Genomic DNA, 144,179 nt, shown 5'->3' with positions numbered 1-144,179 from the left:
ATAATAATAATAATAATAATAATATTAGATTAGATTAGATTAGATTAGATTCAACTTTATTGTCATTACACAAGTACAAGTACAAGGCAACGAAATGCAGTTTAGGTCTAACCAGAAGTGCAATAGCAGCAAGTGCAGGATATACAATGGTTGCGTAAGTGCAGGACATAAAAATGTTCTGAATATATATAAATATGTATAAGTAGAGAGATGGTTATTACTATAAGTAGAACTGAATTTACAGATGAATATATACAGTGAATAAATACACAGATGGCTATTACTATAAACAGAATTTACAGGTGAATATGTACTAGAATATAATATACAGATGGCTATTACTATAAACAGAATTTACAGGTGACTATGTACTATGAATAAATATACAGACGGTTATTACTTGAACAGAATTTTACAGTTAGAGGTATACAATAATATGTTAGGCTAATATGAGGAATATAGCAGTGGATTAAGTTAGTACAATAAATTATGGACAGAGCTATCCGAAAGAAAGTGTAAAAGTGCAGTGGAAAGTGGTTGCATATTCCAGTTAGAAGTACGGTGCAAAATGCAAATGTAAACATTGTTACTGTAAATACAGTCGGCAGTGCAAATGAGCATAATCCAGTTACGGTATGGTGGTGCAGAATGCATAAGTAAACAGTTGTTACTGTAATAAACAGTCGGTAGTGCAAATAACAAAGTGAATGTAGGTGTGAGGTAGGAGAGTTCGCAGTTTATGAGGGAAGTGGATCAACGGGGGTTTGAGTTCAGTAAAGAGACAGCTCTGGGGAAAAAACTGTTCTTTAGTCTGCTGGTCCTGGTCCGGTGGATCCTGAAACGCCTGCCGGAGGGCAGGAGAGAAAACAGTCTGTGGGCTGGGTGAGAGGAGTCCTTGAGGATGCTGCGAGCTCGATGCAGGCAGCGTTTCCTCTGGATGTGTTCGATGGCAGGCAGTGGAGTTCCTGTGATGCGCTGGGCAGTTTTCACCACCCGCTGCAGTGCCTTGCGCTCCGCAACAGAGCAGCTCCCATACCACACTGCCACACAGTTGGATGCTTTCTATTGCGCAGCGGTAGAAGTTCACCAGGATAGCCGAGGAGAGCTGATTCTTCCTCAGTGTCCTCAGGAAGAAGAGGCGCTGGTGAGCCTTCTTGACCAGGCTGGAGGTGTTGGTCGTCCACGACATGTCCGCCGAGATGTGGGTCCCCAGGAACTTGAAACTGGAGACACGCTCAACAGCCATTCCATTGATGTGGATGGTGTCGTGTGTGCCTCTTGACTCCTTCCTGAAGTCCACGATGAGCTCCTTCGTTTTGGTGGTGTTGAGGAGCAGGTTATTATCAGCGCACCATGTGGCCAGGTGCTGGATCTCCTCCCTGTAGGCAGTCTCATCGTTGTTGCTGATGAGACCAATCACCGTAGTGTTGTCCGCAAACTTGACGATGGAATTAGTTCCATACACAGGCTTGCAGTCGGAGGTGAAGAGGGAGTAGAGAAACGGACTTAGCACACAGCCCTGTGGTACACCAGTGTTAAGAGTGATGGATGTGGAGCAGGTGGATCCTGATCGAACATTCTGGGGTCTGTCAGTTAGGAAGTCCAAAATCCAGTTGCACATTGAAGTGTTGATGCCCAGGTCTCCAAGTTTGGCAATTAACTTGGATGGGATGACAGTGTTGAATGCTGAGCTGAAGTCAACAAACAGCATGCGTGCATACGTGTTCTTATGGTCCAGATGGGTGAGCACAGAGTGCAGTGCCATGGAAACGGCATCCTCTGTGCTCCTATTGCTGCGGTAGGCAAACTGGTGTGAGTCCAATGTGGATGGTATAGAGTCTTTTAGGTGTTCCAGGACCAGCCGCTCAAAGCACTTCATAATGATGGGTGTGAGTGCTACAGGGCGGTAGTCATTAGGGCACCTCGGGCTGGAGTGTTTCGGCACTGGCACAATGGAAGTGCGTTTAAAGCATGATGGTACAGCTGCTTGGGCGAGAGACAGGTTGAAAATGTCTGTAAAAACCCCAGCGAGCTGCTCCGCACATGCCCTGAGCACACGTCCAGGGATGTTGTCTGGTCCAGCAGCCTTGTGCGCGCTGATCCGGCTCAGTGCCTTGCAGACATCTGTGGAGGAGAGTGTGATTGGTGGGTGGTCAGCTGAGGGTTTGAGCTTGGTGGCAGTTTCTCTGTTGTCTCTTTCAAAACGAGCATAAAAGTAATTTAGCTCATTCAGGAAGTTGACATCAGTGGCTGCGGGGGTGGAGTGGGGGGGTTTGTAGTCACTGATGGCCTGGATGCCCTGCCACATGCGTCGAGGGTCAGAGTTGGAAAAGTGACCCTCAATCTTAAGCTTGTAGCAGTGCTTGGCCTTTTTGATGCCCCTCTTCAGGTTTGCCCTGGATGCGCTGTAGGCTTGTGCATCTCCTGATCTGAAGGCAGTGTTGCGTGACTTCAACAGGAGTCGTACTTCCCTGTTCATCCAAGGCTTCTGATTTGGGTATGTGGTGATCTGTTTCTGGGTTGTAACACTGTCGATGGTGGTATTCAGAGGTTAAATTGGGCCGGAGCGCACCGGAGCGCAGCTCCGCCTCCTCAGGTCCACAACACACCCTGCTGGAGCTCAGCTCCGTCTCCTTCAGCCAGTGGCGGTTCTAGACCACGGTAACTATGGGGGCCAGGGAGGGGCCACTTGTGCTTTTAGGGGGCACACGTTAACATTTATCTTAATCAGTAGTTAATTAGGTAGTTCACCTAAAAATGAAAATTCTATCACCATTTACTCACCCCCATGTTGTTCCAAATATGACTTTCTTTTGTTGAACACAATATTAACTTATTTATTTTATTAAACTGTTGTATATGATCAGTAGGCTATCGCATTTGCAGTCATGCTATTCTGGGTAGAAAAACAGAACTTGTGTGATATTGCACTCGTTACTCATGTTATATTGCTTAGTCTATCATGATGTAAATGTGAGGGCGTTTTCACACTGGCAGTTTAGTTCGAATGTGATGTGTAATGTGAAAGTTATCATGACTCGGGTGAGCTGAGCTCAGGGGAACTGAATTTGAGACTGCCTGAAGGAGATGCTCTGAGCTTGGTTGCTCAAATTGCGCTCGAGCTGTGCCGCGATTCATGGGAATATGAAAGCAACAGCTAACATAAAACCAGAGGGCCAGTGGCGGACCACTGGAGGCAAAGTTGGCGGCCCGCTGGCATTTTGCTCATTGTTTTCCTAGCGGACCACCAGCGGCAGCCACCACTTTTCCGACAGTGCTCCGCTACCGAGCCGCTGGTTTATATGACATGTTTTCTGGCCGCCCACGGACAATCCACGGGTCATGATTCACAACTGGGTAATTATAGTTAGATTCAATATAATATTATTTTATGCAATAATGAATCAAAAACAAAATACACATCTGCTAATAACCATTGTATATGTATTTTATTGGATAGAGGCAACACAAATGCGTAACAAGCTCGGGTGCGCAAGAAAAGTAACCTGCGCATGCATTTTATCAGATGACGATGTATTTAGTTCAATAAAACACATGTAGGCTAAGGGATGATAGTGTTGATGATTTACCTTGGATACGAGCGAGAGGGAGCCTGTGGTGTATTCGCGGTTTAGAATGCGCTCTGACGCGGACCACAACAAACGTGCCCAGTGTAAAAACGATCTGAGACTAAAACTCAAACAGGGGCATTTTTGCCGCATATCTTGAATTTTATGGACATTCTAACTAAGAAGCACTGAAATGGTTTGGTTAACGACATTCTAACTAATACAGGTTTTGGAACAACACGAGGGTGAGTTACATTAGGTGTTTTTATTTTCTTTTTGGGGGACCTAACCCTTTAACTTATTCCCGGATTATTGAAAGTCTTTTTTATTTGGCCATATACTGTATCACTCTGCAGTCTCTACACGTGAAGTAAAATAATTTCAAGTTCATTTATTTATTTGAAAAGTAATGTATCTGTAATATGATCATGCATGCTCAATTTATAAAAGTAAAACTAAACCATTTATTTTACATGTTTTGTAGCCTTCCTGCTCTGTTAGCGGACTCTTCGCAAAGTTAGCATAGACATAAAAACAAACATCTAATACTCTATAAGCAACACTGGACAATTGGATAAAATAATATTATTTCTCGCTATATGTGAACAAGACTGAAATTATATTATTTTCCGTATCTTTTCTGTATGCCTATCTGTCATTTTCGCACATGAATGGTTCTTTCATTGCGTTGGTCATAATTTATCTTTGGCTGCATCTTCCTAATTCGGAATATGATCAAAGATTACATATGTGGACGTGTTCAGAGAAATTAGCCATTGAAAAAATATATTTTAACTAGCCTACAAGTAGGCTAAATGAACGAAATGACTGATAGGACGAAATTCACTGAATTCAAAGTCGTCAAGTCAGTAAAATGAATCTACAGTAGCCTATCACTGCTGCGTATGGGTGAAGTTACACACAACACAACGTGTATAAAGAGAGCTTATTTTATCTATAATCAAGTGCATAGCAACCATTATAGCCCGTGTTTTACAACTATTTGAGCGAATGCAGACTGAGTGACGAATCATTCATAAACAGACTACATGCGTCCCACAGCGCGCAGCCTCCTCATTGCTTCTCTGCATTGGTTATTGGTTATGACACAATAAAGTGCTCTTTTCATCACACACCGCCACAGCAAAAACCGCACATTGCAACCAGTTTCACAAAATTGTTTGGTGTCATATGATTCCAAATTTACGGGGGCCAGAAGGGGGGCCAAGCTTGTTGACACAGGGGCACCGGCCCCCCTGGCCACCCCCCTAGAACCGCCACTGCCTTCAGCACAAAATATTGTTATTAGACTTTAATTATTGTTCGTCTCCTGGCAAATACAGGCTACATGGAATTATCAGACGTCATAATGCATTAATCGCTGCGTTCTCTGGTTCAGTACCGCGCCCACAGCCATCAGGTAAAACAGTCACAATTCTAACAGTGAGTTACCATGGAAATCCGCGAACAGCTAGAGCAGCGGTCGGGAACCTCTCTCACACTTTACCAACATATCTAACATTTACTAACATGATCAATAAAAATATTAGACACACGCATCAACAGAGATCCGTTCTCTGCAGAAAAAAGCAGCCCTTGAACAAAAACAATTCCCTTGTTGTACAGCCTTCCGAAGTTAATGACAAGTTTATCATAATAATATTCAAGTTGTGTGTTCAGTGCTGTTCGCGAGTGTCATGAAAAAATAAATAATAAAAGCATGATAAGTCACGAAAGACAACTGAATTACTGACAGGATGCTGTGCGCGCGCTTCGAGCGCAACACGGACAATCATACTAGCTTTTGTCTTCGGTTACGCGCCTAAACGACCAAATAAACACAGAAATATATCAAAAGTATTCGAGTATTCACATAAACATAGTAGATGTAAGCACTGTGGGCGTTCACACACACGAAGAGGATTTATACTCATCAGTTGGTCAACCTCACAGTGAGAGCCCTGCACAATTAATTCCATATTGCAACTTATTTATTGTTTGCTGCATAATTGTTTGTTTTTAGTTATGGACCTAATAATTACTACTTTTATTGGGAAAAAAAAGCTTTTTAATAATAATTGTATATAATTTTTGACTGTGGCTCTTTTGGAAAAATGCATTTACCAAAAATGAAAAAAAAAAAAAATGCCTCTTTGGACAAAATAAGTTCCCAACCCTTTTCAGGGACACAGACGAAAATTAAAAGACTACAGTCAAAGCTCATCTTTAGGGGGGTATTGTCAAATAATCTACTGCCCACTGACATGGTTTTGAAAGCTATTTATTATTAATTTTTTGGCCTTCAAACTTATTAAAAATGCACATAATGTAGATCAGAGAAATCAAATTTTTCTCAGGGGACCATTCCCCCGAACCCCTGTAACTACCTAAAATTTGGGACCTCACTGATTTTAAAAACCCTGCTTATGGCTCTAAGTGAACTGTAAAGTATTTATCTTTGTTTGAATAACTACTCAACCCTACCTTACACAGTAATACTGGAAAAAGAGCCCCTTTGGTGTAAAAACACATTAAGTATTTTTCCGGCGCGATTTTGAATGACCATTCACCATAAATAAGGGCTCCCCCTCCCTACAAAAGCCAATTTAACCACTGGTGGTATTGATATGATCCAATACTGAGGAGGTGTAGGAGTCAATGTCCGTGTGAGCGCCACTGGTGGCTTGAGAAGCAAACATACTCCAGTCTGTGTTTAGAAACCTTTCCTGGAGTGTGGAGTCTGCCCCCGCAGGCCACACCTTGATGGTTTTCATTGATGGCTTCACGCGGTTGATGAGGGGTGAATATTTGGGTCTGAGAAACAAAGAGAGGTGGTCTGACTGTCCTAGGTGGGGGAGGGGTGTCGCAACGTAAGCTCCGGCCATGTTTGTGTAAACATGGTCTAAGGTTTTGTTTCCTCTGGTGTGGCAGGAAACATGCTGGTGAAACTTGGGTAGCACTGACTTTAAGTTTGAGTGATTAAAGTCACCTGCAACAATAAACGCAGCTTCCGGGTGATCAGTCTGTTGTTTACTGATGGCTGCGTGAAGTTCTTTCATAGCAAGCTTGGCATCAGCATCGGGTGGAATATAGGCTGCTGTGATAATGGTGGAGGTGAACTCCCGGGGTAGATAAAACGGTCTACATTTAACCATGAGAAACTCCAGGTTAGCTGAACAATGACTCCCAACAATAGCAGAGTTTGTGCACCAAGCTTTGTTAATATAAATGCACAATCCGCCCCCTCTGCTCTTCCCGGAGCCATCTAATGTTCTATCCGCCCGGAGTGTGTGGCGTCCCGCTAGCTCGATAGCGGTGTCCGGTATTCCGCTGTTTAACCAGGTTTCCGTGAATATTAGGACGTTACAGTTCAAAAGTTTCTTACTGTGTGTGATGCTGAGTCGAATCTCCTCCATTTTGTTCACTAGCGACCGTACATTGGCAAGGAAAATGCTGGGTAAAGAGAGCCGATGAGGAGTAAGCGTTAGCTTAGCACGCGTTCCTCCACGTCTCCCCCGCCTTTGTTTACGATCACGCCGCCGTCTGCGTGCACTTCCGCCCGGCCGGGTAGAGTGCAGAGTCACCGGTGTCTTAGCGATCTCAGGAAGGAGTTGTAGATTGTCCATAAAACTGTCGGAAATTCGCAAACCAATATCCAAAAGCTCAGCGTGGGTGTACGATGTAAAGGCACAACTGTTCTGTGCGAACAGACCCGAGAAGAACAGGAAAAATACCGCAAAATTGCATTATTTAGTCATCATTTAGTCATCATTATTAAAAAAAGTCAATTTTAAGTAAACCAGTGACACTATCTCAAATTAATATAAAAACATTTTAATTAGTGTATTATATAGTATAAGTTTTCATTACCAATGCAAAAAAAATGAATATTAAGTGAATATTCTGATGTCTACCTAATGTAAGTGTTGTAATTTTTTTAAACTGGACTCCACTGAGATTCAGGGATAAACGGCTTAATTTTATGGGTTTGACATCCTCCAGTGTTAACCCAGGTTAAACAGTCCCTCGTTCTGTGTGGTCCACTGGGATTTGGCTTTTCCTGTTGCTTGAGGCTCACCTGGGGCCTAAACACCTTGACTAAGCTCTAACTGGGGCATGAGCTGCACTCATGCACACTGTCTGCACAGCACACTCACTCATAAATGTGCAAACTTGTAGAACATGTTCCTGTTTGTGTAAAAATATGTTTACATTAGCTGTTAGCTTAGACATACAACAGCGTTAGCTATTCTAAATTGCCACTGCATTCATTTTTCCATTTTAGTCAAACTCCAAACCTCCAGTGAACCTGAGAGCATTGTGCCAGACACTGGCGTGAACTAAAAATCATCAAGTAGACAAAAGTACACTAGAGAAAAGCGAATGTAAGCATCTAATCAAGCTCAGCACTCCAAAACTCATGACAATTCGAAACAATATCAGAGGAGCATTAAGTGGGCTGGAGGGAGCTAGAGGATTCTCCATTTAATTTCCAACACTAAAAATACTGAATGAACACATAGCACAAATGACTCAACAAGGCTATCAGAGAAAAAAACAACAACAACAAAAAAAACAGCTAAATTAGTCACTACAGCTTTGTTTCTGGGCTTCTCTGGAGAGGTTGTACCAGCTAAAACTGTGGAGACTGAAAACTAAAGCAGAGCTTCCTGTCCAAATCTATATCTGGTTCCTTCCTCTCCTCGTCAGTATGCTAGCAGTGTCCATTTAACCCAAGGCTTGGTGACTAAAAGTGTCTCCTGCGTCGAGCTCTGCAGCAAGGGACTGGAGCTGAGGGAAATTACATCCTATGGAGCCAACGTGATTCTGGCACAAAGACTAGCATGCGCCATGCATCAATCTTTCCCTCAATCAATTGCCTTAATGAAGAATGGGTTGGAATTAAATCTAAACCTCTAATAACACTAATGGTGGCTCTTTTTTCCACAGTCGGAGGCCAAGTGGCTGCACCCTCAGGGGAAATACCCTCCTCTCTAACCATTTATAATCAATGATTAGCCACTGATCAGTGATTAGCCAGGCCAACTTTAGACTCGATCAAAGCAGAGGAGCCCACAACCTTAACGTTCAGACATGTCTCGAAGACATGAACTCAAATTTCTGGTTTAATTTCTGTACCTTTTGAAAGTCATTTAATACCTCCCTCCTGTCGAAAATGAAGAACCAGTTGGAAGGCAGAAAATCCTGGCACACTCCATACAGTCAGTCTAAGTGGTAATGAAATGTTTTTTTTTTCCAAAGCTAATGGACTTGGATATAGCGTTTTGCTTTGACAGAGCAAGACAAGAAGTCAAAAAGCGGCCACTAAGAATAACCCCGGCGGCTAAGGAGGAGGTGGTATCAGTCAATGAGCAAGAAAAAGAGAGACATTTATCTTTTCTGTCTGTCGAGGAGTTGATGCATGGATGAGAAGAGGATGCCTTTTAGTGTCCTCCCATTCATTAGGAGAGTCTCGTTAATGCAGACCCCCAGGTAGGCCATCAATTTCTCCTAACATCTATATCTTCAACACATTATTGTGACAAAAGAACTAGCACAGATGTTGCTTAGAACGCTGATGGCATGATACCCAAACCAAGATTGGCATAAGACAGCGGAGGCTCCAAATCATAACATTATCCATGTCAATCAGCATCACATGATCTAAACCAAGGGTACATATACCAGGGGAAACTCTAAAAAATGTGGTTTTGGTAGATCCACAAAAATATATTTTTTTAAATATAGGAGCTGTCAAAAAAGAAAATAGATGTACATTATTCTACACTCTTAGTAAAAAAAAATGTTCAGTGGGGTTCTATAGAACCCAAGGGTTCTTGGGTCTGAGGCTACGTTCACACTGTCAATTTTTGGGATGACAACTGCATTTACTTACAGGTGTGAGTCTTGAAATGTCCCATTCACACGGCAACTTACAGTAGCATCTCAGATACTGTCTGTATGAACGTGCAATGAGTCAAGCCTGTATTCTCTTACCAGTAACCAGTAAACAGAAAAGTCGTATCACTTTTGACAAGACAAGAGTCAAATTAAGCCGCAAGTTTATCAGTCAAAGCTTCATTAACCAACAGAATCTTCATTGTAAATTAGGGGTGTCGAAATTAATCGTTTCTTTGATGCATCGCGATGCAGACGAGGACGATTCGGTATCGGTTCAGTAATAGACCATAACCGATTATAATGTACAGATTCTTTTCTGACGTCATTTGTTACATACGTGCATTGTCGCGGTAGCATACAATGGCAGAGGGAGGCGAGATGCGAGTGAGAGTATTTAAAATAGCTCTAACTACTTTAAAAGACGACATCTGGGCACATTTCAGCTTTTATGAACAATCTGGTAAGCACAACCTGTAGAACACACGCGCTGTGTGTAAATCAAAGCTATCTGATTTATCTAAACGATTTCATTTACACCTGGGTACATAAATGTATCTCCACAAAACGGATATAAATCCGATCTACATTTCCTGCACTATATGCAGATTTATTTGAGTTCACGTTACCGAAAACAACAGCTATGAGCTGCATTATATTGATCACCATTGAAATCAAACACCGCAATAGGAGAGCATTCAGTTTCTTTACTTTTAATGAATATGATTGTATTTTGAGCACCTGCAACTTTACTTTCGGTAGTTTGTGCGTTTACTTGATGAAAAGACGCCGCTCGTCTGTGCGATGCGTGCTTTGGTAGCGCAGAAGCGTGTTTTCTTTGAGCAGGTAAAATGAAAGGTTCAGGAAATATAACTGACTGACAAAATTGTATGAGGATACAGTGAATCATCAATTTATTGTGATGCATCATGATATCGAATTGAACCGAATTGATGGCCTGATAATCATAATCGAACCGAACCGTGAGACCAGTGTAGGTACATACCCCTATTGTAAATACAAGCTAGCTGGACCCTTTAACCGTTGCACTCGCGTCACGTCCTTTGCAGCTTCTCACACGACACGTCGACATTTGAGTCGCGCATAGAAAACAAAAAAAGGGGGGGGGGGGTCTAATGCTGTTTCATGCATTCTGACTTATTTACACTGTTAAAGAGTTGGATTCCCATGCTAAACATGGCCAAAGTATGGCCCTTTATGAAGACATAAAGGGCCATACTCGCACTCACCAACCAGAGCAGGAAAGAACATGCCCATCATTCGAGCAACGTAAGTCGAGAAGGATTTTTTAACAATGTCACCAAAGAAGTGTGTTTTTGGTTGTGAGGGAAAGATAACCTTGTTCAGCTTCCCAAAGAACCTAGCGTTAGGGGAACAGTGGATGCAGTTTGTTTTTCAAGTGTGTTCCTGGCATTTTCGGTGACGAATGTTTTATAAGCAAGGCCCGTTGGATTTACAGATTATTGCAGGCGGTGAGTGAAACTGCATCAAATGTCCCGAGATTCTTCACATAGATTCGCATGAAATGCTTGTGTGGTAGTGGTAGAGTGGTCCAGTGGTAGAGCTATGTCCGACGAGCATGTCTGAGGTTTGGTTCTGGGTTCAAATCCACCATTGTATAGTTTTTTTTTATCATTAAAACCAAAGGTGTTCATCTGTGATTCTGTATCAAGAGCAGGGACACATTTGTGTACATTTTATTTTGTGATTTAACAGGAACTAATAGAGTCTATGATGCGATGATGGCTTGTTTGTTTGTGTGTGTGCGTGCATGCGTGCGTGCGTGCGTGCGTGCGTACGTGCCTGCAACGCTTTAGCTCCACGCACGGCATGCCTCCCAGAGTTCAGCTTTTTTTCCGAAAGAGTTGGTACAGCTTATCTGTCTTTTATAATTCTAATAAAACTAAAGACTTTTTTGAGATATGAAGGATGCAATACTACTCTGTAGGTACTCAAGATTAACATGAGATATGCTGAAACTGTGTGTGTTACCCCCCCTTTAATGAAGATTTAACAGATAAACTCACGACTCAGTTGGACTCTTGTCGTGTCAAAAGTAATTCGACTTTTCAGTTTTATGGACGTCTCCATCTTTGATATTACATTGGTCACTGTCGCTATGGTTACTGTTAAGAGAATGCAGGCATGAGTCTCGTTGCACGTTCATACAGGCAGTATTCGAAACCCTACTGTAATTTGCTGTTGGAACGAGACGTTTCAAGACTCACACCGGTAACTAAATGCGGTGTCAATCCCAAAAATTGGAAGTGTGAACGTAGCCTTAAATGATTGCATAATGCTTTCATGCTTGGGTTAATTAATTTTTTTTGCTAGTTATAAAATATGTTTACAAGCTATTTTATTCATAAAATATAATTACAATTAAAAAAAAAAAAAAATTAATCTATAAAATATTCCCATGATGGGAAACCATAAAAGGCTCTATATATGAAGTGCCTGACAGAGCCCTTTGAGGTTCTAAGAACCCTTTCTTCTAAGAGTGACCAAAAAAGGGGGTTCTATAGAGCCCTAAAGTTCTTGAATTAATTTTAAAGAATGATTTATGCCAAAAAGGTTCTATATAAGGAGCAATGTCTTAAATGATTGCATTATACTCATGTTATTTCAATTTTGTACAGTTATAAAGTATGTTTACAAGCAGTTTAATAAATAAAATATTATTAAAATTAAACAACACAAACATAAAATGTGGGTCATTTTACTATTTTATTGCAGATTAGTATAGAGCTTTATGAAAAAAAAGTCAATAATTTAATTAATAATAAAATGATAACACTAAATTATATCCAATGCAAGATACAACACAGCAAATCACGCAAACAAAGGTAATGCATGAAAAAAAAATCTTTTTAGATTTGGTATTGATGAAGGGGTACTTAAGCCTTATTGATGGGGTTTGCAAAAACAAAACAAAAACAACAACAACAAAAATCATTTAATTTCTTTGTCTCAAAACTTGCCTCCATACCCCCTTGCCTGAGGGGAAAATAGGATGGGGTGCAAGTGTCTGGAGCTTTCAAAGCCTCTCTGAAGAGTATTCAAAGTTAGCTTAGCTTTCATGTCATAAAACACTGTCAAAAAGTTTGTGGTTTTAGAAGTGTCATACAACCACCCACCATTAATTAAAGTGAGAAGGGTTTTCTGAGGTAGCATACATTTCATCTTTACCCTTAACTTTACAACTATTTGGAGAATTCAGCTTGGGCCACCATCATCAGTGAAAATTTGTCGGAATTAGCAATGCTACTTTATATCAAGCCTACTGTGAGATGAATTCAAAACCATGTAGAGATCAAAGGCAGGAAGCATATATAATAAGGGAAAGAATCCTTCAGACTTAACCAGAGATAATCAGCAAAAACACAAATTGCAATAACATATCCTTTATTCGAGAGACGTCCATTCTGAACATTACTGGTTTGACCATGTACGCCACAGTTAGCTGCTTCATGCTGTAATGTTCTTATTTTGAGCTGACCAAAACAGAGAAGCTAGATTACAAATGACACCCAATATGGGGATGTCATGATTAATAATGATTACTCAGATCGTGGATCGAGTTGGTGATTCTCTGTAATGACAAAAAAATGTATTCCGCGAACAGCTGTCAAGTCCCTGAGACAGGCTGCAAGGGAGTGTCAAGTGCACTTTGGCAAATGCAATAATGAAAACATTATTCCCTAGATTGATATTTCTGGTAGGAAAATGGTGTCGCTCTAAATGGAATTCTTCACAATCACAACCAACTTAGTTCATTACACAATACACATTTATGGATAGATTCTATTAAAAATATTAAGTAAAGGCAATGGATGCATGTCTTATATCTGTCTCATTCTGAATATTTTGCAGTTATGTAACTAGTTTTCGAGCCCAATTTGGCGATTGTTTTAGGTCAACGGCAGATTACTTATGCAATCAGTTCATTCACTATAATAATTTAAGAAATTCATGTGCATATTCACAATCCATAATGCAGGCGGTGCGCCAAATAACAGGCCAACGAAGATTGAGAACAAGCTAGTGACATGTCCAACAACATCAGGATCTCATGTCAGAACACATCAAAAAGAATCAGAAATGAGCCGTCTCTAGTCTCTGACTGACACAAAATATCTCCATACATATTCACCGTGTCATTGTCTCATTATTTGACATTTTCCTGCAACTCAATGCATAATAATGATGTCTTTACAAAGTGAATTATCAAAGCTGCCCAAGTCTTATTCACATTCATTCAGGACAGAGGGAAGATCACATCTCTGATGTATGCAATGACAGCTTAATGTGTGGAAAGGCAAGTGGGAACAAAAAAAAAAAGACGGTTCATTATGATATTAAATATATTATGTAACATAAAATGAGTCAAATGATTAATAATGATAATTTGATGACAAATTTGATGATCAGATAATTGGTTTATGTTTTTGTGTTTTAAATTATTATCTGAGGAAGGCCACTATCAGTGACAATAGAGTCTATTATTACTAAGGTGGCATTAATTAACAATAATTATTTTGGTCCAACTTTATATTAGGTGGCCTATACTTACATCAAAAAATAAGTACAAAGTACAATTTGTGTTTTTTGTTTATGTGCATTTCTGAAATGCATAACGTACAAATCAATTTAAATTATAATGTAGATGCATTTTCTGTGAAGCTGCTTTGAAACGATATGTATCGTGAAAAGCGCTATACAAATAAATTTGAATTGAATTGAATTGAATTATTGTGTTCATATTGTATTGCAAAACACTTTGATATTGAGGAGGGATACGGGTAAAGTTAGGGACAGGTGTGGTGGTGTGGGTAAGTTTAAGGGTAGGGTTACGGATAAGGGAAGTGTCAACAGTGTAATTATAGATGTAATTACAGAAATTATGAAATATGTAATTACATGCAGGTCATTTTTTAAATGCAAGTACAATGTAAAGATATGCATGTCCTCAATAAGTGCATTGTATCGAATGATTCATTTAAATGATAGTACATAGTAGTTTAGGCCACCTAATATAAAATTATATAATTAACATTTTAAAAAATTAATGTTCAAATATAAATAGGGATCTTGTGTGCATCCAACATAACTACTTTTCTTTTCTAAAAACACATTTATTTGGGTTGAAACCAAACGTTTGCCTGAATCTAACACTGTAAAAACATAACAAGCTCTCACATTATTATCACTTCATTTGGGCAAAAGAAAAGTGAAGTAGCTTTTTCACCTCTGATTGTGTTGAGTAGGAGGAAGCATTCTTTAACTGGAATAACTGAACATGAGCATATGCAGGTCACAAATATACTCGGTTGAATATACTCTATGCAAATAAACTCTATATGCTCTATTTAACGGCTGGTGTCAAAAAATTATGAATATGCTTATGTGGAGCACCTGTCACCAACCCTTTTGGGAACTTCACAGCATGCAAGAAAAATCTGCTAACTTTAAATGTTAAACTCAGATCAATGGTCTTCTAGCAAACTTTACAAAACGTTTCCTGGCCTTTTGATGAAGAGAATTGCTTGTGAAAGCTGTTAATTTCATTTCATTTTTATAGAATGTTTTTAAAGGTGAACTTGTCATCTCACCATATGCTCAGTATTTATTTCACAAATAAAACAAAAATCAGTGTGTGTCCCTTCAGACATAGATCTGCTAAGGTCAGCATGAAACAATCCTTAGCGAAGGCATGGATACTGTTTTCTTATAACATTCAAGAATAACCTTACATTGTACAGAGTGGCCTTTAAAATACCCTTTTAACAGTATTTTCTGCATAACAATGGAATTTCCCATAAGTTAGAATATTCAGTCCCACTTTAAGGTGTCTTTGAATACTATGTACTAACATTTAAAAAAAATACCTGATGCATTTCTGTAATTTATAATTTACTTCTATAATTACACTAATGGCATTTTACCTACATCTTAATCCACCCTTAAACCTACCCATGCCAACAGTCATCTAACCTAACCTTACCAGTATCCCACATCAACAGCAGCAAAAGTGTGTTGCAATACAACATGAACACAATAAGTACATTGTACCTTTTATTTTTTTCATGTAAGTAGTAGTTAAAGACACCTAATATAAAGTTTGACCGAATATGCTTTTGTCATTAGTAAAATAACAACACACAAATAGTGAAATTACTAATCTTTTGAATTTTTGTTACATCCCATCTGGGTATTTCAATTTTCTTGAATATACTTGAGTCCGTTTTTCTCCAAAGTATTGATTGTTTGGGCCATATGTAAGAATTCTCATGTATTAATCACTTGTATTGCTAATGTGCGAACAGCTTGTAACGAAACCTAAAAAAGAGACCTTCCCCGACTTCCTAGGTTGTCTATGAAAGCCTGTAGATGGATTTTCATGTGAAAGACTTGGGCTGGTTTCACCGGGACAATCCAAAGGATGTGACGGCCACACGCTCCTGAGAGCCTCTTCCATTCAATGACACATGAAATTAATGCTAATACAATGTTCAGGATAATGAAGAAAGAGCCATTCTGTACTGTAATGTCAATGTGTCATGCAAAGAAAAGGGATTAATAGTCTCTGTTGTCTCACATAGCCTGATCTATATGGTCTATAGTATCAAATATACTTTATAAACAAACAAACTATCATAACTGAGCAATTTGAATTACTTCATCTGTCGACATAATGCCGGTGAATTGCAGAGCTGGTACAAACATATCCTATGACACGATGATCAGATGCTTTCTTAACTGCTGCTTTCTCAGCATGCATGTCATTGATGTTGTATGTATATTTTGTTACTAATGTATATTTAAATATATACATTTTGTAGTATGTATATTTTGTTAGTATAGTGCGTATCTTGTATGTTACATGTGCATTAGTGCGAGCATGATCAATAAGTTGCTGGCTGCAGTTCAGTTAACGGCCACCAGTGTTGCTAAGAACAAGGTTTTCTGCATTCTACATATCGCCCCTTTAAAGGGTTAGTAAGTAAACATGCTTGATATTTCTTTTAACATAACTGATGTGTGTGTTGATGGATGTTTATTTGTGAATAAAAGCTTAAATTATATCTGTTCATCACATAAAGCAACCGTGTCTCTTCAGAAAATTTGGACTAAACTGCTCAATTCATATTAGTTTTCTGATCTGTTTATGAACTTTTTGAAGTAGACTGTCATTGGATCAATATAAATTTAATTTAAAATATCTTCATATGTGTTCCGGGTCTGGACATAATAAATGCCATTTTATTCATAAAAGTGCAATTTACTGCTGCATTGTGGATGAACACAAATGATCAAAGACACAATCAGGCTGAAACAGCTTGATGTTTGTCAGTTATAGACCTTTTTCAAAACACTTGACGAGGAGGATTCAACTTTAACAACTCATCTTATAGACAGACTCTGAACATGTGGTCAATTTTACTGCCAGCCAACTCAGGAGATTGGAACATCTGCATGGTTATATAAAGATGTTTAAGAGACTAAATAGCTTACCGCTAACCAGAGGAATGTTGATGAACATATATTTTTTTCATGTGAGAAAATTGAAAGGTTAGCAGACAAAATTAAATGGTGGAGCTTTAAAGGCAAGAAAGTATCAATGTCATGAGCACTCACCAAAAAGTGCCCCTATTATGCTATTTTAAAGGCTCCCGATTTTGTTTTGGAGGTCTCCTACAACGAAGGTTTACATGCCTCAAAGGTCAAAAAACATTATCTCATAATATACACTGCACATCACCACATTGTTAAATGATTCTCAAATGACTCGACGGATGAATCAGTCTCTCTAAATCCCTCCTTTCCACAAGCCTACTCTGCTCTGATTGGCCAGATGGCACAGTCTGTTGTGATTGGTCTACAGCATACAGCGTGTTTCGGAAACAAACGGCCATGAACATAAACTCCATACAGAGGCTTCCTAAAGCTCAGCGATTGTACACCCTGTAAAGACAGTAACAATGATGTTGATTTAACCATATCAATCCGAGTGTGAATCCGATGATGAAACATTGGAAGGACTAGTTATTCAACCTGAACCTCCATAGAGACAGAGCGTATTTAGGCCACGCCCACACCGGGGGGGAAAACAATCCAACGCTCTCCATTGACTTTGCATTGCGGGAGGCTGCCTCATTGTCATTTCGGACTTATAAAAAAAAACAGAACAATGTCTAAAAGCTGATATGTGACAAGGTGTACAGCAAACAAGCTAAAAAACACAGAAATAAGTTTTTATAAGCTGTCGACCCAAAAAAAATAGCGTTTAAGAAGATAAAAGTGGATACAGGCAATACGAAGTGACGCTTCAGCAGGATGAATGGGTAAATTTTGGGATCCTGACACTCAGTATGTCTCAGTATGTGTATGTGTGCAGTAAATATTTTGTCACTGTTAAGTCAAATATCCAAATGTTTGTTTTATATATGATATTTCCTGTCGTTGATTACATTCCCCTCTAGTCGCCGTAGTTATCAGACCTGTAGCGCTCTGTCTCAATGGCCTGAATCCACTTCTTTGTCCTTAAACGCTCGTTTTTTGGGTCAACAGCTTATTAAAACGTCTAGGTTTTTGCTTCTGGGTTTTGTTTAGCTTGTTTGCAGTTCACTTTGTCACATATCAGCTTTAATACATTGTTCAGTTTTTTGTAATAAGTCCGAAATGACAAGAATGCAGCCTCACGCTATGCAAAGTCAATGGAGAGCGTTCGATTGTTTTCCCCCCCGGTGGGTGTGGCCTTCAGATTATGACGCGTGTCGCTCTGTCTCTATCACAAGGTAAGGGAAATATATAAATCGCAATCTGGTCCAAATAAACTGGGTACTGACCCATCTCTCAAGAGGAAGCATTTTGTGAATCCTGCGTTGAACTCTGAGATTTGAGAAGCAGTTGTCAGTAAAATGACATATTTGAGGGCTGGTCAAGTTGTTCACGGGCAGACAACATATAGGCAATCATTATTCAAATATAATTTCTAGTCACTGTTACGCAGTAAGATTCGAAGAAAAAAATGTATCGTAAAGGCCATTTTTCCATTTCCATTTTGGCATAAATATTTTCAAGGATTCACCCAACATAAAGTTTAATAATCTAAAATTCATCATAAAAAAAAATATTTACCTTAAAACTTAAACTTAAAACTTACCTTAAAAATATTTAGTCAAAGCTTTTCTTACCTATTCACTGAATGAAAATAATTCATTTATTAATGACAGGGTTTTGATATACTACTATCAAAACAATTATCAGTACTGGTGTAATTTATGGGACCTAGAATTGAAGAATACACAGGCTTACTTTTTGTTAAATTTAAGATTCACTTCTTTTGGACTGGTTTCTAACCTGTCGCAGAACTACGAGTCACTTTGCTCTTTTCTGAGCCTTCTTGTCTTAGACTAACCAGCAAAATAAGAAATTGCTTTGACATGGCCCATTTTAAGCACAGTATCTAGTTTATTTGTTTTCTTTAAGCATTAGAGTGGCTTCTCATTTGCCTGAATTCCCTTTCTTCTCTCACACCTGCCAACCAATCAGCCATTAATCATCAGCATTATACGCTCAGTGCATCTGCACTGCAGCAGCAGCCTCGTCCTACTCAGCCTCATCAGAATATGTCTGTGGGAGTTCAGTGAGGAAGGCTAATGGAGATTCTAGTTCTTCTGCCCTACAACTAAGCCCTTTATGTAAGCGCTCTCCTGTCGTCACAGAAAAGATCCTCTTCCCGCTATTACAGACTGATGTACCTCATTTCAGACCACAAATGAAGAATCCCTTCCCAACTAATTTATCCTTCACTAACTACTACAGATTTCTCAGTCCAGTAACATCTATGACTTTACCTCGGTCTTTGCCAAGATTATATCATTTTCACTTTCTGGGCTTCATGTTGAGGTGGTGGAACAGGTTTGCTACAGCATTAAAGTCATCCCACTATATACTGTAAAAATTATTATATTTTTATTGGTAAAAGACTGTAAAATGCTATGGTAAAAACCTGTATGTTCCCTTATTCTAACAGTTATAAACTGCAGATCTAATGAAACATTTAATGTAGCTTTACATTAAAATAGTATTAAATGAACAATTTTTGGAAGTGAAAAAGAACATGTGACATTGCCACAATTCTCTGTGACAGCTCACATTCACCTCAGATCAACTATTTAACTTCTTTATTTTTTCTTATTAGATTCTGGTTTTATGTTACGTCTGTTACTAAATTCATGTTTATTGCATTATTTTAGTGTAATGTCTGTATTACCTTGATAGTGTGTTGTATAAATATTTACCTGTCACGGTGTGGTTGGGTTTTGTTCATGTCTTTGTATTTATGCTCCTTGTCCTGTTCCTGGTTTTGTCATGTGATCCCCTTGTCATCATGTGTTATGTTCTCATTGGTTGATTTAGTCATGTGGGTTCTTAGTTCAGTTCTGGCATAAGTAAATTCAGGCACATTTCTGAATGAGGTGGACATTCTCCTGAACTGCATTCAATATTCAGACTGATGTTCCCAGCTGCCCTTCAACATCAGATGTCTACCAGCCACTCTCCAACTCACCTGTGACTCTAAAGGTGGGAAAACAATTTGATTTTGTTTACAAGAAACTGTCCCACAGCAATTCCTGTCACTTTGGTCCATATGTCTGACTTCTTCATCTCATTCCCACTTGCAGTGGAACAAACAGTGAAGGCAAACACTGTGGGATTTGTGGTGATAGAGTTTGAAGAAGTTTTTATGAATGAATGAATATAATAAAACATAAAAAGGACAAGAGTCAAGGGCCAAGAAGGTGTGCAAGTCCATTGGGAAAGATGGTATCCTCCTTGTCAGAAATGACTGCTGGATTGTGCAGGGAAAGCAATAAGTCCAGAGGTACAAGGCAGTCATCACCTTGTGTTGGGCGAGGACCTAAAGGACACCAGTTGTAGATGTAAACCAGCGATATAGAGACAAAACAATTATGATCATTAATCACAACTCCCACGACACCTCCCAATCCTTTTGCCCACTGCAGGTCATATTAAAGTGAAATTTTCAGATTTCCCCAGTGCCATTTCTCCAATGGCATTTCTCCATCCACTTCTTCTCTAACATTTCTGCACAAATTTTGTGCACACAAACTCAGTAGCATTTGACATCTAAAGCCTCAAAGCTATTTATTCACCCTGAGAACGTCTGAACTTGTTCTTCAAATTGCTGTCATCATCTTGTGCAATTCTCACACAACTCAATGCCTAATCTCATGCCCATCTCTACTTCTACCCTGGTCCAAGAGAGCCTTGAACGCGCCTTTAACCAAGCATTGTGCAACTGCTCAACTTCCTAGATGCAGCTCAAAGATATTGCCTGTATAATAATGTAATTTACCTCTTCTTCTGTGGTGTCAACAGACCTAACTAGTAGTTCTGTCCCATTAGACATTTAATTAAGCTGGTCTCACTCCTTTATCCCTTTTAAACAATTATTTTGGAACATGCTGTAATCAACATTTCTAATCAATAACAACCTGCTGGACTATCAGTCCAACTTGCATAACATTTAATCAACCTGCTTGACTCCAAACATTGACTTCATTACATTTACATGTTCAACAATAATGTGATTATTTCCAATAATCAGAGGACTTAATTGCAGTAAGATGTTTACATGACATGAGTAAACCTCTTTACTTCTGTTTGCATGCAATTTTCACTATTCTGTTTATTCACTAAGAATTGTGGATATTTTTTACAATGCACAGCACTCACATACAGTATGTACACTATATTACCAAAAGTATTGGGACACCCCTCCAAATCATTGAATTCAGGTGTTCCAATCCACAATCCATGTGTATAAAATCAAGCACCTAGGCATGCAGACTGCTTCTACAAACATTTGTGAAAGAATGGGTCGCTCTCAGGAGCTCAGTGAATTCAAGCGTGGCACTGTGAGGCTGAGACGCACATTGCGCAGAAGTCGCCAACTTTCTGCAGAGTCCATAGCTACTGACCTCAAAAAATTGTGTGGCCTTCAGATTAGCTCAAGAACAGTGCGTAGAGAGCTTCATGGAATGGGTTTCCATGGCAGAGCAGCTGCATCCAAGCCTTACATCACCAAGTGCCATGCAAAGTGTTAGATGCAGTGGTGTAAAGAACGTCGCCACTGGACTCTAGAGCAGTAGAGACGTGTTCATGAACCATGAATCACAAATCATGCTTCTCTGTCTGGCAATCCGATGGATGAGTCTGGTTTTGGCGGTTGCCAGGAGAATGGTACTTGCCTGTCTGCATTGTGCCAAGTGTAAACTTTAGTGGAGGGGGATTATGGTGTGGGGTTGTTTTTCAGGGTTTGGGCTTGGCCCCTTAGTTCCAGTGAAAGGAACTCTTAATGCTTCAGCATACCAAGACATTTTGGACAATTTCATGCTCCCAACTTTGTGGGAACAGTTTGGGGATGACCCCTTCCTGTTCCAACATGACTGCGCACCAGTGCACAAAGCAAGGTCCATAAAGACATGGATGAGTGAGTTTGGTGTGGAGGAACTTAACTGGCCTACACAGAGTCCTGACCTCAACCCGATAGAAAACCTTTGGGATGAATTAGAGCGGAGACTGCGAGCCAGGCCTTCTCGTCCAACATCAGTACCTGACCTCACAAATGTGCTTCTATAAGAATGGTCAAAAATTCCCACAAACACACTCCTAAACCTTGTGGAAAGCCTTCTCAGAAGAGTTGAAGCTGTTATAGCTGCAAAGGGTGGGCCAACTCCATATTAAACCCTACGGATTAAGAATGGGATGTCATTAAAGTTCATGTGCATGCATGAATGAGAGTGTACATTAAATATGCTTTTTGTGTCCCCATTTGCTCAAATAGCAAAAGAAAATCCACAATAGTGATTTCACAACTTTCAAAAAGAGGGAAAAAATAGAGTTAGATTGATAACGGCAAAAAAGATGAAAGATGTTAATTTTACCGTCACTCCCAAATATGCTGTATTAGAAACACCCTCACAGCAGCGGTATCTTGTTTTTTTTTTGTGTAATTTGATGCAAAAGTAATATAATACAAAGTATTAGTGTTATAAATGTACATGAATAAAAAAAAAATGAAAATACAAAAAACTTTGCAGGATTTACGCTATTGATGACTTAAAACATGTCAACAAAGTCTGTGAAAAGCGTCTATGTAGTGTATGTTTGGCCACTGTTCACTCTTCATTTTGATGTTTTCGACCATCAATATACTGCATTATATTCATGTCTCGCAACGTTGTCAACATGACACCCCAAAAGCGCTATGCCTTCTTTACTGCTATGGTTACAAATCTGTGCATGACAATGTGACATGAGGGTGAGTAAATGACAGAATTTTCTTTTTCGTGCCTGTCTGGCATCTTTTTGAGTGCTTAAATAATGGACGACTTTGGTGCCAAAAAAATGACTCCCCATCAAATTATGCCTCCCTTGCTTCTCCATACCACACAATAATTGGAGACACTACAATGTGCTTTTGATGGCATTTGCTGACACGGTTAAATTTCCCTTAACAATTTCCCCACAGCAAAATTTGTGATTGAAACTTAAACTACACAATTACCACGGTTATCTCGAATAATTGCTATTAGATCAAATTACCTTAATTAAACAATTAATCACTAATCACGACAGGCCTAGCTGGCTGCTAGTATTAAACTCATGACATGTACTGCATGTAATTTCATAAATGGTCTGGCCTTTTACTACCTTCTATCTTTTATTTGAACTGTTCACACGTGGTCATTGTGAAAAGCCTCTATTTTTGCTCCCTCTTTTCTCCACATTAAATGTTTGAACTTTTTTAACATCAGCATTTAAAATCAAGTTTTTAATGTTGTTTATATGTCTATGTGGTGTTTTTAATCTGATTTCAGACAGACCATGTACACATTCATGACAACACCATTGCTGATTATTTTCTCCTAAAACATTTACGTTTACATTTATGCATTTAGCAGACGCTTTATTTTTTGAAGGCAAATCATTAATACCATCAGGGTTGGGGAGTAACTGAATACATGTAACGGCATTACGTAATCAGGATACAAAAAATGGGTAACTTTAATTTGTTACAGTTATGTCAAAAAACAAAGTAATCAGAATACGGTTGCATTTTGTAAAAAAATTTAATACTTTCAGGATTACAATGGTTTAATTTAAAACCAAATAAATTAGTATTTTCCCACCATAAAAAAATTGATTTTTAAATTCAATTGATTGTATGATCGAAGTTATATGTAAGTTTCTAGTTGAAAATGACAAGAGAGTCCCCACAAAGGGGAAGTCCCGCCGCTAACGTGCAGGGTCGGTCAGTGAAATAAGAAAGGCCTTGATCAACATGTATTTTAAAATAGACTAATATGAATATGGTGTAGACTTTTTTAATATTGTATATAAACTATAAGTATTTTTTTCCCCTTGTACATGTTAATTAACATAAAAATAATAAAAAACATTCGTAATACTATAATATAGCCACTAGATGTCTATTGTATTTTATATAAATGTATATATGGGGCTGTGTAAACTCTAGTTGGTGAAACCGATGGCTTAGTTTTAATAGTTTTCATTACTGGTAACACTTTACAATAAGGTTTCATTAGTTAACATTAGTTAATTACATTAGTTAACATGAACTAATAAGGAACTGCACATATAAAGCATTTGTTTATCTTTGTTAATGTTAATTTCAACATTTACTAATACATTATTAAAATCTTTTTTTACATTATGCACTGTGAACTAACATGAACAAACCATGAACAGCTGTATTTTTATTAACTAACGTTAACAAATATGAACAGTAACGAATGTTTTGCTCATGGTTAGTTCATGTTAGTTAATACATTAACTAATGTTAACTAATGAAACCTTATTGTAAAGGGTTACCAAAGTACTTTGTTATTGCTTTTTACTTGACTTTATTTACTTTATGTGACCTTAAAGGAATCCAAAAGTAATCAGATTACATTACTTTCATATTGTGGTACTTAGATTACATTACTGAATACTTTTTTTATTAAATGATTTGTATCTGTAATGGAATATATTTTAAAAGTGTAAACTTCCATCCATTAGCCCAAAAAAAGGATTCTAACGGCTTGGTCAAAAGGAATTCTGCGTGTAAGCCTTTTCAGCATTTTAGTGAAGTTCTCTTAATTTATTGATATCTCATTTCAAATCTGACTCTATTAATAATTTTATCTGACTCCAATTTTATGTGACCCCGTAAAGTGTGTTACGTTTAGAGTTTATCAGCTGATTTTACGATTAGTTGCGATTTAATTTAGATATTCTTAGTATCTACCTAGTTTTCAAATTCGTTCATCAAGAGACCCGATATCGCACAGAAACAGACGCGTCCGGACCGCGCGTTCACGAGCACAAAATGTTACTTCTGATATTAGTCCAACCTGGTCTCATTATGAAAATGTACCTCTGGCAACGTTTTTGCAAACCGCCAAAATACGTACCAATAAGTACATATCTCTGCAGTTTCAAAGTGAAATGAACACTAGAGGCAGTAAAACAGCAAGCATGTAAATGAATCAATTTTGGAGTTTGCGTCACTTAATCTGCTCCATATGCTCTGCTTTTTTTATATAATAAGTTTGCTCAGTAGCTCAGCTGGTACAGATTTGTACTTTTAATAATGAAAGCTCAGGTACGAATCCCGTGAAAGACAAGTCATGATAAAAGAGCTCAAAGATGAGTTCACACAAGCTAACAAGACATGGTTACTATTGTATTTTTGTCACATTTGCTTTTGTTAACACTATCGGTTAGGTTTAGGGTTTAGTGTAGGTGTACGTTAAAAAAACAATGTCACAAAACGTCAGATTGACGCTCATCTGTTCCGGGAAAAAAACGACGCTTTTGGCGGCACCAGTGGACATATCACTTTGAAACTGCAGTGATATGTACATATTGGTACGTATTTTGGGGTTTGCAAAAACGTTGCAAGAGGTACATTTTCGCAATGAGACCAGGCTGTATTAGTCAGAGGATGCAGAGTGGATATTTTACCTTTAAGTGGTTGCACATGCTCACTCAACAAAAAGTGTAATTTTAGTAATACCCACGACATCAACTGCAACTGCAACTTGCTAATACAGGGATAGTCAGAAATCGGAATATCGTGCACTCTGCGCTCCATGCTTCAGTAGTGGCGTCATCGGTGTGATCTATCATAACACTAGATTTTGCGGTAATAAAGGAGTCTACATTGATCCATACTAAAATAATGATTTCAGAATAATACAAGATAAATCAAGATTAAGTAAACAAGAATCCATGGTACACAACTGATCAGCGTAAAAACATAAAACACAATTGCAAAGCAATATGAAAATAATTTAAAAGAGTCATATTGTCTGGCTCAATAGGCTACATGCAGTTTGTGTGTGTGTCTCAAAGACACTCACACAGACTACATGGGGGTTCTGGCTACAGAATGTTCCCCCTCGGCAGCTCTGTTACCCTCCCTTAAATACTCCAACTAGAACAAAAGGGTTGTAAATATTTGCAGCACAAACACCTGATTTTGGGGGAGAGGATCAGATATCTTGAAGAGACCACTCAAGAAGGAGAACAGAATTCTCGTTCGTTTTCAACCTTTCTAATACTACTAGTGACTGCAGTGAAACTGAGACCATTTTACCAATCGCACCGAGACCTTTAAAAGGACACCAAACATGAAAGGGATAAAACAATAGATTTACAAGATACATCATCATTGGTAGATCTGCATTTGGTGACTTGAAAACAGGGCAAAGAGAGGGCAACATGGGGAGGGGGTGAAATGTTTGATCAGGGCGATGTCCCACAGTTTCTGTGAGATCTTCTCTCAAGATTAGTGACTTTTATTGTTCTATTGTTGGGGTGTGGATCTCAGCTTTTGTCTTAGCAGCAAAACCGATCCTTACAAAAGTAACCCCCCCAACCCTGATTACGTTATGTGTATTTTGTACAGCGTTTACTACTAAAAAAGGTTCTATATGGCACCAAAAATGGTTCATCGTCGTAATCATAGAGGAACCACTTTTGGTGCTATATAGCACCAAATCTTAACATGTTCTGTATATGGTAGCGGTGCTATATAGCACCTTAGTTAGTGGTGTTATATAGCACATTAGTCAAAGAACCGGTGAAGAACCTCTGAAGAACCACTGAAGCACCAAAATTGGTGCTGTATAGCACTTAAAAAGGTTCCCCTATGATTACGAGCCAAGAACTATTTTTGGCACCATGTAGAAACTTTTTTTTTTTAGAGTGTACAGTAACTTGAGTAAAAGTTGAGCGAATGAGTCTCTGAGCTTGTGTGAGTGAGTGGAGGCAGGGATAATTTTCATATTCATGAATCTGCGTATAGTAAATGAAGCAAGGGTGTCAAGTTACATTCAAGCTATTTTAAGGCACTTTTTCACAGGATTTTTTTTTTTTACATAGGTCATTTTGGTGATCAAAGATGATTTTTTAGGGATAAAATGATTGACTACAGGGGAACTTTAATAATACAAGGTTGAGAAACGGTGGTCTAGTCCATCTGCGGCAACACCCCCCCCCCTTTTTTGGATTCATTCACCCCTTTTTTAAGAACGCTGTTGCCTTGTACAACCTTGTGTATGTTGAACAATTTAACAAAAGTTACAAGTTACAAGAGAAACATATACTTTTTATGACTTTGAGAAAGACGTTAATACAAAGAGTTTGCCCTTTCATCATGTATCGACAACACTCCTTGATATTTTCCCCTTCACGCACAACAGGTATTGATGATCTCCTCAATGTCACAATAAAAATCCATTTCTCTGTGTGTGTCGGTTGAAATTGTGAGTGCCTTGTTGTTGTCTCCCTACGAGCGCTGTTGATGCTGTGTTTCTGTTGTTGAAGCTGGCAGGGGTTCTGTCACTATGAAAAGGCTTCACACCGCCTCTCAGTCTGACCTGCACACAGCACCAGTCCTCTCACAGTCTCAGCCATTGATCTTCTCTGCAGCCCGGCTCACCATGACCAGAACTTAGAAAGGGGAAAGCCTTTTGTTTCTGAGAGACGGCCCTTATCCACAAAATGACTATGACCTCTAAAGACACGCAAGTCTGACATTAAAGCCAGCAGCTGTAAGAGAGATCTTGTTTTGTAAATAAATATTATGCATTCAGCTTTGTAGACCATTGTATATTATGTAAATGGAGAATTCATTTTTGTGATCTCACAAGTTAATAAATCAGGTAAAATAAATAATTTGAGAGATTCAAATTCTGAATTAAAATTGGTGGTCACACTTTATATTAGGTGTCTTTAACTATGTACCTATCAAAATTATTAATTTAATTGTCAGTACATAGTAGTTCAAGACACTTAATATAAAACTGTGGCCAAATTTACTTATAATATCTTTACATCTAAGTCAATGTTACCTCTAAAAATTTTAGGGATGCAACACTAAAATGCTGGCAGATGCCAATAACACTTGTAAGATAGCACATGGTGGATAACTGATACATTTTTTATATGAAAAAATCTATTCTATTTTGTCTAAATAAATTTGATAATGATAAAATGGTTTAAAATGTATTTGGGCATCACAATGTTACAGTATGAAAAATGGTTTACAAAAAGGATCACATATAGGCGTCTCCCTGCTACACTGCACACTTGTCAAACATTTTGACGCCTAGTGACTTACATTATAGAAGGAGGCAATGCTACATAAATTCCATAATGCACTGTACGCCTCTTTCTCTAAGAATACACCTCCGCTGAATATAAGACGTTAGATTCTGTACTTTACTCCGAAAGGACTGTGTTCAATGGACCCTGGAAAGTGAGAGCCATTACATACTGTTTTTATGTCTTTAGTAAGGGAGGTACCACATAATAGGCCCTGTGTACCAGGAGATTTAGACGGTACACAATAATGAAAGGTATTTGCTTCGCCAAGCACTGCTCCTGATATACAGCAAATTCAAAGAGACAACGCATAGCGACAGTCTACCCAGCATTCATGAGCACTCGAGAAGGAAAACATTTGGAGCTGAAATAGACCTCCAGTTTGTGTGAGGTACTGATAGTAAAAACAGAAGTTGGCGTAATGAGTGTGGTTTGCTTTACTGAGAATCTGAACCCCCCTGGGAGACTGACAGTCTGGAGGTGAGCTGCTCTTCAGCATTCGTGAACGCCTGTTTACACGCTCATCTCAAATTGCAAGTCTTCGCCTCCCTTTGTTATCGTCAAACTCCTCTGTTGTTTAGTTTGTAAGAATGAACACGAGAGACTTGAGATCTTGACTGTGAATTTGGGCGCGCGTACGTGCAGTCAGATTTGTCAGAGACATTTTTCTCAGTGCATAAAGATCGTTTTCATATTCAGCGTCTGAATGCATGACTCATGGCTCTGAATACTGCAGCAGAAGGGAGCTCCTCAACCACTTTGCTAATTATCACAGATTGAATCATTTTTTAACAACTGAGCTCAAATGCAGTCTGTAAAGAGGGTGATCTGTCTAAATCATTTGCACCATGCATGGGAAATGGCACGCGAAATTTCCTCTGTTAATTATTAAGCTTTCCCCATCAAATGAATTTTAAACTCCTCTTCTGTTTGGGTTTCTGTAAAGTGAACCCAAGTTATGGCCCGATCTGTTATGGCTTTGCAGAAGAAGATTTAGTAATGATTGAAAACGATATGATTTTTCACACTATAAAGCTTGGAACTTTGCCCGCATCGTCATGAAAGCGAAAATAGCATCCTAACTGTTCAATTTGCCAGGGATGAAAGAGACATATGAAAGCATGAAAATAAAGACTGACATTAGCTATAATCTGTAGACATTTAAAAATACATTTTGAATAAGCACATTGGATATGGCCTTTTGAAGTCAAGACTTGTGCATTATCTGCTAGGACTGAAGTGAAAAAGAAGTGACAACGAAGGAGAATTTGCCCTTGTTGGTGTCAGCTCAATCAACCTCCTTTGGAGGGCACTGTTTTGTGGCACAAACATATGCTTGCTATCTCAGCTGACCACATGTCCAGGCCTTAATAATATCTGACAGTAAGTATATAACCTTGCCATCTGCTCGTATAACGGTGCTGTGCAAATCGAAATCGCTAGTAACTTACAACATTGCAGGATGGCACCCTAAAGGAAAGAACAATAAATCGGTAGGTCACGAGGGTCAGCACACTCAGTCTTCATTACTTAGTTTATGGAGCTAATTGAGCTGCATGGAAATGAGGCATTTGGAGCGTGTTCTTCAAAACAACATAACTGAAATTTGTTTCAGTTAAAAAGGAGGACAATTAAAGTTGGTGTACACACAGCATTTATCCTTGCATTCAGCTAGACAGCTAGACAGAGCACAATGGAAAGGAACAGAACGTGGGGAGGGTCTGAAGACACACTTATTGCCAGTTACCCACTATTAAGATATTAATAAGACAATGTAGCAGACAGATGTCTAGACTAGGTTTGCACGGTATACCGGTAATGCAAAGACATAGATCCATGAAAATAAAATAAAAAACACTGTCAAAAAAGAACTCAAACCATTACCTTTATTTAAACTGTAATAATGTGGGCCCTATCATACACCTGGAGCAATGCACAAAAGTGTTTTTTGCTCGTTTCATCTTGACTCAGTATAATTTTCACGTCTTGTGCCATGTTGTTTAAATAGCAAATGCATTTGTGAATGCGTGCTGGTCTAAAAACGATGTATGTTCAGGCGCATAGTTTGCTCGTTGCTATTTTGAGGCAACTGAAAACGACTGCACCATTGACCAACAAAAACCTGGTCTAAAGTCAATAGCGCAGTATTTTTTGTGTTATTTAAAGGGCATGATAGTAATATGCACTTATAGACGGGTTCACAACGCACGTACACTCTGCTTATTACACACACAGGGACGCGCAGCAGCACACAAACATTTTTAAATATTAAAAATCAAAGGATTACAATGTAAATTATTATTATTTTATACATACAGATAAAAATTCCTACATGTCATAATGGATAGTCACTTGCAGTAATGATGAATTAAATTGGCTACTTATTTAACCAATCGTGGCAATACGCAAATGTATTTAAACTGACTCATCCGGTTGAGGGTGTCTATATTTCACCATGTGAATAGTGAATCCGCCATGCGCAACTGGGAAAAGGAGATGAGACTGTGATTGGTTTATTGCATGTTATGCCTAAAACACACCCATTACTCATTAAGAGAATATAGGTAACCCTTTTAGACCATGCACGGCGATTATTTTTCCCGCCGTTAAAGGGTTAGTTCACCCAATAATGAAAAAAAGCCCATGATTTACTCACCCTCAAGCCATCCTAGGTGTATATGACATTCTTCTTTCAGACGAACACAATCAGAGTTATGTTAAAAAATGTCCTGGATCTTCCAAGCTTTATAATGGCAGTGAATGTTGCTCTGTTTTTGAAGTCCATAAAAGTGCATATATATCCATCCTAACTGCTCCACGCGGCTCCGAGGGATTAATAAAGGCCTTCTGAAGCGAAGCGATGCATTTGTGTAAGGAAAATATCCATATTTAAAACTTTATCAAGTAAAAATTCTAACTTCCGGCGGACCGTCTTCTGTATTCAATTTACGGAAAAAGTGTAACGCCTCGTGCAGTTCAAAATGTTTACACTACGTCTTGACAACATTGCACACCAGTTACTCCCGTCAGACGTAGTGTAAGCATCTTGAACTGCGCAAGGTGTTACACTAGACGATTTTCAAATCTTAACCAATTTTAAAACTGTGGGAGACCACAGACATGAGGGCAGTTTCAACCGATTTTTTGCATAATAATCCTTCGAATGCACACACTAGAAGATTCGCCTGGACCGCGAGACCACACACCTGTCGATTAGTAACATTTCGTTAGATCAACCGTGACCTGAGAAGAAAAACAAATGGAGGAAGGTTGACGTCATGCAGGCTCCGACACGATCGTGAGCAGTAAAATAATCTTAATGACACCACACAATTGAGGATTTTTTGGACAAAGTTGTTTGCGATAAGCCTCGAATCGGGCCATGCCCCCCGATCGCTTGGGGGTGCAAATCGGGCTCAAAATCAGGCTTAAAAGCTTCAAGTGTGTGGCCAGCCTAAGTTAAAGGTGTGATTCTGGCAATAAGGGCTTTTAAAGGGGTGGTAAACCACGATTTCACTATTCTAACTTTAGCTAGCGTGTAATGTTGCTGCTTTAGCATAAACAACATCTGCAAAGTTACAACGTTCAAAGTTTAAAGCAAAGGGAGATATTTGCTTTTAAAGAAATCCATTTCTAAGAACTACAGCAAACGGCCAGTAGGCGACTACACACATTCCTCCAGGGTTGGTGACATCACCAGGCTCAATATTTACATAAACCCCTCCTCCGAGAATATTAAATAGGGGGGTCGGGGGCGCCATTTTGTATCGCGGCGCTGTTGTGGTATAGTTAGGCTGGAGTGTTTTTGCCGCGATGCCGAGGAAATGCTGTTATATTCATCCGGATTGCAGGTCTGGGGTACTTGCTTTGTTCAGCCTTCATAGGGACAGGGGTGCGTTGCAGAGCGTTTAACATACAACATGTTATATGCACGTGTGTATGAGACAGAAGGGAACAGGCACGTGCGGGGCTCCCGCAGCACATCTCACGGAGGGAAACTTTCACAATGTTCGCGAGTTCAACACCGGATTTGCACAACGTCAGCTGTGTGAGACAAACGCGGCCAGTGTGTGAATGCACGACGCGCGCGGGGCTCACTCCCACAGCACATTTCACGGAGGAAAACTTTCACAATGTTCGCAAGTTCAATACAGGATATGCACAACGGCTTGACCTGAAAGCTGGATTTATAAACAGAAGCTGTTTACGGGCCACAACCTGTAAGTCTGATTTATTTTTCATCGATGTGTTTTCCTGTAATAGGTTGTAGCAAGGAAGTAAACAGATGATAACACTGTTCTGCAAACCAGTCTGTTAAATGCTTATTCATACTTAACGTTATACGACGAACACCTATCGTTACAAACACTAACGTTAAAATCTCAACAGCGAACTTGGCATTAGTGTAAATGATTCTTTGATTAGAGCTTTTATGTATTATTTATCTACAGGCATGCTAAACATGGTTCTGTGTGTGATTTGGCTACTATAGTAAAGCCAGTGTTTAGTGTTTTGGGTTAATAGTTCTTGCGACAGATATTTGGCTATAATCGTTCTAAAAATACAAAAGTAACAGAGCCATTCAGTAGCGATCACTATAGATCCGCAGTCTTTACTCTTGAGTACTGAACAGGTTCTGCTCGATCATCTTCACTAAAATGTTCTGGGTCTGATTCGGGCTCAGATTGGTGTGGTTTTATTGACGCCATCGTTTCTAATACTGACCAAAGCACAGTCTACCGGTAAGGTAAGGGGCGTGACGTTTCCGACAAACGTACACTGCGGTTAGCGAATCAGAATACACTGGGCCAGCTAACCAATCTGAGCCCATTGCGTATTTTTGAGGGACTGGCTTCATACAACCCGGAAAGCATCAGACCGTTTTACAAGGAGGGACAGAGCAGTGTAGAATAAATGTCAAATATATGAAAAATAATGATTTTTTTTTTTTAAACGAAGCATGAACACATTTTACAGTGCACCCCACAAACACAATCAAGCCTTCAAAACAATGTGTTTTACCACCCCTTTAATAAAACTTGGCTGTCTATGCAGTAGTGTGACGGATTCAGCCGGCATGCTATCAGCACCAGGTCCTTCAGCTTCACCCACTCGTTCACAATCACCGGAATATTAACCTGCCACATCTGTCACACCCTCATCAAGCACCCTTCAAAAGCCCACACACTCACCTGTTGTCTGGTCTCGTCAGTCTCTGCATGAGAATGTACCTACCTGTGATTACTTACCTTCTTTGTCTTCCTCCATCTGTCGATCCTTCAGACTGTTCATCATCTCTGTGCTCATCTAACCATCCTGCAAAGAAACAAAGACTCCTCAGTTAAGTGCGACTGCTCATTGAACTGCTTATGTTCATCACTTACCTGCTTGACGATCCTGAACGATCTAAACTATCTGTGAATAAAGACCTGTTAAGTTCATCTCTGTGTCTCACCTCCTGTTTTATGACAAGTAGAAAGGCAGTGCTACATGACTAGAGAAAACGGAGAAAAAGGGCAAGGGAAACTTCAATCCGGGCTCAATCCGACTGTCCATGAGCAGGATTACAATATGTCGTTTTTACAAAAGCCCTGGAGGCTTTGCATCATCTGGCAGACTTTAGCTGAAAAATAAACTGGGAGATCATGTATCATGGAGTAAGAGAATACAGTGATACATAGACAAAGCTGGTTGAAAATTGTTGAACTTACCCTTTAAAGTGTCATCTCTAGACTTCCAAACATTCCATAGTAGTTTTGACACATCTCACCGTTATATCCTGTATACTGCTGCTCTGCATGTTTAGTGGACTAATGAGATCCTGTTCTGTCTCATTAAGAGACCAGAAACATCACAATAGCCGCATTTCTACTGGGCCAACAGAGAGCATGCTAGTGCATGCCAGGGCCAGTAGCGTTTCCACTGTCACTTCCGGGGCTTGATCGGGACTCCTCAGGGCTTCCTTGGAGCCAATGGCCAGAGTTTTTTGGCCCGCAGAACACCTTGATCTAAAGTGGGCTGTCTGAGGCTTGAGGAGTGGTTATGAACAAAGGCGGAGTTTGAGTCAACACCGCTGCTCGTTTCACATGTTTTCATATCAGGCTGGCAGCTAACCTCAACATTAAAGACTCAAAACTCACTTTCAGACACCAGTGAGTTTATGCAGTAATTTCCGACTGTGATTTACATTTATGCATTTGGCAGACGCTTTTATCCAAAGCGACTTACATTGCATTCAAGGTACACATTTTACATTTTGTCAGTTCTTGCTTTCCCTGGGAATCGAACCCATGACCTTGGCGTTGCTAGCGCCATGCTCTACTGTTTGAGCTACAGGAAAGCAGCTGTGATCCGATGGGAATCTGAAAAAAAATGACACTAAAGGCTACTTATGCTAACAATTGCCATAATAAATGCACATAAGATTATGGAAAATACCAGAGACTGCTTGATTTGTCATGTATTTAATTGATTTCATGTTTCATATGTATATCTTCCCTTTGCCTTTCTTGATACCGGACATCTGCAACTGTGTATGTCATAAATGATGTATACTCTGGTTAATGTAACTCATAACTCCTGTTTTCTGTCCGTGAACTCCCTCTAACAGTAAAGTGTGACGGGAGAGATCACTCAAACCTCCTGACCGCATACTTTTGTGCAAAATTTATTGAAATACTCATGTTTTCTAAAGAAATTTGATAATTGTACACATATTTTATCAATATTTATCTAAATGTGAAAGCCATTGGACTTGAAAGCCTTAATGTTGTTTTGTGCATTCCTGTGATCACAAAAAAATGGAAGCAGGCACGACTGAATAAGTATGTTCTCTTTTTATGTGAAATAATGATAAACAGTTTGATTCTGCATGATTGATGTGTACTCCTGACACAAAGGAATAAATTACTGTCACTGTAACATTTTTTTATCCTAAATCATTGGTAAAATATCAATGCTGGAGCCATAATTTCTTAAAGTAAAGACCAAATGTCCATTTCTGTCATATTTAATTTGCAATCTAGTTTTTAGTCAGCTAGTTCTCCATGCTGGTGAAATGGTGGGGTTGTGTGACGTTGTTCTATGGAGGCTTGTTAAGGACAAGTTTTAAAGGGTTAGTTCACCCATGAAAATTCAGTCATTAATTCCTCACCCTCATGTCGTTCCAAACCCGTAAGACCTTTGTTCATCTTCGGAACACAAATTAAGATATTTTTGATAAAATCCGAGAACTCTCTGATCCCTCCATAGACAATGTTATTTACACTTTCAAGGTCCAGAAAGGTAGCAAAAACATCGTTAAAATAGTCCATGTGACTCCAGTGGTTCAACCTTAATTTTAGGAAGCAACAACAATACTTTTTGTGTCCAAAAAACAAACAAAAATAACGACTTTATTCCACAATTTCTTCACGTCTGTGTCAGTCTCCTACGCAGTTTACATTGGTCAGCTCCTGGAGCTTGTTTGTTATTGTCACAGCTGAGCTTGTAATTATATATTAACATATTATATTTTATATGATTTATCTGAATATAGATACACTAAATAGGCATAGATATTATCGATATGTATAAGCAACTTGAACAAATACAGTACCTCATGATTTGATAAATTCACTTTGATTGACAAAGTTTTGATTTTGACACTCGATATCTGGCTCAAACTCAGTGTGAAAATTCACCAACAAATAAGGCGTAAATAAGGCCAGTTATCACTTTCTTAAACATTAAACTAAAATGTATTACTTTTACTTCATTTCAGCCCAGTTTGATCTGAATCTACACAATATTTTTTTAAACAACTGCAAATAAATTAATAACAATGCAAATAAATAAATTATGAAATTATTCAGAGGCCCCCAAAAAAGTGGCCAATTTACAAAACAACTACACTTTTGAGCAGAGCATTTCAATACAAACTTTCGCTATAAAAAGCAACTGGTGTAGTGACGCCTTTCAGTCCCAGCAAAGTATACCAGATCAAACTAGTCTGCCCCATCCTGCAATTTACCACTCAGAACTGACCCACAATTTTGGAAACTGCACAGTGCAAATAGTGTTCAGCACAGATTTGCTTGCACCATTATCTGATATTAATAATTTAGTGAACCGCTACAATGTATGCAGCACATATAAATAAACATCACCATCAGCGAGTGCAATTCATTCTTTGTGAATTCCCACCTAAATTCTAAAAGCATTTTATGTGTAAGTAAATATTATCTCCATCCAGATGAACAATTTACATATATGCAATCATCGAATCATATCCTACAAGATCAAGTCTGTAATTTTGGAAGCAAAGCCAACAGAGTCAAATATGCAATTGCTAAGTTAAATGTACAGCTGTTTTTAGATAATATCCCTTGTTCAAACTTAAAGCATAAATCTACTTTTGGATGCTAATATCCTCCAAGATATGAAATGATCCTTCTATGCCTATATTTACATATATTAAATGTATTTGCTGACATCATGAGAATAAACAAGTTGTTGAAAGATAGCAGGTGCAGCAAGCGAACAGCCAAAATATTTCCTGCCACCCTAAACACAGCAATCAACACATCTCACTGGGTGTGCTTTGCATTCAAACTCTATAATGATGCTGTGTAACAAACAGGATTTCAACAGGAGTCTGGAAGACATCACAGAGCTTAACCTGAAAGCACTGAAACACAAGAAGCCTGAGGCTCACTGGGAATCAACATATAATACAACATCATTAGCCCCATAGCATGTCGGGGACCAGATGCTCATTCATAAATGCTGAATATTAAGTGCACACATGTTCTCTCTCCATTGCTCTACCTCTGTAAAACATTTTAAAGTAATCCAAACCAAAACCAACAAACACATGCACAGCTTTTCCCCAATGTACTATTGTGGCTCAACAAAGTTGGTTCCAGAAGTATATAGGCTAATTCATGAATTTTGTCCAAATAGATTTCAATAGATCCTTCAATAAAGAGTTCTGAGCCTTAAAGTAACCTGCTCTGTGATAAACCACAGCATTACAAACTTACATTTGAAGCAAAAAAGCATTTGAATTATGTTCAAGATAAAATACTGTGCACTTAACCGCTTTTATAAGACAAAAGATGCTTCCCAATTTGCTTACTTATGCACTATTCTATGGCCTTTTGTTGTATAAATAGTGCAGGTGTGTTCATACTGAAAATTCCAACAAGAAGTGCACTTCAAATACCCGGAGGATGCACTTATTTACCAGAAAAATTAAGCTCGGAATGTACTTTTCTTTTGTATACGAATGGGAGGCGCAATAGGGCTGTGATGCAGTATGACAAAGTACCCTTTTATAATTCTTACACTAGACCATAGAGTAGCCTAGGATATAGAGTGCATAGTTTATAGGCCTTTAGATTAGTGCATAGAATGTTATATGTGGCACAACAAAAGAATAGCATATTCCGCATTGTAAACAACATAATCCTGTGCTTTTCACTTAAAAAAAACAACAATAAAAAAACTTTACTTACTTTACATGAGAAAAAACCTGAGCCTGTAACATAATAAGTTTGCTTGTATTGGAAAAAAGTAGGGGAGTGTAGGGGAAGATATTAATTTTCTGGATTTCCTTGTAGCTTTACATTTTTTTTAATGAACAACGAAAGAAAAACAACCAAAATGCTGTCATTTACTCACACTTGTGGTGCTCCAAACCCATATGATGTTTAAACATGAGTGAAGACAGTATGCTGATTGTAGCTGTCAAGTTCCAAAAAAAAAGAAAGAACATAAATGTAGCATAAAAGTAGTCCATAATTTGCGCGCGTTATTCCAAGTTTGCAGACGTTTTTACAGGTTTTGTCCTTCCCGCGTTCGAGTCTGATGTGCACACTACTCACTCTGTTGACAACACCATATAAAGATCACAGAAGAAAACAAAGAAACAAGAAACTGCATACAAACTCCATTGGTTCTTGGCGTGTATTGGTAACGCGGTAGAATTGAAAGTGATTTGAGAACTAGGGTAGTGATTGGTAGTGTAATTGATAGGCTGGCCCCACTTTATATTAGGTGGCCTTAACTACTATGTACTAACAGTTTAATTAATCATTTGATATAATGCACTTATTGTGTACATACATGTTTTTACATTGTACTTAAATTTTTTAAAATACCTGCTTGTTATTGTCTGTAATTAGTTTCTGTAGTTACATTTGTAATTACACAGTTGACACTTCCCTTACACCTAACCCTACCCTTAAACTTACCCATACCCCCACACCTGTCCCTAACTCTACCCGTGTCCCACCTCAATATCAGCAAAGGTGTTTTGCAATACAATTTGAACACAGTAAGTAAATTGTACTTATTTTTTGATGTAACTACATAGTACTTAAGGCCACCTGTACATAGGCTCGCTCCTCAGGTATATGGGTAGTGTAGTTCTTCACCTGTAGTTATTTTCTACTAATAATCGTTTTGTTTGTTACTCAAGTGTTACCTAGTCACCCTTTAAGAACTATTAGTGATCTGGACCATTACTTTAAAGTGAAAAAAATATTTTTCACTTTAAAATAATGGTCCAGATCACTAGTAGTTCCTGCATAGTGACTAGGTAAAGCTTGAGGAATTAGTGATGCTTTTTTAAGAAACTTTATTCAGAGTAAAAACAATGACTGATAACATCTCAGACACACAATAATGTTCTTTATAATTTGTCAGTTAGTTAATAGTTATTAATTATTAATGAGGTTAATCTCATTCAGTAATTATTGATTGCCTAACAAGGAACTATCTCCTAAATTCGATATTACTTACTGATTAGTTAAAGTGTGAGTTCACCCAAAAATGAAAATTATGTCATTAATGACCCACCCTCATGTCATTCCACACCCGTAAGATCTTCGGAACACAGTTTAAGATATTTTAGATTTAGTCCGAGAGCTTTCTGTCCCTCCATTGAAATTGTATGTACGGTATACTGTCCATGTCCAGAAAGGTAATAAAAACATCATCAAAGTAGTCCATGTGACTTCAGTGGGTTAATTAGAATTTTTTTGAAGCATCGAAAATACATTTTCACTAAAGTGTTACCGAATGTTGTCCCACAAAATATGTTATTCCAAAAACCTTGTGTAAATCCCATTGTGCATATGCATTTTAAGTATAATTCCATATTGCTTGTTCAATAGAACCTTTACATTTCATGACGTGAGATGCACTGAGAGAAATTATAGCTTTCGTGACGGACCATTATTGTTACCCAACATTCCTGTCAACAAATCCTAACCCTATTCTAACTTTACCCCAGAAAATCAGAGAAGAATGATTGATTGATCGAAATACTGTTCCAGAAGAAAAAAACAAAGGATGTTGATCCAGGAATATGTCCTACTTGTGTAAATCATGTTAAGGAGAAGGCATTGTTAGTCACAAATAAATATTGCTGTATTGTGGTCTCTGAATTAACTTAGGAGCTTTTTGTGTCCAGTGGCTTTTCTCATACATGTAGGCCTGAAAAGGAAGAACAAATCAAAAATAGATCAAAGCGGCCCTGGGCTTGGAAAGTCAGAATGTTTGAATTAAAGTCACACTCAGTAACTGGGCCTCTTTCTCAAGGGAACAGGAGGGGAAAAAAATCAAGTGCAATTTTTGAGTGGGTGCAGTTGCTTGTTATCTGGTCCTTTTAACTCAGGCTCTTAAGGGAAGTGCAACCTTTATCAAGAGCCCGGGTTTTGGAGAGACAGAATGTATGTTGTAGTTTGTGTGGTCCGTACAATCCGTCGGCATTCACAATGCATGCTCTGAGCCTCTCCGATGGTCTTTTTCCATGCATTAGCTTGATGAGAGTCATTCACCGGGGGCTGGCCATGCATCCATCCAATCACCTAGAAATGTGAAATCATGTGAATCCCTACGAGGGAAGATTCAACACCTTGGAAAATGTGAGTTGGGAATTGGTCTGTGTTTTGCCCCAGAGCATGAGTGGTGTGCAGTGAACAGTAGCTTGGTCTTTATGGTCAGTGAATAGAGAAAGTTCCATCTTCAGGGCATGGCAGAGCCAGGCCTGACCAGACTGGAAAAATACGCCGCTCTGAGCCGACATTTCCATAATGGAGGCTGTCTGTGTGATCTGGGCAAATAGATTGGGTGTTGCGAGGCGGGAGGGAAGCACCGCGAGGACCGCGTTGCGGCAATTGTAATATTAAGATGCATTGAACAATACTCTCTAATTCTCTTCTCAGCTGATCTGTCTCAAGTGTTTGGTTTCTCTTTCAGTGCCCGCAAGCAAACAATTACAGTACCTATTGAACTGCATTAACGTGGCGTAATGTGCTCGATGCAATTACCAATTCTAATAACCTTGCCCATTTAAATAGAGATGGGGAGGAGATTGCCACATGGAATGGGTAATAGTTTGAAGTTGATCTCTGATTTTTATTACGTTAATGAAAATGTAGTGCGCTGATTTGCCATTATAGGTCCATTGGTGTATGACATTCAGGGATAAGAGAGGTAATTTTTAACAACGACATTTTTCATTCTTCGGGCCATGCACTTTTGTCTCTGCAGTGTGAAGAGGAAATATGAGAGACTTCAGGGTGACCAGTACCGATACATCTTATCTATAAAGGGAGAAATATTTCACCCAACATAGTAGTATGACCGTCAAGCCATGATTCAATTAGATAATCTGCGAGCATAACACATCTAACCTCTCTTGAACAAGGCATGGGAAGGAAGTCAAGACAATTTGGAATTACTTATCTGCTGGTATACAACCACGAACGACAATACAGAAGTATCCTCTCCCAGCATTGTACTTATTACACCATTAGACAATAACAATAGCTTCTTGAATCGTCCATCTCTATCTCGCCTAATCTGATTGTTAGGCCATTAGCTACCATATGGAGATGGCAGAGATTGTGTGAAATTGCTTTTATGCTGTAGACCACCACTATTTGTAAAATACTGTCATTAGGATGAAGACTAAATAATTGGGTAATGTGGAGAGGGCTGGAAAACATATGCAGGCCTGATCTTGCCTTTGTTTCCAGCTGACCATACATACTGACTTTTAGCAATACAACAGGGAAAAGAATAAAACAAAAGGGTGTGATTTGTGTGAGCCTCTTTTTAATATAATTTCTTCCAACATTAGGACTGAAAAACATTTAGATACTTGTGCTTAATTAATCATCTATTAGGTATTTAACAGAACAAGTCTAATCTTAAATAGATTGAAAAAAGGTATCTTTAAAGAGATAGTTCACCCAAAAATGAAAATGATCATACTCCCTCATGTCATTCTTAACCTGTGTCACAAAATCATTTTTGAAGATTGTTTGTAACCAACAGTATTATGTATACTATTATAGTTTTTATTTATATTTATTGTATCTTCAGTTCTACCAGAAAGATGATAAAACAGCAAGTTTATTAACAGACAAGCAAGTATTATAATTAGAGGTTCTTAGTTTTCGTCTCGAGGGTAACGGACTCTGCATTTCCTGCCTGAAGATGAAGGCAGGGGCGCAGCCGACCCCCTGGGAGGTATAGACGGGGACCATCCTGGTGGTGGTGGGGAGGATGGAGGTAATGTTGGCATCAGCATCTGAGAACTCGGACACGTGAATACCAATCTTTTATACTCTGAGAATTAGAACTTGATTGGTTAGGTCTGGATGTAATGAGTGATGTAACATTGAGTCTTCCTGGCCGAACTTGCGCTAGAGCTTCATTTTTCATGTTCATGTAGTTTAATTTTTTGTAATTTGGTCATTTGCAATGTTTCTATGGTGCTAGGGTGTTAGGGTTAAAACAAACAAATAAAAACCACTATAGCCTATATTTTATGTCCCACAGAAGAAAGCCATTCAGGTTTGAAATGACATGACACATGAGGATGAGTAAATTACATCGTTTTCATTTTTGGGTGAACTGTCCCTTTAACACTGCCAGTGAAGTGCACATGTAATACTGAATATAAAATCACTGTCAATTGAAAATGAGAAAGATAGATTTGATATGCATCGTGGTTAATGTGGCAGTGCCATTCCGTCTGTGTCAGAACTGATTACAACTGAAATAAAAACCAGTTTGGAAAGTACACGAGAATCAACACATGTCTCAGTTAATAGTTTCCATAGCAATTAGGTCATAGTGTTATTGGCAAATCCTAAAAATATGGCCATGTCGGCAGTGTTTCTAAAAGCTGGGATTACTCTGTCACAGGGCAGTGGGTCTTGGAGAAGCCCAATCATAATGCTGGATTTGCACTGAGAACTCCCCACTGATTAGGGCTCAACCCCTCAAGTGACACCCTTCAAGTGCAATTTGCTAAAGCCTTATCTACTGCTGCAGAGAAACCCAGGGGAGCATTACCATTATCTGTGCAAATTCTACAATGATTAAGTACAAAAATACAAATGTAATCTATTTATTAAGAGCAACAGCCATATTCACCAAGATCGGAGTGCACAGCCCTGTTCCAAATGGCACACTTAATATGCACTTGTGGTTCTGGGATGGCTGCCGTGTGCATGTCTTCAAAAAGTCCATGAAACCGTAGAGTCCATGAAACCGTTGTTCGTCCCATTTATCTTTTTATATTTTAGAAGGGTTTCACAAAAACAGTGGCCAGTTGCCATTCTTTTTCTTTATACACCATCTTTCAAGTTTTGGACAACAGATGGTCTGAAGATATTAAGTAGAAATGTCTTAAAGTGCCCCTATTATGGTTTTTCAAATATTCCCTTTCATACAGTGTGCTGTTTGTGGTTTGTAAAAGTTCTGCAAAGTTGTCAAAAGTCAAAAGTGCATGATAAATAAAGTTATTGTCTCCCAAAAGAAAGAATAGAATCTGAACGTCTATAGGAGTCTTTTTTATTTCGAATCCTAATGCGTGACTTTCACACGTCACTAGAAAAGACATTTGCATTATGCCCCCCTATGTTGTATGTTGTCCGGCCACGAACAACTTGTCCCGCCCTCAAACACGTCATTTTACTGATGACTGCTTCTCAAATCTTGGAGTTCAACATGGGATGCGCAAAACGCTTACTCTTGAAAGATGGGTCCATACCCAGTTTATTTGGACCAGCTCCTCAGAATCACAACCTGTAAATATGAATAATTATTGATGTATATATTTTCTACCGGGTGTTCAAAATATGTAGTTTTGTGTTTAATATTGTGTAAGTTTCCGGCTAACTGGCTAACTAATATTTCTGCAAATCAGCTGTGGGCCACTATCACCAAAAACTGTGTCTATTAATGCAGATTGTCTGTCATTCTTACTACTTTGAGTAAAGATAAAGAAAGGGCAAGTCAAGTTACATCAGTCATTCACATTAGTGCTCGGCTAACATATGCACGTTTATTGATACAGTTCCCGCATGTGTATCACAATAAATTAGAAATATATACAAAGGTTTCTTGATGGACATACTCTGAGGGTGAGGAATTACAGTTGCAACATCTCATAATGTACCTCAAAATGAGTAGCGTATCTCTGAGAAACGTCCTGCTCAAGATGTCCTTGGAGGTTCGGGTTGAATAACAGGTTCTTCCGATGTTTCATCATCGGACTCGCACTCGGATTGATTGTCTTTACACTGTGTACAATTGCTGAGGACTGAGGAAGCCTCAGCTGAAATTCACTTATGGTAATGGGTGTTTAGCTTCCGAAACATGCGCTGCATGCGGTAGACCAATCACAACACACTGGGCCATCTGGCCAATCAGAGCAGAATATATGCTGTATAATTAAAACCACAACCATCATTTTCATCAACACCATCCTTATTCTTAATATCGTTATTACATTGACATGCCAGTAGGTAGTGACTAGGTAGGTCTTTACTGTATGAATGAATCCTTGACAAAACAATGATTCATTCAGAAACCAAATTGTTTGAATTTGAAATAGTATTTTAGTATGCTACTCTTACTCTTTTTTACCACATATTTATCTTCTATCTATATATGGCAGAAATAGTAAGAGTACAGTAGTATGGCATTTTTTCAATTTTCATTGACTCTATATAAAATATATTTTAAACAAAAAATATGAATTAATTCAGGAACAAAACAGTGATTATGAATGATTCGTTGAAAAAAATTGTCTAATAAGATTAATTCAGAAATACCTCTAATTAGTGTTTGCTCTATGCATACAATGATTCTTCTGTGGCTTCATTTGGACCTTTTCATTGACAAAGCAAAAACAGACAAATAAACTAGTAGTACTGTGTCTAAAATCTTGGTTAATCACAATTCACTACTTGTATATTATACTGTTTTGTAAAAGTAACATCGCACGCAATTGTGCTGTTTTAATTTTAGCATGTGCTAAACGTTTGTCAGTGGAGGGTGTTTGCTGAATATTTATTATATGTTTGCCACAGTGGGACTGAAACACAAGTGCTCAGTACTCAGGCCAGGCTTCACCTACTCAGCTCCCTTAAACACACTGTTGATTTTCCCATCATCGATTTCTGGATAATTCCACATAATTACTTTTATCTAAGCAGTCCTGATACCAGGACACTTTCCGGCTGGGACTTTCCTCCCTGAGGCGATGGGGTCAAATTTTCGGAGTGCTTTTTTTTTTCCCCACAATTAATTAAATGCAATTAAATACTTGGAGCGCTCATGGGAGAAAAGTGTGTTAGAGAAGCTCCCAACACACACAAGCTCAAACCTCACTCTCTTTCACACTCGGCCCTTATGAAGGCACTTGGGTCACGGTCAATCATAGCGCATTTCCGCTTAATCTAGCCAACCACTTGTACTGCAGTCATTTATGCTAAGCTCTGTTATTAGCCGACTAAATGGACAACGAGCGAGCAGGAATCATTGCTTAGCAATTATGATTGCTCTTTCAAATGAAGCATAATGATAGACACGTTTCAACAGATCTCCCTGAAGTTGCCATGTCAATGCCGATGGAGTTAATTTTTCATTTATGAATGCATGATTCGTTTCATTAATCTGTGACAGTATCGTTAGAGAAATCAAACCGCTCACCCATAGCCTTTTCAAGAGTTGCTCGCTTGAAAAAAAAAAAAAAAACCTTGAGTGAAAATCTATCATAAAGCTTTATGTTATAGAGTTGCAACCACATTTTTATATCTGCAGCTGTCAAGAGCAATTGGACCAAAATGAAGGCTATTAGCAGAACAAGCAGAGCGAGAAAGCCTGAGTCATACTGTTGATTTTCTGATGCTGCAAATCTGCACCTGTCACTTGTACCTGCTTCCATCAACACATCCACAGGCTTATCTGAGACTATTTAGATCAGAGTGATTTTGTGAAACAGATAGAGCTAAAATAGATTGGGAGTCTAGTAAAAAGTATTTAATCCTACATGAAACAAAATAATATTTTGAAGCCAATATTTTGGTTACTTTGGTTATTTTGGTGTTTTCCAACTATGTAAGTGATGAATGTAAAATACCTGACAATTAAAGGGATAGTTCATTCAAAACATGACTTTCCTTCTTCTGTGGAACTCAAAATATCCCTATCTATACAGTAAAAGTATCCCATGGACACAAACAAAATCCTTCAAATATCTTCTTTTGTGTTCCGCAGAAATAAAAGTCACAGGTTTGGAATGAGGGTGAATAAATAGTGACAGAATTGATTTTTTGGGAGCACTAAACCTTTAACATATGTTGTTTTTGTTAGGAATGTGACGGATGCTGCACGAGTCATTCATGTAGAACACCTGATGACAGCTGTTCTCTTGAGGGAACGCCGAGACCTGTTCACGACCTGGATATCAAAATGTCCCCACACAGTAAGGTAGCATATTTGCAGTCAGAAGCATCATTCCTGTTCAAACTGAAAGGGCCCCAGGTGACCCACTCAGAGTTGGTGCCAATATGTTCTATCTTTGATTTTAAGTTACATTTACAAAATAACCAAACAATTTACCACTAGACTAACACATATTAATGCATACTCACATTTACTATTGATTGGCGAATTTTCAAGGGCAAAATCTAGTCATTTCAATAGGAATTAATCACACAATCAGGAATTTTCGATTCTTTCCGAAAACAGCCGAGCTTGTGCAGGCGTGCAGGGGGCGGAGGTAAAGAGTCAAGAGCACACACACACACACAAAATACATCATGGCATTATCCCTGGATAACTTCAGATTCACTATATGTTTGTGTTGTTTATGCACTTACACGCCGATTGCCAACAAAACACAGACATTTGATGCAGCTTCGACTCGTGACAGGGAACAAACAAACACACTTTCAGAACTCTGTTGCTGCTCCGGAAAAATAAACTGCATCCACTGTTTCCTTAATGCTGGGTTATTTGGGAAGCTGAACAAAGTTATCTCTCCCTCACAACTAGGGCTGGGCGATATATCGCATGACATTGTTAGGCGCATCTCGTCAGTAAAGCCGGTTCCTTGATTAGTAGTAAATCGCCATCACCTGCTTTCAGATAGAGCGCCATTTACTACACAGAGCCATAGTTCACTGACAAGCTCTGACAAGCCATATCGCATTAATTATCACGGACGTATCGCCTGAGATAATTAATGCGATATGGCTCAGCTTGTCAGTGAACTACGGCTCTGTGTAGTAAATGCCGCTCTATCTGAAAGCAGGTGATGGCGATTTACTACTAATCAAGGAACCGGCTTTACTGACGAGATGCGCCTAACAATATCATGCGATATATCGCCCAGCCCTACTCACAACCAAAAATACAGTTTAGTGACATTGTTGATTTCATGGCCTAAAAACTAAATGACAGCGCTGACGACAGCTTCTATAACTCAAACGAAGCTCGTTGATGGACATGCTCTTGCTCTCGCTCTGGTTGATGTGCACATGCGCTCATCCGGGAGAAGTGCAAGTAATTCCACCCTTTATTAAGTCATACAGGGCCATACTCAAAAACTTATTAGAATCCTGAAGGAGTGTATTTGGCACAGGTACACTTAAAGGGTAACTAAACCCCAGCTCAGAGCTTAACTCCACCCACTGGCATTTTTTGAACAATGCTGGAAAAGTGGGCAGAGCCCAGCGGAGACAGAGGGGACGAACCGAGGGCGGAGCTGAGTGGAGGGCGTGCACCTGAGACCCGCAGTGACAGATTGATTGACAGCTGTCTGACTCGCGAGTCGCAAGGATGGAAAATGACTGGAGTGACGCCAGCTTTGCAACAGAGCGGTCATTCTCCCCCACCTACGCCTGAAGTGGATGAGGGTGAATTGTCTGTAGACACAGACCCATAGCCTTATCAATGCGAGCCGCTAGCTCAAACTGCGTTAACTTCCGATGCCGACGATGCTAGTGAAGCAGCAGCGCAAGAGAACTGACCTAATCTATGAACAGTCAAATCCTTACACTGAATGCCACTAAAAATAGATCAGATATCTGATATACATACGATGTATTTTCATTCAAATTAACTGAATCAAAAAGCAGCGCAGGACCAATAGGTTAAGACCTAAAAGCCTATTATAAACAGATTTCCTCAAGTTATTTAGACTATAAACGCCAGCACGTTACGATATTGTTGTTCGTTACCGCGGCAACCACTTGCGTGTCAGGGTTTGAAAGCGCGTCTCATGTATGAAAATGATCTGTACACATGACGGACGGCAATAATATCGCAAGAAAAGCCTGACGTGTACTGACAACTAAATTTTTTAACCGTATTTTCTTCATTACAATGTTAAAGCAAGTGTCAAGTCAGTTTCATTCATAATGTTTCTACTTCATGTAACATGACAGTTCATACTGGAGTGAAGCCGTTCTCATCATGTGATTGGGGTAAACATTTCTGAGGGCGTGGTGAGCTCGTGCCAGGGGCGCGGATAGTGAGCCGTTGGAAGTGCCATCCTACGTCACGATGTACCACAACGTCCAATAGGAAAATTCAACTGCAGTAGCCACCGTTCAACCTTAAGAGGGCAGCACTTCGGCGGTTTTACACCATATTTTATAGAATTAAAACACTTTATACTCAAATGTCAAAACATTTACTCGAATCAATGAACAGCATTAATTAAGCCCCAGTATTACAGATCATTAACTACAACCCCAAATCAGAAAAAGTTGGGACAGTATGGAAAACGCAAATAAAAAAAAAAAGAAGTGATTTCTAAATTTACTTTGACTTGTATTTCATTGCAGACAATATGAATATGAATGTTTTGTCTGGTCAACTTCATGTCATTTGTAAATATGCATCCTTTCCTGTCATTCAGACCTACAACACATTTCAAAAAAAGTTGGGACAGGAGCAATTTAGGGCTAGTAATGAGGTAAAATGGTTAAATGATGTGATTTGAAACAGGTGATGTCAACAGGTGATTGTAATTATGATTTGGTACAAAAGCAGCATCCAAGAAAGGTCTAATCCTTTAGGAGCAAAGATGGGTCGAGGATCGCCAGTTTGCCAACAAATACATGAGAAAATTATTGAAATGTTTAAAAACAATGTTCCTCAAAGAAAGATAGGAACAGATTTGGATATTTCATATTCAACAGTGCATAACATAATTAAAAGATTCAAGGAATCTGGAGGAATTTCAGTGCGTAAAGGACAAGGGCGCAAGCCTAAGCTGAACAACCGTGATCTCCGATCCCTCAGGCGGCACTGCATCAAGAATCGTCATTCATCTATAAGCGATATCACCACATGGGCTCAGGACTACTTTGGCAAACCTTTGAAAAGTACCACAATACGTAGTTACATCCTCAAATGCCAGTTAAAACTGTACTGTGCCAAAAGGAAGCCCTATGTTAACAGTGTCCAGAAGCTCCGTCGACTTCTCTGGGCTCGGAGGCATCTGGGATGGACCATCACACAGTGGAAACGTGTACTGTGGTCAGATGAATCAGTATTTTAGGTATTTTTTGGGAGGAATGGACGCCGTGTGCTCCGGACCAAAGAAGAAAAGGATTATCCAGACTGTTACCAGCAACAAGTCCAAAAGCCAGGGTCTGCCATGGTATGGGGTTGTGTCAGTGCCCTTGGCAAAGGTAACTTGCACTTCTGTGAAGGCACCATTAATGCTGAAAAGTACATAGAGATTTTGGAGCATAATATGCTGCCTTCAAGAAGACATCTTTTCCAGGGATGTCCATGCATATTTCAACAAGACAATGCAAAACCACATTCTGCACACATTACAAAGTCCTGGCTGCGGAGGAAGAGGGTACGGGTACTTGACTGGCCTGCCTGAAGCGCAAAATGCGACAACGAAGACCCCGTACTGTTGCCCACCTTAAGACTTGTTTGCAGGAAGAATGGGACAAAATTACACCTGAAACACTTCATCACTTGGTGTCTTCAGTCCCTAAATGTCTTTTAAGTGTTGTGAAAAGGAATGGCAACATTACAAAGTGGTAAATGCTTTACTGTCCAAACTTTTTTTTAAATGTGTTGCAGGTCTGAATGACAGGAAAGGATGCATATTTACAAATGACATGAAGTTGACCAGACAAAACATGAAATATTTTGTGTTCATATTGTCTGCAATGAAATACAAGTCAAAGTAAATTTAGAAATCACTTCTTTTTTTTTTATTTGCGTTTTCCATACTGTCCCAACTTTTTCTGATTTGGGGTTGTAAAAAAAGTTGGTTTAGGGTTTAGTTACCCTTTAATCATATTGTATGTCCAACTCGATTTTTGAAATTTTGGGCATGTTTAGCATGCGACTCAGTGTAAATAAGCCCCCTTCTTTGTTTGAAGGTGACTTCTGTGTGAGCTGTGTTTCATATATCACTACACCACAGCCAATAGACAATGGATCTTTTTGCCTGCAAAATTTCGCTAATAACCCAGCAAGCGATTTTGCATCTAAAAGCCATCCAAACACAGCGTCTATAGGCTAAAACAAGGCAAAATTTGGGCTGTCAGTGGAAATTTTATAGACGTCTAACCATAGCCCAAGAATAGACTAGAGATCTACAACATGAACATGTCAAAGAAATGAAACCAAACACCTTGTAATCACTGTTGACTTTGCTTACATGATGCATATCATACATCTTGTAAGTTATTTTGGCAAGTAACCAAATTCAAGGTTATTTTGGCTAGAAGTGGGTTACTCATTGCCGGACTATATCAGGTTTATAGTTAATGGAGACGGTCACATTTACTGTTGCTCTGCAAAATTTCGCTTCCGATTTCCAGTTATTTCAATAGGAATCTGTGCGATTGGGATTTTCCATGAGGATGAAAAAGTTCGCTATGCAGATTTTGCTCGTTTTCAAATTGAGAACAGGGCTGCATTTCCCGATAACGTTGTCTCTTAGCGCGCTACGAAGACTCTAAAGGTATAACTTAACTAAAGGTATCCCATTTCTAGGCGTGTTCCCCAAACTATATCTTAGGAGGTTGCTTAAGGTATATCTTCTTAATTGCGACGTTAGCAGGTGCTGCAATTAGTGGCAATGCTAAATTAGTTTATCAATGGCTCAAAAATCGATTATTCACTCTATCAGGGGCTGTTTAACTGCGTTATGTGAAAAAGCAGTGTTCTTTATAATAGAAGCACTTCAGAAATAGTTGAAATTGCATTTATCAGGACTCGTGAGATCTTATAAATATAATCCAAATTGCAAACTAAATCCATTTGGATATTTTATATAATTTTGAAATGATTGTGCGAACCTGCAACCTCTTATGCCCAAACGTATATCATGCATCAACCCTCAACACTAACTGGCAGTATGCCTATGCCATTTATATTATCATAATACATTTTGCCAAAGTCTTCACTTACTCCACAATTAGGGTTAATTGCCCGCATCACATTATTGGTGTAAATCACTCATTTCTGTTATTGGATGACCTACTCAATAAAGGTGCAACACGCAAAACCTATAATCAACAGCATAGCGGAGAAAAAAGAAAGGAATAGGAGAGCGTCAACAGCTGAATTTCGGGATGCTCCGCTGGGTTTGTCTTGACAAAGTCGGACCAACAAGATCTAAAAGCTGCTGAATTTGCTGCCGTGGCAGACGAAATTTATTGTTTTAATTGCAGCTTCTGACATGGTAGCAAGGGGACTAAAGTTTTCACTGATGAAGTGCACATAGAAATGGCTCAGCGGACGGCGCCGTCTTGCTGTATCACTGCCATAGTTTGACCAAACTCCCCTCCACAATCAATCCCTTTAAATAGACTCCATAATGGTTTGCCAGCTGATGTAGTACCTTTGGATAATATCATTAAAAAGCTAACAGCCATCAGTGTAATGACATTTGTATTCTTTGCAAGAAAACACTTCAATTAGCAGAATTATGTTCATAGGCCTGTAGGAAGTAGGCCATTCTTTATAGATGTAAAGAACAGTGGTGGCCGCTTTTGGAATGAACTGTCAATAGAGATAAGGTATAGCTAAGAGTGCTCCAGACCAACCTTACGAACGAATGACTTACAGAAGGCATACTTAACTAAGATCGTTTCGGGAAACACGTATTAACGTTAAGGTACACCTTAAGGTACAACTTAAGAATGACGTAGCGTTAAGAAGGTTTCGGGAAATCCAGCCCAGACCTTTTTTGCCTGTGAAATTTCCCCAATGTGATCATACCTTTATGATTGTATTTAGAATTGTATATTGTTGTTGTTTTTCTTGTCTAGGCAGGACTGTCACATGATGCATGATGCCCTTGTTTGCAGTCGATATGAATTTCACTTAATGTGGCGCTAGTGATTTTCATCATATTATAATACGTGATTTACAGGCAGCGAGAGCCTATTTCCCTTATAAGACAATAAAGAAAATAGCTGTCAATCCGTAGGAATGTCTCCATTATGTTGAATTGGCCCTATTAGAGGACATTAAGCATATTCAGTCCTCTCTGAGCCTGCATTTATGACATACACATTCAGCCACTTGCATTTTGGTTGAGCCTGTTTTGCAGGGGAAGGAGATAACAGCCAATCCCCAGTTAATAGCTACCTCTTGCCCTTTCCCTCATCATACAATGGTGAACAACGCTTGATCTTGGTCCACTGAGTGAATACATTGAATCACTGAGAAGTAGTATTTGTGTGTGTGTGTGTGTGTGTGTGTGTGTGTGTGTGTGTGTGTGTGTGTGTGTGTGTGTGTGTGTGTGTGTGTGTGTGTGTGTGTGTGTGTGTGTGTGTGTGTGTGTGTGTGTGTGTGTGTGTGTGTGTGTGTGTGTGTGTGTGTGTGTGTGTGTGTGTGTGTGTGTGTGTGTGTGTCACAACTGTGAGGGCAAAGGTTAATTAAATAATGCACTTTTGTGAAGCAGAGGCATTCTGTTCTGAGATGGCTAGGACAATGATGGGAAAAATACTGTGGAGAAATTTGCATGTTGTGGTTCTCTAAAAGAGCATAGCATGTTATTCACAGTGGCTCATTTAACATGGCTGTTTGACTCGCACTTCACCAAGGCAACAGTGGTTTTCACTTTGCTTACATTTTAATACAAAAGCACTGCATTCTGAGAACATTATTTTAAGCATATTGCAAATCCACCACAAAGTCGAGTAACTGTCAGATACCTACTTAATTACTCTTAATAATGAGAATTTCACATGACAGGACATCACATTGGTATAATTGCCATTTAAGTAATTATCTTTATATACAGTTATTTTTGGTAGTCTTGTCAAGAAAATGTAGCTGCAATTCTTGAGTCACCATGTGCGTAAATCTACCATGTGTTATTCTTTTCATTGTATTTTCTCATATTACATAAACTATCAGTGGGGTTAACGTGACTGTATTTTTAAAGCCTTCAAACTTAAAATTATGCTACATGATTTCAGCCAGAGAAAAATGCTGTTTAACAGCCCTTGAAGATTCTAAGAGTTACTGCCAAAGCCAGTCAATGGCACATTTGTAAATGAAGCATAGTATTACTTAAGGCAACACTATTTTAAGAATGCTCGCATATTTTCCCCCACAGTTGGGGAATATTTTGGCATTTAATTAAAGATAGCCTAAAGTACTGTTAGGACCAATACCAAGTGACATCAGGTTATTAATGTGAAAAACTTAAATTACCTTAATTCGTGTTTCAGGTTGGTGATCTTAAAATTTATTGAGTGAACTGCTGTGCATGTTCCTCATGCATAGGTGTAAGAGGAAGTTCATTCAGTTAAATTTTAGGGGGAATTAAATGGAGGATTTTAATTAATCACACAACAGCGACAATAAAAAATAAAAATAAAAATGTTCTTAACACAATACTCAATACTGCCCAGATGTTTGGTGTTCAGAAAGGTAAGAACAATAAGAAAATGTAGGCCAGTATTTGGAACAGTCCATTCTAAACTGGTTTGTGAACACTTTAAAGACTAATGCATTATATAGAAGATGACCATTTTTAATAGCAATTCAATTTGTCTCTGAGGAAAACTTTAACTCTATTATTAAACTGCTAAAGATGTCGGTGCACCTTTAATACTGTAAAATCTTTTACAGACATTAACATTTGACAGTATCAATGCAAATATGAAATATTCAAGAAATCCAGCTAACATCTTGGTGCCAGATACCCCAGCAAACCTTCATGGGTCTAGAGGAGTCAATGCCTCGACGGGTCAGGGGTTGTTTTGGCAGCAAAAGGGGAACCAACACATTAGGTCATAATGTTATGTCTGAGCGATGTATATATATATATGGTAACACTTTACAACATTAATTAATGTATTAACTATCATGAACTAACCAGGAGCAATACATTTGTTACTGTATTTGTTCATCTTTGTTAACGTTAGTTAATAAAAATCCAGCTGTTCATGGTTTGTTCATGTTAGTTCACAATGCATTAACTAATATTAACAAGATTTTAATAATGTATTAGTAAATGTTGAAATTAACATTAAAAAGATAAATAAATGCTTTTTAAGTGCAGTTCATTATTAGTTAATGTTAACTAATGTAGTTAACTAATGTTAACTAATGAAACCTTATTGTAAAGTGTTACCATATATATATATATATATATATATATATATATATATATATATATATATATATATATATATATAATATATATATATATATAGCAATATTATAGTCATTTAGGTTGACGCCTCTCTGTTGAAAAGTTTGTGAAATTACTAGCCACTGACCCCTATTTTGACAGAAATCATCTCAGTACCAGTGCTGTGCATTTAGATCAGTGACAGCAGGATCAATAAAGTGATCTAAGGGGACATTCATTGGGGCCAGTATGAAGATAGCCTGTGTCATGAGAGCAACTAGGCAATTCATAGCCATCACAAACCATTCAGAGAGAGATCCTATGACCTCCTTCCCCTCACAGGGGAGAAGTTCACACAGCTCTCTAATGTGACTAAAATAGCACAATACATTCCCTACTACATGCAAAAAAGAAGTCAAATTACTTAATGTACACTCAGTATTCATCTTACAGTATAGGCAGATGATGCCTGGATGATGCACGCCATCTTCATCAGCACCATGGGGGGTTGTTTCGTTTGCCAGTGGGCCAAAGATCACTCATGGCAGATATATAATATCTGCAACACACCTGTAAAACTACCTCATTAATGGTTCAGAAGTAAGTTCCACATCAAATTCTGTTTATATAGTACAGGGATTCGGACACAGCCATAACAGTTTTGGTAACAATATAATAACTTTAGAATAACTTTAATTAATCTATCATTTACAAACATTATAATGCTTAACAGATCATTAGTTACTATTCAAATAGAAATGAGATAATGTGCTTGTTAATGTTTACTAATGAATGTATTAATAATGATTAACAGATCATTATTTAATGTAAAATGATATGGTTACAAATGTCATTAAACTTTCAATTCATATGAGCACGCACTTCTTAAAATGAAATTACAGCATATTCCAGGTTAATAATAATTATAATGATTACTTTCACAGTATTCCACAGTAGGGCTTCTCTTGTATCTAACTGCATATCTAAAAAATGTTTTGGTAAAAATCTACAATATCATACTGTATTCTACATTGCATATGTACTATGAAGGTACTACCCAGCATGTAGTGCGGCAATAATAGATTATGCTATGGAGTTTCTTGATTCTTGTTGGTTTTATCTGTGCTGCTGAACGTATTTTTGGTTCACTTTTAGCAGTTTGTGTTGTTTATTTATTTTGTAATGTTCAGAATTGATCTTTTTTATTATTATCATTTGTTGAGTGTCACCATTGTTGTGTTTTGTATGTCGAATATTGATGTCTGCGCATCATTAGGTGATGGAAGAAAAATCACATCTTTCAAAGTTAAATCTCAGCAGCTGCTTTACTATTGTAAAATATTAATCTACAAACAATTATGAATTTGAAATAAGATATTGGTAAATCTTTATGCAGAAATACGCTAATAATAGTTAGTTTGACTAACTTAAAATTTGCCAATTAGCTTATTTTATGTTGTAGCTTGTCATTGTCATCAAAACAATCACAGTACTAAACAATATAATTTCTTACAGTGGCATGGCTAAAGACAATTTTCTAATGTGAATTCTTCACAGTAAAACAAGAGCAGATTGTGATGTCAGCATAATTTTGCTGTTGATTAACAGTGATTGTAAGAAAATGACCCAGCATGCATTCATTTCACTGTGCATTTCTGACTACAGTAATTTATTGTAAAATAATACTCTTTAATCCTGTAAATTCCTGGCAATTTGTACAGTGTACATTTGAGTGTTTATTGTTAATGTTTATGTTTGAATATTTAAAATGTAAAACTTTACAGTATTTTATATTTCTTTATACGCTAACTGTCGTACGCGTGTTCACGAGAGACTGGCGTTCCAGCGTATGACGTAGGACGCTCCTGTGAGAGTATGCTATAGTTCTTGAGAGTTTTGCTCCATCCTCTACGCTTCCACTTCATCACAAGAACTTACACTACGGCTGCGTCCTACGTCATACGCTGGAACACCAGTCTCTCGTGAATGTGCATAAAACAGTTAGCGGAAGTTAGGGATATGGATATTTTTCTTACACAAATGCCTCACTTCGCTATCATGGGCTAATTTGCTTTTTTGGGTGAACTATCCCTTTAAGGGTTGGTTAAAGGGTTAATAGTGTACAGGGTTCAATTTGATTACTATAAGGGGACACTTTATATAAATTGCAAAAGCATTTACAGTCATTGTCCATTGTCTTTTTGCTGCATGACAAATTATGAAACAAATTATTATATATTATTCTTGATATTATTCATGGCTTATTGCAAAATGCAAAATGCTGAACAGTTAAGATTAGATTATTGTAATGCTTTACTGGGTGGTTGCCCTGCACGCTTAATAAACAAACTCCAGCTGGTCCAAAACGCAGCAGCTAGAGTTCTTACAATGAAAAAAATTATTATGGCCCGATTAAATTAAGCATAATTAATTTGTGTTTGTTTAAATAATTTAAATTTAGTTTTTTGATTTTAATTAAAAAAATGAATTGGTTTTATGGGAATTGCATGTGTTTTTGTTTAAATTGAGCTAAAATAAATTGATTGCAACCACTTACGATAAAAAAATTTAGTAAATTCAACGAATCATTTTTTTCAGTGTACTATCAGGAAGTATGACCATATTGGCCCGGTTCTCTTAACACTGCATTGGCTCCCTATTAAACATTTAATAGATTTTAAAATCTTGCTTATTACTTACAAAGCACTAAATGGTTTAGCTCCCCAGTACTAGAGCGAGCTCTTAATGCATTATACTCTATACTTCACATGTATTGAGGTCTCAAAATTCTGGCCAGTTGATAATACCCAGAATATCAAAATCAACTGCTGGCGGCAGATCCTTTTCCTATTTAGCACATAAACTTTGGAACAGTCTTCTTAGCATTGTTCGGGATACAGACACACTCTGTTAGTTTAAATCTAGACTAAAAACACATCTCTTTACTATGGCATACACATGATCAATTTCTATTATTCAAACCAGTTAAATGATTGTAACTATTTTTTTTCTCCATTCTTTCACCTGATGGAGTTTTGGTTCCTTGCCACCATCACCTCTGTTGCCCATGGCTTACTTAGTTGGGGACACTTACCCCCAGTTTCACAGACAAGGCTTAAGCTAGTCCTAGACTAAAATGCATTTTTGAGTTGTGTTAACTGAAAGAAACTTGCACTGATGTATCTTAAAATATGTCAGTGCCATTGTTTTGTCTTAAGATACACACCGGAAATGTTTTTTTTTTAGGGCACATTTATAAAAGTTACTTAAATGTACTAATTGAACTAATGCCTAATCCTAGTTTAGCCTAAGTCCTGTTTGTGAAACCGGGCCTAAATATTCAACTATATTACTGATCTGGCTGCATTGACGCCATTGTATTAGAATTGAGCTGAGTTGGACGATAACATCACTGCTTTCTCCAGAGCGACTTTACAGCCGAAACAAATTTTGTCATTATTTTCCTGTTATCACTGTAAAGCTGCTTTGAAACAATATGTTTTGTAAAACACGCTATATAAATAAAGGTGACTTCACTTGACAGTTAACGGATAGTTAAAACATTTTACATTTTTATCTCATGTTAGCACAGACCTTACAACATCTAATATGTATCCAGCCTACTGTACATTTATTCTACAATCTATGCAGTGCTGTATATTATTTTTTACTCCTATAATTACTAATCATAAATGTAACTCTTTACTGAACACAAGTCAGTGATTTTGCGTGGGTAAAGGGGCATTAGGCAATCCAGTTCATGTTCTGTCTAAGAACATGTTTTAGCCGTGGTAAAATGAATGACCTGTCATGGCTTATTGGTTTCATATTCATTAGCCTGGAACCCTGATTCTTGAATGTGTTTAGATGTTTATAGCATTTGATATTTCTTTACACGCTATTAATTTTTCATGTAGAGACTTCAGGCAATAAAATTTGTAAGCTTGCTACTGTCAAATCTGCTCTTATTGAGGTTAGCAATAACTTTCTTGACAATTTATTTGACTTACTGTGAGATTCGCTGTAACAGGAACACTTTAAGAGTCCCAGGCAGTCCCTATGAAGAAAAGCTACAAAGAGCTTCACTTGAGGTCAGACTTTAATACACACCACAGACGGTGTCTAATAAAATCTGAAGCCAGATTTAATAGTTTATAGTCCCTGATTCAGATGCTTCTCTTGCCATTCAGAGCCACACAGACTATCCTTTCATTCTATAATAATGAGGGTGAATTATCCAGGAGCTCATCTTCGTTTAGTAATAAAAACCTGCTCTAAGAGAATGGAAGCGTTAATTAAACTTTATTTAACAGCTTGACAGTCCTGCGTGTGCCTGTGTGTTTTGCAGTTCCCTGCATCACTCTCTTGTGTATTTCCTTGACCTTGCGAGGGAAATAAAAAGAAAGACAACAAACAAAAAGGATAACGAGACAACACAAATGAGATGCCTAGATTGTTAATTGGCATCCCCAATATAGGATCCATCCTCTGAACGTGAGACTCTGATCAACGAACAAACAAGATGACTATGATAATGCTCCGATTCTGATGAATAGGAAACCATGATTAGACCGGTACAATGCTCGAGATTGCAGAGAATCCTTTTGTCTGAGGGTAGCCAGGCATTTGTTTATCCCTGGCTGTGAGAGGCAGTGCCGTACGTGGGTGTTTGTAAAGAGATGGTCCATAAGTCTGCAGGCAAGATACGCTCCGAGGAAACACAACGTTCGAGATTGCAAAATGTTACAATTTGGCGCTTTTATATAACAAAGGCTTTATGCAAATGCTGCGTGTCAATGTATGTAAAAGGAAATAAGTATGAACGGCAGTTGTTCAGCTCATTTCTCACAAGTACACGAGCCCGGCAGCCATCAACCAGGTCGTCCAGGTTCAGGGAGAGGTGCTTAAACTGTAGTGTGGACAGCAGGAAGACCATGTTTTAGCTCTGTGGGATAGAGGTAGCGGGTGCAGAAATCGTTTGCATCCGTTCCAAGGAAACAAAATGGCACAAGGGAGTGCTGTGACTGGGCCTATGAGTCACAAAGTATGAGGAAATCTACCAAGTGCTGTTTAGAGTAAAAAAGGTCGGCACACACAATGGCTCAGAGAGCCTGCGATTGTAGCTGAGCAGAAAGAAGGTAATGCTGTCTAACAACAGAGGAGCCTTGGAGAGATGTGACTCAAGGACTGGAGGGGAAATAACAGCGGAACATCTGAGCTAATCAGTCTCATACAGGATGGCAGAATAATTCTGCATAATGATGTCATTCTCTCAGAGAGCTGCTGCAGGAAGCTGCCGACTGAAGTGTGAATTTTAAGCTTCGCGTAGTAAAAGCTCAAGCTTCCGATGGTCTAACACTGCCTCAAAGTTGCTAGAAAATGACCAAGGCTGTCTCGCTCAATAACCTCTGCATCACTTGTGTGAGACCTTAAGATGAAATATTTAACAGTTCTTTCCTAGCAGTGACAAAAACCCTGGATTTTCCCTGGCTTCAAAAAGCATGCATTTCCAGTGTGTTTGTTGTCATATACTGTGGACTTTTTCTGTTGTGTGGTGAACCCAAAAACAAATCTTAAATGGACACACATGAAAGCAAGTGCTTGTTTCTTTGTTTTATTATATAGTACTTTAGCATCATTCAGTTGGCAAAGTGGCGTAAAAAACATAGTTGTTTTATCTTATCTAAATAATTCATACATACAGGGTACCTGGCACAATAAAAACATAAAACATATGTACATGTACATTACATATTACATGATTTATAAATAGTACTGATTTACAGCATATACAATTTTCCAAAGCATGTACGTTCGACTGCGGGGGGTGGGAAACAAAAACGGTAACATTGTGCATTTACACAATTTCCATGTGTTTAGGATTCAAGAATCAACATGAATTAAGAAGGGGCAATCTGGTAGTATTCAGGGCTTTGCTGAGCAGATGTTACAAAAACACCAGTCTCTCTCTTTATCTACACCACTTTTTATTTTCAGTTACCACCTCATATCAATGCAAATATGTATATTAAGTAATGAAATTACATGATTTTAGGATATTCCGGAAAAAAAATAGACTGAAGCTCTGCTTAAATTCCTCCACTGGGACATTTCTAATAGAACCCATCTACGTCACGTTAACAGATTCATCATTATTATTCACTCATTAGGCATTGAATACAGCTATTAACTGTTAATATGTATTATTGTTTCATTTGAAATAACCTTGAGTCCTGTTCACTAGCAGTGGTGCAATATCATTGTGAAGCTGTATAGCTTGTTATTTATTATTTTTTTCTGTTTTTTAAAAAAAGATATCTAATAAAAAACATATGGTTGAGCATAATTATCAAGAATTAAGCACAGTCTACTTTCCATATGGCTATTTGCAAAATCCATAAAACTAAGTCATTAATTCCAGTTCAACACATCTCCTTTGAAAATGAAAGGATTGTGAGAATTCAAAGATGGAGAATTTTAACTGTTCTTCTCTAGCTAACTTGACTTGCTTTTGGATTCAAGTATCTTAGAAGTTAGTATTTTAAATAAGTAAATGAATCCTTCTCTTGAGTTTAGTCTCTTCTTTCATCTGATGCAAGCAGGAGAAATGTAATGCTTTGCTAACAAAACCAAACTTCTGTTTTGGAGTTACCCTGAAGCAGGATTTCAATAAATTTCTGTTAAATATTTGTTAGAATTAATCATATTACCAGCATTTTATCACTAAGGCTTGTAATGTTTTTTTTTCTACATGTAATATGTAAATCAAACCAAAAATATAAATTAATTGGGAAGGGGAATTGCCTTAGTCGTATATGCTTATTTTGAATAACTATTAATGTTAACATTAACTTCACATGGCAGGCTATTTGACTGTTTTTGGATATGTAAAAAAAAAAAAATTCCAATAACTGCTACAGGGCAGGGAACTTCATGTTCTACAGATAGATCTATCCTATGTCCTCCTAATCCAAGCAGGTTACAATATGAGGGATACAGGAAACACCCATGTATGGATTTGCACTTGGTAATTTTTGTGCTTCTTTTCCAAAAAAATTTAGGCAACAGCATATTAAACCACACATAACACATTCTGTAGCCTGAACTTAACCATAATTCTGTGTTTGTTGAGGTTGTTCACTGCACTGAGGTTGATTAGCAAAATAAGAAATATAATTGGCCCATATCCGTTCAGCTTTCGACAGTCACATTCAGTTTCCCCACTACATGCTATGGGCTTTTTGATTTGCATAAAAACTACTCATAAAAATGAGCATTATGTATGTGTTAAACACGATGCTGTCGTAGCACATGGTGCATAGCGCTATTTTTGCTGCATTCCGCTAGCCTTCGACAGGCACAGCAGCATTATATTTAAAGTAGTAATTACTATTGTACACTAGTGCCAGTGAGATTCATTTTAAATGCTGTGTTACATAAATTCTCTGCAGGTTTACTATGGAGCTCTGTAAACTGCACATAATAACACTTAGACCCTTTAAGACTTCTTGTATTCATATCACTACAGATAATCAACCATCATATATTCTATTGTTATTGTATATATTATTATAATTATAAGAGTATTATTATCTCTAAGTTATATAGACTAAAGCGTACATATATGAATTTATAATATTTTATCATTTATTTCTACAAAGATGTGCACCTAAACTGTGTATCGAATGATCATGCTGCTCTTGATCCAATGAAACGATGGTCTTTGAGGAGATTAAAATCTGTTAAAATCTTCTTAACAACAAATCCTAATAAAGCAGGTATCGGACTTAATCAGGTAGGGGAGTTATATATTTCCTAATAAAAGTATTATGCAGTTCTTTTCTGCAAGAATCTCTACTGACAACATGGCACAGAAACAGCATCCTTTCCAAACTGCAAAGAAAACTATTTTGTATGTTACCCAAGGAAAACTTCTAAACTAAGGGAGCAGTGCTGCAGATGTTTCTCTCACTACTGCAGTACAAAACACATTTTGTTACACAGAAATAGCTGTAGAGCTAGAAGAGAGGCTGAAGGGGAATGACAGCGTGATGAGGGGGCAACATGGGCGGAAACATGGCAGGTCGTGGCAGGGCATGAAACGTCACAGTCATTGGGTGAATACTAGGGGGCGCCACTACCGATACCTGCGACGGGGTCACAAAGGTAGGTGCAGAGGGCCGACAGATCTCCGGCCCAAGGGGGAGTCGAGAAACAGGCACTACCTGGGGGTATATAGGGGGTTGTGGGGGCAGGAAAGCAGTGTGGTGCTGTAGTATGGTGTGGCGTATTGTGATGGAGCCAGAAGGCAAGGAGGATGGCAGGTGAACAGGATGGAGGACAGCAGATGACATGGGCATATGTGGCCTGGTTAGGACAGATTTGAGCTTGGTGGGGAACACCTGCTGGTGTAGCACCTGTCCGTGGCTCTGGATCTGCAGGAGGCAGTGTCTCTCCATGCTTTCTGAGGGGGACTGAAAAGATGTAGATGGTTGAAACAGGCTGCTGGTGGTGTGGAAGCACTCCCTGCTCAACTTCTCCTCAGCCTGAATGCCTTGGTGAAATCTCTGCGGCGGTGTTTGAATGCTGTGCTGACATGATTTGTCGTGAGTGGCTTTTTCAGTCCTCTGCAGGGCTAACTCTCTCACATCGAGCAGGCAGGCCTGAGCAGCCGCTGAATACTTGTTACAGTTCTTTAAGGGGGTTTGTGCTGCTTTAGACTCGCTACTGAGGATGTTACTATTCTCCTTTGTTGGCTCTTTCGAGAACTTTGAATCTGTCTCCAGTAGAGTTAGACTGCCCTTGGTGCATGAAGAATTGATCTGAGAGGAGGAGCTCCGTTGCCAGTCACTGCTCTCCACCACAGTATGACCCAGGGCACTGCTAATGGAAGTAAATGTCTGTGGATCAACCGCACTGCTCTCTACATCATCAATACTGCATGAGATTTGGGCTGACCCATTCGAGCTGTCACACACGCCTTTTAAAACAAGGCATTTCATGCTTGACTCCTCCACAGCCTTGTCCTGTTCTTCTAGAACACTGTTTTTCACAACGGGACATTCATTTGCAAGGCATGGGGTTTGATCTTGGACATGTGACCGCCTCTTTCTATTCCTCCTAATTCCATACTCGCAACCGGTAAGTTCTGTGCACCCATCAGAAATCCCTGCTGGCGTCTGACAGGGGTCGTAAGACTCATCTCCATCACTTAGAGAATCCGTTCGCCGTCTTTTCGAACTTTGTCCTTCACATGGACCATCTCTGTTAGTCTCTGGGGATGAAGGTGTCTCCTCTCGGCACCCTTCGGCTGCACTGGATCTCTGAGAGTGAGATGCATCCTGGCTGCGAGAACACTGTCCTGTGGTCGTTAGCTCCCCTGCAGTTGGATTGTCAGGCTTTTCCCTGCTGTTCCTAAGCACCTTTTCACCATCAGCACAGAACTCATCAGAGAGAATGATGCAGCCCGCTGAGCCGTTTACCTCGGCTGCTGCCTCCTGCCTCCTGCCTCCCACCCCTTCCTCAACTACGGGGGCTGTGCTGCTGTCCTCAGTCTGATTTTGAGCTGATTGCTTTGACTTCTCTAATGGATGCACTTGCTGTGAAGTGGTGCCTCTAAATTGGCTATCAAGTCCTTCCACACACTCAGGTCGTCTGTGGAATTTCTTAGATTTCACCATATAGCTCTCTGTCTCCCTGTATCGTTCTCTTCTCCTCTTCCGCCTCCTTCTCTTCCTTTTGCTGTGGCTCCTGTAATGACGTCGATCCCTTGTCCGCAATTTCTTTTCCGCCCTCTTACTAGCGTGAATCCAATCTTTGGAATGTCTACACCTGTCATGTGTTTTCAGCCTGACACAACTCTCTGTATCACTTGAATACTGATAACACTTTCTGACCTTGCCTTCAGGTCCTTGGCTGGGACTGCTTCTGGGGCTGGCTGTGGATTCCTCAATGTGCTTCTCAGAGTGGCAGGATTTTAAACCTGAGCAGACAGATAATTCCTCATCAGTTTTGGGCTCAGTCATCTCCTGAGTGTCAGCAGACCTTCTAATTCGTGACCTCTTGAAGTCAAAATGGAGGGGGTTGCAACTGAAAGACAGGGATGGCTCTGTCCTTGTGAAGGTCACCATCTCAGAGGGCCACTGGAAGATGGTATTACCATCTCTGCTTAGGACAGAGAAAAAAGGCTGGCTGGGTTTCGTGAAAGGGGAAAGTGTCTTTACAGTTGCATCCTCCATTTGTTCTTGTTTTTGAGCAGAATCGTTCTTAGGTGACACATCTGAGAAAGTCTTTTCCGGAGGCTCAATGATGGTTGAGTGCCCCTCCTCTGTAATGCTGTTCTCCTCTACTGTCACATCCTCAGAGGTCTCAGGTTTACTTTCAGCAATGCTCTCAACAGAGTCCTCAGAGTCAAGAACAATATCAGCACTGTTTAAACGAAAGGGGGAAGTGTTTATGAGGGAGACTGCGGGACTGGGCACATCCTCTGAGTAAACGAGCAAAGCACACAAATCTGAGGCCGTTGATGAGGGACTCTCCCTCGCCACAGGCATATCTGATGACCCCTGACTTCCGGTGCTGTCACTTTCTTGGAAGTGCTTGCCCTGCAGTGTGCCAGTGCTGTAAATTGCCTCCTCACAATTTTGTACTTTTTCATCCATGGGGGAGCCGGGGAGGTCAAGCTCGACAGGGGGTGCTCTGAGTCTTTGTCTGCAGCTCCGCTCCATCGGTCCCTCCTCCATGCTCTCACAGAAAACTGCCGCTGATGACTCAAGCTTAACAGACGCTTTCTTTGGAAAGGAAAAAGAGAATGCAATTTTGCGTCTGAAAGTTTGCTTTTTGGCCCTCCCATTGTACGGCCACTGTGACGGCTTACTAGCTAAGCCACAACTGTTGGAATGGATCTGACCCCCTGAATCTTGATCTGCACAGCTGTGGTTCTCTTCTTGGGAATCATCACAGCAGGACTCCCTGATAGAACCCTCCACTGCCACCGTAGTAGACTTAAACATAGGGCCACTTCCTGGGGCACTGCATCAGAACAGAGAGGAAGAAAATAACAGAAAAAAACATGAAATGCATGTGTCAGGTTCATTTTCAATTTTAACTAACCAAAAAAGTGGGTGATAGATTGGGCTCTACAGGGAAACATGATGATTGTGCCATGGTATCTAAAATGACTTTTTGTACTTCTTGTGCTTCAATGGAAGCAAAAACACCTGACTATTTATACAAAGGAGTGAACATGATCAATGTGACAAAATTGCTTATTTGATTAGCGACTAAAATAGTGCAGAATCTTTTCATCTTTACTTAACTTTTCAATATTATTCTCTTTATTTCCATGTTTTAAAGAATGTTTCTGAAGACAAAGAGCAAATTTTCTTGACTTTTAGACCCAATTCTATATATGTATACAATGGCACATTGTATATAAATATGGAAATGAAAATTTTACAAAACGTCCCCCACCATTGCACCTCTCTGCGTTGTTCAGCAAGCTCATGTAGGCGTCTGAGAGCTCTCTCCTGTTTCCTCTCATCCTTCCTGGATTTGGAGGCCACGTTGCGGGCAAACTCTCTCTGCTTCAGTTCCTTCAGCCTCTGAGGGGGACAAAGAATCTCTCATTCATTCACCTATCTCTGTATGTCAACTACGCCAAGCAACAAAAGCTATTTGAATAATAATCCTCTCTGAGACCATGAATCTTCTTTCCATGCTTTAACAACCTTTCATTATGAAGACTGGGTATCGCTGTGTATCACACATTGAGTGATACACAACAAAAAAGATTAAAAATCTCTTCAAGAGAGAAGGAAGGTAATTAAGGTGTTTGCACCCCAATGTTATGTTTCATCAAATCCACTTTCTGTGCAAATGAAAAGAAGCTGAGGATGAGGTTGCTAAACTCCATGAAATTGTCCTATTTATTTTAGATAAAACCCAGTGATGCTAATTTGCATTTGTTTCCTGGTTTGAAAGGCTTTGTGCTTTGAATGCAAGATTGATGGAAGCTGCCAGGAGGTTCTGGTGCTAGGTCTGTAAATACATCCCAGGCAGTGGAATATGTATCGATTAGGATTACATCTGCACATGCAGTGTACACTCCCATTAAGTTCCTTAGATAATATAAATTAACTTCCATTAATAATTCACAAGGATATGATATTTATGGGTGCTTAAAAACTACAATCCTTTTGAAAGCACTAGATGTCTCCAAGCAACAACCAGCTCTAGAACAGTTATCACATCCAATTAATCCTGAAAGCTTTCTTTCAATTATCCATTAATAGTTGATGCTTAGCTTTAAGACAGATGACAAGCTCTTATGAAAAGCATTTATATAGCAGGATGGACTATGCGTTATACTTGGGCAAGGTAGATTTTGTGTTAGTGATAGCTGAAAGTAAAAACAACGATGGTTTCTCCAGGCAGCCAAGAAGAGTCATCTGGCCCAACATTACGCATTCTACTCAGGTTGCACAGTTATACACAGTTCAGTGGCGCTGTAACCTCTCCTATTTGAGAAGGCTTCAGTGATTGCATTTACCGTGGCTGGGGCTCATAGTCAGGGGAATGCGAGGCGGTCACATCAGATATAATTTTGTCATGTTAAAGGGCCGCTCAGTGTGGAGTGGGCACATCAGGGTAACTAGTTTGATCCCATCAGGATAGGGTCTCTTAATGCACCTGCCCTCTATCTTTCAGCACCTATCTTGTCGCTCTCTGCTGGCACAGTATGGGCAAACTCAGGCCTGATCCACTGCGCTGGTTCACGTCAGCCAGCCTTGCAGAAAATAGCAAACAGGTTGGCGTGGGCTATATTTATTTGACTCTCAGGTGCATTGCTTAGAGGAGCTTTTCTTCATTGATTGTTAATGTATTTGGCGAGAGAAGCTCTGGAATGAGCCGTTAATGCATGTAGGCTGTATTTCACATGACTGGATGCGGTTACATCATTTATAGTCGGATGCAGGACTGGTGTGAGAGAGCTGTACTGCAAATATCCTGCAAAATCCTTTCATGTACAGTGGGGGCAGACATGACTGACAGGCCACTTGAGAATGAATGAAAATTTGAACACAGTAATTTTTTGACCGGACATGTATTCTTAATTAAAAGCAACATTGAGACCAGTCAAAGGCAGACAGTGAAGGCTTGGCAGTGATGATTCACACACTGACAGGAATACCAGGCTTTTCTGTTGCTCTGGGCTTCCTGTGGGGCCGTAAGTCTCCCATACTCCATTATATTCTCGGCAGACATGCTCTGCCAGGTCCAGAGGGAAATTGTGCTATTCATCCATCAACCTCATTCGTTGGGGAGCTAAATTGTAGCATGTACTTATGCAGTAGAATAGTTTGAACTGTGCAGATAGGAGGCCATGCGACAAACATCTGAATGACACAATCTAGCGAGTGTGGCATCAGAGAATGAGGGGGAGTGGCTTTTTCCTTCATAATCCATATAAAATACTTTTGCAGTGTTCAATAGCAAGGTCATGGGTGGAGGTTTTGTAGATGGTGTTCAGTCAATAGTTCAGTGAGCCCTGTTATTGACAGCACAGCAGGCCCCAGAGACTCCATGCATTTAGTTTCTGAGTGAGTCAGAGCATACAGGGGTCAGGGCCGATATCAAACAGCAGGACAAGTGGTGGAATTAAAGCTTTAACTTGCTATTAAAGGTTACACTGCTATTTTTGGATGCTGCCAGTTCTTAAATCAACACCTGAGTGTGAAACTGCACTGAAGTTATGATAAGTTTGTTTGTGTAAGAAAAATATCCATATTTAAAATTTTATAAACTAAAATAACTAAGAGTCACCAACTAAGAGGGGTTATTCTTTTGCCGTATGTCTATCCGCTGGAAGCTAGTTATTTTAGTTTATAAAGTTTTAAATAGGCCTATGGATATTTTTCTTACACAAACGCCTCACTTTGCTTCAGAAGGCCTTTATTAACCCCCCGGAGCCGTAGAGATTACTTTTATGATGGATAAATGCACTTTTAAGGACTTCAAAACAGAACTTCCCATTCACTGCCATTATAAAGCTTGGAAGAGCCAGGACAATTTTAATATAACTCTGACTGTATTCGTCTGAAAGAAGAATGTCATATACAACTGGGATGACTTGAGGGTGAGTAAATCATGGGCTAATTTTCATTTTTGGGTGAACTATCCCTTTAAAAACAGGTCATTTGTTTATGCAGCATGCTGGGAAAGAGGTTTAACATTGTCCTGAGATAAACAACTAGAACAAACAACAAAAAAGCACAAGGACTTCCAATTGTCCTGCCTGCGTTTGATCTATGGCCTCCTAGATTAAAACTCCATAAGACCACTACCACTCCACTGACTGTCGAAGGGGAAGCCATTTGTCTCGTGCTGTACACGTGTGCTACAAAATCCATTTGTTGTCATCTTCTAAAACATTCTATTATTGCTATGCATTGCAAGTCTCAAGGGGCAGACAACAGGCCCATTACCTGCTTGTGAGCGTGGTCATACGAGTTGATGTGGTTGTCAAACTCCTGATGCTTGTAATACTGTTTGTCACACAGCTGACAGTAGAAGTTGGCCTTGAGGTCCTCCAGGGCTTTGGCCAAGGTTTTCCCCTTCTCAGCATAATCCTGGAGCAAAAGTAAACATCATAATCCATCAGGATAATAGCTTTCAACTTGTTTAAAAACATTTGATTAAATCACATAATTTAGAGTGACACTCAATGTAATGTCCTTCATGAGGACCTTGACTTGAGATACAGTAGAAGTGTTTAGTGTTTTTGCCTTTCTTATGACTCAACAACATATACGTATACTAAAAAACTGATGTGGGAAACCATAATGCAGGAAATTGAAATGTCCTTTCCAGCTATTTTTCTATTGTATACATATAATTTTTCTATTAATACAGAGAGATTCTTGTCCCTCACAGATATACACAGATATATTGGTAGACAAATGTATATATACACAGTACACATGTTGCTGTCATATTGATATATGTATATTCATAATTTGAGAGGGTGAATATTTGTGGTGCTCTTCTTTGAAAATGATGCTCATAAAACAGAACTCAGCTCCCATGATGCCATCCTTATTTTCTTCCTCTTCTTTAATACTCTTTATTAAATATTGATTTACAACAAATCTTAGATGGGAATACTTTCACCAGGGGCAGATTGTATTTCAAATCTAATTTCTTTAACGCTCTGGAAGTATGGAAACTTGCAGATTTAAAAAACAAGAATATATATATATATATATATATATATATATATATATATATATATATATATATATATATATATATATATATATATATATATATATATATATATATATATATATATATATATTCTCAAAAGGTCTCTAATCCAAATGACCACAGGGAAGAGGAAAAGCACTTCCATTTTAATTGGAATCAGTTTACCATAAAACTCATCGTAGAGTCAAATGTGAGCCTGTCATTTCTGTGAAAAACAGCATGCAGAGGAGGACTAGTAAATCAGCCAAGGATGATTAAGTCAACAATCAAACTTGTCAACCAGAATGAGATGGCCAATAAATGATAAACGATTGGCTTCATCAGTCAAAGCCGACAAACGTATGTCTGGTGTTATTACTGAAATGATCGTGAGCTTTTCACAACTGCATCAAACCCATTAGACTGAGAAACAGGGAACCCCGGCCCATTCAAATGATCTGATGCCTTGTGAAAATAGCCTGTCTCTCACTCATCTTAGGTGAGAATACGTTACCGCTAAACACAAGTCTGTGATATGTAAAAATAATAACATCCCTCTGTCTCACTCCCACTGTGAGACAGCATGAAAACATTGCTGTGTAATTGTATTTAATAAGTGGCTAGCTTACAGGTAATGAAAACTGAATCGCTTGATTAGTTGGATGTGCAAGGGAAAGTGACCCTAATTTTCTTTAGTACAATAACACTGAAAGGTTAGACCAAAACGGCTCGCTCTATATCAGGAAATGGGTACTTCTTCAGGGAAAATCCTTCTGTGAGCACCTGGACTGATGCGAAGCACGCTCTTGTTTTTATAGACTTATTAGCAACCCCCTGGATCTCAAGATAACAGTGGAGTCAAGGGAGTTTTCACATGAAAAAAGTTGTCCAAGTTGGCTTTAGCAACTTTTTTTTTTTCAACTTGAAAGTGTTTGGGAGCTAAATTAAACAACAGAACTCATATGTGAAAAACAAAAAAAAACACCCCAAAAAAACAAAAAAAAAAACACCAAAAGCGAGTGATGTGGTGTGAAGCTGTGAACTCATTTACACAGCAGATAGATCTAATCTCTGCATGGGGGGAAGCAGCCACTTAACAACAACTTTGTGTCAAGCTGAGAAATCCCCCATACCTCTCTGTTCCTTTCAATATTTCAAAATAGAATGAGGTTGTTCTCAAGGGCATGTGACCACATGCAAAATCTGAGGTTAGGCTAATTAAAAAAACAACAAATAAAACTCATGATTTTAGTGGTACTTTCTAAGGCAAACAGAACATAGAACAAGACTTAGTATTAAATTACAGCACATAATGCATCTTCCACTGTTTATGGGAACATAATTGATTCTTGAAATCATGCAGATGTCTGAAGTTATTACGGAAGTAATCTGAGTTGTGCCTGGCAGACAGTAAAACAGGTGAAACAAATCCCATAGACTTGCATTGAAGGAGGGGCTAGAACCATATCTAGGGAATAGAGTGCAACAGTGCCTGTCCCGTTTTTCAGTGGAGCAATCATTCTTCCCACAGGGATTTTAAAATAGTATTTGTTAAAGAGTTGCAATGAACAAAGCCAATCAGCTATGAGGTGAACAACACTACAAACTTTGATTTTAAGCTAAAAAAGCTTTTTTTTTCTTTTTTTTTTACAAAAAGACAAAGGTAAAAGATTGTGAACTTAACGGTTTAAAAACAATGGAAGCAGAAGCAAATACCACGGATAACAACCTGTAGCTCACAATAGGTCTGTCTTTAAAGGTTTATTAGTTATCTTTTAAAATCAATTTTCTTTTGGAGAAAGTTTTACTTCCGGAAGCCAACTTTTGTAGAAGAATGACCTGGTAACCACCTAGCAACACCCAAGCCAACCACCTAGAACAACCTAGGAACCGCATTGCAACACCTAACAACAAATAACAAAAATAAGTGGGTAAAATAGATGATTTTTGTGGCTAAACTAATATCAGAGGACTATATTAAAACACCAGATGCTTGCATTATGGAGTTTGCTTATGTACTGGCACTTAAGTTCAGTCTCACAGCACCTTTTGTTATTTTCTGTAGGCCATGCACAAAAATCAACAATCAATCAAAACTTTCCAGCACATTTAACACCGTTGCCTGCTATTGTTATTCCTGTAAGTGATTGCAGACTATGTGCATTATAAAATCAGTGTAAACAACTTTGTGGTACATTTGCCACCTCCGTGCACTAAAGTGAAACTCCAACCTCACCTCAGTAGATGTTCAGGTGCAATGGAGGTGAATGTCATCCTTACGGACAAGAGCTTATCTCTTTAACATACTCTAATCTAATGCAGGAATAATGAATGCAGACCACATTTAGAAACATTTTGCAAACTAAACATCTGTCTTTTGTTTAATATTTGTAGCAGCAGACTTCAATCTGGCATTCTATTGAAACATCAAAAGACAAGGGTATTTACATACAGTGGATTACTGCCTGACTTAAAACAAATCCTGCAATGGGTTGACACACACAGGGGGTGTTCATATAAATAGCACACTTCTGAAGCATCACAACGCATCTCCAAAATCTAAAGCGCTACTTAACATGGCTTCTCTTTTGTACTGAACATCAAGCATGAGAACACGAATCGTTGAAGATCAAGTGGCTCTTTATGCATTTATGGGACTGCCTAACAAGGTCAACCACAAGGGTGGGAACCACTGAGCCACCTCACATCAGAAATTTATTGAAACATAAAGACAAAATATGATTGACATGAGGGTACATGAGTGGTGATCAGAGAGACCGTGATTGCTCTTTTTATAGCACACCTGGGTTATGAGTGATGTCTTTTATGTGGCTCAGAAAAGGGGCAATTTCTGAGCAGAGGGTTGAGAGCGTATTTTGAGAAAATGAAGATGGTCCTTCACAAAATCACATAAAGTGATTCATGAATTAAACAGTAAAATAAACCCTGTCTCGAATGAAATTAATTAAAAACAACCTGTTGATTAATTAATGCACATCTCCTGAAGCCTTAGAACAATATCTAGTCAGGAAAATCAAAAATGCAATTTCATCAGGGATCATTTCATTTTTACAGATTCCCGCATAATTTATGAGGAAATAGAAAATATTAACTTTGCACATTGCTCACGGGCAAATCTATTGTAAATCTCATGCATATTTTCAGCCAGTTCTAGTGAAGACTCTACAGTTTTTTTTTTTTACAATAACCAGCAATGATGGCAACACTTTCTGACAAATCATATAGATCATAATAATGGTATCATGAGCACAGCAACATATGATCGCCCATTTAATATACATACCAAACCTACTCAGTATTCAGCATCACTGATGAAGTATGAACTACACTGATACCAGAGGTCATTTAGGTCACTTATAATAATACTATTCTACTTTAATCGTATTTCAAATTAATTATTATTAATCATGTATTATAATTAATATCATTATATCAATAATATTCATTATTATCTATATACAAACTATAACATATAATATCAAAAGTACAGAAACAAAGTACTGTAAGTAGAGTCAGTCAAATAATGTTAACAGTCTAATCATTTTAAAACTAAATTATGATTATTGGGTGCGAGAAACCTTGACTAACATTATAAGTGGGGAAAAATTAATTGTAGTAGGATAAGATTGGAAAATGATTGCATATGGCCCTTTTACACAGCTACTTTTACATTGTTCATCTAATTCCATTGTCTGTGTGTTTAAACAGTGTCAGTCATCAAAGAGCCTGATTCAGTTCTTAATTAAGTATCACATTTTCTCATCGTTCACGTCTTTTAAAATTAAAATTAAAATTAAAATATACACTGTGTACACTAGTTCCACTTCAAGCTACAGCAAACAGCAAAAAACCACAACACTGTCTCTGATGGCTGGCGGAACCGTAGTGTAAATGTATTTTGACATGATCCGCTTGTTTACGCCCACTCAAGTTGTTTTTTAGTGGAGTAATTTTACTCTTCCTCGAGCAGATCGGTGGTGACGGAACATTGACTGTACTGTTCTCAATACACACTCCCCTAATAGCATACCACTCACTACAGCTTCTACAGCTTATAGACGAGACAATGCAAGGTTCAAGCCACACTTCACGGCAATGCAAGGTGAAGCCATTTTCAGTAACTGCACTCTGACTTTGAACCAGCGTAATAAACCCAACAGGCTCCAGCCTTAATAATGATGCAGTGACTGCGGGAGAGCGAGATCTCTCTGAGCAGACGCTTACATCTCGCCTGTTGTGATTAATTGTATCCCTTCTGGTGGGATTCCTGTTGGCTGTTGTTTCTAAATTGCTGACACACACAGAATCTATCTCCATTATTGACTGAAGAGTCTCCTCTAGAGGGCATGATGGGAGCTCCTGCATTTGTCTCCAGCTCTCGCTTGCTGTAATGTGCTCTTCCAACGACCACCTGATTACGACACGTAATTGTATGAAGATTAAGAAAAAGTGTTGTGGGTGTCTAGGGAGCAACACATTTGATAAGATTTGTGATAACGCGATTTTCAACCAACGACAACACAATAACGCACTGCTCCTAGAACAATGTAACTGCGCTAGAAATCTAGGTGAAATGTGAATACCAGTATATGTTTAAAGGGTACATAACACACACAGTTTCTGCCAATCTCATGTTAATCTAGTGTACCTATAGAGTAGTATTGCATCCTTCATATCTCCGAAGAGACAGATACGTTGTACCGATTCTTTCCGAAAACAGCCAAATTCGTGGAGGTGTGCAGTGGCCAGAGCTAAAGAGTCACGACCACACACACACCTATGACACACACACACACACACACAATACATTATGGCATTATCCCTGGATAACTTTCGATTTACTATACGTTCGTGTTGTTTACATTATATGCACTTGCGCGCCGATTGCCAACAAAATGGACATTTTATGCAGTTTCACTCACCGCCTGCGGTTTCGACTCGTGACCGGGAACAAACAAACACAATTGCAGAACTCCGTTGCTGCTCCAGAAAAACAAACTGCATCCACTGTTTCCTTAATGCTGGGTTATTTGGGAAGCTCAACAAGGCTATCTTTCCCTCACAACCAAAAACACACTTCTTTACTGACATTGTTGATTTTGGGATCTAAAAACTAAATGACAGCGATGCGACGGCTTGCGTAATCCAAACTACGCTCGTTGATGGGCGTGCTCTAGCTCTTACTCTGGTTGATGTGGGCACGCGCTCATCCGGGAGAATTGCCCATACAAGGAATACGGCCTTTATGAAGTCCTACAGGGCCATACTCAACACAAAAAAACTTTTTTTAAACTTGTTCGAATCCTAAAGGAGTGTTTTTGGCACAGAAATACTCCGTCATACATCCAACAATTTTTTTTTAATTTTGGCCATGTTTAGCATGAAAATCCAACTCTTTAACAGTGTGAATAAGTCAGAATGCATGAAATAGCATACTACTATTCCTACTTACAGTCTTGCCAATAAAGCTATTTAAATTTAATAGAATCAATATATGTTTTGGATAATTTTGGTGAATCTGTGTACATTTATGTAAGAAGCTAGAAATGTGGATGTGCCATTGAATTGCATTGCATTTTAAATTGATGGTAAGACAAGTGACTGTTTCCTCAGGCTTAAGTAAATCACAGGAGATTCATTCTTGAACTTTGTATATTGTAACTTGACTAGCTTGGAATGCATTTATTATATTAAGGGTGAAGAGGGTACATCAGCTTCATTTAGCACAGGGTTTCAAAACAGCCTTCAGCTGTGTTTTGTCATGTGAAGCACTTCATATCTGAGCCAGACATTACCATTACCTCTGAATAAACATTGCCGTGGGGATATACAGTATCACACACTGTATAGCAGTGCATATGGCTCTGAATACCATTCATATTCATTAGCTGCAAGTTCAGTATGCAGTGAATGCATAAACAAACATAGGGTGCTATTCTCACTTTTGTATGTATGTTTCTTCATGTTTTTATTATAAAAATGTACACTTGGGTTTAGAATTATATAACTACCAACCATAAATAAAACTTGTCTTGACAGCAAAAACCCTGTCATGTTTGAATTTTTGGTAGATAACAGATCATATATAAAGAAGTCAAAGATTGAAACTTGTTTGTTTTGGTTCTGTAACTGTAATTCTAATTTGAAAGCTTATTGTGAGAATATTGTCAGAGCAATCGCCAAATCATTTTCTAAATCAGTATTTTTTTTTTCAGTAAAACATCCTTAAAAAGTTAAATGTAAAAGCAATTGCCCAAACTATTGTGGTTTTGAGATAATATACTTAATTATACTTAATTAAATGTATTTTTTTAAATACTTGGGGTTGGGGTGCAGAATAAAGCATTAATATACACTTTTTATATTAACTATTAACTAACTCTTAACTATGACTTTTCCCTTAAGGGGAATCGCAACTTTTTATCTTTTGCCAAATCAACTTAAATAATTAATGTTGTTTAGATAACATAATATTTTGTGTTTCTATTTATTTAACCAATCTCCATTGTATTAACTCAAATTTTTTATTTCAATGAACTCAAAATTTTAAGGCAACCAGGTAACTTACTTTTTAAATTGTTTTAAAGTGTAATTACTGCTTATTAATAGTTATTAAGGTAGTTGTTCAGTTTAGGTATTGAGTAGGATTAAAGGATGTACAATATGGTTATGCAGAATAAAGCATTAATATGCACTTTATAAGTACTAATAAACAGCCAATGTCCTAATATGCATGCTAATAAGCAACTAGTTAATAGTGAGAATTGGACCCTAAACTAAAGAACCAAAACTCTTTATTCCACATTACATTATGTGCACAGTGTAGTCATAGTCCATATCCAATAGTCCACAACCCTGTACGTTAGTTCCTTATTCATGCACCTCTTTTAAAAATCATGTATTTTCTGGGTTTTGCACCAATTTCCAAACACATTGCAAGCATTTTTTTTGTTGTTGCTTCTAGTAGTTGTAGAGAGTGGGTTGTAATTGGAGGCTGTGTAGACTGTAGACACAAAGCCTGAAGAGAAAAGAATCCCTGAAGACCCGAGTAAACTGTTGACTGGGACAAGGCCGATTTAGGTGCTAGATGAGAAATTCAGCCTTATACTCTCAGTTTATACATCAGGGATCTGTAAGCATCTCATGTGAGGTTTTGTACAAAAGTGATCTGCATTACAATTTGGCCTCTCTAAGCGCTAGCCCCCCGGCCGGCACTGGGAGAGGATGTAGTTGAATTAAGACAAGAGAGAAGTGGGAGATCTCACACACGCACACGCACACACACTTACACGCAGGGCTGAGTTAAAAGCTGGTTTCCATCCGCTTTGTGCCTGAGGATTTGGGGCAGGGAGTAAAAGAAGAATTCTCTTGTAAAGACTATGATCAAATGCCCTTGACTTGCAGCTGCAATTCCTGTAGGAAAGTTGCACAGTACCCATTGACAAGGTAAAAAGTAAGAAAAAGACAAAAAAGGAAGAGAAAGGGTGTGGGACTACGCTGACAAGCAGTCAGAGGAGATGTGCCTACATTTGACAGCTGCTAATTTTCCTAAGGTTGCCCTCCTATTGTGAGGGAGGGAAAGATGTGATAATTATCATCTGCAATCAACTGAGGTTATGAAGGGAACAGCGTATGTTTTTCTTTGGCTTTTCAGAGACACGACACGGGAGCTAGGATAAATCACAGGGAGCATGCCGCAATTAGAGGGCCGTTTTTCTGCTTGATGAAGCTGAGCTTGATAAGCCTTTCCCAAATGTCTCCCAAAAAAAAAAAAAAAAAACTGCAGCTGTAGTCAGGTGCTGTGGAAGTTTTATCTGAGGAAAGAACACTGAGCGCTAAAGCAACCTGTCAAAAATAGAGAGACATGTTCAAAGACACGATTCAAAATACACATGATTCCCTTTCATCACTAATATTCGATTTGTATTGATCCTTTGATCCTAATTATTGATCTACGGTGTGCCTAAGAAATAAAAGTCATCTCATGCATGTATATTCATTTCACGCGTGCATATTCATCTTAAGCATACATATTTATGAATAATTACATGCTGGTATTGTCATTATTATTGCTCCACACTGAAGCTGAAATGAAATATGAACCCGAAAATATCTGAAAATAAAACCAAATGTTTGGCTGCAGAACAAAAAGGAAATGGCATATGCAGCACTCAACCCAAAATCAAAATGAGTAGTTCTTGCACAATCCCATTGTGGCAAGCGAATAAGTCACAAAAACATGTGCATAGTGAGTTTGTAGCACATTCAGTGGCATGCTTTTAAAAACTGCAATAGAATGTGAGCTGGAACAAACGTGATTAAAAGTAACCCACAGATGACTGATGATGAAAGATGACTAATTTGCTAATTCTCTCATTGGCATGATGGCGAGCTTGGGAGTGTGAAGTGCAGGACTTACAGGTCTGAGTGTTTTGCAGCTTGTGAGCTTCGAGCTTGTAAACAAGGCCATTACTGGTGCTCGTCTCATTTTAAGTGTTTTTGTTACTAGGTTTGAATCTCATACATTTTCTGTTGAGACGTCACAATTAAACCATTTTCTCATCATTGGAGGTTTATAATATCTGGAGAAACTTTTCATTCATCTCAGTTGGACAAGAGCTTTGGAGTTTTGAATTGGGAACTCCCTGTCCTCACCGAAATATCACTGGACCACTCATCATCTGTATTAAACATCAAACATGGATGAGTATTCTGTTGTCTGACACACACACCGAAACGTGCGCACAAGCCGTTCTTTTTTCCGTGTCTTGTTACACACTCGAACTGTCAATACACACAGTTATGTCAAAATGGCTGTCTTGATGAGTAATCATGTAAACACAGTCGGTTATGCTTTAAGTGAAGGATATCAGTTGGGGAAAGCAATAGATTTTACACACTTAAAACAATATCGTATCGCATATCGAATATCGCATTATTTAACAAGGATATCGCATATCGCATTTTTCTTCAATACCGCACAGCCCTAATATTAACCTTGATTAATAAATGGTGTAGATGTATTGCTCATTGTTATTTAATGTTAACTAATGTATTAAACTATTGAAAAATTAACCCTTCACATTTTTTGTGCTGTCAAATCGATTAATGGTGATTAATCACATCCAAAATAAAATATATAATATATATGTGTGTGTGTGTGAACTACGTATAATTATTATGTATATATAAATACACACAAATGCATGTATTTAAGAAAAATCTGTTATATATATATATCTCGATGAATCGATGAATCACATCCAAAATAAATGTTTGTGTTTACATAATACTACATGTGTGTGTACTGTGTGTGTGTGTATATACATATGTGTATATATATATATACACATGTATATACACACACACACACAGTACACACACATGTAGTATTATGTAAACACAAACATTTATTTTGGCTGTGATTCATCGATTTGTCAGCACTAAGAAACAAAGATATATAGAAACATAAAAATCTTCATATTTTAACCATAATTATGACCTATATTTTGTGAACTAGTGTTGAAGAGTGAGCAATGCAAGGATGAAAATGATATGAAGTGATATGATATCATATGATATGAAGTGTTGCTGAAAAAGATTATTTTTGTTGGTTGCAGTAGGTGTTTATGTGTGTATGTCTTTGTGTGGTTTTGAATGTATTTATGTGTACTTACTGGTTGTTTTCATTTTTATGATTGTGTGCCTTATAGCATCAAGGCCTCAGTGTGTGGAGGGTGTGTGAGTGTGTGTGTTTTGCTCATTCATTCATCTCACATCCACTGTGGCTGTTTCTCACTAAAACCATTGAAAATGTGATTGACATGATCACTTTGAAGACGTATATAAAATAATAATAACAATAATAATATGTGATGCTTGAAGGTCAATCAGATTAAGTTAGGGGTCATGAACCTACAACTGTATTTTTCAGCCTGGACAAAGCTAATGCGCATACGCAGTTCTAAGTGCACGTCTTAGAACACTGCCTGTTTCAATTGCAACCGGAGCTTCTATTGGCAGAGGCAGATGCAATAACTTTAGTAATCAATGATTGGCTCTTTCGTTTAGAAGGCGGGGCTTATGCGCCATATTGGGCGTTGCACTTTCTCCCATTCATAAGTAATCGGAGTGCACTTTATATAAAGTCATTGGCATTACCATAGACTGTAAACAAATATGAACGTAGTGTCCGTGACGTCACCCATAGGTTTCTCAAGAGAGTTTTTTAAGCATAAAGTCGGCCGTTGCCATCACTCCTGGATAACTGACAAGGGGCAAAGAGGCGGGACGTGATGGAGCTGGGGTGACGTGATGACTAACAGACAGCAGACAAATGGCCATCCACCTGTCACTCAAAGTGGCCACGCCCTTAATTGTGCAGAACTTTAAGGCTTTATATCAGGGGTCTCCAAACTCGGTCCTGGAGGGCCGCTGTCCTGCAGAGTTTAGCTCCAACACCAAATAAACACACCTGAACCAGCTAATCAGTATCTTAATAGGGCCTAGTTAGACACTGATTAGCGTGTTCAGGTGTGTTTAATTGGGGTTGGAGCTGAACTCTCAAGGACAGCACCCCTCCAGGACCAAGTTTAGAGACCCCTGCTTTATATAATGTAAACAAATGAGTTATAAAAAAATTCACCCCCCTCACAGTTGTCATGAAGGGCAAAATTAGCCGTATAGACCAAAACCACTATTTGTACCAGGCCGTAAAAATGTATTTTTCTGCTGTAAAGTTGGGCATTTTCAAATGGGGCTCCCTTTTGGAGCATGTCCCTAGCGGCCAGTCGATGAATTGCAGTTTAATTCACTTTCTTATTGCTTCAAGAGAAACTGGGGGAGGTTGCCGCTTGGGCATTACTCATATTCTAAAAACATAAAATTGTATATGTTGTGAAGTAAAATTCTAAAGTGATGTCCATTCCAATGGCCGCAGAGTATGAAGGGGTTAAACTTTATTCTAAAGTGTTCCCTTAATTTCTTTAAAGAAAAACTTTTGAACGGGAGTTGATGTTCCTTTCAAGTATTTATTTATTTATTTATTTATTTATTTATTTATTTATTTATTTATTTATTTATTTATTTATTTATTTATTTATTTATTTATTTATTTATTTATTTATTTATTTATTTATTTATTTATTTATTTATTTATTTATTTATTTATTTATTTATTTATTTATTTATTTATTTATTTATTTATTTATTTATTTATTTAGATGGCCATCAATGGACAAAGACATTTTTGCGCACCTTTTAGCAGCAGAAGCTAACACAGCTGTATTGAGCATCTAGATTTTGACCTCTTGTTTTCAGTCACATCAGGTGAAGATTTCACTGCAGGTTTGAACCACATCTAAGCTATAATATGACTTCAATAAGCTTTTCCATCATCAGAGCTATGTGATGTCTTCCCAGTGAGCTTTGAGTCTACTCACTCTGTGACGGTCAATCACGACTGAGCACATGAAGCCAAGCCCTACCTTTCATCCTTCAAATCACGCTACGTTGTTTACTGTAACATATGTGCATGAGCCACACTAAAGCACAACGTACCGGGGTTTAATCTAAGTTTGGGCTCCACAGTCGCTCTGTAATGAATGAGTAGCCTCAGTTTGATAGCTGCTAGCGATGCCTATGCATCAGCGCTCTGCTTCAAATGAGCAGCATCTTCGAAGTCTCATCTCCACCACCTCAATCGATAATAATAAGAGAGACTCTGCCGAAATGAGACAGGCTGTAATTAATCCTTCCAATCGCGCCAGCCGGCCCCTGCCAGCCACTTCTGTCTTAATAATGTCGAAAGGCCTCATGACCCAGCCACTGAAACAACCATTTAATCACAGCATGACACAGAGAAACGGGCCAGGAGACACATACGCCACACATATCACATAAAGGCTAAGGGGAAAACACAAAGGTCTGAAGGGTGTTCAGAAAATGCTTTCAGTCTGTTAACTCTACAAGCAAGACTGAGCTTCTTGTCCTGTTAAATCAGAAAATGAGAATCAAGCTATTCAGACTAAATGTTTCTGGGTTGTAGGATTGAGTGACTTCCCAGGCTACAATCAAACGTACAAGTAATAATGTCTGACAGCAGAAAGCATCTTTCTCCATCGATGGCCATTCAAAATGATCCATGTTTTCTTAACTTTTTTTTTGGTAGCAACATTTAAATGATAAATATTTCATTTTAGCATAGCAGATGTTTACCATGAAGGGCTCTAAAAAGCGTGAAATGGATTTTGGAAATGGAAATTTCCTGCCTGTTGCTTTTCATGTCAAATCTCAGGATAGCAAAGGGTTTGAGACTTCTAGTTTGCCAATCGTGACATTTGTGACGCTGTTTGAATGGATCTGAATAACCTAGCAACAAAACTAAGTGCTCATGAGCAAAGATGGCATATAGGACGTTCAAAAGAAAAGCTATTCTAATTTGTAAAAATATTTCAGAAAACTACTGCTACTGGCCTCTATGAGCTGAAAAATCTAACTTTTGAATTGTAGTGTACTTCCTGTGCTGGCCAAGCAAGTGCCATTGAGATGAAGAGGAATGCTAACAGCTAGCTTTCTCCAGATATATCTTCCTTGTAGCATGGAGAATACCATTTGATTTTGAAGTGCTGGTCAAATCGGATGTACCGACAACACACAAAAACAACAGGCACCAATAAACTTCAAAGCACAAAAGAATGTCTTGGCTTTGATGACATGATATGTGATTACCATTTGAATATCCTCCTGAGGCCCAATTTCGGCCCCTCCCACCCCCCAAGAACTGGAGCAGAGACCGAAAAGAACAAAAATGAGGGGGGAAAAATGTAAAATAATTCTAATGACCTACTTCTGCTCTCTTTCCCCAGAGCTCTCTTACAGGGATCTGTATGCAGGATTATAATAACAGGGCTCTAGGTACAGACGAGTGCAGGACTGAAGAGGAATACGCAAAACAACTTCAAGATCAGTGGGCCGAGATCAATGGGAGCTGATATTTCTGTTGTCATCATTATCTCGGCATCATTTAATATCTGAAGAGGGTTTGCATGCAAACTGGCTCTTGGGACATGGAATGTCACCTCGCTGGCGGGGAAAGAGCCTGAGCTTGTGCGTGAGGTTGAGAGGTTCCGACTAGAGATAGTCGGAATCACCTCCACGCATGGCTTGGGCTCTGGAACCACACTCCTCGAGATGGGATGGACTCTTTACCACTCTGGAGTTGCCCATGGTGAGAGGCGGAGGGCTGGTGTGGGTTTGCTTATAGCCCCCCAGCTCTGCTGCCATGTGTTGGAGTTTACCCCGGTGAACGAGAGGGTCGTTTCCCTGCGGCTTCGGCTCGGGGATAGGTCTCTCACTGTTGTGTGTGCCTACGGGCCGAACGGCAGTGCAGAGTACCCGACCTTCTTGGGGTCTCTGGGAGGGGTGCTGGAGAGTGCTCCGACTGGGGACTCCGTCGTTCTACTGGGGGACTTCAACGCCCACGTGGGCAATGACAGTGAAACCTGGAGGGGCGTGATTGGGAGGAACGGCCCCCCTGATCTGAACCCGAGTGGTGTTCAGTTATTGGACTTCTGTGCTAGTTACAGTTTGTCCATAACGAACACCATGTTCAAGCATAAGGGTGTCCATCAGTGCACATGGCACCAGGACACCCTAGGTCGTAGGTCAATGATCGACTTTGTGGTCGTTTCATCTGATCTGCGGCCGTATGTCTTGGACACTCGGGTGAAGAGAGGGGCGGAGCTGTCAACTGATCACCACCTGGTGGTGAGTTGGATCCGATGGCGGGGGAGGAAGCTGGATAGACTCGGTAGACCCAAACGTACTGTGAGGGTCTGCTGGGAACGTTTGGCCGAGTCTCCTGTCAGAGAGATCTTCAACTCCTGCCTCCGGCAGAGCTTCGACCGGATCCCGAGGGAGGCTGGAGATATTGAGTCCGAGTGGACCATGTTCTCCACCTCCATTGTCAAAGCGGCTGCTCGGAGCTGTGGACGCAAGGTCTCCGGTGCCTGTCGAGGCGGCAATCCCCGAACCCGGTGGTGGACACCGGAAGTAAGGGATGCCGTCAAGCTGAAGAAGGAGTCCTATCGGGCCTGGCTGGCTTGTGGGACTCCTGAGGCAGCTGACAGGTACCGACAGGCTAAACGGACTGCAGCCCGGGTGGTCGTGGAGGCAAAAACTCGGGCCTGGGAGGAGTTCGGTGAGGCCATGGAAAAAGACTATCGGCTGGCCTCGAAGAGATTCTGGCAAACCGTCCGGCGCCTCAGGAGGGGGAAGCAGTGCCCTACCAACGCTGTTTACAGTGGCGATGGGCGGCTGTTGACCTCGACTGGGGATGTTGTCGGACGGTGGAAGGAATACTTCGAGGATCTCCTCAATCCCGCCGTCACGTCTTCCATTGAGGAAGCAGAGGCTGGGGGCTCAGAGGAGGACTCGTCCATCACCCGGGCTGAAGTCACCGAGGTGGTCAAGAAACTCCTCGGTGGCAAGGCACCGGGGGTGGATGAGATCCGCCCTGAGTACCTCAAGTCTCTGGATGTTGTGGGGCTGTCTTGGCTGACACGCCTCTGCAGCATCGCGTGGCGGTCGGGGACAGTGCCTCTGGGATGGCAGACCGGGGTGGTGGTCCCTCTTTTTAAGAAGGGGGACCGGAGGGTGTGTTCCAACTATAGGGGGATCACACTTCTCAGCCTCCCCGGGAAAGTCTATGCCAGGGTACTGGAGAGGAGAATCCGGCCGATAGTGGAACCTCGGATTCAGGAGGAACAGTGTGGTTTTCGTCCTGGTCGCGGAACACTGGACCAGCTCTATACCCTCTACAGGGTGCTGGAGGGTTCATGGGAGTTTGCCCAACCAGTCCACATTTGTTTTGTGGATTTGGAGAAGGCATTCGACTGTGTCCCTCGCGGCGTCCTGTGGAGGGTGCTGGGGGAATATGGGGTCCGGGGTCCTTTACTGAGGGCTGTCCGGTCCCTGTATGACCGAAGCAGGAGTTTGGTCCGCATTGCCGGCAGTAAGTCAGACTTGTTCCCGGTGCATGTTGGACTCCGGCAGGGCTGCCCTTTGTCGCCGGTTCTGTTCATAATTTTTATGGACAGAATTTCTAGGCGCAGCCAAGGGCCGGAGGGTGTCAGGTTTGGGGACCACACGGTTTCGTCTCTGCTCTTTGCAGATGACGTTGTCGTGTTGGCCCCTTCTAACCAGGACCTTCAGCATGCATTGGGGCGGTTTGCAGCCGAGTGTGAAGCGGCTGGGATGGGGATCAGCACCTCCAAATCCGAGGCCATGGTCCTCAGTCGGAAAAGGGTGGCTTGCCCACTCCAGGTTGGTGGAGAGTTCCTGCCCCAAGTGGAGGAGTTTAAGTATCTAGGGGTCTTGTTCACGAGTGAGGGGAGGATGGAACGGGAGATTGACAGACGGATCGGTGCAGCTTCTGCAGTAATGCGGTCGATGTACCGGTCTGTCGTGGTGAAGAAAGAGCTAAGCCGTAAGGCGAAGCTCTCGATTTACCGGTCAATCTACGTTCCTACTCTCACCTATGGTCATGAGCTTTGGGTCATGACCGAAAGGACAAGATCCCGGATACAGGCGGCCGAAATGAGCTTTCTCCGCAGGGTGGCTGGGCGCTCCCTTAGAGATAGGGTGAGAAGCTCAGTCACTCGGGAGGAACTCGGAGTAGAGCCGCTGCTCCTCCACATCGAGAGGGGACAGCTGAGGTGGCTCGGGCATCTGTTCCGGATGCCTCCTGAACGCCTTCCCGGGAAGGTGTTTCGGGCATGTCCAACCGGGAGGAGGCCCCGGGGAAGACCAAGGACACGCTGGAGGGACTATGTCTCCCGGCTGGCCTTGGAACGCCTCGGTGTCCCCCCGGAAGAGCTAGAGGAAGTGTCTAGGGAGAGGGAAGTCTGGGCATCTCTGCTTAGACTGCTGCCCCCGCGACCCGGCCCCGGATAAGCGGAAGAAGATGGATGGGTTTGCATGCATTCACACAGACAGCATTTAATTTCTAAACTATGAAGACCCGGAACAAGGATTGGTGATGAATTCGATGGGTTTGTTGATAACAAATCATGTTGCGTTGTGACACTTGCTTGTAAATTATATGCACAAAAAAAGAGGTGGTGAGTTTCCTAACGACTTCCATTAGGGTAAAGCAGTGTAAATAACTAATTCTACTTGCAAAGAAGTATTTTTTCCCTACTATGGTAGTCAATGATTGCTCTATCTGCTTGGTTACAAACATTCTTCAAAATATCTTCTTTTGTGTTCAGCAGAACATAGAAACTCATGCAGGTTTGGAACAACCTGAGGGTGAGTAAATGATGACAGATTTTTCATTTTTGAGTGAACTATCCCTTTAAGTAATGGATAATCCATGGCTAGCTGTGCATTAAATGATTTTAATGCACGACATCCGTGAAGTACATTAAAATCGGTCAATGCACAGCTAGCCTTGGATTATTTCCGCTTATACCAATTTGCCTGTATATACAACTTCTAGCTGTTAATGATGTTTGCAGCTCAATATTTGACCGGAAGAGTATTGACGGTTATTTTTGTCAGTTAGATCTAGCATTCTGCCCGCATTGAATCAGACACAGAGATAAAGAAATGCGTAAGATTTCTTTACATTAATGAATTATAGCATTTATTTGAATTAATTATCGAGAGAGAGAGCGATTTGTATATGCGTCTGTTCAGCATTTCTCTCTCTATTAAAAACAAAGCTAATAGAGAAATAGCGAATTTTACCACCTCGTAATTGAGAAATATAAATAGCGATTGAGTAGCGAAGCTATTTTATTACTATAAGTCGCACGGCAGTGTTTCTGTGTGTGAGTAGCGCGATCACTGCTCTCTGTGTGCAAGTGACGTATGTGTGTGTGCTTCAATGAAAACAGTGCATTAATATATTAAACTGACTTGGAACTACCTGTGTATTAAATGTTTTAATGACCTTATTATTATTATGAAAGTGCAGTTCATAAGTCATTCAAAAGTGCGGGATTAAATAAATAAATGGCTGATCCAGATCCAGTTTGTAGATTTAACGATGCTTTGAGGGAATTGATTCCCGAAATGGTTTGTCAAAATGAAATCACAAATTACATTTCCATAAACTAATGTTCTGATATTCCAACTCCTCTTTGCAATCTGCGCCGGAAAATCTGTTTGATTAATTCATACATATTTCCTGTAAAAGTAGACATTCAAAAAGATTTGGTTTGAGAATGGATATGGAATAGATTATGCTATTGGCATTGCATTACAAGCTATCACAGCACATGGATTACCCATAAAACAGTTTGATTCATTCAGTGATGAATGATCAGTGGTCCAGTAATGAATGTGTCTCAGATAGCCTCTGCAAACAATTACTGTGACATATAGGCTTGACAGCTGTGATTTAGCTGTGATGGCATTATATGGTAACTCATAACCTTTGTAGGCCCCATGAAGACTGAGATTTAATCTCTGTAGCTGACGGGAGAACACAGAAATAAAATGTAAAAGGTTCATATTTATACTGTTATATTCTATAAGGTATAATATTTATACGGTATAAAATTCTACATTTATGTTCATAATAAATAAATCAATATTAGTAGACCATGTTATTGATGAAAAATATTAAATGAAGTTTTTTTTATTGCAATAATTGATCAAATTAGAAACAAATTAAAGAGTATTATGTTTTAATAAATTATTATAATCATTATTATATTATAGCATTGGTTTTATTACCTAATAGCATGACCATATTATTGAATAATGTACAAATAATATAAATTGTAGAAATAACTGTAAATTATGCATAATAACAAGCAACTAACTCTAAACCAAACCCTAACACTAATTATTTAGTAAGTAGCTACATGTCACTACATTTTGGGTTACACTTTATTTTAAGGTGTTTTTGTTACATTGTAATTAAATATTTAAGTACTAAGCAATATTAAGTAACTACATGTAATTATAGGGTAAGGATTATGGTTTGGTTTGATTTAGGGTTAGTTGCATGTAATTGTGCATCATTTACTGTTATTACTACATTAAATGCATGTAGCATGTAACAATGACACTGTAAAAGAAAGTGTTACCCTTTTTTTGTATAATTACACTGTAACAACGTCACCTTAAAAAGTGTAACCTTTTTTTCCTTTTGATTGTTTATAGTTTTTGTTTTAAACACTTTCAAATATGGAGTCCTTTTTTCTTTTTCTGGTTTTGCTGTGACACAAAAATGTTGTCCCCATCAGTAAGCAAACGTTGAGCTGTAATTATGGCTGGCTTCCCTTTCAGCTGCGAGGCAGGTTCTCTCAAAGACAGTCCCCACCAAGGTTCTATAAAAAGTAAATTACACGTCAAGAGTATCATTAGGGCGCAAAATTACTGAAACAGTAATTCCGATGACAATGAAAACTATTATCTCGACCAAATAATGAGAATGCAGTATGTAGGCCAGAGAAGCTATGATAATGAGCAAAGGTAATTAATAAAGTGCATAAGCATTACATTATAGCTAGCCAAAATCCATGTTAGTAACAGCATGTGCTCCTCTGTTCCATTTCCTATGTAGATGAACTACAATCAAATCTCAACGAAGGGCCACGCTAACCTTTGAAAGAAATCAACCAGACGTGAATTATTCTGATTGTCAAATGAATCAATTAGCCATGCTGGAAGCCTCATTTTCCTCTCTGCAGCTTTCACGGGCAACTTGAGAATGAACACGTGTGTCAACGCTTTAAGGAGAACCCCCCTTCAAATTGACAAAAGGCTGTGTATTCTTCTTTCTCTATAACTGATTGCAAGCTATCTGCCTTTGTTTGCGAGTGAGAGGCAATTAAACAAGTGGGTGCCATTCTCCTCTCACAGTGTGATGGAAATTGTAGAAGATGGAATAATTCTCGATAGTTAATAAAACGAGTGGAACAATGCTTACAGGACACTGTCTTCCGCAGTTCGGATTCGGAGAGAAATTTCGTGCTCCTCTATTCATTCCTTTAATCCTCGCTGTCTCCATCTCTTGGGGAAGCGTTTGCTTTATCAAAACCAGGCTTAAGACAAGCAGCCATGGAAACAGAAAAGAACCCCTGTCTTTCCACACAAGACCTGCGTTCACGTAAAGCAACAAAGAGAGCGTTTGGAGTGGTATTTTTGAACTGTGTGTAGATGTGATCAGAGATGTGATAATGTGTCTTCTGTGTTTCGTCTCGTCTAAAGTCTGCTTGAGCTCCGCATCCCAACCCTCAGCTATGCCAACACAATGCACCGCCAAGGTTCTCAAGATTTACCTCTGGAAAACAGATGAGCTTAGATAATTGCTAAAAATACTTATTTTGTGGAAACAAAGAAGTTTTTGACATTTTGGAAAGCTATCAAAACACTAAAGTTTGTCCAGCTGCCTACAATCTGTGAAACTCCTACAAACCTGATATGTTACAATTGGCCTTAGTCAACTTCTGTACAGTATGTGCGCAATCAAAATGTTGCAAGTTGCACTTGCAGCTGTTACCTTTGCATAAGCAATAAATGTCTTATTTTTCAGTGACAATATATAATCATCGTTAAAAGAAGATAAATGTTACTACGAAGTAGTACATTTGCATGGGTAACTTTATTTAAAAGCCTTTACAAATAATGGAGCATTATTAATACATTCAATTATGCCTTGTAATGCACCTTATGATGTAATGCATGATCTCATGAATAATTGTAATATTATTGCACATTTTATTATACACCTTTAGAAAGTATAATGCAAACAACAAACAACCATTTTCGGAAGTGTCAAGAAAACTGTAAATATTAAAATGCATTTTAACTTTGGTTACAATTATTTATGAAAATATATAACGCATTATTACATACTGAATACCTTTACAATCCACTATACATAAAGGCTTTAAAGTAAAGTGTTACCAAAAGTTATAGGGCCAGATTTACTAAACAGTTGCCTGGCTATCACCAGACCAAGCTCAATTTAAGATTGAACATTGGTCTGTGGAGTCTGCTACGTATTTTCTATCTACACTCTAAAAAAAAAAGGTTCTATATGGCACCAAAAATGTTTCTTGGCTCGTAATCATAGGGGAACCTTTTTTAGTACTATATAGCACCAATTTTGGTGCTTCAGTGGTTCTTCAGTGGTGAAAGTGGCGCATACATCGAGCATGGCACCTGCTGACGACCGTTTCACACATACTCCGTTTGCAGTGTGTATGGGGTGCGTATTTTTTTCCGTACTCATGTTAACGAATACAGCTTTCACACTGCACACGGCTTCGGTCCATCGGTGCGTTTCAGGATCGCGTGGCCATACAGCTGTGCTGCGATCGTTTCCGCACAGAGTCTATTTTTTGATGTGCTGGCGCTGAATTAAAGTGACAGCGCATCCGCATTAAAACAAACATGTATCGATGCTAAAATATAGTAATGTAAAATACTCTGTTTCAAAGTTAACACATGGCTTTTTGCCTCGAGTAAAGCAAGTAAAACGGCCTTTAAGTAAACAAGGAGAAATAATGGAGAGCACCTGTCCTTTCTTGGAGGTGGAAAAACAAAGGGTGCGTCTCAATCAGCTCCCTAGTCAGGGCACTGATCAGGGAGTCAGCCCATTGACTTATATCCTGATCAGTGCCCTGACTACTGAACTAGGGAGCTGATTGAGACGCACCCAAAGTTCTTTATGACCTGCAGGATTTCTTGTTAAAAGATTTACAAACGAAAGAAAAGATGAGGGTCGGTTTTTGTCTATCGTAAGTTACATGAGCAACTTAATATATACATCTAAAGTAGGTACTAGGCTATATAAATATAAAGTAATGAATTCAATAAAACGTTGTTTAAGTGTAGGGCGTTTAAACATTATATCTATAAAATAGTGTATAGGCCTACAAAGAGAATTGCAATGCTGACTAGTGTGAGAGGTCTACTCTCTCCCATGAGAATGTTCACATCCTAATCTTTAAAAAAAAAAAAAAAAGTGTCATTATAAGCTCAGGCCCATTTTCACGTCTCAGGTTGTTTTTTACATGTTACACTTTAACAACTGAGTAAAATTTTATTTATTCAGATGGTTATTTTTTATTTTATTTTTGTTAAAACCAAATAGGTTATTTTTGTTAACACCAAAAGTTCCTTGTTAACCTATAAACCATATAGGTTATGTTAACACCAAAAGTGTTCATGTAAGAAATGGAAAGCAAATAAAAATGGTCTCCTCCCCCTTTTATTCTGATCCGAAAAATGATCCGATCCGTGACTCATGATCCGTGGTGTGATCCGAACCGTGAGTTTTGTGATCCATTACACCACTAAACACAAGTAAGTAGTAAGTGGGTGGTAAGTAATGGCACAAACACCAGTAAATTGACAAGCTCAAACTTAAGTAAATCATCTTGCATGATTAATTTAAATACTCTCCTTCCATAAATTTTGCGTCTGAAAGGGAAACTCCTACAAATGCACATGCAGTAAGTTCAGCTGCAAAAATTACTGTGTCCATGCCTTTCAGTGCTAATTTTTCACTGCGTGTCTTTAGTAAATCCGGACAGTATTTTTTTTTTAACGCCAAAAGAGGGTTTTGCGCTGGCGCAACTGTTAGTAAATCTAGCCCATAGTATATTAATATAATATAATACTTTATATTTATAATTTTGCTTCACAATATCATTTTGATTCAAAATTAAATTGGCCTCCTTTTAAAGATACATTTTATGGGAAAACAAAGTCATAAATCGTTTTTCTGTTGCACAAGTAAACACAGTCTCTGAAACAAAGAATCTGCTCAGTATGTTCAAATAAACAATCTAAAAGTACACTCGATAATGTATTCATCTCGAGCCCCGCTGTCAAATGATCCACCTTTGAGAAGCCATCACTGGAAATAATGTGTAAACCGCATTACAAGCAAAACTAATGTGAGTGAAGAACTTTTTCCATGACACGCTGGTCCTCAGCAACCACACAATCTCTCCAGATGTTCAGAGATGTTCACTCCAGGACTGAATGATGATTATGAGCGCTCACAGCCTAGTTTGCACACAAAGCACCCAGACTCCCCTCGTTCAGCATGCTCTTATCAAGTTAATGAAATAGCACTGCTAGGGGGAATTTGATTAAGGATGCAGACTTTTAATCATGGAGGAATCTGAGATTGGGGGGTGGGGGGCTTGCTTGGGGGGGTGAGATACAGAGGTCTCAGTGGTACACGAACAACAACAGAGCGAATAAGCGTCGACTGATAAGTCCCAAGGACAACGGGAATCAGGTGTCAGGAGCTATAAACATTGTGGCTCGGGCGCTAGCTGTGCGCAGTCTGTTGTTTGGGATCCTGTCGTGGGTTATTAGCAGCAGCGGGGACTATGTTCGCTTGGAGAGTCCACGATCAGGCAGCTGCATGCAGGCGGTCAGGGGAGGAAGATGAAGCATCTGGGCCTGAGGTCTCTGAGGACATGGGGTACATCTGTACATCACTGATATCACATGCTGCTCTACTGACAACACTGACTCAATCCGTCCATCTGAGCAACCACAACTGCAACCCATGTAAAAAGATATTACTCTGACATATTAGGAATAAAATTAGATCTTTTGCCTTTAGTGTGTTTGAGTGCTTTGATCTGTTCCCCATCGGTATCAATGCAATTGTGTCTGATACTTCACAATCTACACCAACAGAAGCCAATTATTTAAATTAACATGTAACAAATACAATTCTGTCATCATTTACGCACCCTCAAATTGTTCTCAAATGACTTTTTTCTTCTATGGAACGTAAAATATTTTGAAAAATGTCCAATGAAAATCAATTAGGGTGTTTTGGACCCCATTGACCTTCATTCTATAGAAAAAAAATGTATCTGAAAAATAAAAATGTTTTTGCAATTTAAAAAATATTAATAAAAAAAAAGGTCCAGGTTTGCTGTGCTGGTTTGTAATTTGGCCAAAATCATTGTTATTATTATTATATACATATAATACAAATGTAAACGTTTCACTGTAAAATATTAAAATAAAAGATTATAAAAATAAAATAACAACAATAATAACAATAATAATATATATATACAGTATATATATCACAATGATTTTGGCCATATATAAAATACAAATGTATACATTTCACTGTAAAATATTTAAAAAATATATTATATAAAAAAATATGTGTGAACCATGCTAGCAAAAGGAATCGGAATTCACACGGGATAATTTCGAGCTACAGACTAAACACGTAAAAAATTCTGATTTTGGTCGATTTTGAGGTTTTCACAAAAATTTGTTCATTAAGCTCTCATTTAGCAATCCCAATGCTCCAAATAGCAATTAAACATCTAAATGTATCTTTTTTTGTAAGTTTTCTGGGAGGAGTATCTTTCCTTTGTCCATGAAATCGATCTCACTTGTGCTGACTGACAGATCTGACCAGTGTGCGCAAAGACGCCTTTCATAATGCGTGATCCCAAATACATACACACACACACAGAATTACAGATTTCAAAATATTTTCGAGTATTCACGCAAACATTATCTGTTATGTCTTATGTGAACGTTTGGTTAACTGTTGGGGAAAAACATCTGATGTGTTACATTATTTTAGATCCGTGCGGTACAATAGATCTTAATATATAGGCTGTCTGTCAAACAATTGTTGTATCATGGGAAAAAAAGTTGAATTTATTTATTTTTTCTATAGATATTTGGTGTTGACTTGGTGTGTGTCAAATTTGGTGTTATTACCAGTGATTTTTAGGTATGGTTGCTACAAGGTGATTTAGTTTTAGAACCCTCAGAAAACTTTGGGCCCTATCTTGCACCCAGCGCAATTGACTTTGTACACCGACGCATGTGTCATTCCTATTTTGCACCCGTGCAAAGCGCGCTTTTCCCTCCACAGAAGCACGTCGCTAAACTAGTGAATGCACTTGCGCTCCCTGGGCGGTTCAGCGCAAAAAAGGAGGCGTGTTCCGGCGCAAACAATCCCTGGTGCTATTTTGCTGTTCCATTAAACAATTGCGCCACTGACCAGAAAAAACCTAGTCTAAAGTCAGTGGCGCGTTGCGCGTTGTTCATTATGCTATTTTAAGGGCGCATGCTTGACCATAATGTATAGCGTGCACAACGCGCATACACTTTGCTCATGTAATCTACACAGATGCAACAGTTATTTTTGCAAATCATAAATTGTTACACTAAAAAAATATTAACACATGAGATGACAGAAATCATTGTGGTGTGCCACGAAGATGTGAAAAAATAGGCATAAATCTAGCTTACAAATGATTCAGGCTAATTGTAATAATTAAGGATAAGACCTGTTTGCCCAATAGTGGCAAGACATATATGTATATAAGGACATCTGACAAATTGGTTTGTCCGTCAAGAACCAGGAAAAAAAATCGACTGAAAAACTGAAAAAACTGAAAGACTGAAAAAAAAAAGACTGTGAAATCACCTTTACCATAATGTACAACATTACAACTTCACTTCTCTGTCTTTCACTGCTCTTACAAGAACATCAGTCTCCACGGCTGTGAACCGCTCCTGGCGTGCGCCTGGTAAATACGCCATAATAATAGCAATCCATAATGGAACTTGCGCACCTGCTTTTAAAGGGAATGTTGGATGACGCTCGGATTGGTTTATTCACGTTACGCCCAAACCACACCTATGAATAATGAAGCTACTTCAGACCAACCCATTTTAGATTTGCGCCGGGCGCAAGAGCCATTTATCCCGCCGGGAAAATAGCAACAGCGCCGAGACCCGCCCACAAAGTTACTTGCGGTTCGCGCTTTGACACTTGCGTTTCAGATCGTTAAAATAGGGCCCTTTAACTTACATTTTTCTCAAAATTGACTTTGCTGACTATATCAACTTCAAACAGGTGTAGCTAAGTCATTTTTTGTCCAATTCAAACAAATCATACATCAAAATAACAATAATATCATTGCGACTCATTTTGCCAGCACGGTTCACAAATAGCAATTTCATTTTACAGACTAATTAATTACTTAATTTTTTCAGACACTGAAAATAGTGCTGCGCTTCACTCTGAAGCATGCAGTGTACTGTATATATATTAAAGCCGTTGCAAATTTCATAATCGCACTATGCCATATTGCAATTTTAAATTTTAATTGGATTCATCATGCAACATAGTTAAAAAGTTCTTCAAAAAAATTGCAGGATAAAAAAAAAGTCATACAGGCTTGGAAGAACATGCGGGTGAGTAAACAATAATAGAATGTTTGGGTAAACTGTCTCTTTAAGGCATAAGATAGAATAGCAAGTGTATATGTGTTGAGGTTAGGTGACAGTGCAATAGCAGCCTTTAAGCCCAAACAGTGTTAAGGCACACAAATGACTGTGAAATGTCTAAAAGGCTATAGCTTTGCACTTAAAAGTGTTGGCCCCTTTTGACTGCATCGGTTTCAGTCCTCGGTTCATTTTGAAATGTCAGCTCTGTTTTGACTGCCACAATCACAGGAACTGATACAGGCATCTCTGCTGTTCCAAGGGGAAATAAAAGGTGAAAGCTCTCAAAATCTCCTTTTAATATGACCTTTACTGACCTCAGAAACGGGTTAGGATGGGAGCGGTGGCAATGTACTGTTATAGAGGGTTTAAAGGAACGAAACTCAATTTCATACAGCTGTGAGAAGCTGTAAGAATTGTAAGTGGATTTATACGAAACGCTACCACAGTTAAAGAGAATACAAAGTATGCATAGAAATACAGAGACAAAAATAAAAGCACAAATGGCAAGTATACTGACACTCAGTAGCTGTTCTAATAGTTCTTATGGTTCAAATCTGACACACTTTTATAGACTCTGTATTATTCAGTCTTATGCCAAGTTCGTTTTACAGCAATCGACATTGCATCTTGGCATACCTGTACAGGAACTTGTTTCTACTTCTGAAGTAGACAAAAGATAAAAAAGCCATCGATTCTTGTGATTTATCACTGTTGCAGATGTTTCCTGCTGTTAATGTTAAACTAAGTTCACCTGCAGTGAGGAAAAATCTGTCTCTGATGTTGATATAAGAGACATGGCTTGTGAATTTTCAAGCATATCACCAGTGCAGTGTTTGTACCTGATGATCTATCATTTTACTTCTAAGAAAGATTTGTCTAGCCCAATTATGTGTGAACTGAACATATAAAAAATAGCTGGTATTTTTTATTCATTCTCAAAGCTGAAGTGTGTATTTTCGAACAAAAGAAAACTCAAACCTGCATGATTTTCTTTCTTCTTTTTTTGTCCATACAGTGAAAGTCAATGGGGTTCAAAGCAACACCGGATTGTATATAGACAAAAAAAAAAAAAAAACATTTAGGACAGAAGAAAGAAATTCCTACAGGTTTGGACGAACACAAAGGAAGGTTTGAGCATCACAACCAACCTTACACAGCAACATCCAAAGCTCAACCAAAGGCGTTTAGTTGGGGGTGGGACTGTCTTTTTCTCTAAAATATTATTTTTGTTCATCAAGTTCATTGCAAGTGATGAGAAAGCAATCAATGAAAATGTGTTTTTATATCAGTGCATGTGGAAAAATTGGCATTGGATACTGGAGAGACGTTCATTCCACTTCACGCTGGGCACCATGACAATGAATTTATTCACATGATGTACACAGTCTGACGGAGTGAAAAGGTACAGTATGTAAGCTACTAATTATTCATCTGTTGCTAAAACGTTACTAGAATCGAAGGCCTTGACCGATCTGACAGCAACTGTGAAACAGCATGTTCATATATCAAATGACATTCAATGTGAAATTCTCACTGAACATGAGAAAAAAATCTGAGCGTTGGTTGTAAACTGGGCTTTCCGTCCCAGTCAGAGAGCGTTTGCTTTCACACCATCCTCTAAATACAAATTCTTTCTTGGTTAATGCATAAATATTAATAAGGTACTGCATGGGAAAGATGCTACAGCTAGAGAATGAATCTAGTTTATAGTTCCATTTTATGTGCACGCAGCCAAAGTGATCAAAGGATTTTTTTTTTTTTTGCAGCCACTTTGAAACAGAGTCTGCAATCTCAAGTTTAAAACTGAACCAATGGCAGTACTGCAAACACAGAAAACAGAACCACAAGCCAGATCCTAAAGGTCAGTCATTGCGGTATTTGAGACTATTCATTGAGTTACACACACCGATGGATGGCTTTGTTCAAAAATGCTATCAAAAATGTGGACACATGTTGACAGCAACAAAACGAAACAAAGATTTCGTTTTGTGGGGGAGTTGTTGTTATAGAAGTGGTTTTGAGATCTGAGCATGCAGGAATTCCCCATCTACTCCCCTGAGTCCTGCGCTATAAGGGCAAGAACAGCAACATTCTCTCTTAATCTGATCTCATTTTGCTTTATGGATTTTTTTTCTTATCCCCTCTGATGCTTACATCAGTGAGCGCTGCTCTTGTGTTAGCTGAGGCCATATCATGATTGGGTTTTTATAAGAAGCTCCAAGCCATTTGAATCTGGCTTGTAATAGGTTTTTTTATGACCATCCTCTCCTTCTCTCTGTCAAATTTTGTGTGTGTGTGTTTTTTTTATAGCTTATCTAATTATGTGTCAGGTCTGGGCCTGGAACAATATTATATCATAACCCCCCTCCCCCAACTTAACATTTTGCTAAGGCCACATTGCGTAATAAAGCAGTGGTGAGAGCAAGACGTTCAAAACTCCAAGTGTCAATCAGCAGGATGCCAAAAAAGCCTTTGGGGCAACACAATCACAACACAAGACAATTAATCTCCACCATGTCACAATTCATTAGTCAGTGTGTTTTTATGTTGAAAACATGCGTCTGCTACAGGAAGGTGGAGACATGCCCTCACCACTTTTATCAACGACGGATAAATCTAATACAGAGGAATGCATCTCCATTTGTCGAGCAGGAGTTTTCATTTCAGTTCATTCGCATGTTTTACAATGAGTGGCGCTGGAAATGTTTTTAATGTTTTTCTGAGTGGTTGCGACATAGCGACAATATGTTCTCTCAGTTCCCTGTTTATTACTTGTCAATGGCTCTCTTCATGTATGAATTGACAAAACAAATTTGCAAAATAATGCATTCCCACAATTGATTCACATATATAATTTGACATGCAGACATACAATCTGAAAAACGTGCCTGTACCTATATTTTTTTTTTAACTCCCTCGATTTCTAGCTGAAATGAACACTAATGGCAGGAAAACTCTGACAACCTATATTTCTTTTTCACACAAATTATGATGACGGGGCAGATGATCAATCAATCATGACTTATTTTTATGCCATTCACTGCACAATATATCAAAACACATGATTTGCAAACTAATACATTTTAGATAAGATAACCCACTCCACATGTTTGATTTTTCTGACATCGTTAACTTGCTCGCTAGCTCACCTGGTACAGCATTGCACTTGTGATGCAGAGTGCTTGGGTATGAGTCACAAGAAAAGAGCTTACGGACTTCTAAAATGGCATGGATGCTTCACCAAATGTGTATTTATGGTTTGGGCAAGGTTTATTGTGTGACTGTAAAAAAAACGGCCAAATTCTGACAGTAACATAATCTTTTCCATTAAAACAGTAATGTGTTGTAGAAAACAATGCATTCTGGGCAATAGTTTTTCACAGTAAGCAACTGAAAAAAACAACAAAAACAACAGAGATTGAGTGTGTATTCTTCTGGGGGGTTTATTATTATTATTTATTTATTTTTTTACAAATATTCACATTGTTTTTACAATTTTTTGTCCATTTATTGTTCTTGCTTATAAATAAATGTCCACCTTATTAGCCTATTACTGTTGCCTGTCTTTTTACTGTAGTAATTTCCTGTGATTTTAATTTTCATCTTATTTTGGGGTCCCCTTCTGACCCAGAGCTGTGTCGCCAAAAATGTATCTCACCATTTGTATTGTAAATCGAAGTAATCACAATAATGTACTGCATGTATTTTTACAGTAAATGGCTGTAAAGTAATTTCACAGTATTATTACAGTATAATTACAGTATATTGCTGGCGACTCGGCTGCCAGTATTTTACTGTAAAATAAAAAATACTGGAAAAAAATGTATTTTGTTTTTATGTAATAAACTGTAAAGCAATTTCACATTATTTATTAAATAGAATTACAGTAGATTGCTGGCAACTACTGCTGCCAATATTTTACTGTTATTTTATCGAGAAATATTTTACTTTGACGTGATGAAGTATTAACCTTTTAGCGCCACTCACCAGGCATACAACAACCAACGTAATAAAAGATGACCTGCATGACTGTAACACCCTCCCCACCCAGGGGTTCCTTTGCATATAATCTTGAATCTCTCCATGCCGTACATTAAAGATTGAAGGTAAGCAAACCTCTCGACAAGGTATGTGTCGGATGACTTAAATAGATAGTGGAGCAATGTGTTCATCCCAGGGCTTTGATTGTGCTCCTGTATCAATGCTGCAATGACAATCTACTAATAATGTAAATTAAAGCAATAATTCTCAAGATGCCTTGCATTACAGTAATTTTACAGTACAAAGGTTAAGAGTTGCTTAGGCACAGTGTGAAGGATCGCAACATGGTAAATAATTGTTCAGTAAATAAATGTTTATTTATAACAACAAAACTCAAAATTCTATTGTCAATACCTCTGTAATATATTTAATTAGTCTACAGGCCATTTGTGGTTTCCAAGCAACCAAACAAAAGAGAGAATAACTTGATAATTAATAGAAACTGATGTGTGATCACAGGTGTTCATAAAGGAGCGTGGAGAAAGAACATATACATTTTAACATATATATTTAAATAGGCTATTTTAAGGTTTTTTTTCTTATTAAAAAGGTTTACAGATATAGAATTGATAGTGCTTTTTTAAAAGTGTGATAAGTGTGATAGTGTGATATGAAAAAATGCGATTGGCAGTGACTATATATCCATATAACACGGTAGCCATGTGTTTTGACTAAATGTATTTATAGTCGCTTCTGGAGGCAATCACATTTTTCATATGCTGTATACATATACATACATTTAGTCAAAACACATGGCTACTTTTGAATGATTTTCAATAGAGAAAGATGTTTTTCTGCTTTCAGATTGTCTCGTTAGAGGCAAACAGGCTAACAAGAAAAACCAACACAACATAAACAGAAAGAATCACTAAGCACACCTTTGCTTTTGTGAATTCTTTTGAATTCTTTTCAGAAATAATTGTTTACGCATTTGTCTGTTTACTTGTGTAATATTCTTATAAGATTATCCTGGGCTTGTGCGGGTGGGTTAGCGTAATTTAGTTGTTCCTCTTAGCTTGTTTCCACGCTGACTGATAATGACTTCTTGCCTCAATCCCTGAGCGTCTACATTCCTCTCTCTCAATCCCCTCTGCACTCAAACTCTGCTCATCTGTAACCACACCCCCCCCCCCCCCCCAATTAAGGGTCTCTGTAACAGACCCTCTGGAGTCCGAGACGTGGAGGCATACACAATGACTTGCCACACCCGAGCACAGAGAAACGCACACACATATGCAAACGGCCCGTGAAGCAACCCACACACGGTCACGCAACAGATATTCCTATGCAGCAAAAAAAAGGAAAAGACTCCATTATGAGCCTCAAACAGCATGAAGCACATTCACAAGAGTGAGGGAAGATTAAATGCTGCAGGACTGAGCACTAAAAATATACTAATGCCTTTGTAACTAACCTACTCTGCTCCGTTGCAAGTCAGCAGGGACCGCATTACAAGCGCCGTCATTCTAAAAAGGATAGCAATCAAAAGAACTCTGAATGCGAGGTTGCCATAGCAGAGAGAGGGAGTGTATTTCTGTCTTGTGATGTGGCAGAGAGGATCAGAGTGAATACTTCAGCTCTAGCATATTTAATATGGTCATAGTCACTCTGCCCTGCCTCTACAGAGACACACTACAAAGATCCAGCAATGTATGGGTGTAACAGAATCTGAGCCGCAGATAAAGAGATAGCTGATTGAAAGGGAGAGGAGAGAGTGGCTGTTGTTGGCCCAGATAGCAGCAAAACAACAGAGATAATTGGATAAAAGCGAGTTTTGCTAGGGTTACCGTATCTAATCTGTCCAGGACTGCCAGTGTGTGACGGTGGCGTGGGATGTTCCCCAAAGCCCTTTCTGTGAGATAGAGGCACTCTAATTCACTGTACTGTGAACTCGCCACAGCTTGCTCGACAAGAATGTGCGACATTTGAAGAGAGAGTGAGAATCTGACAAGAAGAAGAAAAAGAAGAAAAAAAAAATAACGAGTGAAGGGACCGGCACTCTACTAATTGGTATTACGGCAATGGCACTGTTCAGACTGCAACATAAAATGCGTTTACTTGTCTGTTTGTTTTTTAAATCACTTCCTTTTAAGAAACAATGCAAGATTCTATTACAATTTTGAACCTGGCAGATTCTTTTGATTTTTTGACATACATAAACAGTAAGGCTGTATGATATGGGGAAAAATATCACATCGAGAGCTGTTGATAAAAGAGGCAGAGCAAAAACACATTCAGGGATTTTGGCTAGATGTAAACTTACAATTGGAACAGTACTTGGACAGCGACTGATGACGTTTCACAAGTCCACAATAACACAAGTACAGACAAGAAGGCATATTGAGAAAGGGCTATTGTTTTGGTAGTTGTGACGTTTGAAGTAGGATTCATCATCTGCTTTACGTTTACTTGGCACTGGTAGTCCTTTCACAAACTTCACATTCATCTATGTTTTTACACGGCTCCCTGCAATATTCAGTTCTGATCCTTAAATCGCGCCATCTAGCGGTCTGTTATTGCACGACAACAACAACTACTTGGAAGTGGGTACTGCGAGACATCTTGAGGTAATAAAATATGTCAAATTAATATTTTTTTCAATTTCTTATGTTCAAAATAAGTTCAAAACGTATGTGACTAGTAGCTGTATAATAAGCAGGATCATTTTGCAGTTGGGTCTTGTATAAACATGACGGTACACAATCCTTTAGTCTTATTGTGCCCCCCTCTTTATAACTCCGGGCACCCCCCAGTTTGGAAACCACTGCATAAGACATATCAAGATTTTGCTTGACAAATTGACGACATGGACTGAATGAATTATGTGATAAAAAACATAATGCATTTTGCACACAGAAAGACATAAGCCAGTTGCATTTCATCACTTGCATTGTAAAGTCAGCACTAAACTCAAAACTGCACAAAATGCATTTTCCATCAAATGCTCAATCTTTGAATGAGATATGCATTTTGTCCACAATCCATTTAGAGAATCAGCATTTACGAAATGCTCCTTCTGTCGAGGGCATATGCTTTTTTTTTTTTACAAAAGAGGTTGTCTGAATCACAAAATACATAGTAAAAACAATATTTTTCATTCACAGAATGAACATTTCATGGATTAAATTGCATTTAATAATTCACAAAACAACTTTTGTAAACAAATTGTGTATGCCTTCCTCAGAGTGAGAATGTTGTTTATGTATGAAAACATTACGTCTTTCTACGTACGTAAAGTTTAAAAAACCTTTGAATTTCATGTCACAGTTCATTCCGTCCGCAAAATTAGTCAAATCACATCATATATGCTGTAAGTAGATTCTTTTGGTCCAATTACATTTTGAACATTGAGCTCTGCAAACTGCTTATATGCCTACTGCCTGCTTCACTCACAGAGTGGGGCATGCTGGGACGCAGCTGAAATGAGATGATAAAGCACCACGACTGGGCCACACGCTGAGGGTGTCTCCTGCCTTCTGGAGCTGCACCGTACCACCCAGTGCGGTTGAGCCTATAGAAATCTGTCATCCCTCTGTTGAGCCGACAGAGGGTCACATTTCAACATGTCCAACGTTCCTCATTTATAAAGTAAGAGAAATGAATAAGTAAATGAATGAATGAATGTACTTTGATGCAGCAAGAAAGTCAGTCTCGACCTCCATCGGATTTGTAAGACCTGACAGAAAGGCAACCACCAGTGAGGACGAACAATGGAGCAAAGGTCAAACAAGGTGATTTTTAATGGAAAGCCAGCCTGCACGGAGACAATATGCCAATCTGGTGCTAGTTGTGGCAAAATGAATTCCCATCACAAAAGAAATCAATACTCATTGTAGCCTTCTTCCTCTTACACAGCCATTTGTCTTTTGAACAGAGCCCTGTCACTTTTTCTTTCCGTCTGCAAATTATTCACACTTATTCGATGGATCTTAAATTCCCAAGGTGCCTGCACAGGGATCTAGCTCTTACGAGTCCAGTTTAATCAGTAAATTGTGTCTTTTTCGCTCTGTACCACCAGACAGAAGAAGAGGTGCTAGTATTGTGCCCAGGAGAATCTATCAACTGGAGGAGGATTGCTTTTCCCCTTCACGTATGAGGAAGTATATAATACACATTATTTAGATACAGGACAGTGGATGTGAAATGAAAGGAGTGAATTGATAGGTTGCAGACTCCATGCGGGATCTTGGGAAACCCATTTCTCTTCCATATCAGACCTTCAGCTGACACTAGCTGAACAACAGCTGCAGATATTGCACTCTGCAATTTTATTTCACTCCATGTCTGATCGAGGCGTTGGCAGCAAACAAGACGCCCGCCAAGAGAGGGCATTTCTGTCTCCCTGTGAGCATCTGCCTGAAAATAACCCCCAAAACAGTGTGATAGGAGGCGCTTGTATACAAATGTTTAATTGGTCATCCGAATAGTTCATTCGAATAAAATTGCCATCATTTACTTACCCTCATGTTGTTCCAAACCATATGGTTTTCTTTCTACATTTGAACACGAAAGAAGTTATTCTGTACAACATACGGGTTGCTCTTTTTCATGCGGTAACAATGAATGGAGAGTTCAAAAGCACCATATAAAGTGGCATAAAGGATGTCCATATGACTCGCATGCTAAGTGAAGGCTGAATTTAAAGTCATTATTTTGAGACAATCTTCCACTTAAGTGGTTGTTCACTGCTATGACCGGATCATTGAGTCAGCGAGTTTGATCATTGTGTTAACAAACCATTCAGACCAGTTTTGTGAATTGGATAAGTCAATTCAGAGAAAAGATCTGACTCGAAATAAACATGAACTACTTTTTCAAGGTGAACCCAGGTAGATGTTGAGATTCTGCTGGACTTCTCCAATCACTTAGTACACTTAAACCTGCCACTTTCTTACAATCAACTACAAAGCTTGCATTCAGATCTTTCAAAACAATCTCATGGTAAATAGTTTTTTTGTTATTTTTACATATTTGCGAACTGTTGGCTAATTAAAAAAAACAGACAAGATACCTGTTTATGTTATGTTTAGGGATGGACCCTCATGTTTTATTAATTTTTTTTAATATATATACATTGTATGTTTTCATACAATTCAAATTGTAGGAATTAAAGGGATAGTTCACCCAAAAATGAAAATTCTGTCATCATTTACTCACCCTCAAGTTGTTCCAAACCTGTATGAGTTTCTTTGTTCTGCTGAACACAAAAGAAGATATTTTGAAGAATGTTTGTAACCAAGCAGATAGAGCAACCATTGACTACTATAGTAGGGGAAAAAATACTATGGTAGTCAATGGTCGCTCTATCTGCTTTGTTACAAACATTCTTCAAAATATCTTCTTTTGTGTTCAGCAGAACAAAGAAACTCAGGTTTGGAACAACTTGAGGGTGAGTAAATGATGACAGAATTTTCATTTTACGATGAACTATCCCTTTAATACAAAATCACCACCTTGTAAAATAGTTACCTTTTCCCATGAGATTGGGTTTGATCTGCATCCATCCAATCTACAACCAATATATAGAACCAAGCCCTGCCCCACATTTTCTTCATTATCGATGTATGTCACAATATGGAAGAAAAAATCTGTCACTAATTCTGTTACATCTTTAAAGGGATAGTTCACCCAAAAATGTAAATTCTGTCATCATTTACTCACCCTCAAGTTGTTCCAAACCTATATCATTTTCTCTGTTCTGCTATTTTTTTCCTACTAAGGTAGTCAATGGGGGGCGAGATCTGCTTGGTTACAAACAAAGACATTTATACAGGTTTGGAAAAATTTGAGGGGGATTAAATGGTGACAGAATTTTTTATTTTTGGGTGAACTACCCCTGTAAGGGACCACATTTATGATTCACTTTCCTTATATGAAAAGAGTAGCCCAGATATTCTTCATACACTTTTCCGACAACATAAGGGGGAGCAAATAATGACAAAATATTCATTAATGGGTGAGCTAGCCAGTGAAATCCATTGATATAATGGTTTTGCACTGTTCTCCACTTAGGATTCATGACTCTACCTTCAGAGAATCAGGCTGTTGTTATTGAGTAGCCCTCTTAATCAGTCATCAGCCAAGTGTCTTTCCCTCTTAAATGAGAGCACAAATGCCACCAGTTTCTGCAGAGAAAAATAACTGCGGTTGCAAATGTCACAAGACCCAAAATCAACAGTAATAAGCTCTTTGATCAATAATAGATCACGCTGTCAGGTACAAACACGCTCTGCATTAATTAGCAGCGCGCGTGGCGGAGGCTGACTCAGGTTCACATGCTGAACCCCTGGCTTCGAAAACAGATCCGATAGGCCCGATCCGATGGAAATGAGGGCTTTGATTAGCCTATGACATCTGAGAGGAGAAAGACATTAAGTTGGAGGTCACTGCTCCAGCGGATATCTGTCTGGGATCAGCAGCGTGAGAGAATTGCCTCCGAACTGCTGATGTGCACAGGGTGTGATCATATCATGAAAAAACTGAAGAAAGATTGACAGAGAAGCCATTTGATGGCAAACAGATGATTTACCACACGTAAAGGACTGATAAGTCAATTATATGATACGGATCCTGTATTCAACACCTTAACCCTATAACCTTCCTCTCTACCTACACTCTAAAAAATCTTGGGGTATTTTTTCTACCCAAATCCTGGGTTGAGCTTTTTGAGTCGTTTTTTTTTCGGGGTTATTTTTTCAGTATTTGGGTAGCTTTTGTGTTACCCAACTCTTGGGTCAGACGTAACAACCTCATGTTTGGGTAGTTTTTGTGTAACCCAGATCCTGAGTCAGACATAACAACCCAGGAGTTGAGTTATTTATCGCAGGCTTGTTGCGACCTCTTCAGGAGAGAGCAGTTCAGATTTGTACATTTTATTATATCTATAAATTGGTTATTCTGCTGTATATATGGTTTAATTTTATGCAAAGCAACATACAGGGGTGCTAAGTCACCTAAATGAGTGTAATAATAAATTGTATGATTTTATTCAAAAAGATACAGAATATAAATATGATGTTAAAATATTTTCTCAGAACTGCACACTGATTGTTTATGGACAGGTTATGGTGCCAGTCACCGCAAATTTCAGCTATGAGTGAAACGCAGGGCGGCGGTCTAAAGTTAGTAAGTATTTTAAAATGTAAATATAATATAAATAAGCTAATATTATAGTAAAAATTATTCAACTATGCTGGGTTAAATCAAGCCATTATGCTGGGTTAAAAAAAATTAACCCAGCATGTGTTCTGTCTAAATTGGGTGTTTTTTAGAGTGAATAATGTAAAATCCACGGGATACACGGATTGACGATTAGATGCATTTGAATTGTAAATATACTTGTTTTCTCAGTGAACGTGAATTTTAATGGTAATTTAGATTCTTCTAGATCAGGTTTTTTTCTACACTGTGGGGACCAAATGTCCACACAAGAATAGTAAAACCTGAAATCACTAACATTATGGGGCAGCCAATGGTTCCCATGAGGAAAACAGCTCAATAAACATGCTAAATAATGCCTTGAATGAAAATCTAAAAATGCAGACAGGTTTCTATGAAGTCCCCAACACGATAGAAAAATAATGTGTGTGTGTGTGTGTGTGTGTTCATGTTTTTCTATCCCGGTGGAGACTTCAACCTAAATGCACACAGACTCATGGGGACTCTGAGGAAACAAGCTTATAAATCATACAGTTAGAGTTTTTTTTTTTTTTTTGAAAAAATAATACGTTTTGTGTGATGGGCAGGTTTAGGGGTAGGGTTAGTGTATAGGGGGATAGCATATACAGTTTTTACAGTATACAAACCATTACATCTATGGAGAGTCCCCACAAACATAGCAAACCAGATGTGTGTGTGTGTGTACCTAACCTCAGGTTGCTCAAAAAGTATCGCTTTTATAAAGTGCATTGCTATTATAAAAGCATCTGCTGAATAACAGCTTGCATTTATTTTCTTACTAAATATAAATCCTGAAATGACACATTGCCTATATGTAATCACAGATGCAGATGGAAAGTAATAAAAAGGGGGGCTACATATGTAAACAAGTGGCCTTAAAGGAATATTTCAGGTTCAAAACAAGTTGAGCTCAACTTGTGGCATTAGGTTGATGAGCAGAAAATATAATTAATTTAACTCATGCCTTTTTTTTTATGTCACAATGCACTTAAATGGAAGTGAATGGATTTAAAAGCAGAAGCTTATTATTTAATGAAGCAGTTAGATTAAGTCTTCTGTTAAATAATTCAAACGGTCGTTACAGGGTTTTAGGTGTTATGTTGTCATGGCAACAAGTTGAAAATTTAAATATAACTTCCCACAGAGAAAGTTATATTGTTTACATTATGTGGCTATGCTATTCAAAGAGTGAGTAACATGTAACAGTAGAGTTAGTGCCTCACTGTAACCCAAATGTTTGCTTTATTAAAAAAGGAGGTTCAAGTTGAAATTAATGTTTTGCGTTAATCAACATTATGCTACAAGCTTATTTTGTTTTAAACCCAGATTATTCCTTTAACAAAAATGTCCTTTAAATGTTAGACAAAAATAGCAAACTAAATGTGAAAACAATTAATTCATATAGTCAAAAGTATCTTAACAGAAGCATTTACATACAAAGATCACTAAATAAAGAAATTAGCTGCCACATACTTCATGCATTCAGGATTACGGTGACGCATTGATTTTGTCCCCTCATTCAAACAAAAATTTCTCTTCACATTTCAGTTCAGGAGCACAGTGTGTCATAATACCACAATCTGTTCAACAGGCTCCTTTATTACCCCAGCTCTATTTTTATGTGCGTGGGTTTTAAGTCAGTTCATAGCCTCTATGCCTCTGTTTATTACTACTGCTCTTCAAAGATGAATTGCATTAGCGACGAGCGCACTCAGCCCAATACAATAACCAAGCGCTACCTGGACAGGAGCCAGAACAGTTCTAACATTAGCTCCACATCGCATATGTCAGAGTCAGTGCGTGGACGGCTCTCCGAACCCCTGATTGGGGCAATCCAGAGTGGCAAATCAAATCTGCTTTTACAGGGGACGGCTGTAAGTGCTAGAGAAACACTGACCACACATTAATTATTAAACACAGAGATATCAGGCTTATAAATGTACACTGCAGATACACCTCTACGATGGCGAGGAGATGCTATCTGAACCTCACAAATAGAGCCCTTAAGTGCCCCTGAACCTGAGATAAATTCGGGCAATCGAAGAGCTTGTACACACCACACAGCAAGATACTGAAAGATTGCACGTCTCCATTAAACTGCAGCAACTTGTGCTCAGGTTATTTTGAGGCAAACAATCGAGGCTGGATAGTGAGCAAGCAATGTGAGGGCGAACATCGCCCCGCTTTGCGGTGACAGCTGTAGTCATTGTGCCATTTAAAGCAGGACCACGGGAGCAGAGTGTTCAGGCGAACGCGCCAATATTTACAAAAGCATTGTGCAAGCACAATGGCCGACACAATGCCTCTAGACTGCAATGAAGAGGTGAAAATCCCTTCAAAGCTTCCAAGTCAATACTTGTTTGCTTTATAATAGATAAAACAACGTTTTGTTTGCAAAAACGACCCTTTTGTCTCGCTAAGGTCCGTTGTTGACTACCATAGTGCAGGGAATCATGCCTCTGGCAGCGATGTAGAATCCCAATACATGTTCCCTCTATCATGCATTTCAAAAAGAAGCTTAATTAGTCTCCCAGCTTTTAAGATGCTCTAGCTAATGAATTTCATTAAACAAGAAAGTGGTCTGATATGTGGGCACTACTTTGACAGATGAGAGGAGGGGAGTGGGTGGAGAGGGAGGCTAGCTGCGTGGGTAGTCCAACAAAGATACAGCCTCCAGCAAAGACTTTATAAAACACACAAAGATGCCCTGCAAAGCTACTCATTATGTAGACAATGACAGCCATCGTACGTTCTCCTGCATCCCAGTAGTCTTCTTTTAATGAAGCGGGTGTGGGATAACTGGGAAGGAAGTCTTTGGGGTCGCAGAAATGCTTTTACCTTCTGCGAGTCGGAGCTCTTTGCTGATACTGCGAGAACATAAGCCAACTCCTGGCACCTGCCCAGGCCCTGAGCCGAGCCGAACTCGACCCCTCCCCTGGGTCCTAGCCTACCCCCTCCCGTTCATGTAATTTTAGTCCACCACTCTACAAGCGCACCGGAGCTTTTGAGCAGAGCCACTACACGTATAAACACTGCAGCAATGAAACTAAAACAATCTCAAGGTGGTCTGTACTTTCAAACCCAGCACTGCGGTAAAGCACTCCATTTATGAGCTGGATACTGAGTGTTGCAAAAACCAAGAATGCATTTTAAATCAGTTTTGAATATGTATTAAAGGGATAATTAACCTAAAAATGAAAATTCTCTCATTTTCTTACCCTCATGTTGTTCTAACCCAAAAACGACTTTATGTCTGCTGTGAAACAACACAAGAAGATACTTTGAACAACTGTTTTTGTACATACAACAAAAACTTCAAGCTCCAAAAAGGACATAAAGGTAGTGAATATTATCCATGACTTGATTGCTATATTCCAAGCCTTCTGAATGCTCACAGCAAGTACGCTCCTTTTGTGTCATGAGCAGTTTGAAATTTAAGCCTCTCAAATTAAATCAAAACATTGATTAATGTCATATTTAATGTAGTCTGTGTATTCATGCATTGATCAATGTTTTCATTTATTTTGTGAGTGAATAAAGACCTAAATTCAATCTATTTATCATACACTTTAAGAAAAAATGTGCAAACAGTTTACCTTTAGTGGTACAACGGCTGGTCACTGGGGTAGTACCCGTAAAGGGGCACTTTTGTACCTTATCTACCCCTAAAAGTTCATCCAAAGATGAAAATTATCCCATCATTTACTCACCCTCAAGAAAAGACACACAAGAAAGTGTAACGCCTCTCACAGTTCAAAACGCTTACGCTCCGTCTAACATCATATGTCACGCCAGTTACGCTTTCTTCATAAAGGGATAGTTCACCCAAAAAGTAAAATTAGCCCATGATATGACATTCTTCTTTCAGACTAATAAAATTATATTAAAAAAGTCCAGGCTAATCCAAGCTTTATAATAGCAGTAATTGTTGCTCTGTTTTTGAAGTCCATAAAAAATGCATCTGTCCATCATATAACTGCTCTACACGGCTCCGGGGCATTAATAAAGGCCTTCTGAAGTGAATCGATGCGTTTGTGTAAGAAAAATAACCATATGTAAAACTTTATAAAGTGAAGTTTCGGCCGATCGCCTTCCGTATTCAATTTATGGAAAAAGTGTTGAAAGTGCCTCTGCCGCTCAAAAGGCTTAAGCGACCAAGTACGCTCGTCAGACGTTACATACGCATCTTGAATTGCGAGAAGGCACTTTCAACACTTTTCCACGGAAGGCGATCGGCTGGAACTTTACTTTATAAAGTTTTAAATATGGATATTTTTCTTACACAAACGCATCGATTTGCTTCAAAAGGCCTTTGTTAACCCCCCAGATCCGTGTGGAGCACGTTATTTGATGGACAGACGCATTTTTTATGGACTTCAAAAACAGAGCAACAATCACTGCCATTATAAAGCTTGGATTAGCCAGGACTTTTTTAATATAACTCTGATTTAATTTGTCTGAAAGAAGAATGTCATATACACCTAGCATGACTTAAAGGGTTAGTTCACCCAAAAATGAAAATTCTGTCATGAATTACTTACCCTCATGTTGTTCGACACCCGTAAGACCTCCGTTCATCTTCGGAACACACATGAAGATATTTTAGTTGAAATCCGATGGCTCAGAAAGGCCTCCATTGGCACAATGTACTTTATACTCTCAAGAGACCCATAAAAGGTACTAAAGACGTTGTGACAAAGTCCATCTCACTACAGTGGTTCTACAATAATTTTATGAATCAACGAGAATCATGAAGCTTCGAAGCGTTATGAATCAGCGAGTCGAATCATGATTCGGATCGCATGTCAAACCGCCAAACTGCTGAAATCACGTGACTTTGGCGATCCAAACCGCTGAATCGACTCACTGATTCATAACGCTTCGAAGCTTCATGATGCAGTGTTTTGAAATCGTCATCACTATATAAGTCGTTATTTAGTTTTTTTTGCACAAAAAAACTATTCTCGTCACTTCATAAAGTTATTGTAGAACCACTGTAGTGAGATGGACTTTGTAATGACGTCTTTAGTACCTTTTATGGGTCTTGAGAGTGTAAAGTACATTGTGCCAATGGAGGCCTTTCTGAGCCATCGGATTTCAACTAAAATATCTTCATTTGTGTTCCGAAGATGAACGGAGGTCTTACGGGTGTCGAACCACATGAGGGTAAGTAATTAATGAAAGAATTTTCATTTTTTGGTGAACTAACCCTTTAAGGATGAGTAAATCATCGGCTAAATTTCATTTTTGGGTGAACTATCCCTTAAGTTGAATACGGACGGAAGGCAGTATGGTGTAATATTTTACTTTATAACGTGTTAAATATAGATATTTTTCTCACACAAATGCAATGCTTCGCTTCAGAAGGCCTTTATTAACCCCCCAGAGCCATGTGGATTACTGCCATTAAAAAAACCTGGATTTTTTAATACAACACTGATTGTATTCGTCTGAAAGAAGAATTTCATATACACACTAGGATGGCTTGAGGGTGAGTAAATCATGGGCTAATTTTCATTTTTGGGTGAACTATCTCTTTAAGGGTTCACATTACTAATATACACTGTTTAAGGACAGATAAGGGACAATTTGTCGCTTTAATGGGACTGCCCGAAAAACAAGCTGTTGTAATCCTAAAGGTATCTATTTTGAACATTTTGTTTTAGCATTGAAGAAGACTTAATGTTACCCCTTTGACTTTTACTATATGGAAAAAAGCAGCTGAAACAATCTTTAAAATATATTATAGCAATCTCAAGGTGGTTTGCTCTTGCAAACCCAGCACTGCGATGAAGTAGTCAATTCAAGAGCTGGATATTGAGAGTTTCAGGACCTAAAAATGCATTTTAAATCAGTACTAAATATGTATTAAGGTGAAAGATGCTGTAGGTATCAAAACAGGGTCAAATTCGCCATTCAGAGGAAATGGGAAGTTATAAAGGAGATAATGTTTTCAACACAGGTGGAAACATTCTAATAAAGAGGATAAGTGTTTGAAATGACATTTACGCTCTCAACCGCAGCAGCACACACATAGAAACCCCGCACGCAGAAATCGAAACACACAAACACAGATACTCTCTCTCACACACACACACACAGGGACCTGCTCCATAAAACTGTCTCTTTGAGCTCTGCTGCTTTAATTTACACAGCCAGCACCAACTCTATCTCTCTTCACGCTGACCATGCACATTCCCCGGGATCCTTCCACTGCCATTACCGCTGCTGTTGTTTCAAGCAGAGATTAAATGAGAGGCCAGAGGAAGATAAATTCTGAGGATCTGCTAGGCTGCCAGACCCAAAAAAATCAATGCTTTTTCTATGGGAGAATTCTAATGAAGGTACAGAGGAACTTGCCTTACAAATCACCGGCAGGTTCAGAGCATTTGAAGCTCTATGTGATCTTCGGAACCCTTTGTGTAAAGCTAAAGAAAGAACTAATTGAGGGTGTTACCAAAAATAAAAAAAAGCCTTTCCCTGTAATGTGTCAAATTGGCACTTTTAAGGCATCTGTTTGTCAGTTAGATGCGCTATTTGCATTAGGTGAATAACATATGTCGACAAGATGCTGAATTAATGGTCAGAGCTGAAACATGCGAGGGTTTGTTGTTGTCATCAGTCTCTTCTGGCACGGTGAGCATCTCAATCACAAAAACAGCTTCTCAATTTTATTTTTCGGCTCTCAGATACATCTATCTTCAGATTTAAAGCCCCGCTTATATGTGTGATATTGATTATTGGGCCAGTGCTGACAGCATTGTCTACAATAAAAATGCTTGAGAAGAAAGTTTAGAGTGAGATTGGTGATGTCATTAGAAAGGAGAGACTACAGGGGTCATTCAAAGGTTGCATTGGAGACTGTCCTAGATTGCCATCAGGAGGGAGAGGTGGATTATGGGATAGCATGTACACACACACACACACACACACACACGCCATCCTTTGGTCAGCCTCAGAGGCTGAGAGAGATCCTGCAGTATTTCAGTGTCCCAAATCAGAGAGACCTTTCAACTGTGTCTGATGTAACGCGTGCCTCTGCGGTGTGAAATATGCACATATTAAAACTTTCTCTTTCAAACTGTCTCTCAACCTGTGGGATACGGGCCTACGCACAATAACAGCTGTACTTTTCAACCAGATTTCAAATGCTATGGAGTTTATGGCTGACACCTTGTCACTGCTCTGTCTTATTTGGCTGTGTGTGTACATTTGTTTGTAAAACTTTCATCTCACCAAGCACACCGCAAGAAAAGCAGTCTCACACCAGAGCTCAGGGGCAGAAGGCGTGAAATTGCTGTGATCGTGTGCATGTGCAATATATGAAGTGAAACACCACAGGCTTTAAACACATGACAGGCACCGACGACGTTTGAATCCCAGGGTCGCAAGTCAACCGGTTTTCTGAACCGAACTTCAACAAGGATCGCTTTGTTATCTGCTTAGGTGTTAAAGCTTTGAAACAGGAGTTTAAATGTCAATAATCGCCATGGCTACCACATGAAAGGCTGGTGGTTTTCTCTTCTCTGAAGTCCGGATCATAGCCCTCACAGAAATGATCTAACCAGCAGATTTCAAATATTATTGAATATTATAACTTAATTAGGCAAGCATTCGTTCAAAAGTTTGGGGTCAGTTAGATCTTTAAAGGTCCCATGGCATGAAAATTTCACTTTATGAGGTTTTTTAACATTAATATGAGTTCCCCTAGCCTGTATATGGTCCCCAAGTGGCTAGAAATTTTGATAGGTGTAAACCGAGTTCTGACTGTCCTGCTCTGCCTTTGAGAAAATGAGAGCTCAGACGAGCCGATCTGTGATCTTCCCTGTATGTTGACATACGGGGAAAGGTTACCTCCCCTTCCTCTGCTTTGCCCGCCCAGGGAATTTGGAGAAAATGGATTCAGTTTATTTTAGTCGCAATGTCAGCACAGGCTTTTACGATATGGATTTGACAGCACCTCCATAAACAGTGAGTAACAGTGTTCATTAATGCCTGATCTGTGATCAGTGATTTCTGATGTGTAGCTAATCATTCAAGTTCACTCAGACTTTCTTTCTAGATCCTTTATACATCAGTGAATCAAGCCAGTGACTAAACAATCAACTCCACATCGTTTCTCTTAGTAGCATGAAACAAATCTGTGATTTTAATTGTGATAAGATGCTAGATTAGCGATCAAAGGACACTCTCTTTATAATGGCTGAAGCTGTCAATCACATGTCACAAGTGTATCTGCACACTTACCCAAACTGCCGTTATAATGAATGACGCTGTTAAGCTGCACAACAAAGCTCTTACTCTATTCATGTCGATGTCGTGTTTGCTGTTAGTTGTGGTCAAAGTATTTTGTGAGAGAAATAGCACTGCAATGACGAGATCACTGCATTCACGCGATCAACAGACTGTCTGTGTACTCAATGCTCATCACTGCAGCCTTTGTGATGGGAAAAGATACAAAAATAATGCTATAATCAACACCTTCATGATTCGTTGATCTCGATATGTAATGGTAAAAAAACGTAGTATAAGTATTCGAGAGGGGTTCCACGTGTTACAAAGTTCGTATAAGGAGGAAGAAGACAGGGTCGGCGTGACTGGGACTCGTGTTTATTCAGAACTCTCAGATACAAAAAAAATAAACTTCTGCTCACTGCGCTCTCAACACCTCAGTACAATATCATTTTTCTCAGCAATCTTTCTCCAGCTCTCAGTCTTTCTGGTCTACAAGTGCCCAGTCCGTCTCTCTCTCTGGCACTGGCAGTGTGTGCAGACCTCGCTAAACCACGCCCCCTCCGCCACAAGATCTAATACTCATTTCAAATGCAAAGATGTCAGCCAATCACAACAGTGGGCATTTTCACTGAAGTCTCACAGCAGACACGCCCCTTGAAACAGAGCATTCAAGCCAGAGGCTAATATCAAAATAAAAAATTTAAATTTTATGATGTAAAAATCATATTAACAATATAAGTACACCTCAGGAAACATTATAAAATAATTTAAAAAAAATCCACGCCATGGGACCTATAATTTTACTTTTATTCAGTAAGGAAGCATTAAACTGATCAAAATTGACAGTAAAGAAATTCAATTTTTTTATTTTAGATTTCTATTTCAAATAAATGCTGTTCTTTTGAACTTTCTGAAACCACGATTTAAATATTAATTTCAACATTGAGAAAATAAATGTTCCTTGAGGATCAAAACAGCATCAGAATGAAGGATCATGTGACACTGAATACTGAAGTAATGGCTGATGAAAAATAAATATATAGTATTCTAGGCATTTCACCAGTGATTTTGATACTTCTTCGATTTTGGTGTTCTATTCAAAATAACACTGTCCAAATCAGGACCAGGGCTGAAATGTTAGGCAGAGCGAGTTTTTTTTTCTTCTTTTTTTTTTCATGATCTTTGAACACACAGTAGACCTCCTGGTGAGAGGTTTTAAATGTGTTTGGAACACAAACACATTGACGTGCACAAATGCACACAGGAGAAATGAGAAAACAAGACAAATACACACACATACATACACACACACACACACACACACACACAAACACACGCGCGCACACACGCGCGCACACACACACACACACACATCTGGTTTACTATCTTTGTGGGGAATCTCCATAGAAGTAATGGTTTTTATACCGTACAAACTGTATTTTATATCCCCTTATACAGTAACCCTAAACCTATCCATCACACAAAACTTTCTGCATATTTACATAAAAAAAAAAAAAAAAAACCTAATTCTGTATGATTTAAAAGTTTGTTTCCACATGGACCTCAGTGTGCATCCAAGCTGAAGTCCCCATCAGGATAGAAAAACATGAACACACACACATTGCATTTTCATGTTTTATGGGACAAATTGTATATTCCATCCCCTAAACCTAACAATCACAGAACATTTTCTGCATTTTCAAAAAAACATAATTAAGCTGGTTTATAAGCTGTTTTCCTCACAGGTACCAAATATTGTCCCCACAAAGACAAGGATTTCGGCCATTGTCATCAGCCCACACACACACACACACACACACAACACACACACACACACACACACACACACACACACACACACACACACACACACACACACACACACACACACACACACACACACACACACACACACACACACACACACACACACACACACACACACACACACACACACACACACACACACACACACACACACACACACACACACACACACACACACACACACACAGCAACAACAAACAAACACAAGCAGCAGTTCAATATTCTTCAGCTAAATAAATGAATCAAAAAGGAAAGTGTTTTGAAATTGTAGCCAGAAAAATATAATCAGCATAATGAATGTAAATGGTGATTAGGTAGTTCTGATGGATCTATTTTCTACAGTTATTTCGTACACTTAAACATAAATCAGTCTGCTATCAAGCTCTAGCTCAAGCGCTTGTGTCTGACCCTGACTCCGCCTCCCGGATCTAAATGATTGCAGATTAAGAGGCGGCTGGCAGTAGACAGCACAGGCGCTGCCGCCCCAGTCTGACTCCATTTTGCCCAGAGACGAAGGTGACGACACTTGAATAATTAACAACCACAAATGGAGACTTTAAACCGCTCGCTCTCTCTCTCTCTGGAGTAGAAGAAAATAGAACATTGTAAGACAGGAAAGCCACTCTTAGAAACACCGGCACACTTTCCAGGCACGAAGAGCAGGGTTATACTTTTAGTTTATTCAAATCTCATTCTGTATTCAGTTTCAGTATTATTTTTTTTTATTAAAATGCTAATTTAGTTAGACTCCTAATATAGCACCCTTTTGCTTTTAATGATGCATGCTACACTTTATCAGAAACGGCACCATATAAAAAAAAATGCAACCCAAGTTTAAGGTAAAAGTTTTACTCACTTAAATATACAACAAAAGCACACCATGCCACTTGCTGACAATGAAATGTGCTATAAATGTGCCACTGCTACATTTTATGGTAAAATGTAACTACCATCACTCTGGCATCTCTGGGACATTTATGATTCAGCAGCATGGACCGGATTTTGTGTTCATCTCAGATGGCCCGTACTGGATAACAACTAGTCACTGGATTTGCCATAGTTTGTGCAGTTTATGGCACTGAATCATTGAGATCGTTTGGATCATCTGCAGCATTATCTGCTGTAGACACTTTGGTATGTGCTTATATTGTGGTTCCTTCCATTAAAGGGATAGTTCATCCAAAAATGAAAATTCTGTCATCATTTACTCACCCTCAAGTTGTTCCAAACCTGTATGAAAACCACAAAATAAGATATTTTGAACCAATATATACAGCAACCATTGACTACCATAGTATTTTTTCCCTACAATGGTAGTCAATGGTTGCTCTATCTGCTTGGTTACAAACATTCTTCAAAATATCTTCTTTTGTGTTCAGCAGAACAAAGAAACTCAAGGAAATACAGGTTTGGAACAACTTGAGGGTGAGTAATTGATGACAGAATTTTCATTTTTGGGTGAACTATCCCTTTGATGCAAAATGTTTTCACATTTACTGCCATTCAAAGATTATTTCGATAGCTCAATTTAGATATTCTCCTAGCTATAGTTAACCTTGCAACTACATTTCAAGTAGCAGTCATTAGAGTATTAATGTCTGCACTTTATTGTGATGGTCCCCCAATAGACATTCTACTGACTATAAGTAAGTACATGTCAACTTATTCTATTATTCCCAACCTAAAAGTTTTGTCGTCAGTTTTGTTAGTTGACATAGTTGCAAAGTTACTTATAGTAGAATGTCTAAAGTGGACTATCGAAATATGGTAACCAAGTTTGTTTTAAAGAAATTAATAATTTGATTCAGCAATGATGCATTAAACTGATTTAAAAAATGGTTTCAAATAAATGCTGTTCTATAAAATTATTAAAAAAATAAATACATAAAAATATCCCGGTTTCCACACAATATTAAAGTCACAAAACACAAATGTTTTCAACATTATTGAGAATAAAAAAACATTTTCTTGATTACCAAATCAGCATTTTTGGTATTAAAGGGATAGTTCACCCAACATTTTAAATTCTGTCATACTCACCCCAAGTTGTTCCAAAAGAACACAAAAGAAGAACATTTGAAGATTGTTTGTAACTAAACTGTTGTGGGGCAACATTAACTTCCATAGTATGGGAACAAAAGGGGAGTATGGGAAGATTATTATTATAATTTTTTTTTTCAAAATATCTCCTTTTATGTTCAGCAGAAGAAAGAAATGTATACAGGTTTGGAACAACTTGAGGGTGAGTAAATGATGACACAATTTTCAATTTTTGGTGAACTATCCGTTTAAGACAGTCCCACAGACAAACTATTATTAGTGCAAGAAACTCTGTATGATAATGACCTTTAAAATGGCCTTTTTTTTAATCAAATGAATTCTGATGGAACTTAAAGGTGCACTGTGTAAATTTTAGCAGCATCTAGTGGTGAGGTTGCGAATTGCAACCGGCCACTGCTCACCACCTCCCTTTCGAAGCATGTAGAGAAGCTACAGTGGCCGACACAGGACAAAGATTTGGTCATCTGAGATAGCAGAGAGTAGCTAGCTCGCTGTAGAGATGTTTGTCAGTTTAGGGCTATAAACATGACGGCACAAAATGGCGATTTCACTTTAAGGGGACCCACGGTGTATGTGGATAGAAATGGCTCATTCTATGGTAATAAAAACATAACGGTTCATTATGCAAGGTCTTTATACACCACTGAAAACACAGTTATGTATATTATATTGCATTTATGTTCATAGATCCTCATAACACTGCACCTTTAAAGTCATTTGCGCTTTGTATTTCTGAACTTACTTATCATCAAAGCTCAACAAGTATGTAATACAAGTGAAACAGCATATGTGCATGTTACAGTCTAACATCCACTGATTTGTGTGCACAGTTGTTCAGACCTCACACAGATCAGAAATCACACTGAATTACATATAATGTAAAATTAGGTAAGTATGAAAATAAGTATCATGTATAAGTGTGTTAAATAGGATTTTAGTTTTTTTGTATTTTAAAATTACTTGTAAATATCTAATTTATTATAAAAACAATAAAATCAAGCTATACATTTCATGAATAACAGATGTTGTCCATAAATGAATAACATACGTTCTGGTGTCTCTCCAAATGCACGAAAACGTACAGTATGTGTGCCAGAAGCACACGAATATTAATGAATAGTAATGAGATCAGGTTGGATTTAGAAAGAAAGTCAAAAAGAGTGTTACAAGGCAGAGTGAGAGGAAGTGAGAGAGAGAGAGAGAGAGAGAGAGAGAGAGAGAGAGAGAGAGAGAATGAAAGAGCAGGATGAGAGCAGAGCAGAAGTTAATTGTCTTGAGTCAAAGACAAAGGGCCTAGCATTCAGCGCTCTAATAATATCATTGCTTGCTGAAGTATCTGAATACTAGACAGATAAAAGGAGAGATAGAGGTAGGAGGTGCAGTGAACACCTACACACTTATCTCAAAGCTCATCAGAAATACTGAGGTCACCTGGACTCCTCAAAGTCCCTCTCTGCACCTCTTTCCCTGCATCCCCATCTGTGCTCAATCTCAAACCCGGACCAATGGCGGTCGTCTCCGGAAAAGTGGAAGGTAGGCAGTGGTGAAGCTCAATGAGATCAGGGTCTGCCGCTGTGTTACTCAGTGTTTACACGCTTGCTAGGTCTGCAGCACATTTTTTTGAAAAGGAGGAAAATAAACTCTTCATTTCTATCAAGCATCAGATCAAGTGAGACGCGGCAGCTGGAATGTTCTGCATTATAATATCACTCAAAGGAATGGGGAACATTAAAAGGCTCTCGGCACTCATATTGCGGTGAGTGGCTATGAGCAACGATGGGGACTCGTTCAATTACTGGCACAACCACAGGGCTCTCTTTCCAGTGCTGCACCTGTACCTTCCCATACCTACTGCATTTATTTGCACTGCATATTTCACTCTTTATTTGTATAATTTAGCATGAAAACAAAAGCATAAAGAATGATAAAGGGATAGTTGACACAAAAAAAGTTCGTTCATTTTCTACTCACCCTCATGTCAACTTGCATGCTGTTACACAAAAGGAGAATTTCAAAAAAAATTTTATTCAAAGCCTATATTCAAAGTCTTCTGACTTTATATGACCTCATCACCAACTGACCTATCGGTAAGCCCCGCCCCCCTTAGTTACTGTTGCTAACTCGGACAAACAAGCGGAGTTGCTATATCTTACAATGACAGCTGTCAGTGTGCAAACCTTATCCCAAGATGTTTTTGGACACAGAATGTAGCGTATATCCCGTCCGAATGATGGCCAAACTTTACAGATGGTTTATCAAGTTTATTATGTCCTTTTTCACTCCAAAAAAATCATCGTAAGAGCTGAACAAACAAAGCATAAGAAGTGCGCTACTGCATTGACGTCTCATTCACAAACTATCTCTCTCCGTTGCATTACCATTAACATACCCAGCAAATTACACAAAAACACTCATACAACTAACAGTAAACAAACATATACACAGAGCTTATGACTTTTCGGGGGTGCAGTTAATAACTGGTAAACTTTGTATCTGCAAAACAACTCAGATAAACTGTGTGCGAGCTCTTCCTTTCACAACGTTACCCGTAGACTATAATACCCATCAAAATAGGAGTCCTTCTTAGTAGGACAGATAATGTAGACCTTAAATTAATGTACATTATAACCAGTTTAATATGGAGAGGCACTGAAATGTAGACCTTCGTGTTTTTGACCTACAGTGTTACATGACGTGAGAACAGTTAGTTATTGCGGTTTGTATGTTAGCAGGGACTTTAATCGTAACTTAACAAGAGTATGACAAACAGAAAATCCTCTCAGGATACCTGGAATCAGTGTTACAGTACCTCAGGCACGACGTTTTAGCATTTTTGTAGCATAAACACCATCAAACCGATGAGAGCTTCGGATTTTCCAATGTTTCTCTATGGCGCTGACACCTAAAGATGTCCGAGTTCCGGTCCCAGCGCAACTGATACTCAACTGCTATTGGCTCATCTGCGTTCGAGGGGAGGGGCCTACCGATAGGTCAATTATCATGCCATGGAACCAGAAATGCCACAATGATGAAAAAATTGGTGAATAAAAACACACATTTTGGTGCACTGTGTTTGGTTTATAAGACTCTTGGGTTCAACAAGGATAAAATGTACACTACCCTTCTAAAGTTTGGGTTTGGTGCAATTCTTTGTTTTGTTTTTGTCTCTTATAAGTCTCTTATGCTCACCAAGGATGCATTTAGTTCAATAAAAAATATCAAAAATACAGTAAAAACAGTAATATTGTGAAATGTTATTACAATTAAAAATAGCTGTTTTCTATTTAAAATGTTATTTATTCCTGTGATGGGAACCATGCATTTTCAGCAGCTATTATCATATCATATGTCACATGATCCTTCAGAAATTATTCTAATGGGCTGATTTGCTGCTCAAGAAACATCTCTTATTATTATCAATGTTGAAAACCGTTGTGCTGCTTAATATACTATTGTGGAAACCATGATACATTTTTCAAGATTCTTTGATGAATAGAACATTTAAAAGAACGTCATTTATTTGAAACAGAAATCATTATTACACTTTTGTAACATTATATGAATGTCTTTACTGTCAGTTGTGATCAATGTAATGTATCCTTGCTGAATATAAGTTTATTAATTGTTTTTTTTTTTAATTCCAGTGAACCATATATATATATATATATATATATATATATATATATATATATATATATATATATATATATATATATATATATATATATATATATATATATATATATATATATATATATATATATATATATATATATATATATATATAAACATTCTTCCTGAAAACTTTGTATTGCTTTTCTATAGCATTACGCCTCAAATGTAAACTATACATTGGTTTGACTTCTTTTTTAAATTAAAGAGAAAAGTGAAAAATATGCATGGTATTATAATGTTATACTAAAACTAAAAAGAAAAAAAAAAGAAAAAAAACATTAATATGTAGAAAGAAAGAATAAACATCTTAAGCACAGAGTAATGTAAGTGAGTTTTTTAGTATTGCTCCTTTGAACGATTACATAATTGTGGCAAATGTAATTGTAATCACAATTAGAAATTCGATTAATTGTGCATCCCTAATGTATAACGTAAGTAAATGTGTAAAAGTGTCTGCCAAATGCATACAAAAAAAAGTTACAAAGTAAAGTCTATTTTTTTCTTCTACTTTCTAGCTTGTGGTCACTATGAAATGTCTTTGAATGGAAAACAACTGTGTAAATATTTCTCAAAAATTCTTCTTGTCCATTCCACTGGAAAAAAAACAACAGCCCGCAGGTTTTGATCAATATACGAGTAAATAATATCAAACTTCTCATTTCTGGGTGAGCCGTATGTTTTCAGGGTCAGAGTGGATGTGTCACAGGCAATGATATGGCAGAAAACGTCCCCAAGGAGGCAGGAACGCTGTAAGGAAGCCTCACTATATGCCGCCCTTCAGTTGTATACAAGGCCAGAGCTCAGGCAGGGTATTTTTACTCCACTGCTTACGAGTGCAAAACCCTTCCGACGCGTAGAAAAAAATGCCTGGCAAAGTTCAAGCGATTATATAGAGACGAGCTTTTCGGAGCAGGAGATCGGTCTCACCGAGTTAGACGCTTATTCTGCATTGAAACAGCGAGTAAATTATAGATCCTTGTGGCCAGCGACTTAAATATTTATGAGGGTAAGATGACAACAATGGGTTGACGGCATTGAATCTCGCCACGAACGTTTCATCTCCGAACATCAGGTGAGCCGAATACAGGAAGGAGAAAGGGTAAAGCTGCCATGCTACTGTGTAATTGTGCTATTATACCTCAGCAGCAAGCCTACAGTGAAACCCTGCTGCGCCTTTGTGCCTTCTAAGTACACAGTTTATTCAATGGGGTATTTTCTGTGAATCAGTGTGAAAATGGGCTCACCGTCAGTAGAAAACATGGGATTAGCACTTTTATAAGGGCCCCTGGAATCTGCACCGTGCCTCTTTTGTGCAGAGAGGAGGAGAACAACACAACCGGGGCAAAAGATTTGATTTGTCACAGTGAATACCTCCAAAACACACACACTCACACAAAGAAACAAACACTGTGTCTGCAGGGTTCAGAGAGAATGATTCCATTGTTATAAAGTTAACAGCACTGTGAAATGAAATTGATGCAGCACTAGAAGGCAAAACGCCACGTTCAGGGTATTTAAATGAACCTGGCGTTTATGAGTAACAGAAGGCCATGAATGGAGTGAATTTTAATCAGCCGAGTGAGAGCGCGCCACACATTTGTCTCAGGCGTGCGTAAAGTTAACTACATCTGTCTGCATTCGGCAGTGATGACAAGCTTTGGGTTCTCCCCGTCTGTAAATAATGCATGCTGCATGGGGCGATATCTAAACGCTCGTTTCTCCCTCACACCTGGATGGTGCCGGGCGGTAAAACGCGGCAAAAGGTTGCAGAGGCTAATCGCCCGCGCCACTACATTAATTACCCCGCAGCAGAGCCGGTGCACGGGGCCTGGTCACGGCTAGAGCTGGATTTCTGCTGTAATTCTCAATTAGGAACGAACTCAGAGTGCGTCCGCACACACATACGCGCATTGTGCTCCCACAATGCAAATTGTCGCGCCAGCTTTCCCAGCAGGGAAAGACAAAGGGTAAGAGGAACATAATAACATTTTGCCCTTTTTCATTCCCTCTCCTCCCTCTGTTTTAGTCTCTTTCTCTCGCTCTTTCTGCGATTAAGCTAGTCTGCTGCTGCTGCCTCAGCTCTTGGACACAGGCGGTGGTGATTAGGGCTTCACAGACTTTTGTGCTTTGGAAGGTGGCATGAAGATAGCAAGCCACGGGATCACGGTACACTACACAGAGCGTTATACAAGAGACAAAAAGGAACGTCAGAGCGACAATGGCAATTTAATTCTATGCATATCACGTTAGCAACATCCAATCTACACAATCGCCCCGATCCCCTGTGCAATCAGCACAAGAGCTGATTATAACACCTGTTCACTCTGCCATGCATCTGCCAATGCAGGCACTGTGACCATATAGAAATTCAGCATAAGAATCCTTTCCCAGAGCACAGTAGTGTCTAAAAGGGGCATCACTGAGTGGAAATGGATGCTCACATCACAACTCAGCGGGGAGATGGGCTGACTTAGCAGCGACTGTGAGGAAATCAATACGAGCGTTGAAATAACACCGTTGATATGCATATTCATGGACGCTAAAGCAAGGGGCAAAATTCCCCTCAAGCGCTTGTGCTCACTCAGTGTCTGACTTTATAAGAGTCCACTGACATGGCAAAGCTCCAAACAGGTACTCATTCAGTTTAGTAGCAGGATGATGTTTTTACTGTCTTATCACATCTGGACTAAACCAAATGAAAAGCAAAGCAAAACAAAGTCAAATAAAATAAAGTAATTCAAAAAGATTATAGACAGTATGCCATTTACAATATGAAGTACTTTGCTTCTCTTCCAATTTGTTATATTAATCTACTTGGTGACAAAATAAACATAATATGTAACAATAATGATTACATTTTGTAATAGTTTTACATTGCAAAGCGATGTTCTAATCTCTTTTCCACAGCTGTCTAGAGTCAAAAATTGAGATACGCACAACTTGTTTTGTTGTCTTTTTTTCTCTCAAAATTATCAACAGGTTATAACTCTTTTGTTTGAACCAAGCCTTGTGATGCGCAGAGAAAGCCGGGAGAGCAAAACTTCTAATTACAGAGATGGATTTCATAGCCCAAAAGTCCACAGTACCATACGTGTGACTATGGGAACACTCACGCAGTTATATCGTTATTATCCTTCCTCCTCTCCTTTCCTCTGCGTCTGAGCCACGCTGAACAAATGTTCTACAGCACAAAGCTTTTCTTCTGGACTAAAATATCACTGCACCAGGAAAGAGAGCCAGATGGCACTGCACCAGCGCTGGGATAAGCACAGCTTTCTTAGACTGCCTTTCATACCCATACATCTGAGAGTGTGTGTGCACAAGTATATGAGATTTACAGCTGCTCAATGCAGCAGAGGGAGTAATGAACGAAATTTACTGTGTTACAGAGCGGTGGCAGTAATGCACACAATGCTCCGCCGTAATTTTACATTCACTGACACCCGGTTCTCCCCGCAACAGAGTGGGAGGTGTGTCAAATCTGATAATGGCATTGAGATGGTGCCGACAACGGCCACCAAAAAACCTCATTCTACTTTCCGTCCATGCTTGAGAAACAATCTGTTGCTCCATTCACAGTTACGCCACCCAAACGTTCCCTCAGCATTAGCCTTTCAGCTGGAGGCGGGAGGCAGATGAGCAGGATTGACGCTTGATCCCGAGCCAAGAGCTTCAATATTTCATCTCCAATCATTTTTGATTCTTTTGAAAGGAGGAGGCTGCTGTCAAGAAATCTCTGTTCCCTTCAACTGACAGAGATGACACGGGAAGGCTTGAGAAGGAAGCAGTGAAAGAGAGTATGAAATTTCACTTCCACATTTAAAAGCTTTGAAAGATGCTTCCCTTTCAGGAGCCGAGCGCTTTAATTAAATTACACTGTACGACTGCATCATGCATCGTATTACTTTGTATTTATAATCCCGCTTAACTCGCCAACGAATTGAAAAACAATCTTCAGACTGCTCTTAGAGTAATTATGAAAAATAATATTTTACTAACACTGATTTTGTTTTAAAATTCCCCTTTGTGCTGCCCTAGATATGGCGGGTTTATAGCAGAGAGTTAGTGAGGAAATAGAGGCAGTTTTGTGGAAGCACAAACAGGAGGATTATCTTGAGGGCAAGGCCAGAAAAAAAGTACGGTTAAACTAAATCCCAGGCCATAACTGTGAGTAGAGATTAATTTGATCCCTATCCATCTGTTGGGAATTTAGTTTTGGTCACAGGCTAGAGCAGTGATTCCCGTTCTCCATCTGCAACTTTCCTCGTAAACAGGAAGTACTAAAAATGAATGACACTTTTCGCAACACTTTTCCAGAAGGATCATTCCTTGAGCAACTTCATTTTACGTTCCTGTTATAGTGTGATTACTATAATCTATCATTAGAATTACAATTTGATTTGAACATCTAAATTAACTGGTTTTATTCAAGCATCACTTAACAATCACTGGATCAACCTAAATTCATTCATTCATACATACCAACAACGCACATTTTTATGGGTTAAATTATGTAGAAATAGCTCGTTAAGGTAACACTTGCAGGCTTCAACTTTTTATAGTGTACAGATTTGTACTATAGTAATCACAGTATTATGACTACACCCATATATCATAGCCAAATGTATAACATGTAAAGTGTTACCACAATACAGAAAAGTTTCCAGAGGCAAGATTACTGGCTTCAAAACAGATGTAAAAAATTCCTAAGCACATGATCAATCACACATTTGTAAGAGAGATGTAGTAGTTACCAAGTTTTTGTTGCCATTCTTGCTGAGGGGACCTCTGAAAACTCCCTTGATGTTTCGAAAGTGTCCATTGCTGAGGTGTGTGGAGCTGATGACAATGTAGTAACACGCCATGGGGGACCCGAAGCTTCCATACACAGAGTCCAGCCAAAAAGAGAGAGAAACAAGTCCACCCAACAAGTCTTTACGTTTGTTCCTCTGTTTCAGATGAAAGGCACAAGCTCACTTTCCCTCAGTCAGGAACGGAGCGAGTGCGTTTCCTCATCCTCTCAGATCCTTAAACATCAGTCATTTCAGCTCGGTCTGTTACAGTCACTTTGGGGGCTTTATCGGATGTGCCTCTGCTTCTTATAGTAGCCTCCAGCAAATGCGTTATCCCGCTTTCTCCTCTTCCCTACAGCGGCAATGAGAGTAAGGCAGAGCTGCTCACTCGTTCTTTCCTCTTCCTCAGTCTCGGCTCTCTGCGCTGGGCTGAAGTGTGTCTGGGTTGAGTCTCCTGCTCGATGCGCAAGTGATACGCGCTAGTGAGAGAGCTCCGCTGGGTCTGGCAAAGGAAAGCATGGTGTTATAGCGCACCGTGCGTTGCCGGTCCAATGAACGGGGCCAATGGCAAACAAGCCCCTGGTCTGATGGCGAGGGCTGGGATGAGAATTGCATCTGTCACATGCTGTTTTTCCAGATACACTGAGTCAGCCTCCACTCTCCAGCCAACCAGGATTCAGCATCTTTTTCCTCTCACACACCCCCTCTCTCTCCCTCGTTAGTCCTCTCTCTCTCTCTCTCTCTCTCTCTCTCTCTCTCTCTCTCGTGAGTGCGTTCTTTCTCAGGAAGGAGCTGAGGCAGCAGTCAGGAGCAGGTAAAGGAAGGCTGAGGCGCTGAGAGAGACGTATGGTATGCTTCGGTATGCGTTACATCCACTATCATCCATCTTTTACCAGGTTAAAGTGTGCGCGAGATGCTATAAAAAGATTTATATGTTCTATGGATACAGATACCTGGAGATCAAAGTCCCAGGTGATGAAGTTTACACACATTGGGTATTTCCTAATGAGGAACTGTGGAAATCCATAAAGCCACTGCTCTAATTGTAATTTAAATACTAATATAATGGAACCGAAGACTCATGACTTCTTTATGAAGAAAATTACATTATAGATGCTAACTGAAGAAAGATCAAAGAGCAATTTTCAACTCATTTTATTTTAATGAAGACTGGAAAAAACAAGCTTCAAAACAGAGCGCCGTTTGAGTATTGGGAATCCTGTGTCAGAGTTCTCTGGATGCATTGCATGCCTTGTTAAGAACTACACTGACTGCAGCACTAAACAGAAAGAGAAAGAAAGAGAAGCATACAAGCTTCTACAGAGCATGTGGCTGCATGAAACATGCCAGGGAGAGATAGTTCCCTTCCCACCCCCCAATTTTAGAAGTGCAATAAAGCCTCGTAACTAAGCAACGCAGTTTCTGAATCAATTCTAAATTGCATACAGTAGGAGAGTCAGATGTAAGGGGCAAGACGAGTGGGTGCACACATGTACAAATGTGTCTTTCAATATGGTAAGAGACATTGTAACTTTGCAATAAAAAAAATAAAGCGATGGGAAATATGTCATTTGTGGATTATATTAATGAAAAATACAGCGACAGGAAGACGTCTTGGCATGTTTGAGACTGCAGCATAATTGACTGGAGTGGAAGACAGATATCTTGGAAAGCACTGTGACCAACTGCCAATTAAAATGAACCATCAGGGGCTGATTTCAAATGGGAGAACAAATGCTGTTATTCGTTTTAGAAGTGTTTGAACCTGCTCTTGAAAATTATTCTTTAATACAGAGGGAGTCTAGACGTCATTTGAAAGAAAAATTGTCAGACTAGAAAACTTTGAAACAGTGATTTAGTAATTTTGCTAGAAATGCAACCACAAAAAAACCCAGTAAACCAAAAAATATATATTTAATAATCATTAAGTATTGTCTGTTTATCATCATGTTTATTTGATTATAAAATGTAGTGACTTAAATACTTCAGAAAATACATATAGTTAGTAAAATTAACATAATAAATGGACATTTCTACATGTAATTACTACAATAGAAATAACTTATAATATATTATCCTATACATTATGAATACGACTGAATGGGCCATTGTAAAAAAAAAAAAAAGGTGTTTGGGTCATAATCATAGGGGAACCACTTTAAGTCTTGGTGCTTCAGAGGTTCTTCAGCGGTTCTTTGGGATGACTGAGGTGCTATATAGCACCGCTACCATATACCTGTTAAGATATGGTGCTATATAGCACCAAAAGTGGTTCCCCTATGATTACGAGCCAAGAACCACTTTTAGTGCCATATAGCACCATTTTTTTAGAGTGTATACGTAGAGTTGCTGCTTTATGCTTGTTAAATTTGTATTTATGTAGCTGATTTTTTAAATCTCACTTATGGTGCTGTATAAACAGTATAGCAGAATATATACTGGTTAACACATTTCTACTATCACAAACTGAAGCATATAGCCCAGCTCTATTGAAATGTTCATATATGCGAAAACATACTTGTGCTAAGAACGGCGAAAGAAAAGCACTCAGTTTTGATTAAATTCAGCAATACCTACACAAAAATTACAACTTCTCATTTTACAAAAGATGGATGATTTTGAGATGGCCAGTAAAATGCTTAACCAAATCATCATTCATTATTTATCTAAATGCATTTATTGACCACTAAATCATTAGGTTTGTAATGAGTGTGGTGTGGACCATTTCGCTGAGAGAAAACATCAAATGCATTTCCGATAAAGAAGCATCTATTCCCCTTAACCAGCCGATACTGCAACCACAAGGAGGCCATTATGAGAAAACTAATGGAAACAACGTTGAATGGACTGTTTTTCTTGCAGTAACAGACGATTCTGTGGAGAGAAATATCATTGAATAATAACCTCAACCGTAAGGAAGAGGAGGAAGAAAGTTTCCCTCAGAACTCCTATAGTTTGACCTGTCAGCTGTCAGGGAGATTTGTTCCAAGTGAAAAGCTGCACTTCGCCGGTGCTATCGGTGTGGTCATGCAGCATACAGTGGTGTTCAGTTAAGGGCATGCACATAAGGCAGATTGGGCCCCTGTTTCCATCTGTCTTTCTGTCAATACTCGTTGAGCTGCCTACCAACCTCTGCAGTTCAAGATAATGTGCTACCAGTAAAGGCTTTAGAAATAACTTGCGTGTGGGTGGTTCGATTCTTCTCAGAAAACAATGTTAATATATTCTGCAATCAGCCGACTTATGATGACTATATCTTGGAAAGCAGGACGTGTCTGTTCATTATCAACAACCCGCAGTAAAAGGTGCAGTCTTTTTATTTTTTAACATCCACTATACATACAGACACAATCCAAAGTCATTTCTCTCAGTTAGCCTACTCCCTAACAAAGACATAGCTACACAGCCAAATCTTGTAACTACAGCGCTGTTTCATGGTCTGATGATAAAGCGCAGTTGTTGGAAAGGACAGGCTTTGTTCTTTATAATAATGGCATTCAGATCTGAACAATGAGCCGAGTGCACAAACACGAAATTAGCTTTGACTGATTGCTACCTGTGCGATCGCCTCAGCGCTGCCTCCCACCCAACATGCATGACATTTCATAAACCAGAAAATTACAAAACCCCATTATTCTTCTATAATATGCAGCCATGTATGCAACAACTTTCATTTATCGTATGTTTTAGCACAGCAGTTCCAGGAATTGTGAACATGGCAATTAAACAGATCTGCTGTCATCTTCCCCTGCGTGGTTCAGAGGTAGTGGAAAAGTTTTTGTCAGCATGACAGAAAACTTTCAACAGAAGCGGTGTTGTTAGAAGAGCAGGATTTCTGCTGAGAGGTTCATATTCTGTATTGCAATTGAACCGATTGTGGACAGGGTTTAAAGTCGGCGTGAAGCATATGTCCAAGTGAAACGGCTTCTCGAAAAAAGGGCGGGACTTGATTTTGTCCTACGGGCATTGATTGAATCATTAGATGGCTGTGGTTTGCTATTGCTGTGATGTCATGTGATTGACAGGTTGTTGCACTCTCACGCCGGTAAACATGTCATCAAAAAAAGAGAAGAGATGTTGCTGCAAGAAGGGACTTTTTTTATTATAATGTTTATATAAAATAAAGCTAATACATGATAAATTAGTGGTGTGATGATTTTAATTTATGTCAATAACTATATTCTTTTGAATCCATTCAGTAAAATGATTACTTCAGATTTGTTCACTGATTCTTTCTGCAGGTTAAACCAATATACATGTAATTTAAGGCATTATATTGATGCCACACTGTTGCGCAAGTAAATTACAGAATCACTCCCTCAACTGATTAATTTCTAACTAAAAAAACTCTTAAAGGGATAGTTCACCCAATGAAAATTACCCCATGATTTACTCACCCTCAAGCAATCCTAGATGTATATGACATTGCACTTTTATGGACTTCAAAACAGAAATTAGAAAGCTTGAAAGAGCCAAGACATTATTTTTTTATATAACTCCGATTGTATTTATCTGAAAGAAGAATGTCATATACACCTAGGATGACTTGAGGGTAAATTATGGGCTAATTTTCATTTTTGGGTGAACCATCCCTTTAACCCTCTGGAGTCTGAGCTGTTTTGGGGCCCTTTAGAAGTTTTGACATGCTCTGTGCTTTTTTCAGTTGCTTATAAACATATTAATGGCAAAAGTGCCATTACACTGTATTCAGCACAAACTGGGCTACCATAATATGAGAGCAACATGTATGTACATTCTTGTTTTTTTGAGAGAATAGCATTTATGAGTGTTTTTTGAAAAAAACTAACAATGTAAGTCTCTGAATTAAGGCTATATAAAACATACAATAGATATGTGTTCACAAGACTTTTGACTAATGGGTGTTTTTACCTAGAGTTTTTTCTACAAACTGATGTGAGAATCATTGTGCCTACACATTCACATAAAACAATATATTAATTTACATTTTATAAGACACTTTTTCTTTACAAAGGCCGTATGCGAAGGGGTGTGAATGATCATGAATAATACTGTGAATCACACCTGAGAGAACAAAAGAACGCATAATGACCTGCATAATGAATGAGACTCAAGTATGTGACAGAGATTAGCAACAGGACAACATTTTGTTGTAGTTTATATAGTTAACAAAGGCACATTACAAAGGCATATTGTATTTTAAATTATCAAAAGATTTGACTACTATTTTAATGTTTTTGAATGAAGGAAAACAAACAGTAATATTGTGACACTGAACACAACTTAGTATTCAGTAAATACAAATAATTTAATAATTGGCAATGATGAATGTTATATTATAAAATATTTGGGATTTAAAATAACATAATGCAATGCAATTATGATTTCAAAGAGTGTGGGGTGAATTCATGTTGATTGGGATACTTTTTTCCCAGTCATTTCAATGGCAAAAAAATTCTGAATCATTTGATTTTGTAAACTATCCGATACACAGAATACTCAAATATAATTTCAAGTTTTGGTTAATTTATGAGACATGCGTGCAATGCATGATCACATCAGCGCTAAGGCTATTGTCTGCTATATTTGCTTCTTATTAAATATTTATTAAATATTAAATATTAAAAAACATTTATTCAAATTAAGATACAATTTTATACAAATATTAAATATTAAATTTAAAAAATAACATTAGGCTATAATATTTAAACATCAATATGAAATACGTTTTAATGGCTACTGAACACAAAACGTTTGACTGGTACTATATTTATAGCATCGGAGCAGACATTTGCAAATAAAAGATGTATTGACACTAGGCTATTTTGCAATAAACACTCCATTATCTGTCCAAAACAGGCCAAAGAAATCTTGTCTAAACAGTTTTACGTCTATGACATTTTATGTTGCCACAGGATTCATATTTAAACCATCTTTTTGCGTTTAAAATTCACAAAAACTCACAGAATAAACTTACCTCATAATCGACTGGCAGTTACTCTTAGAAATAAACAGATTTTCTTCTTAGGTAAATTATTCCAGAATTATTCCTCCTCACTGCGTCTCAAAACGATGTAAAGTGTTGATGTGTTTATTTGAGTTGATGTGGGCGTTGACTCTGGATCATATCAGTATTTGAATCTCAAAAGAACGCGCGCATTAGCATTAGCGGATAATGAAGAGCCTAGCCAAAGACTGACATCTCTCTCTTTTCAAACATATTACATAAACATAAACAGTTTACATTATTTAAAACCTGACATTTCAACGTTTCTTAAGACATATATGTCTCATGTTTGTGTGATAAGTTTTCACTAAGTTACAGGTCAATTTCTGAAGAGAATCAGATTAGACATCATTGAGAGATGTTTGTTTTCTTTATTTAGCAAAAAACACAGCATTTTGTTTTTATTGTGACTGTACACAAATAAAAGTAGAAACTTAACCGATTATAATGATGTATATTCACTTGCCTGAATTATTTATTTATTTGTCTCTTTGGCACTGATAAGAAAAAATGTGAGTTCATCACGTCGACGCGACGGACGACTCGAGGGGGTTAAAGTCACATTGTAACCGATGTAACAATATATCTTGTAAAGGATTATCGGGAAAAAATGTTGGGCAGGGACTTGGTTCTATTTATCAGCTGATGATTGGATGAAGGCAGATCTGAATGTGAGCTTGTGGTCGATTGTAAGAAAGGGGTGGGGTTTAAGAAGACTAAATGATTGGAGAAGTTCGGCATACATCAACAGAGGAAAGCCATTTCACTGGAAGATCGAGTTTTTAAAGTAAAAGAAAAACAAAAACAAATCACAAATCATGGATCTATAACATGGATTTAGACAATAGATTTACATTTCATACTGACTTTAATATGCTTTATTAGAATCTATGAGTGTTACAAATGACAACAAGGCAGATCTAACTTTATTTTCTTTGATTTTTATTTACAATTTGACCCTTTTTTTTCTTTTAAAACACAGATTCATTCATGAATGAAACACCACTACTGCCTGCAGACTTCAAGCACAATCTTAGTAACATGCATATACTGCTGTAATTTTTACAGTGCACAGAGTTAATGTAGAGTGTGTGTAACCATGCTAACATCTAAATATATAGACTCGGAGCTAAAAATGTATAACCATGGGTATTTTCTCCCTTCGAATTGAACAGAAGCTATGCCATGTTGTTTCGCTACAGTAGCTCATGTTGGCAAAGGGAGAGGAGTGAATCTAAAAGGATAACACACGGAGAGCTTTGTTAAACAAGGGAACTTTTTGGCAACAACCACACAGTTCAGACAGATTTAAAGCTCTGAGCTCAAGAGTACATATGGAGCAATGAGCCGACCGCTGTTCTGGGAAAACTACTCAAACTTCACCCAGCTGACAGGAGAACAGACAATGTCAGAAGGTCTGACCAGCTGGAAGATTCTACCCCCCTTAATCTCAGACATATTTGCAGAAAGTCTCTCGAGGTGCTGGGGTGCAAAAATCTTAGTGTAAAGAGCAACTAAAGAAACCCTGTAGCCACTTTATACAGAGGTGTTCCGATAGTCGAACAGCATTATCCAATAATAGCTTCCAAGAGCGAAACTATAACACATTTTCTAGCACATTTGGATTGCAGAATTTTAAACTGTGCGGCAGATAAGAACTGAAGCTTTCCTCTCGGTGTGCCATATGGACATCAGGCTGTGGTGTTCTGAACCGTAGCCTGCTCCCAAATTAATTAAGTCGTTAATTTGAAGCACAAGGGAACATTTGAAAAGGGTTTAACTCATGTCACAGTCTGTCGTATTCAAGTTTATTTGAACATGTCTGTCATGATGTCGCCCTAATGCTATCATGCAAGTCTGACATAATGGGTTGTGACAACCAGTGAAACAACTCTGATAGAGTCTTTATAGAGCCACGTACAGAAGGTCAGCTGAACCTTTGATGAAACCTTGAGAAACAGAGTTCAAAGGGAAACACCTTTGATGCCACATATGTGTGTAGCCGTATTACGATTTATGAAAATAACTACAACGATAGCTAAAGCGAAAAGCACAGAGACAAACTAATTAGTTAAATGGATGGGTCCACATCTGAGGTGAAGTCATATCGGGAAATTGTCATTTCTAACCCAGTTTTACAGTCGGTGCGTAAATGGACTTCTGTGTTGCAGTTGCAGCTAAAATTCAATAACCACACAGTAATCACTTTACCCTTTAGAAAATTATTGATCTGGACACAGTCGTCTCTGCCTGACTTGATATCAGAGTCTGATATTCCTATGGGTGCTAATCTAGCATCGCCGAAGCTGCTCTCGCCTCACTTCTGAGCAGAAAAGTTGACGGGCCTCAGAGACGAGCAGTTTATTAGCACAGCTTCCACGGCAACTACAAAGGTGGATACTAAAAATACTCAGCAGTGGCTGTACAAAGCGCACACCCTCCTTGCATGCAAGAAATCTGTAAATGACACTTCACAGCACTGAGGATCTTCTCTGACGATGGAGTGATTCAGGCAGAATGGCATAAAGAATGACAGATAGTGGCTTCGAGTGTCTTTGTCACACAATTGCTGATATTGTGGCGGATTCTACCTTCCGCCTTCCTCAACACAAGTTGATACGCGTGCAAGATGTATGGTGCTATCTACTGCCCTGGGTGATGTTAACAGCCATGTTCAGAATTACTAGCATACTGCTGTTTTAGAGTGCCGTATGCATTATGCAAAGCTAGATATTTTGAACAGTAGCAAAGTATGCTGTGTTGTTGTTGCATGACTTCACATTGTTGCATGTTCAATTCAGTAAATGGTGTTGAGCAATGAACTACACATTTTTATTCTACTTTTGAGGAAATGTCTCTTTTAACTTTTCTTCTGGCAATTGAACCAAATAATGAGACAAGAAAGCATTATTAAAAATAGATTGATATTGCTTCTTGTTATTTCATCTCAAATGAGGAAATGTTCTATGCACAAACAAAAAACCACACGTTTATACATACTGCATAATGCAGTATACATACTGCATATTAATTAATAAAATAGTGGAAGGAATGTCCTTTCAAACATTGTGTTTTTCTGAGTTTGACTGCAGTGACACCAGTTTTTGGCCCCGATTTAAGACACATGATGTCCTTATTTTATTTCGGAATTCATTTATTGTTTAAGCAATAAAGATATGAGCAAGCACTTCTTTACATTCTGAGCATGATTGTCAAGATGAATAATGATTGAGTCACTACATCCAAACACATCAGAGCTGACAGCAGAATTGATTGAAATGTATGCAGTATATGTTTGTTTTCCTAATTAGAAAAGTTTGATACTGCTTTAATTCTTTGTGGCATAGATTTAGCAAAGGGCAGGAAACATTCCTCAGAGATTATGGTCCATATTGAAATGATAGCATCACACAGTTGCTGCAGATATGTCGTCTGGACATTCATGAAGCGAATCTCCAGTTCCTAAACATCCCAGAGGTGCTGCATTGGATTGAGATCAGGTGACTGAAGGCCATTTGAGTATGATTGTCATGTTCAAGAAGCTGGTTTGAGATTATTTGAGCTTTGTGACATGGTGTGTTATCCTGCTGGAAGTAGCCATCAGAAAATACACTGTGGTCATAAAGGGTTGGAGATGGTTGGCAACAGCAAGAAAAATATCCACATATAAAACTCTATAAAGTAAAATTTCGAACTTCCGGCGGACTGTCTTGTGTATTCAACTTGTTGAAAATGCTTACACTACGTCTGAAGACAGTAACTGGAGTGCAATGTTGTCAGATGTAGTGTAAGCATTTTGAACTGCGCGAGGCGTTACACTTTTTCCATAAGTTGAATACAGAAGACGGTCCGCCGGAAGTTAGACATTTTCCTTGCACAAACGCATCGCTTCGCATCAGAAGGCCTTTATTAATCCCTCGGAGCCATGTGGAGCAGTTATATGATGGATAGATGCACTTTTATGGACTTCAAAAACAGAGCAACATTCACTGCTTTATAAAGCTTGGAAGAGCCAGGACTTGTTTAAAAATTTTGTTTACAAACTCTGATTGTGTTCGTCTGAAAGAAGAATGTCATATACACCTAGGATGGCTTGAGGGCGAGTAAATCGTGGGCTAATTTTCATTTTTGGGTGAACTAACCCTATACTATTATTTTGTATATCGCTAGAAATGTAAGCAATATGGACACAACAATATGACAAAAATAGCAATGTAGTATTTTGTCAAATTTCTTGCTGGAAAAAAGTAGCTTGTTACTGGAAATATGCTATAATAATATTTTCAAAACAGCTGAGCTACTTGCAAGTTACTAAATAATGCAGTTAAGTAGTTATTCCCCAACAGTGGTGTCAAACATACTTAATAACAAATTATATAATATTACATTTCTTTTATATTGGAATAAAATACCCAAAGTGAAGTGAAGATTGTAAAACAACACAGTGGTTGAAAGACATACAAATAGTGGAAATGCACAAGTGAATAGAAACAGAATTCCTGCAGTCTTTCTTACATTTGAGTGATATCATTCTTATCAGAGCAGACAAACCACATTAGCATACATATTGTGCCTCCATTCAGAGTCTCTGGGGAGAGCAAACATGTATGTTAAAAATACATCACCTCATTCTGAATAAGTCTATGGCCCCATGTCAGGAATCCTGAATCTAGGTTCCTGTTTACACATGGTATTAAGATGCGTTTTGGTCGATCGGATCACAAGTGGACAACGTTAAATACAGGTGTAAACGTTGTTTAAAATGTTTTGAGCTTGTCCACTTTCCCTTCCAGAGGTTGTCGAAAACACATTTGACGGGTTGCTTTCATGGATGCTCATGTGGTCGAATGTGTTTGAACAGCCACAAAACACAGCCTCTTCGCCTACTGACCTAACACATAAACATTATGGGAAGCGCACTAGCCAGACGGGATGTAAACTTTGTTGGCTGAAGACCTAAGTTTGGTTTGAAGACAAAGAACTAACCAAGAACAATGTTCTCTCATGATTCCTGATTTCTAACGCTGCTGTCAGAGCAGAAACAATCATTGTGCAAGCTTATTTTGTCCATGGTTCGAAAGATCAGAGGGAAAAAAAACAACAACATACACATTAGTCTCGCGTTGCTAGACCTTCAGACTGATGGTAGAAGGTCTGGACTCTATCGCAGCTTTCATTGGTCGAGGACCACCCAAGAGATGTTTGACTGACATGTAAAGCAACCAATCGTTCGTTTGGTTCCGCGTCATGTTTAGGGCCGTGAAAATGTAAAGTCGAATTCCCTGCAATAACAGAGCGGCGTGTATCTATAAATTATTCATTCAAGAACGTTGTGCAAGTTTACTGTAACAATGGAGCAGTAAACTTCACATACTTTTGAAAATCCAATCCTGTAGAATTCAACCAGATCAGATGACGACTTTGAAACTCCAAAAGTGTTTCCAGATAAGTGTGCCTTATGCATCAGTTGTTCAGTCAATGGTCCATGGGAGTGATGTCTTAGGCTGAGACTACCCACCCATAGACCCTCCCCTCGAAGAAATCAGGACAGAAGTGGTTGAAAGTAGAAAAGAGACGGATTAAAACACCAGCTGTAAATGGGTATGTGTCTCCCACGTCTACTTGTGATCTGATCAACCAAAATGCATCTTAATACCAGGTGTAAACAGGGCCTAGAGGAAGCAGAGTCATCCTCATAACATACAGACAGTGACACTGATTGCTCTCAAACATTTTGAGAAAAAAAATCACATAAATTACAGTGAAAGGTGATGCAATTTTGCTAAGGTGTATAAAAGTGATTTATAATTTGTTTTAAAATCTCATATTCATCACTGGAGGGATATTCATCTGAGGAGAAAAAAGCAGATGTATAATCTCTATCAATATTCAAAGTGGGTATGTCAGGGTAACGGATTAATGTTTTGCTACTTGAACAAGAAAAACAAATCAATTGTGACGCTGAAGCATAATAAAGCGAGTGGGGGAGACACCAAAAATTAATCAGCAATATTGACTGTCTAAAAGCCATTTCATATTCAAGGCAACACACAGCCAGTCTTTCACATAAAAATGTTGTTGTTTTTTTCCTTAGTAATTTAGTTTAAGTATATCTATATAATAATAATTAAATAAATACATTTTAAAATCATTCAAATAAATATTACAATAAATCAAGCATTTAAATGAAAAACGAAGTGTTTAATGAATATGTTGCCTACATTTATTTTAAAGAAGACATATTATGCCCATTTTTACAAGATGTAAAATAAATCTCTGATGTCCCCAGAGTGTGTATGTGAAGTTTTAGAGAAGTTTTAGCAAAATACCCCACAGATCATGTTTTATAGCCTGTTAAAATGGCCATTTTTTGGGGTTGAGCAAAAACACAGTTTTTGTGTAGGTCCCTTTAAATGCAAATGAGCGCGGAGCTTCAATAGCTCATGCAACAACAACAACAGAACCTGTCAGAAACTAACAGAGTTCAGTTTGAACCAAGCGGCAACTTCCCGCAGTTTCTCTTGAAGCCAATACGGAAGTGACATATACTGCAATTCATCGACTGGGCGCTAGGGACAGGCTCCAGAAGGGAGCATAATCTCATTGAGCCCCTTGTTAAAATGTCCAACTTTAAAGCAGATTATAACATGTTTACAGCCTGTTACAAATTGTGGTTTTGGTCTATACGGCTAATTTTGCCCTTCATGACAACTGTGAGGGGGGTGAATTTTTTTATAACTCATTCGTTTACATTTTATAAAGCATTAGAGTTCTGCATAATTAAGGGCGTGGCCACTTTGAGTGACAGATCAGTCTGTTAGTCATTGTGTCACCTCAGCTCCGCCCACGTCCCGCCTTTTTGCCCATTTTCTGTTATCCGGGAGTGACGCGCTGCCAAGATGGCTACGGCCAGCTCGACCCTACTTCACGCTTCAAAACTGCTCATCAGAATCCTATGGGTGACGTCACGGACACTACGTCCATATTTTTTTACAGTCTATGGTTTGAACCGGACTCGGACAACAATGCCTACAGAGCCAGAGAATATATGCTGCATGGAGATAGAACAGGTATAGTTTAGTTTAATTCCATTTAGTTTTAACTTATGTAGCCATCTTGCTTTTATCCACTGTTAGTACAAGCCTATTGTAGCAGACCCCATCTGAATGATGGGCAAAACTTTACTGATGAATTTTATGAAGTTTATAGTTCATCACACAAAAGATGAAGCATCTGTTTTCACTCCAGAAAATCACTGTAAGAGCTGAATAAAACACAGTAGTGTGCATTAAAGTCTATCCATAAACTCTCTCTCTCTCTCCCTTGCATTATCATCAGCAAACACAGCGAACTACACTTACAACTTACAGTAAACAAATATTTACAGACATTATGCCTTTTCGGGGGGGGGGCTTAATAAACTGGTAAACTTTATATCTGTAAAACAACTCAGATAAACTATTATAACGTTTGCGCTCTCCCTTTCATTAGTGCAGTGACCAGTGTCGCTTCAGAGACTGTAAGCTGGATCACGAATAGTTGGTACATATCCATCCTTGAATTGTCCCTCATTCAGGCAATGCACCTGCATTGCTTACAAGACATTGTTGTCGCTATAGCTGCTCGAGCGCAGAGAAAATGGCGGACAGTGTACTACTCTGGCTGAGGGCGGAAACTATGCTAATACGGAACAGTCTGTCAACGCCGTGGGTGGAAACGTGCAGATTAAGGGTCAGTAATATTATAATAGATCCCCTTCCTACATCAGAAGGGGAGATAAATCTGAGCGTTTTTTTCACATGCTTGTAGAAAAGGCTTACCAAAACAAAGTTACTGAGTTGTCCTTTTTAACGTTTTCTGGGTTGGTAGATGCACCGGCGACCCAATTATAGCACTTTAACAAGGAAAAAGTCCCGATTTTCATGATCTGTATTTAAACTATAATAAATAAATAAATAAAAAGTTATCTAAATAGTGTAAAGGTTAGGTTATAATAGTCTATTATAGGTTACTTTGCAAGAGCATCATTTAAAAGGACCCCTATTCCTCCCTCAATCTGACAAGCAGGTTTTCCCAAGAAGATGTCTAAGGCTATATTTTTAATGTCTTTTATTTCCAAGTATTCCTATTCCCAAGTCCTCGGGGGTTCTGTCAGTAATTGCAGAGGTGAAACTGGTGTGGAGAAACCCCAACACCTCCTCATCCTCCAGGGATGGGTTTTGTTCTGCATGTACTAGTTTTGTCATTGTTTAATATCCATACACCATGAGCAAAGCCAGCAGAGGACACATGCCAACTGCCATGTTCCTGTGGAAAATCCTAAATCCTTTCAAGTGGTTTAAAATTCAAATTGCACCAAATCATTCATTACATGTGCATGATTCAGTGAATACTCCCAGAAAGCATTTTTAGAGGAAAAAAAGTGATGTAAGACAGTGACAGTAACCTAAAATATAAAGCTAAAGGATTTTTATGTGTTCTGTTTACTGAACATTGTCACATTGGAATTTGTAGCACTGAAGACTTTCGACTCAGCTATCTAAATTATGCACAAGTTTTAAAAAAAAATTAACAAACCATTAAAAATGTTAAACTACACCAGTTAAACTAATTTACAAATAGATTCAACTTTTATCACATGTTGCCAATTAATAAAAATCTGTGCTCCCAAGTAAACTACTCTTGTCCATTGGGATTTAGCCTAAAACGGTTTACTGGATGTTATTCAGGATTTTTACCATGAGTCCAGGGTTAAACGCATCCTCTTCCTTTGAGGCAGCAGGGATTTTTATCGTTTCTGCATCAACAGGGACCATATGATAGCATCTCCCCTGTAGCTCTGTCCTATCTTAGTTCATCTCATTCATCTACCACTGAAAGGAGTGCTGATCCTCCCGGCTGGAGCGTTTGGAGGTGTTCATGCACAGCTGTGGGTAATGGAATATCTGCAACTCCCAGAAACAAACATCCTGACCACAGACATGTACGGTATATTGCAATAACACCCCCTGGGCATAACAGCGAAAAAAACAGACCACTGAGCTTTTAACAAACACTGAGAGGATTTGGAAGCCTCCATCAGTGACAGATATACTGCTGACAGATTAACTTCCTTTTATTGTTAATTTCTCTCTCAAGGTGCAATGACTTTCTACAGATTATGACGGATCAATATCAGTTTATAGGAGATTTATGTTTAGCAATATCGAAACATATTTAATGTTGTGAAATTGCTCTTGTCTGTAATTGCTGGGTTCCTGTGTGTCTTCTGTAGGGTCAGAGGCCCTGTGCTGTCTTTAAAATGCTTCACATTGATGTAAGATCTAAATACTTCATGTAGCCTATATATAACCCTAGTTAGGTTTCATCTCTTGCCAACGACACCAAGCTGGTACCCATTCAAAGGATTGGCAGATGTTTCAGTAAATAAATAATTAAGGATTTTGGTGTTTGGTCATTTATAAAATCAATAATTAATTATGGTTGATCAATAAATGGTTATTATAATTGTATACTGTTTTGTCTTCATAAATTCAATAAAACAACTGTTGTAAAGGCTAAATGTCAATTCAGGCATCACAAAAAAAATTATTTGGAGATTTGTTAAAGATTACATTTATCAGTGTTAGTAAATTATTAGTGTTATTAAAGATTCACTTTAAAAGGATAGTTTACACAAATAATTCTGTCATTATTTATTTACCTTGAAGAATGTTCAAAAGCAAAACATTTTGGTGACAACAAAACCACTGAGACCTTTCCTTAAAATATCTTATTTTATGTTCCGCTTAAGAAAGTAAGTCATACAGGTTTGGAGCAACATGAGGGTGAGTAAAAGATGGGGCGAACTGTTCTTTTAAATAATGTGTTTGACTAAATTTTTCTCAAGGAAAACCAATTCTCAACTAATGGTGTAAACTATACAGGGAATCCTGTCACTTGGTATACTATATTGAAACCAAAATTAACCATTTAAATTGCACGAGACAGTTTTTATAATATTAATGTTATAGTAATAATAATTTTGTAATGACAATTATGTATACTTTAATTAGTTTTTTTTGTTTCGTTTTTTTTTTCTAAATGTAGCCTAAACACGTTTTCAAGACCAATTTATTCAAGTTTATCAGTTTATTAACAAAATAACAAGATAACATCCAAGCAGGACAACAACAGACAAAGAATATGAGAAATACTGAGGTATTTATACACAATGGGTTATTCGCAAACAAGACAGACACACCTGGGAACAATCAGAAACAAATCAACAAGAAAAACTACAAAGGACTACAAAACATGGCGCAAAACAGGAAATAACAAAAATCCACACAAGACAGGATTCATGATAACGCCTTTCGGCAGTTGAAACACTGATTGCGCGGTATTACATTTCGTAAGGTTGTACTGTATCTTTCAGCATACTTTCTGATGTTCATTTATGTTTATGTCATGCTATAACTAGTAGTAAAGTGGAATAGAATAGATGATCAGTTCACAGTTCTCAACTTCTCTTGAACTGAGCTGGCTACAACAATCTGTCACGTCACATTAAAGAGCACCAACACATTACTGAAATTGAAAGCTGAGACTTTGTTTCATATCGAAACTAACAGAGCACAAACGTATTGATATTTATTGGATGGGGGATGGGATGGGATTTAAGAATCGATATCAGTTAATCAAAAATGAGAATTGATTAAAATCGAGCAAGTGACATTTTCAACTATATGTATGGGATGCAGTGAGATCCAGGCAGATGACAGGACGAAGAGAAGAAGAAGAAGCAGACGAAGAACATCTGAAACTAAACATTTTATATGCTGTGCCTATGTAGCAGGAGGGGACTAGGGGAAGTAGTCTACCTATTGAAGTCTTTGTACTTCTACAAAGACCAAATGTACCCTAGCAGGTTTGATTAGGTCCCCATGGTCCTTATACGGCACACAGAATAACTTAAGCAATTGTGGTTTTAACACCTTTAAGACAATATCTCAGATCTCGTATCATCCCATGTCTGCAGAGACATATTTTGATACCAAGGTAGGCCTACATCACATCAGTTCTGATGGAAAATAAACCAACACGATCTTACAGGAGACACAAAACATCTTGGAAATAATCATTTTAGAAATAATCAATATCAGAGCATATAATGGAGTATATGTACATGATTAAAGGACACACATTAGACACACAATGATAATTGATATGATTTGTCTTTGGTTTGATAAAAGCTAATAATGTGTTGCTAATGTTACACAAACCATGCTCCCATTCGCAATCTCAGAGTCAAACAGCTGCCTTCTAAAAATCAGTATCCTTAGAAACGCTTTGAACAACTTAGAACGTCAGTGTGATAAAGTCATATAGTTTGCCATAACACCATACTTAATTCACCCTCTATATTGCTAAATGTACCAGATGTTTCATTTCAACAGAAAAATATACTGCGATAATCTGGCTTCTCTTGCTTCTTTGCAGCAGGGGCGGACCGGCCATCAGGAGCACCGGGGGTTTTCCTGATGGGCCACTGGACAATGTGGGCCGGTCCATTGCTATGTATGAAGATTGAATTATAGAATTATAGTAATTTACTAGAATTTACGTAGCCTATATCTTCCGTAAGCCCTTACTAAGTGGCCCACTCGAAGTAAAAACTCTAGTTAAGCGGTCTAAAATGGCAAAATGAATGTCAAAATGTTTGAGATATCCAATCAAGT

At 38.6% G+C, this 144,179-nt stretch overlaps 1 protein-coding gene across 1 annotated transcript; it reads right to left on the bottom strand.

The window, feature by feature from the left end:
• Window positions 1-62,147: 62,147 nt before the first annotated feature.
• Window positions 62,148-126,545, bottom strand: znf804a (zinc finger protein 804A; the record flags this gene model as incomplete). Its single annotated transcript, XM_079821114.1, has 4 exons — window positions 62,148-65,160; window positions 65,602-65,732; window positions 68,616-68,759; window positions 126,435-126,545. 4 exons carry the CDS (start codon window positions 126,543-126,545, stop codon window positions 62,148-62,150), a joined length of 3,399 nt encoding a protein of 1,132 aa, XP_079677240.1.
• Between the last annotated feature and the right edge of the window lie 17,634 nt (window positions 126,546-144,179).

The sequence above is a fragment of the Gobio gobio genome (assembly GCF_949357685.1).
Source record: "Gobio gobio genome assembly, chromosome: 7".
In the NCBI taxonomy this organism is placed as follows: Eukaryota; Metazoa; Chordata; class Actinopteri; order Cypriniformes; family Gobionidae; genus Gobio; species Gobio gobio.
The sequence above is the reverse complement of the archived record's forward strand: the minus strand, read 5'-3'. Positions and strand labels throughout refer to the sequence as shown.